This window comes from Mesoplodon mirus (genome assembly GCF_964341445.2).
Source record: "Mesoplodon mirus genome assembly, chromosome: 14".
NCBI lineage: Eukaryota > Metazoa > Chordata > Mammalia > Artiodactyla > Ziphiidae > Mesoplodon > Mesoplodon mirus.
In genome coordinates this window covers 9,970,997-10,108,931 of record NC_138990.1, presented here as the reverse complement: position 1 = coordinate 10,108,931, position 137,935 = coordinate 9,970,997, and the positions used below count along the sequence as shown (strand labels likewise).

The 137,935-nt window shown below is 49.0% G+C and overlaps 9 protein-coding genes across 21 annotated transcripts; 4 read left to right on the top strand and 5 right to left on the bottom strand.

Annotated features, from left to right (window-relative positions):
• The first annotated feature begins 13,028 nt into the window (after positions 1-13,028).
• On the top strand, positions 13,029-23,412 carry SFTPB (surfactant protein B). 3 transcript variants are annotated; one of them, XM_082642174.1, is made up of 11 exons: positions 13,029-13,185; positions 13,755-13,885; positions 14,401-14,472; positions 14,833-14,958; positions 15,547-15,699; positions 15,911-15,994; positions 19,143-19,257; positions 19,415-19,575; positions 20,363-20,443; positions 20,966-21,050; positions 21,177-23,412. In XM_082642174.1, exons 1-10 carry the CDS (start codon positions 13,122-13,124, stop codon positions 21,026-21,028), a joined length of 1,050 nt encoding a protein of 349 aa, XP_082498300.1. In that variant the 5' UTR covers positions 13,029-13,121; the 3' UTR covers positions 21,029-21,050; positions 21,177-23,412. The 3 variants fall into 3 exon arrangements, with proteins under 3 accessions (XP_082498300.1, XP_082498298.1, XP_082498299.1); XM_082642172.1 differs by having other exon boundaries at positions 19,074-19,257; XM_082642173.1 differs by having other exon boundaries at positions 13,040-13,185; positions 13,758-13,885; positions 19,074-19,257.
• Positions 23,413-35,438: 12,026 nt separating this feature from the next.
• USP39 (ubiquitin specific peptidase 39) lies at positions 35,439-63,343 on the bottom strand. Of its 4 annotated transcripts, none has more exons than XM_082642857.1 (13): positions 63,024-63,343; positions 60,179-60,248; positions 58,599-58,693; positions 57,276-57,412; positions 55,892-56,044; positions 52,395-52,620; positions 50,694-50,771; positions 49,735-49,802; positions 48,820-49,008; positions 43,446-43,588; positions 38,551-38,686; positions 36,781-36,867; positions 35,439-35,932 (listed from the first exon to the last, which is right to left on the bottom strand). In XM_082642857.1, exons 1-13 carry the CDS (start codon positions 63,289-63,291, stop codon positions 35,885-35,887), a joined length of 1,698 nt encoding a protein of 565 aa, XP_082498983.1. In that variant the 5' UTR covers positions 63,292-63,343; the 3' UTR covers positions 35,439-35,884. The 4 variants fall into 4 exon arrangements, with proteins under 4 accessions (XP_082498983.1, XP_082498985.1, XP_082498986.1 ...); XM_082642859.1 differs by having other exon boundaries at positions 63,031-63,139; XM_082642860.1 differs by lacking the exon at positions 63,024-63,343 and adding an exon at positions 62,532-62,583.
• A 1,611-nt stretch (positions 63,344-64,954) lies between these two features.
• LOC309815948 (UPF0561 protein C2orf68 homolog) lies at positions 64,955-70,547 on the top strand. The gene is made up of 4 exons (XM_082643029.1): positions 64,955-65,157; positions 65,241-65,359; positions 66,229-66,380; positions 66,747-70,547. The coding sequence occupies exons 1-4, from the start codon at positions 65,051-65,053 to the stop codon at positions 66,867-66,869; spliced, it is 501 nt and encodes a 166-aa protein (XP_082499155.1). The 5' UTR covers positions 64,955-65,050; the 3' UTR covers positions 66,870-70,547.
• A 2,627-nt stretch (positions 70,548-73,174) lies between these two features.
• Positions 73,175-77,382, top strand: TMEM150A (transmembrane protein 150A). 3 transcript variants are annotated; one of them, XM_082643026.1, is made up of 8 exons: positions 73,182-73,426; positions 73,950-74,129; positions 74,570-74,617; positions 74,934-75,044; positions 75,679-75,746; positions 76,057-76,184; positions 76,400-76,577; positions 76,767-77,382. In XM_082643026.1, exons 2-8 carry the CDS (start codon positions 73,963-73,965, stop codon positions 77,003-77,005), a joined length of 939 nt encoding a protein of 312 aa, XP_082499152.1. In that variant the 5' UTR covers positions 73,182-73,426; positions 73,950-73,962; the 3' UTR covers positions 77,006-77,382. The 3 variants fall into 3 exon arrangements, with proteins under 3 accessions (XP_082499154.1, XP_082499152.1, XP_082499153.1); XM_082643027.1 differs by having other exon boundaries at positions 73,191-73,426; positions 74,958-75,044; XM_082643028.1 differs by lacking the exon at positions 75,679-75,746 and having other exon boundaries at positions 73,175-73,426.
• Positions 77,383-77,475: 93 nt separating this feature from the next.
• RNF181 (ring finger protein 181) lies at positions 77,476-80,550 on the bottom strand. Of its 4 annotated transcripts, none has more exons than XM_082643030.1 (5): positions 80,338-80,529; positions 79,145-79,275; positions 78,852-78,961; positions 78,594-78,668; positions 77,476-78,328 (listed from the first exon to the last, which is right to left on the bottom strand). In XM_082643030.1, the coding sequence occupies exons 1-5, from the start codon at positions 80,421-80,423 to the stop codon at positions 78,269-78,271; spliced, it is 462 nt and encodes a 153-aa protein (XP_082499156.1). In that variant the 5' UTR covers positions 80,424-80,529; the 3' UTR covers positions 77,476-78,268. The 4 variants fall into 4 exon arrangements, with proteins under 4 accessions (XP_082499156.1, XP_082499159.1, XP_082499157.1 ...); XM_082643033.1 differs by lacking the exon at positions 80,338-80,529 and adding an exon at positions 79,965-80,006; XM_082643031.1 differs by lacking the exon at positions 80,338-80,529 and adding an exon at positions 79,945-80,002.
• Positions 80,551-82,402: 1,852 nt separating this feature from the next.
• Positions 82,403-89,408, bottom strand: VAMP5 (vesicle associated membrane protein 5). The gene is made up of 3 exons (XM_082643034.1): positions 89,120-89,408; positions 83,328-83,465; positions 82,403-82,848 (listed from the first exon to the last, which is right to left on the bottom strand). Exons 1-3 carry the CDS (start codon positions 89,120-89,122, stop codon positions 82,639-82,641), a joined length of 351 nt encoding a protein of 116 aa, XP_082499160.1. The 5' UTR covers positions 89,123-89,408; the 3' UTR covers positions 82,403-82,638.
• A 266-nt stretch (positions 89,409-89,674) lies between these two features.
• VAMP8 (vesicle associated membrane protein 8) lies at positions 89,675-95,341 on the bottom strand. Of its 2 annotated transcripts, none has more exons than XM_082643256.1 (3): positions 95,224-95,341; positions 93,496-93,654; positions 89,675-92,215 (listed from the first exon to the last, which is right to left on the bottom strand). In XM_082643256.1, the coding sequence occupies exons 1-3, from the start codon at positions 95,224-95,226 to the stop codon at positions 92,075-92,077; spliced, it is 303 nt and encodes a 100-aa protein (XP_082499382.1). In that variant the 5' UTR covers positions 95,227-95,341; the 3' UTR covers positions 89,675-92,074. The 2 variants fall into 2 exon arrangements, with proteins under 2 accessions (XP_082499382.1, XP_082499381.1); XM_082643255.1 differs by lacking the exon at positions 95,224-95,341 and adding an exon at positions 94,544-94,618.
• Positions 95,342-104,291: 8,950 nt separating this feature from the next.
• On the top strand, positions 104,292-117,460 carry GGCX (gamma-glutamyl carboxylase). Its single transcript, XM_082643022.1, has 15 exons — positions 104,292-104,416; positions 104,810-104,980; positions 106,339-106,497; positions 106,824-106,989; positions 108,663-108,741; positions 109,169-109,275; positions 110,127-110,290; positions 110,644-110,909; positions 111,058-111,189; positions 111,579-111,730; positions 112,172-112,341; positions 112,557-112,687; positions 113,284-113,431; positions 113,608-113,803; positions 114,218-117,460. Exons 1-15 carry the CDS (start codon positions 104,374-104,376, stop codon positions 114,408-114,410), a joined length of 2,277 nt encoding a protein of 758 aa, XP_082499148.1. The 5' UTR covers positions 104,292-104,373; the 3' UTR covers positions 114,411-117,460.
• Positions 117,461-117,822: 362 nt separating this feature from the next.
• MAT2A (methionine adenosyltransferase 2A) lies at positions 117,823-124,589 on the bottom strand. Of its 2 annotated transcripts, XM_082643024.1 has the most exons (10): positions 124,373-124,589; positions 122,059-122,136; positions 121,841-121,963; positions 121,435-121,547; positions 121,204-121,347; positions 120,806-121,024; positions 120,409-120,591; positions 120,125-120,258; positions 119,402-119,457; positions 117,823-118,355 (listed from the first exon to the last, which is right to left on the bottom strand). In XM_082643024.1, the coding sequence occupies exons 1-10, from the start codon at positions 124,461-124,463 to the stop codon at positions 118,336-118,338; spliced, it is 1,161 nt and encodes a 386-aa protein (XP_082499150.1). In that variant the 5' UTR covers positions 124,464-124,589; the 3' UTR covers positions 117,823-118,335. The 2 variants fall into 2 exon arrangements, with proteins under 2 accessions (XP_082499150.1, XP_082499149.1); XM_082643023.1 differs by having other exon boundaries at positions 117,823-119,457.
• Between the last annotated feature and the right edge of the window lie 13,346 nt (positions 124,590-137,935).

Below are 137,935 nucleotides of genomic sequence, written 5' to 3'. Positions count from 1 at the left end.
TGGAGCGAGCTGACTTCTATCAGCCATCTCCAAATACCTGGGTGCCTATCATGGAGGAAAGGAGCGTGACCTGTTGTCTGTCCGAGACCACTGAATGACACCCCTGGGTGCACATGGGAAACACAGAGGGGACTCAGCAACCTGCCTCCCAGAGATTCTGATTGCCTTGGTCTGGGGTGGGACCCAGATTTGCACACACATGTACATTTCTTGACCTTTCCCCTTTCTGGGCAGGAAATTTCTCCCCTGGCTATAAAAAAATTTGTGTCTTCTAAACTTCTCTACTTCTCTCTCTGAGGTTACCTTGAGCAAAAATGACCTCGATAAATCAGACCCTTCTGCTGTATCAGTGGCAATCAGGTTATAGATTCTCTTCCTAGGAGGTTCTAACACAAAAAGTTCAAACCACTCTTAATATCCTGGGATAAACCATAATGGAAAAGAGTATTTAAAAAATATATTTTAAAATATTTTTTTAAAAAAAGAACGTCTCTATGCGTATAACTGAGTCACTGTGCTGTACAGCAGAGATGGGCACAGCACCATAAATCAGCTCTCCTTCAATTAAACAAAATATATTTTTTAAAAAGTTCACACCACTCTTCACCATCTGTGAATACATTGTCCGGGTCACGGATGTGGAAGCGTGTCCTGGATTCCCCTGCCCTCCCAGCTCTCTCCTGGGCTTCTCCTCACCTGGAGCCCCAGCGTCAGGAGGTTTGCTTGGCCCCCGGCCTCCTGGTCCCATTCCCCCCCTTGTTTCTGTCATTTCTGGGATGCAAGAATTTCCCACACACACACCTAAGCCGAAGTGGAGGCTCCTGCGCTATCCTTGTGGACCTACCTCACCTGGCAAGCCCATTAGACAGCGATGAATCCTGGCCAGGCTGGGCCGATCACTCTCTCTCTCTCTCTCTCTCTCTCTCTCTCGCTCTCAAATCTAGGGCTCAGCCCCAGGGCCTCTGGTCAGATGTATCTGGAAGGTTACAAATCTCAAGACCTGTGGTTGCCATGTAGGGAAAGACCATTTGAGGCCACGAGCAACAATGGTCCAACTGGGACACCAAGTCTGCGGATGAATAACCAAGACAGGTGACCAGGCAGCCCGGGTGCGGGGGGCTGAGACAGTGACTTAGTGCCCACTCTGTTCCACAAGGTTCCCGGTGCCTGTTCTCATCCTCCCGCTACCCTCAGGTCCTGTGGGATCCTTGCCCTAATTTCCTCTTTAGCTGAGCCAGCTTCACAGATGTCTGTCGCTTGCCACCCCACAACCCCTGGGAGAGTCACCGACGTCCACTGCCCCCCACAGGTCCCTTCTTGGAACATAAATCTGGGCCTTTCCTGCTCCAACAAGATCCCCTGAGCCCGTTATTTTCTGGCTCGCTTTCAACTCCGAAGAGGGCCTGCACCCCGTTCCCCGTGGGTCTGCTCCCCGGGAGTTAGAGGAGAGGCGGCCTCCTAGCTGTGGCTTCTGCACAGCCCGGGGTCCTCGCCCACATCTCCGCTTCCTGGAGCTCAGGCCTCGCCCCCCTCATCCTCCTCCCCCAGAGACATTTTAGAGCACATTTCGGTGGAACACTTGAAAAGAGTAAACAGTGGTTTCCGCGCATTCCTGTCAGGCTTTGTTTCTCGAGACTGAAGAGTCTTGAATCCAAGGGCTGCCCACTCCCCACGCAGCATTCCCTGACTCTGGCCTGAACCTTTGCAGGTGGGCTGAGGACTGCTCAGGTCGCCCATTATTAGGCTTTCAGCGCCCACATCCATCATCCCTCTCAAACCCTCTCTGGCCCTGGAGTGAGAATCCAAGTCCAGCAACAGGGAAGGGCACTCAGCACTCAGGCCCGGGCAGCCCTGACCACTGCACCGCCCTGCCTCGTCCTGGCCGCAGCCCCAGATGGCCCCCCTGGACCTCATCCTCAGCAATGCCTCGGCTTTGTCCCAACCCTGTTAGGGCCCAGGGACCTGGCTTCTCCTCTTCTGGGATGTGGTGTGGGCCTCAGGGGAGACGGAGAACAATGCTGGGCCCTTATCAACAGCTAATCCCATCCTGGCTGGCTCCTGGACTTCCCTTCTCAGAAATGCCAACTCTTATTTTAACACATGGCGTGTTCCCTTCTGAGTCACCTCAGCCCTAATTGTGTGCGGCCAGAGCAGTGACAGTCCCTCCCTAACGCACACCTCGGCCAAGCTCTTCTGCTAGAGCACAGAGCAAACACCTTCGAGTCCGTCCGGAACGGGCCTGGCTTCCTTCTGCTGTCACGAGCTCCTGGAGCCACACAATGCAGGAGCTGGAAGAGACCCTAGAAATCACCAGATCCCACCCCCTCATTTACAGCTAAGTTAACCAAAGCCCAGAGAGGGCAGGACTCTACTCAAGGTCACACAGCAAGGTCAGGATTCCTGGTCCAGACCCTTGCTTTCTATGTATGTTACTTCTCAGAGGACATGACGTGGGGAGAGAAAAACTGGGGGGAGTTTGTGGCTGTTCAAGTTTGTTCCTATTTAGGTTTCCATCCTGCACTTGCCCAGAAGGGGTGCTTGTCCCACCTCAGGGGTCAGCACTGGGGCTTCACTCAGCAGCAGGAAGTCTCAGGCACCCCAAGTATCAGAAAGGACTTTGACAAGAAGGGGGCGTATCAGGAACCCCCATGAATCAGAACGTCCAAGCATCCTGACTGTGGTACTTAACAGGAGAAAGTGCTAAGTGGCCGGGTAAACAGCTAATAATACAAGAGTTGGTGTCATGGGGAAGTCCACGCACCAGCCCTTTGCAGGCACATCCACAGCCCTGGCAAATGAGAGCAGGTCCAGGACGACCTCCCAGAGGCCCTGCCGGTGCTTTACCATCACTGATCCCGTTCTGTTCTGAGACTCAGTGAGAAGGAGTTCTATCAAAGCCAAAAGGGATTGGGGGTTAACACCCAGTTACCTTGCATTCAGCCCTGCACCCCCTTTTAACGCATCAGCATGTGGGCTCTGGAGGCGCTCTGCCCGGGTTCAGATCCTGGATCCACCAGCGACTAGCTGTGCATGAAAGAGAAAAGGACCCTGGTCAAGTCTGTCACCCTCTCCCTAAAGTGTGTATAGTAATAGACCCTTCCTCCCAGGGTAGGTTTAAGCATTAAAGCATTTGGATCACTGCCTGGCATGTGATCGCTTAGCTATCATCATCATTATTATTATTTTAAGCCTCAGCAGATATGATCTCTTTGCTTTAGCCCCCTTACGTGTGTCACCCAAGGGCCAGTATTGTGAAAGCAAGAAATGTAAGTCCTGGGAGATCTCTCTGGCGGTCCTATGGGTAAGACTCCACGATTCCACCGCAGACGGCACGGGTTCGATCCCTGCTTGGGGTACTAAAATCCTGCTGCGTGCAGCTCTGGGGATGTCTGTGAAACATAGGAACATAAACCAGAAGCTCTAGTCAGAACATTCCAAAACTGGAATAGAGGATTTGGTCAGTCTGATGTGTGTTCTACAATTCAGCTAAAACCTCTAAGGAACATTTACGTGTGTCTTGCTCAATATGTGCCCCAATACTTCCCTTCTTTCTACTTCTGTGTTGTGATAAACGTAGAGGTTTTTCTCTGACAGGTGAAAAGACCGAAGACCAAAGAGTTTGGGCTCTGGCCTGGGGGAGGTTTCAAATTTTGGATAATCAGAAACCTGACACATTTTGCAATACCCTTTTTTTTTTAACTGCAGTATAGTTGATTTACAATGTTGTGTTAATTTCTGCTTGCCAGAAAGGTGATTCAGTTATACACATATATACATTTTTTAATATTCTTTTCCATTACGGTTTATCACAGGACAGTGAATATAGTTCCCTGTGCTGTAGAGTAGGACCTTGCTGTTTATCCATTCTATCTATAATAGTTTGTGTAATGCCTTTCTAAAAGCATTTTTTACCTATGTATATTTCATTACAAACTTGTTTTTAATTTTTTTATTTTTCATTCTGAAATAATTTTAGACGTAAGAAACATTGCAAAAACAGTAGAAAAAATTTTCTGAGTCCGCTTCACCTAGCTTTCCCAAATGGTAACATCTTCTATAACCTCAGCATAATTATCAAGACCAGGATATGAACACTGATACGACACTACTAACTTATCTCCAGACGTTATTCCAACTTTGTCAATTGCCCCACTGGGATTCTGCCCAGGATCCAATACAGCCTCACACACAGCAGTGAGTGGTCATGTCCCCTCCATCTCCTCCAGTCGGGAACAGTTCCCTCAAGCTTTGTCTTTCCTGAGCATAACACTTTGGAAGAGCAGTGGCCAGTTGTTTTGTAGAATGTTCCTCACTCTGGGCGTGCCAGGTGCTTTCCCATGATTAGACTGAGGTTCCGCATTTTGGGCACAACCACCACAGAGGAGATGTTGTGTCCTTCTCAGCACATCACACCAGGAGCCACGTGAAGCTGATACGTCTCATTCCTGCTAATAGGAACTTTCACCCCTTGGATATGGTGGTGCCTATCAGATTTATCCACTGGAAATTTCCTCTCCTTCCCTTTGTAATTTATAAGTATTTTGTGGGGACATATCTTGAGACTATGAATGTAAGTCTGGTTTCTCATCATAATTTCCCCCACTAATTTTAGCATTCATCGATGATTCTTTGTTATTTTTAGTTTTTAGTTTTTTATTGAAGTATAGTTGATTTACAATGTTGTGTTAGTTTCAGGTGTACAGCACAGTGAAAATATATATGTATGTATATATATATATATATTCTTTTTCAGCTTCTTTTCCCTTATAGGTTATTACAAAATATTGAATATAGTTTCCTATGCTATACAGTAGGTCCTTGTTGGTTATCTATTTTATATATAGAAGTGCGAACATGTTAATCCCATCCTCCTAAATGATCCCTCCCCCGCTTCCCCTTCAGTCATCATAAGTCTGTTTTCTATGTCTGTGGGTCTGTTCGTCAACGATTCCCGTCTGCAACAGTTACTGTGTTGTCGGCCAAATGGTGATGTCCTATCTCCATCATTCCTTCTGCGTTTATTCATTGGAACTCTTTTGTAAGGAAGAGCTTTCTCTTCTTCTTCATTTATTTATTTATGCAATTATTTGTATCGATGTGGAGTCATGGATATTTGCTTTATTCTAGGAGTTATAATATATTACTATCATGATTTCGTTACTAAAATCGTCTCCAATTTGGCCATTGGGAGTCCCTTCAGTGTGGCCCCTATGTCCTTTAGTCATAGCCTCATCATTTCTGAGCACTTTTTCTAGCACAGCAAAATCTTCCAAGGTCATTTTTATTTTCCCTGCTCCAGCCCTAGAATCAGCCATTTCTTCAAGGAGCCCTGAATTTTTTTTTTTCTCATTAGTGGATGGTACTTGGAAACTAAGCTCTAGAGGCCAGTATATGCATAGCTACTGGGGTATCATTATTGTTAGTCCCTTCCAGAGGACAAACCTAGGGAATATACGTCTGTATGCAACACACACATATATATGCACCTACATCTATTTCTATTTCTATATCTAACCATCTATGTGTGTAAAAGCATGAGTTCACACCAATTCCCCTGATTCCAATCCAACACCACAGGGTGCATTCTAATCCTCCCCCTTTCCATTTTTGTTACTCCTCTTTCAACAGTAAAAGACCTGGTTCTCACTATTTACTTATTTTCTTAATCATGGAATACACTTGAAATATTTTCAGGATTTGTGATGCCTTTTTTTTTTTTTTTTTTTTTTTGCGGTACGCGGGCCTCTCACTGCTGTGGCCTCTCCCGTTGCGGAGCACAGGCTCCGGACGCCCAGGCTCAGCGGCCACGGCTCACGGGCCCAGCCGCTCCGCGGCATGTGGAATCTCCCCAGATCGGGGCACGAACCCGCGTCCCCTGCATCAGCAGGCGGACTCTCAACCACTGCGCCACCAGGGAAGCCCGCCTTTTTTTTAAGTTTGTGTGATTTTAGTAAAATAATGAAATGCTGGTGCTACACTGTTACTGTTACAGGTGAGGCAAGACAGCCCAGTGTTTAATTGGGTGGACTCTGGAAGCAAGCAGTCATTTAGTGTTTCCAAATCTCACCTTCCTTATGTATAAAACAGGGATAATAGCAATATCTAGCTCATAGGACTGTGGTGAGAATAACAGAGATAATGCATGTAAAGTGCTCAGCACATAGGAAATCCTGGATAAACAGCACACATTTTTATTAGCTATTTATTAGGAAATAGAGGAAATTTTTCTATTGGAATCTAATTGTTTTTATGAAAAGTTGACCCAGAATAGTTAGAGTTAATATGCGGAAAATAAGAAAGAGGTTGGGAGCTTTGAGGCTTGCGCAAAATTTTTTCATAGAGTTGTGATGAAACGTTAATTTTTGTCCAGCAGGTGGCAGCACTTGTGCCTCCGCCTTTGAGTGGGTTCCTAATGCGTCTAGATAATAGTGTCATCATAGCAGATCACCCAAGCCTGCTGGAGACAGGACGCAACTTCCGGATTCATATACTCATACGAGGGCTTCCCTGGTGGCGCAGTGGTTGAGAGTCCGCCTGCCGATGCAGGGGACGCGGGTTCGTGCCCCGGTCCGGGAAGATCCCACATGCTGCGGAGCGGCTGGGCCCGTGAGCCACGGCCGCTGAGCCTGCGCGTCCGGAGCCTGTGCTCCGCAACGGGAGAGGCCACAACAGTGAGAGGCCCGCGTACCGCAAAAACAACAACAACTATATATATATATACTCATACGAACCACAACTTTAAAAAAGAAAAGGAAAAAAAGCCCACATCTAAGCAAGTCTGGGAAAGGAATTCAAGCAAGTCCGCCCAAACCCTGCCCAGGCCACAGGACATCTGCTCCCCCTAGGTGAGCACAGCTCAGGTCCCCCAGTCTCGGAACATCATCCCTGGGTGAGACTGGGGGTAGAGACCAAGCTGGACCAGACTTATTGAAGGTCCCAGCAAGGAGCTGGAGCAGGTTCTCAGGGCCCTGCCCGTTCATACTCTAGGGTCCCCAGAGACTTACAAAGGGCCATGAATCCTCGTGTGCACCCTCACTGCCTCGGGTTACAGGTTAGAGTCTCCCTCTGAGGCAAGAAACAGAGACCCAGTCGACATGGTTAAAGAAGAGTTGAAGGAAGAGGATGAGGCCCCACGGGGGAATCCTGAGGCAATCCAACCACAGATCAAGACATTAACTCAGGGGACTTCCCTGGTGGCGCAGTGGTTAAGAATCCTCCTGCCAATGCAGGGGACATGGGTTCGAGCCCTGGTCTGGGAAGATCCTACATGCCTTGGAGTAACAAAGCCTGTGCACCACAACTACTGAGCCCACGCGACACAACTACTGAAGCCCACATGCTCTAGAGCCCATGCTCCGCAATGAGAGAAACCACCGCAATGAGAAGCCCACACACCACAACGAAGAGTAGCCCCCGCTCACGGCAACTAGAGAAAGCCCGCACACACAGCAACAAAGACCCAACGCAGCCAAAAATAAATAAAATTTTTTTTAAAAAAAGACATTGCCTCAGGAAATCAAAGTGGCTACACAGAGTCGCTGTCTCCCTTCACCACCTTAGGGCTACCAGTCCTGCTCCCTGGAGTGGCAGGAGAGGGCAAGAGGTGGCCTGGACTCTAATCCCAGATCTGCCACCTCCTAGGCATAGGCCTTGACCAAGGTATTTACCCTTTCTGAACTTTAATTTCCCCATCTGGAAATTCCATATGGCTTTGGAGTTTTCATGAGGACTGCGTGAGGTTATACTATAAAGTACTTAGAACTGAGCTGGGCATAAAGAAAATGCTCAACAAAACTTAGCTTTTATTTTTATTACCACAAATATTATTATTGTTATTTTATTTTCAAAATGAAAATAAGATGAAGAGAAATCATGAGCTGCTTCATTATGCTTTCTGGCCCCCCTGTTTGCAACCATTAGAGCTGCCCAAGACTGTAGCTTTCAGCAGCCTCCTCCCTCCCCATGTGTTAATTCTAATTCTAGATCGAGGCCTCTGACTGGCCCAGCGCATCTCTGTGCACCAGGCCATAGGCTAGGCTCCACCCCATGGACATCTCTTTGGTCCAATCAGACTAGGCCGGTGGGGATGGAGGTCAAAAGGCCACTGAGGGCACCCAGCACCTTGGAAAGACATTCCTTCCAAAAGGTGGACAGCCAGAAATAGACCGGTAAAGTCAACCCACACGTAAAACATTTTTCAAAGATATGCACATGCTGTTGTGAACAAATTATAAATGTATTTAAAGGGGTCATTGAACATAGTAACTTTCTTAATTATTCATATTATTAATAATAGCATTATATGTATATATTATTATATTAATATTTTATATTAATATATATTAATGATCATCATTAACTCTCTCAATCAATATAACTTAAGGTTCAAATTGTACCATGTTTGTCTCCATAAAATGTCTTGATGGTAAAGTGCCTTCATCCTCAAAAATTTGGGTTACAACCCCTCAATACTACATTGGGCTGCTTCAGGTCCACCTTCAAAGTAGCTGACTGAACCTTGAATCTCTGGACCAGCCCGCACTCCTACCTGGTCCCCTCACCTGGGGCTGCACAGAGGCACTGGGGTCCCACTGGCCTGGGACCCAGGCCCCTCCCCACCCTAGGTCTCTGCCCGTGAGCATGCAGCCTGCATCCTGTGATTTTTAAGAGCACCTATAGGTGCTCCCCAGAGCATCCTCCCCACTCCCAAAAAAACATCTCCTTGGGTGGGAATGGCCTGGGCAGTAGGGGAGGGGCATTCAACAACGCTTCTGAGGACACCGTGATTCTCTGGTCCTCAGCAGGACGCTAAGGAGGGATTGTAGCATCTAAAACAGAAACACAAGGCAGGCGTGTGGGATGAGTCTTGTGCCTCAGGATAGGAGCCCACCTCCAGGCTCCAGGTTCCAGGGATGGGGCCGCTGCCCAGCTGCTGGAACAGGGGCTGAGTCTGCAGCAAGGCAAGTTGATGACTCCAACTTGTCCCTGGGGGTACAGCCTGCAGAGGAGAATTATCTCATTAACTATGGACAACTGCAATTCTGATCACCTCATCCTCTGCCTAAAATGTTTCACCGGCTCCCCAGCACCTTCCAGGTAACTCCCCCAACCTCTCAGCACAGCTTACACCATGCTAGGCACACACATGAGTTATCTTAACAGAACATTGCAAGTATCTTTGGTCCCATGTCAGATAAGGAAACCAAAGAGGCAAAGCGGCAGCCAAGATCAACTTCATCTGAAAGAAACCCACGCCCGTCTGGGCCCCTGGTCTGTGCCCACAGGCAATACTCTGGAAGTCTGTTGAGTAAACGCCAAGGTTCTCAGCCTGAGTGTATGGGAAAGCACATCTTTTTTTTTTTTTTGGTACACGGGCCTCTCACTGTTGTGGCCTCTCCCGTTGCGGAGCACAGGCTCTGGACACGCAGGCTCAGCGGCCATGGCTCACGGGCCCAGCCGCTCCGCGACATGTGGGATCTTCCCGGACCGGGGCACGAACCCGTGTCCCCTGCATCGGCAGGCGGACTCTCAACCACTGCACCACCAGGGAAGCCCGGGAAAGCACATCTTACTTTGGGTCAGGCAAGCCCCTAGAACCAGGAATCCACAGTTCCTGATTCCCATCAGAGAAATGTCCTCATATTCTGAAGTACCTCAGAGACAGGACTTCCCATCATTACAAGCTGGGTTGGATGTTTGACACTGTTTGGCCACACAGCATCTCTTCCTTCTTCCTAGTAATCACTCTAATTTCCTCTGGAGAATGATCTGACAGCTCCTGTGTCCAGTCTTGGTGGACAGCAATCCATCCAGGAATCCACCCTCCACTTCATAAGCCAAAAGAGTCACCCAAGTCTCCTGGTGCCAGACTTCCCTCTTACCATCTTAGAACAGCCAAAGGCAAGCATCGGATCTAAGCTTGGCCAGTTGAACTTGCTTTCCTAGGAATCTGGCTTTGAAACAAGAGACATAAAGACAGAGGAATGGTGGAAGTTCATTCATCCCAGTGACTGCACCTGGGCCAGACTGAAGTGCCATCCCTGCTTCCAAGACCCTCTGAGCTGCCTGGCTCCTGTCCAAGCTCTGTTCTAGGTCTTCCCTTCCACCCTGAGGCATCCATGGACATCTAATCACTTCCCTTTTCTTACTTTAGCCTGAGTCAGTTTCTGTTGCTTGCCATCAGTGAACCTGGTGATACACCAGCTCATGCTAAGGAAGAAAGAATTCCCCATTTCCCTACCACATTTGGGATCCAAAGGCCAAATGTGACCCTTCTACTGCTGGGTAATGAACTTCCTGAGATTCTTGACCAAAAAAGGAAAGAAGTTTATAAAATTTGCTAGCCCTAACCATCCACCAACTGGCAACTTCTGATCAGAACATAGTAAACCTGAGTTCACTTGACAAATTAGGTCACCTGGATGAAAAGGGAAGGGGGTTGGAATTTCAAGTGTTTATGCAACTCACAGGAAAAGCCCAGTGATTGCCTACTCTCTATTGCAACATTCCCCAGATTTGTGATGGGAACATAGCAGGGTCAAGCTCCCTGCATCATAGGATGGAGGAAACGGTCAACAGGGTCAATTTCTTTGTTTCCCTGTCCCTAACCATTTCCAGTTGTATGCAGAGCATTCTGGTCCTGCAGTACCTCAGGGACACGTGCCTAGGTTATTTACTATGATGGACATTTATCCCACTTTCTACACAGGGTGGCTGGGGACAGTCAAGAGTAGGCGTGTGCAGTGTAGACTGTGGTGGGCTGTGGGCATAGTACTAGGCAGGAAGCATGAAGTGTGCAGCTTGGTCACAAGCAACTGGCCCTCAGAAATGTCACATTGTCACACGCCAGGAGGGGAGCCTCTTATGGACAAACTCAAGTTAATAAACTCTCAGATCTTGGGGTGGCTAACAGAATGTTTCTTTTTTTTGTTTCTTCAGGATGATTCTTTATTCATTTACAGTGGGAAATAGATGGATCAGGAGGACAGCTGGCTGTACAGCAGATCTGTGCAGGCTCTCTCTGTAGCCACGCCCCGTGAGAAGAGCCAAATTTTATTGTCTTTCTTTTCCTTTTTTTAAATTTATTTTTTACTGAGGTATAGTTGATTTACTATGTTTTGTAAATTTCTGCTGTACAGTAAAGTGACTCAGTTATACACATGTATACATTCTTTTTTATATTTTTTCCCTTATCGTTTATACCAGGAGATTGAATATAGCTCCCTATTCTATACAGTAGGACCTTGTTGTTTACCCACCCTATATGTAATAGTTTGAATCTACTCACCCCAAACTGCCTGTCCATCTTTCTCCCACCTCACTAAGGAGCCAAATTTTAATCAGAGAATGTGGTGCCACTGGCGTCAGAACAAGAGGAACCAAGGACCATGAGGCAGACGTCCTCACCCCTGCCCCAGGCCAGGGCAGCTTGGTCAACGGCTGGCTTTTTGTGTTTTCTTTATTTTTTCCCCGTGGATGGCAGCTCTCAAGGGTGTGGAGACACTGACCCCTCTTTGAGGACTTGATAGGAGCCATGGACCCACTATCCAGAAAACCCCACAGAACACACAGTTTTGTGTTCAGTGTGGTGGATCTGAGACAACGCCATGTGTCCAACTCCATGTCGCTTTCCCCCGGGCACACAGGCACATGACGTCCCCCAGCCCTCCCGCGGTTAAGTGGGACAGTGTGATGGAATCCTGGCCCATGAACTGGAGGCAGAAATGAAGGTCACTCCCAGGCCTGACCCCCAACTCTCCCCTCCCCATCTCCCCCTCTTTCTCTCTGTGCCCTGCTGGCCAGATGCAGAGGATCCAGGGGAGGACCCCGAGCCCTGGGGGACAGAACAGGCAGAGGGAGGGGCCTGGCTTCCTGAGTGACTGCGAGGACCAGAGCCTCACCTCCTGAACCAGCCTGCTCTGTGCTGTGAGAAGGAAGCAGGGGCCATGCGAAGCCCCCATGACAGCAGTTAGACACCCTGACCGACGCCCCCAGAGGCAGCCATCCGCAGACCCCGCCCCCTGCAGCTCGGGCCGCGCTGAGTGTGCCCCGCGCGGCTCCTTTGTTTAACACTCACTAAACTACAAGCACCTCCTGTCCCACCTTCTTGGGCGGAATACAAGTCATGGGGTCCCCATCTTTGTCCCACGTTTACACACCGCACTCTTGGTCATACCAGCCAGGGCTTGAGGCCAACAGAAAGTGCCTGAGTCCTCTCGTGACCTTGAGGGAGTCACTGGGCCACCCTGAGTCCATCGGTGCCGATTCCCACCCTGCCCGGGCCCGTGAGCTTCCGCTGGAGAGGGCGCCCCAGGACTCAGCCACGCTGGTGGCCACGAGCCAGCGCCCGACTCCCTGCTCTCGCCCCTCACGTCTGCCCCTCAGGGGTGGTGAGCTTGTCCTTGAGTGTGCGCTGCCTGGGGGGGTGGGGGGGCCTGACCTGGCAGCTGCAGAGGTTTCTTCCTCCTGAACAAGCTGTGCCCCTTGGCTCAGACTCTTGGGGCACTTCGGCTTTTTTTCTTTGGTTCATGTAAATGCTCTTCTGACTAATGCCAGCCATGTTCTCATAGAACCAGAGGAGTTTTCTGGAGGAAAGGATAAGGGGATGGGGGCGGGGTAGGTGGCCTTGGAGGGTTCCCAGTCTGCCCCTCCGGTGCTTGCCCTGGGTCAAGAGGCAGGCAGGAAGCTCTTAAGAGCAGTTGCTCAAGAGCAGAGGAGGGCTGAGAGGCCTGGGGTAGAGACTGGAGTTGGGGGGAGTCACCCTGGCTGCCCCAGTCCTGCCTCAGTTTCCCTTCCATAACCCAGAGAGATGGGACCCGATGTGAAGGCTCAAGAGCCCCCTGGTTAGAGGGAGTCCAGGCCCATGGGGGATAGGATGTGGCTGTGCAGGGGTTCCCAGGGGAGCAGGACGGGCATCAGGCAGGAGCCGGGGGGTTGGGGGGGGCGTGCAGCTGGCAGGAGTGTCACTGCTGGGAAGAGGAGGGGATCAAAGCCTGGAGGGCCCCGCAGGGCACAGGCAAACACTGAGGTCACGGCTGCTCCCACAGGGCTCGGCTCCCGCGCCCCAGCCCCCAGCTATAAGGGCCCCACCCCAGGCAGGGTGTCCAGGCTGTGGAGAAGACATGGCCAACTCGCACCTGCTGCCGTGGCTGTTCCTGCTGCCTGCGCTCTGTGGGCCAGGCACTGGTGAGTCTCCGCAGCCTCTCCTCACCCCACTCGTCACCCCGGGGCCAGGTGTGGAGGGGGCATCACGACCTCCTCCACCACTTACTGAGCCCTGTCCCTGTCCCATGCGTTATCCTCAGTCTGTACCTTGGCCTCGTTTTAAAGATGAGGGTTTTTTTTTTTTTTTTTTTCTTTGCGGTACCTGGGCCTCTCAGTGCTGTGGCCTCTCCTGTTGCGGAGCACAGGCTCCGGACGCGCAGGCTCAGCGGCCATGGCTCACGGGCCCAGCCGCTCCACAGCATGTGGGATCTTCCTGGACCGGGGCACGAACCCGTGTCCCCTGCATCGGCAGGCGGACTCTCAACCACTGCGCCACCAGGGAAGCCCGATGAGGGGGTTTTGACTCAGAGAAACTCCAGGGCTTGTCCAAGGTCGCACAGCGGGCAGGTACTATAGCAGGTAGAACCCAGAGCCGTCCGACTCCAGCATGTTTAACGGTCATATGTCCCAGTAAAATTGGGTTTGGAGGTTGGGTGAGGCCAGGGTGCCAGGTGTGGCTTGGATCCCAAGGTTGCTCTGGCCCCAAACAGCAGCTGTCGGGACCACCTCATCCCTGGCCTGCGCCCAGGGCCCTGAGTTCTGGTGCCAAAGCCTGGAGCAAGCATTGCAGTGCAGAGCCCTAGGACACTGCCTGCAGGAAGTCTGGGGACACGTGGAAGCTGTGAGTACCACCCAAGGATGCACCGAGACCAAAGGTCTTGGGATAGAGGGTCCTGGGTAGGCTCTGGATAGGCCTGAGGGATTGGAGGCCCTGTAGGGGATGGGATGGGATGGGATGGGTTGGGATGGGATGGGGGGAAGGGATGGAATTGATGGGATGGGTTGGGATGGGATGGGATGGGATGGGTTGGGATGGGATGGGGGGAAGGGATGGAATTGATGGGATGGGTTAGGATGGGTTGGGATGGGATGGGGTGGGATGGGATGGTTTGGGATGGGATGGGGGAAGGGATGGAATTGATGGGATGGGTTGGGATGGGATGGAATGGGATGGGTTGGGATGAGATGGGATGGGATGGGATGGGATGAGATGGGATGGGATAGGATGGGATGGGATGGGATGGGATGGGATCATGGGCAGTCGCCTGTGTCTTGGAGCACCCCGTCAGCCTCAGCCACCTGAGCTGGGAGCATGGCCTCCACTCACATGCCCCAAATTGGGGCCCTCTTCCTCAGCATGACCTGTGCCAGGAATGTGAGAACATCACCCACATTCTCACCAAGATGGTCATGGAGGTCATTTCCCAGGTAATGAGGCCCAGACCCTGGACTGAAGCTTGGGGATTAAGAGATAGGGAAGAGGTTAGCCCCTTAAAGGAGCCATCTCCAGCTTGGGGGTGATGCCTGGGTTTCCCTGGGGGACTCTAGGCACCTCCTGGCTGGGAGAGGACTCTGAAAGTGAGCTCAGTAGCACAGCCAGAGACGGCCTTTCCTGAGGGGAGCAGCCACACCTGTGCCCAAGTATGCGGCTCATTAGCACCCTCCCAACTCCAGGGCCCTGGGTGAAGGTGGCCAGTCAGGTGGGCGATGGCCCCGTGTCCAGGGGCTCAGGCGGGGCAGACCTCAGAGAGGCCAGGCTGACGGTTCCCTCTCCCGCCTGCCTCCCAGAGCATGATACGGGAATTCCTGGAGCACGAGTGCGACGTCTTCCCGCTGAAGCTGCTGGGGTCCCAGTGCCACGACATGCTGGACACCTACTTGCCACTGGTCATCCACCACTTCCAGAGCCAGATGGTGAGGCCCTCCCGCCTCGCCTCCACCCTGCCTCTTGCACAGCTTTCATGCCCACCCTGTTCCTGAGTTACCCCCGCACGTGGCAGCCCACCCCCTGCCCACACGGGGTGCAGGAAACTCAGTGCCCCTCGGCCTGTACCCAGGTGACAGCGCCTCCCACTCAGCTGTACACGGTGGGCCTGCATGCTCTCAGGCGCCGGCACACACCCTCACACCCTTCGCACAGGCAAACACTCGGTCACACACTCACTGCGCACAGTCTCACGCGACACCTACACCGTCTCCACGCTCACACGACAAACACACTCTCACGTACTTACACTCACTCATTCTCACAAACATCCACACTCACACTCGTTCACACACATTCCCAGACACGTGCCCCAAAGTCCCCACTTGACCCCCTCTCTGCCTTTGGTCTCCTCTCCCACCCCGACAGAATCCTAAACCACAGCCCCAAACCAGCCTGCTTCCCCCATTCCAGGCCTAAAGGCAGTTACCTGGTGCCTGAGTCCTTGAGCCAGATGGAGGGGGAGTGTGGTCCCCTCCCCCGCCCCAATCACCTTCTCACCCTGCGTTGTGCCCTAGAACCCGAAGGCTGCCTGCGAGCAATTGGGCCTGTGCAAATGCAGGCAATCAGAGCCAGGGCAGGAGCCAGAGCCGTCAGGCCCCCTGCAGGACAAGCTGGTCCTCTCTGTGCTGCCTGGGGCCCTCCGGGCGAGGCCCGGGCCGCAGACACAGGTGAGATGGAGATCCAGGGAGCGAGGGCCATGGCTGAGGCCCTGCATCACTTGGCCTGGGAGGGGCAGCGTTGGGAAGGGGACCAGCAGCTCCAGGCAGGGCCTCCTGCAGGACCAGGAGGCGGGGACCCAGAAGGGGAGGAGAGTCGGGCACGGCAGAGCCCTGAGGAGCCTTCTGTCCAGCTTGCCTCCCGCGTGCTTCTCTCCCCCAGGGTCTCTCCGAGCAGCGGCTCCCCCTTCCCACCTGCTGGATCTGCAGGACTCTGATGAAGCGGATCCAAGCTATGATTCCCAAGGTGAGACATCTGGGGCCACGAGGCCACCCACACCTCCGCTTCCCCCCACCCCTCCTCATACACCCACCAGGGGCCAGCTGGCTGCATTGACCCCACCCAAGGGACCCTGGCACTCAGGCTGGGCCTGGTAGGTGCCAGGCCTAGAGCCTGTTCAACGACTGTGGGGGATTTCTTGGCGGTCCAGTGGTTAGGACTTGGCACTTTCACTGCCGTGACGCCGGTTCAATCCCTGGTCCGGGAAACTAACCTCCCTCAAGCCACGGGGGAGAAAAAAACAAACAGAAATAAAACCACTGTGAAGCCCCGACCGTGTGCCAGGTAGTATGCCAGGTGTCAAAGTACAGAAAAGAATCTCAGTCGTCTTTGTAGAAAAGGTTCTTTCATTTTACAAAAGGAGAATTTCCGCAGGTGGACACTCCATCCCTGCCCGCCCCAAACTTGGGGTCTTCCAGACCTGTAGTGACCATCACCCAATGGCCCTGCCCTGAAATGGGGCCCAAGTGAGGAGAGGCCCTGCCCTGTCAGCCCTTCCAGAGGAGGGCCTGCACGGCCGCCTGGTCACTGAGGGGGTCCCCACCCTCCTGAGTTTGCATTGCGGTGGGAGAGATTTTTTTCAGGTAATGGTTAGTTCAGAGCAGAGAGTTAAAACAGATGAGGGGAGGAACAGTGATGGGGGAGGAGATTTAGGATGGTCGTCAGGGGGCATCTCTGAGGAGGTGATGGCTAAGCTGAGGCCTGGAGGATGACAAGGACCGACAGGCAAAGGGCCTCGAGCAGAACGAGCTTGGTCAGCTGTGTGGCTGCCTCAGGTGGGCTCGGGGACAGTGGTCGGCGGGCCCGGGAGAAACACCGGAGCCAAGTGAAGGAACGCTGGGCCTTCTTCTGAACGCAGTTCACAGCTGTGGACGGGTTTCAGGCAGGGGGAGGCCATGACTGCATTTACACTTCAGCAAGATCGAGCTCCTGCGGTTTGAAAAATGAATTGGGCGGATGGGAGTGAAAAATGAGAGGCAGGAGCTGATTGCAGAAATGGGGGGGTGGAGCTAGGAGGGGGACTGGGGACGTGTCTGGGACGGGGGCTCTGCAGGACTCGGCGATGGACGGGACCTGGGGAGTGGGGATGAGAGAGGAATCGGCAATGACGCTATGGACTTTGGCTTGAGCAGTGGGTTCTCTGGAAGGCCCCCAGCTGAGGTGAGTAGATTTGAGAAGTAACAGGTCTGGGCAGAAAAATCATGAGCTCTCTCCTGGCCGTGCTGAGTTCAAGACTCCTGTGCAATATGCAAGAGGAGGTGACAAGTAGGCAGCCGGATCCCCCAGCCAGGTCCAGAGACATCAGTCTGAGAGTCGAGGCTACAGACAAGATTTAAATCCAAGGGAATGGCTGGGATCATCCAGGGACGTGGTGTGGACCAGGTCGAGGAGAAGGAGGCCCGGTCCAAGGAAAGGGAAACACCAGAGAAAGAACCTGAGGAGGGACAGCCAGGGAGGTGGGGACACCACGGCATGAGGGTCACAGAGGCTGAGAGAAGAAAACATTTCAGCAAGGAGGAAGAAGTCATCGGGCCCCAGAGCTGCTGAGAGATCGACAACACATGTCCAGGGGGATGCTGGTGACCTTGAGAACTGTTTTGGAGGAGTTATGGGGACCAAAGTGTAGCATTAAGTATTGACAACTCTTTCATGAAGTTTTTCTGGGAAGGGGAGGGGAGATGGGTGAGGCTCTTTTTAAAAAATATTTAGTTAGTTAGTTAGTTACTTAGTTACTTAGTTACTTAGTTAGTTAGTTATTTGGCTGCTCTGGGTCTTAGTTGCGGCTCGCGGGATCTTTGTTGCCGCATGCAGGCTCTTCGTTGCGGTATGCAGGAAATTTTGTTGTGGCATGCGGACTCTTAGTTGCAGCATGTGGGATCTAGTTCCCTGACCAGAGATGGAACCCAGGCCCCCTGCATTGGGAGCACAGAGCCTTAGTCACTGGGCCACCAGGGAAGTCCTGGAGTGAGGCTTTTTAATGGGAGAAGCTATTTTAGCGTGTTCACATGCTAAGAGACCAATGGGCAGGAGGGAATAGCAATGAGGCAGGACAGAGAGGGGGATGCGGAGGTGAAGCACATGTGCAGGTGGGGGCGGGGTGGACCCAATGCACAAGGAGATGGGCCAGCTTTTGACAGAGCAGGGATACCTCGTCATAGCAGGAGGGGAGGCCGAGTGTGGGATCTGATGCAAGCAAATGGGTACATTTGGTGAGATGTGCCATTTGGAATGTGTCACATCCCAGAGAAGTACATGTCTCTCTGGCCTACTCCTTCCTCGGCCTTTCTGGTGCTGGGGGACAGCAGAGGGTTGCAAGCAGGAGCAGGGTCCAGGCCAGCCTGCCGCATATAGGTTCTTTTTTTTTTTAATTGAAGTATAGTTGATGTATAGTATTATATGTTACAGGTGTACAATACAGTGATTCACAAAACTTTAAAAGGTTATATGCCATTTATAGTTATTGTAAAATATTGGCTATAGTCCCTGAGATGTGCAATATGTCCTTGTAGCTTATTTCATGCATGTAAGTTCTCGGCTGAATGAATAAGGGAGCGGAGGGATGAGCGTGCCTGCCGCCCCTCTCCTTGCCCCTCAGCTGGCAGGTTGTGTTTGGAATCAAGGGTGAGGTGGGGAAACTCCTGGCTTCCCCCAGGGACTCCTGAAACCACAGGCTCTGGAGCACAGAGAGGAGCGGGGAAGCACAGCACAGCCGGGTCAGGAGGGAGAAGACTCAGGTCTGGTTCTCCCACTGCCCCAGGCTGCCATGTGGCCTTGGCCATGCCCACCTCTCTGGGCAACTCTGGAATTTCAGCAATTCCAGACTCTTTGAAGTCAAAGGTGGGTCCATGGCCTGATTCTTGCACCAGCTCAGTGATTCTGGGCAAGTCCCCTGGACTCTGTGATGCTCAGGGTCCTTATCTGTAAACAGCATAATAATTCTCCAAGGGAACAAGGTAAGGTCTACAAAGTACCCAGCTAGTGCTGGGCACTGACTAGGTCTTTCAAGAGAAGGTCCGACCCTGCCCTCTCTCGGCCCCCGCCCCAGGGTACTCTGGCCAGTACTGTGGCCCACGTGTGCCACTTGGTACCCTTGGTGGTGGGCGGCATCTGCCAGTGCCTGTCCAAGCACTATGTTGTCATCCTGCTAAACACACTGTTGGACCGCGTGCTGCCCCACCTGGTCTGCGGCCTCATCCTCCAGTGCTCCAGCGAGGACGGCGCTGGCCCAGGTGAGCCTGCAGTCCCAGCCCCTGCCCATCGCCCACTCTCAGCCCTCCCCACCCTGGCGCTGCACGACCCTCTCCCTCCCAGGTGCCCCTGCACTGCGCCAGTGAGGACAGGAACTGAATACTCCGCAGGGCATCCTTGACTGTTTTTTCTCTCTAGCCCTCACCGCTCTGGGGTCCCTGCCAGGAGAATGGCTACCGCAAGACACTGAGTGCCAGCTCTGCATGTCTGTGACCACCCAGGCAGGGAAGAGCAGTGAGCAGGACATGCCACAGGCAATGCGCCAGGCCTGCCTGGGCTCCTGGCTGGATAGGCAAAAGGTGAGGGGCAGGCACATCAGGGGCTGACGGTGGTGGAGGGTGGAGCCCAGGAAAGGCTTCCCAGCCAGAGATACACTGAGATACTTCCCCGCTCTTAAGGAGCTCAGACAGGCAGACAGGACGTGGGTCAAACAGTGGTGGCGCTGTAACTTAGGGCAAAACCCGCTGAGGTCGGGAGTTGTCTCTGGACAAAGGGCATGGGCTCTGGAGGACCAGCAGGCCTCCCTCATGGACCAGATGAGTAATGCCAGGGCTGGCTGGAGCCCAAGAGGGCCTGGCCGTCTCTCCAGGGTCCCAGTCCTGTCCCAGCACCAACCCTCCTTCCGGTGTGACTCAGTGGGGACCAACCCCCCTGCAGGAGAGGGCTGGGCCTGAAGTCCTGGAGTCCCGGTACTCAGAGCGGGCGACAAGCCCGCTGACTCCCGTCCCAGGAGTCTGCTTTCCACATGGTACTCCCTACGGCCCATCACGTCAGGTCTCCAAGACCAGATGAGCTTTAGGATTCTTCCAGAACTGAAATTTAGGGGGAGGGGGAAAAGGGCGATGAGATTCTGCCCCTGTGCCTCCACCTCCAATGTCCCTGGCTTTCCTGGTAGAAACCCCCATTTCAGCCCACGGCGGCTTGTTCAGTCTTACAGCCATAGCTGCTCAGTGGGGACCGAGGGCTGGACCTACACGAGGTCCGGGGAAGCCCTGGAGTGATCCATCTAAGTGGGGAGGCCTGGACAGCCAGGCAGGAGAGCCCTGCCCTGGGCCCACCCCACCCTGTGTCCGTCTCCTTCCTCAGTGTCAGCAGTTCGTGGAGCAGCACGCACCCCAGCTGCAGACCCTAGTGGCCGGGGGCTGGGATGCCCGCACCGCCTGCCAGGTACACCCACCCTTCCCAGCTGATCCCGGGACTTTCCTCAGCTCCCAGGACCCCCACCCTCTCTGGTCCACGATCCTCAAGGGCCCCATTCCCCCGGGTGCAGGGCAGCCTCAGGAGCACAGGCCCCCAACTGGGACACGCCCTCGCATGTTTTACTATAGAAAAGGCAGTCTCAGAGAAGTCAAGAGAAAGCCACAAAAGAATGAAAAAGAGGAGTATGGGAAGGGAGAGTGTGGTTTGATGTGCATTCTGGGACGGGGGGCATTCACTGAGCAGTGTGTGCTTGATGGGAGGGTAGCAAGTGAGAGCCTTGGGGCAAGCATCCCACCTCCTCCAGCTCTAAACCCAGAAGGCCTGTGGCTCAGGGAGTGGCCCAAGGAGTCCACGAGGTCACATCCAGAGCTCCCACCAGGTGGCAGTTGGAATGAGAGTCCCCCCTTCCAGGAGGAGGTTCCCTAACATCCTCAGGGCTGGGAATGGGGGGGTGCAAGGCCTCAGGCCCTAATGCTGTCCCTGTGGCAGGCCCTGGGGATGTGCATGACCCCGCTGAGTCCTCTCCAGTGTGTCCACAGACCCCACTTCTGATGAGAACTCAACGCCATGCCAGGTGAGTCCAGGCCCCCAGCTGACGGGAGTGTGGGCAGGTCCTCCTCCCATCAGGAGGGGAGCCTCTCTGTCCCCAAGCGGGAAAAGACAGCCACTGACTCTGGCTGCTCCATCCTCCTCCTCACAGGCCAAACTCGAGGCTCCGGAGGGACCCTGGCTGCACCGTCCCCAGAAGGACCTCTCTCGACCCTGCTCACCCCTCTGCCCTGAATCCCTGTGGCGCTCAGCGCCAGGCCCAGCTCCCAGCTCCCTCGCCCCGGCCCAGCCCTCAGGGGAGCTTCCGTGCCTGCCTGAGGCTTCCCCCGAACAGCTCACGCTCTGCACTCTTCAGTCTTGGATGTGTTTAGACCAAGGCCAGCCTTTCCTGAAACTCAGGGGAAATCAGACTTTGCTGCCCGAAGATGACACCCCCTCAGAGGCCAGGAACTCCGCCATCACCTGTCTCCCCACTCCTGAGACACATCCCTCTCTCCCTGCCTGTCATTCGGTCAGAGGTCGCACCTTAGGACGGAGGGGTGGGTCAGATGCAGCCTCTGTGCCAGGTGCCTCCGGGCAGGGAAATGCCCCTGAGAGCAAACTTGGTCAACGTTACCATTCTCCCCAGAGCAAGACCCCAACACAAAGGTCATTTATTCATTTCTTCGCTCATTTTTTAAAAATGCAGTGAGTGCCTGTGGCCAGGCCACATTCTAGGGGCAAGGGCCAGAGCTGTGAATAAAAGAGTGAGCCCACTGCCCTCTTGGAGCTCACACCCCAGGGCCAGCCTCTTCCATCTGCAGGTCAGGGGGAAGCCCGGCCTGCTCCCCAAATCCTCAGCCTGGTCTATTCTATCTCTAACCACAGCCTGAAACCAGAGCCACTTCCGTCCACTCTGGGTGTGAGGCACAGCCAAGGCTGCATCTCCTGGAGGGGGTCTGCAGAGGGGGTTTCCAGGCCGGGGCCACCTTCACACACTACCTGAGCCAGCCTCACTCTCACAGGGTAGAGATCTCCCCAGGGCTGGGCCGAGGGGATCTGGTTGTGGGCCCCCAGCGCTTCTCCAAGTCCTGGCTGCAAGAGCACAGCAAGGGAAAAGCTGGGCCCTGCCTCACTCCGACCTCCACGTGCACAAGATCCTAGCTTTTCTAATTATTCTAACACTTCCACAAAATTCGAGATTCAGAAGAATAAAAAATGGGAACATAAAGTACCAGGAAAGATAGACATGTGAAATCCTTTAACTTTCTTTAAACATCAGGAAATCCCTGGCGTGGTCAAAGGTGAGCACAGCAGTACCCAAGCCTGGTGGAAGGCGACTGGGCGTTTTCAATATGTGAACGTTTTCCTGCTTAAGAGCTGTTGTAGCTTTTTGTAAGGCTGAACTCCCAATTTTTGTTGGAAATGCCAGGGTGACTCGACTCCTGCTGTGATTTATCTCCTCAAAGCTCACTTGGGGCTGGTCATGCTGGGGATCAGTTCCCATGTAATGCAGCAACCATAAGGATGCTAACAAAGTGCCATCTCCTCGTCCTAAAAGAAAAGACACCGCCCTTTAAGATGCTGCAGAACCTGCAGCCTCACCCTGAAGGTAGCCGGGCGGTGGGGGGGGGGTCTGCCCCACCCTCCTTCATGATGGAGAAATACACACCTACGTCACCTCTCCCTCCTGTAACTGCTTCCAGGCTGGCCCCACCTGTTACCCTCCCCCCCTCCCAAAGAGCCCACCCACTGTGATGAAGTGAGGGTTGTTAGGGTACCCCAAACCCAAAATACACACACACACACACACACACAAGACACCAAATTAATTAACCTTTAGCATTAAAGACCTAAATGCCTGGAAGTGTCCCTTCACTTAATAAAAGGACTTTTATTATATTTCCTATTATAAATGAAATACATGTTTATTGTAGAAAATTCAGAAATTGCAGACCAAAAAAGTTGAAATCACCCATAATCCTACCAATCCCAGGAGAGAGCTATAGTGGATGTAGACTTTGACCCTGAACTACAGACTTTTTCAATACATTTGCCCACCCTTTGGCTCCACCCTGAATGGCTCCACCACTGAAGAGCTTTTTTTTTTTTTTTGCGGTACGCGGGCCTCTCACTGTTGTGGCCTCTCCCGTTGCGGAGCACAGGCTCCTGACATGCAAGCTCAGCGGCCATGGCTCACGGGCCCAGCCGCTCTGCGGCAGGTGGGATCTTCCCGGACCGGGGCACAAACCCGTGTCCCCTGCATCGGCAGGCGGACTCTCAACCACTGCGCCACCAGGGAAACCCAGGAAGAGCTTTTTATGCAACCTGCGCTTGGGGTAGGGAAGATTGACACAAACCCTTGGCCTCTGAATTTGAACTGTTAAGTAAATCTTTTTGTAAATCTATACCAGACTATTGTCTTGAAAGCCATTATTTCAATTACAAGACTAAGGTCCCTGAGAGAAGAGAGTGTTTTAAATTTTGAAAAAAGCTTGGTTGGGAAGATGAGCGACAGCCTGGAGGACGGGAGGCATTAACAGTTTATCCCAAAAGCACGTGTGGGAATGAGCTCCTGATAAAGGAAGAGGAGGCTTCACTCAAAAGGTCAGGAGTTGGGCTTCCCTGGTGGTGCAGTGGTTGAGAGTCCGCCTGCCGATGCAGGAGACACGGGTTCGTGCCCTGGTCCGGGAAGATCCCATGTGCCGCGGAGCGGCTGGGCCTGTGAGCCATGGCCGCTGAACCTGCACATCCGGAGCCTGTGCTCCGCAATGGGAGAGACCACAACAGTGAGAGGCCCGCATACCGCAAAAAAAAAAAAAAAAAGGTCAGGAGTCAACCAGCTATGGGAGGAGAGAAGTGGCTACAGCTGAGACTCAGGGTGGGGGTCCCTGAGACATTCCCAGCACCCTGCACCCCAGAGGAAAGAAAGAAGGAAAAGCCCCAAGAGGGGTTAGTGTCCCACAGCAGTAGAGGGGCTCGTTCTTCAGTTGCCGGGGTGCAGCCTGAGGAGGACACATCAGAAAGAGTGAAGAGAATGGCCTCAGGGAGGCGCCTGGGCAGACAGGCCTGGAGGCTGCCTCAGGGGAGCCCACCCACATGATGCAGGAGAGCAAGCACACCTCACAGCCCAGAGGCCATCAGGATGGGCTCTGGACAAGATGGTGGGCCCACAAGAACCCATGGTTGGCGACAAAGCCGTGACAGTTTCATGGACCTTGAGAGGATGAGAAGTCAGACATGTGTAGCCAACACAAGACGGTGAAGATCAGGTAAGATGAGTGACGCTTGGGTGGAGGAGACCTGGAGTGCCCAGGAGAGCACAGTCACCAACATCTCTCCTCACAACAGGGGTAATGTGTAAATCAATCCCAGGGTAAGGGAAGGAGGGTTCAGTTGTTAGTTGCCCAAGATGGGCCAGCTGTGCATTAAACAAGAAGGGACTGAGTGTTTTTCTAATGGCAATATTAAGTATGGGGGGCTTATGAGCCAAAATGAGTTCAGTTATAGACAAATACAATTATATTTATGTCCTGCAATTAATGACTGAAGTTTTAAATCCAATACACAATCAATATAACATTTATAACATATATAACATTATTCCAAACCTTCCTCTGCACATGTACAAAAAATGGGAACACCCTATACATGCTGTTTTGGAAACTGCTTTGCTCATTTAAAATAATCTTTCCTATAAAATAGATAAACAACAAGAACCTACTGTATAGCACAGGGAACTATACTCAATATCTTGTAATAACCTATAATGGAAAAGAAACTGAAAAAGAATTCTTATGTATATATATAAATAACTATATATATTTATATATGTAAGTAACTATATATATTTATATATATAAATAACTATATATATGTAAATAACTATATTTATATATGTATATAACTGAATCACTTTGCTATACACCTGAAACTAACACAACATTGTAAATCAACTATACATCAATCAAGGAAAGTAAAAAATTAAAAAATATTTTTTTAACTTTTCCATGTCAATAAATATAGATACCTATCATCACTGCTAACTGCTGCATGCTTTTTTTCTTGATAAAAACTCTTTACTTTTTTTTTTAAAGATTGACTGATGGATTGATTGATTTTGGCTGTACTGGGTCCGAGTTGCGGCACGTGGGATCTTTTAGTTGCAGCACGCAGACGCCTAGTTGCGTCACGTGAACTCTTAGTTGCAGCATGCGTGTGAGATCTAGTTCCCCGACCAGGGATCGAACCCAGGCCCCCTGCACTGGGAGCGTGGAGTCTTACCCACTGACAACCAGGGAAGTCCCAAAACTCTTTACTTTTTAAAACAACTATTATCAACAATGTTGTGAAGAATAAAAATCCTGGCAGTAACATCTTTGCTTACTAGTCTGCTTATTTCCTTAGACTCAATTCTAAGACATGAAATTTTGGGGACAAAAACCATGTACATCTTTACTTCTAACATAGTCTGTATTATCAAACTGGCCCTTTACCAGCCGTACCAATTTCTATCTCAGTAGTAAACAAGTGCCTCTTTTTCACTCTCTCCAACCCTGGATATTAGCAATCTTTCAAACCTTTGCTGAACTATAAAATAACCTCCGGTTATTCTAATTTGCATTTCTTTGGTTACTAAGTAAACTTTTTTTAACATGTTTATTGGCCATTTATATTTCATCTTTCGTGAAATGCCTATTTGGGGTTTTTGCCTGATTTTCTGCTGGGGTGTTCTTTTTATTGTCTTACCAGTAAAAATATATCAGGCATATTTATTTATTTACTGTCCTATATGGTGCATAAGTCTCTCAAATTTAGGATGTTTTCCACATATCTATCTTTTCCTTTGTGACATCCAGTTAAGAAAGCATAAATTTCACTTCTTTCCCATCTGTGATTCAGACTGGCCAGAGCCTGAGGCCTCCAAGAGGAAGCATATGCTGGAATCACAGCTATAAAGACACGTGGGCCAGGCCCCCAACTCAGAGAGCAATGGTGGAAGCCACCCACATGTCACCCACAGAGGACCTCAAGCTACACAGACAGGACATGACAGTCAGCCTGAGCAGTGGTCCCCAAACTTTCAGGCAACTGCATCTATCGTCAACACCTTGGGAGGGTGTAAGGAGACAAAATCATCTCTGCAAAAGAAGGATACAGAGAACACAGACTCAGCACTATGCCATTTGCTTAACAAACATTATTAGTCACTGACTCCTAAGTGTCAAGCATTTCCCTAGGGCTGGGCACAAAAGAAACAGTTGCTGTCTGCCCTTTTGGAACTTAGAATCTAGTTGAGAAGATGGACATTAATCAGAGAATCACAGAAAAACATGGCATACTTCAGGTGGGGTAAGTGCCATCAATTAGACCAATGCATGGTACTGACTGAGCAGATATGAGAGTCAGAGAGGTGAAAGAAGAGCAGGTAAAAGAAAAAGAGCAGCCCAACAACAGGAAGTGGATGGCTCAAAGGCCTGGCGCCTTGTGGCATATCTGAGAAACAGAAGAAAAGGCAGTGAGTCTGGGAATCAGGATCAGGAGAAACATCCCGAGAGGTGAGACTAGAGAGGCTAATTTCAGGCTTTATTCTAAGAGCCAATGAAGGGTCTTAAGCGGGAGATCAGGGTGTGAGGGAGAAATGATTTGGTTAGACTTGTGCCTTAAAAGATTACTCTGGGGCTTCCCTGGTGGCGCAGTGGTTGGGAGTCCGCCTGCCAATGCAGGGGATACGGGTTCGTGCCCCGGTCCGGGAAGATCCCACATGCCGCGGAGTGGCTCGGCCGGTGAGCCATGGCCGCTGAGCCTGCTAGTCCGGAGCCTGTGCTCCGCAGCGGGAGAGGCCACAATGGTGGGAGGCCTGTGTACTGCAAAAAAAAAAAGATTACTCTGGATGGGACTTCCTTGGTGGTCCACTGATTAACACTCTGCCCTCCCGCCTCCCATCAGGAAGCTTGCACAATCCTCTTAGATAGCCTCATCCACCAGCAAGAACTACAGTTCTGCAGCCTGTGGAAGGAAAACCACATTCACAGAAAGACAGACAAAATGAAAAGGCGGAGGACTTTGTACCAGATGAAGGAACAAGAAAAAACCCCAGAAAAACAACTAAATGAAGTGGAGATAGGCAACCTTCCAGAAAAAAAATCAGAATAATGATAGTGAAGATGATCCAGGACCTCAGAAAAAGAATGGAGGCAAAGATTGAGAAGATGCAAGAAATGTTTAACAAAGACCTAGAAGAATTAAAGAACAAACAAACAGAGATGAACAATACAATAACTGAAATGAAAAATACACTAGAAGGAATCAACAGCAGAATAACTGAGGCAGAAGAACGGATAAGTGACCTGCAAGACAGAATGGTGGAATTCACTGCTGCAGAACAGAATAAAGAAAAAGAATGAAAAGAAATGAAGACAGCCTAAGAGACCTCTGGGACAACATTAAACGCAACAACATTTGCATTATAGGGGTCCCAGAAGGAGAAGAGAGAAAGGACCCAAGAAAATATTTGAAGAGATTATAGTTGAAAACTTCCCTAACATGGGAAAGGAAATAGCTACCCAAGTCCAGGAAGCGCAGAGAGTCCCAGGCAGGATAAACCAAAGGAGAGACACGCCAGACACACAGTAATAAAACTGACAAAAATTAAAGACAAAGAAAAATTATTGAAAGCAGCAAGGGAAAAATGACAAATAACATACAAGGGAACTTCCATAAGGTTAACAGCTGATTTCTCAGCAGAAACTCTACAAGCCAGAAGGGAATGACACGATATATCTAAAGTGATGAAAGGGAAGAGTCCACAACCGAGGTTACTCTACCCGGCAAGGATCTCATTCAGATTCGATGGAGAAATCAAAAGTTTTAGAGACAGGCAAAAGCTAAGAGAATTCAGCACCACCAAACCAGCTCTACAACAAATGCTAAAGGAACTTCTCTAAGTGGGAAACACAAAAGAAGTAAAGGACCTACAAAAACAAAACCATAACAATTAAGAAAATGGTCATAGGAACATACATATCGATAATTACCTTAAACGGGAATGGATTAAATGCTCCAACCAAAAGACACAGGCGGGCTGAACGGATACAAAAACAAGACCCACATATATGCTGTCTACAAGAGACCCACTTCGGACCTAGGGACACACACAGACTGAAAGTGAGGGGATGGAGAAAGATATTCCATGCAAATGGAAATCAAAAGAAAGCTGGAGTAGCAATTCTCATATCAGATAAAATAGACTTTATTTTTTTAAATTTTTTTTTTTTTTTGCGGTACGCGGGCCTCTCACTGCCGTGGCCTCTCCCGTTGCGGAGCACAGACTCCAGACACGCAGGCTCAGCGGCCATGGCTCACGGGCCTAGCCACTCCGCGGCAGGTGGGATCTTCCCAGACCAGGGCGCAAACGTGTGTCCCCTGCATCAGCAGGCGGACTCTCAACCACTGCACCACCAGGGAAGCCCAAAATAGACTTTAAAATAAAGAATGTTACAAGAGACAAGGAAGGACACTACATAATGATCAAGAGATCAATCCAAGAAGAAGATATAACAATTGTAAATATATATGCACCCAACATAGGAGCGCCTCAGTACATAAGGCAACTGCTAACAGCTATAAAAGAGGAAATGGACAGTAACACAATAATAGTGGGGGAACTTAACAGCTCACTTACATCAATGGACAGACAGAAAATTAATAAGGAAACACAAGCTTTAAATGACACAATAGACCACAGAGATCTAATTGATATTTATAGGACATTCCATCCAAAAACAGCAGATTACACTTTCTTCTCAAGTGCGCACAGAACATTTCCAAGATAGATCACACCTTGGGTCACATATCAAGGCTCAGTAAACTTAAGAAAACTGAAATCATATCAAGCATCTTTTCTGACCACAACACTATGAGATTAGAAATCAATTACAGGGAAAAAAATGTAAAAAACACAAACACATGGAGGCTAAACATTACGTTACTAAATAACCAAGAGATCACTGAAGAAATCAAAAAATACCTAGAGACAAATGACAATGAAAACACGACGATCCAAAACCTATGGGATGCAGCAAAAGCAGGTCTAAGAGGGAAGTTTATAGCAGTACAAGCCTACCTCAAGAAACAAGAAAAATCTCAAATAAACAATCTAACCTTACACCTAAATGAACTAGAGAAAGAAGAACAAAAAAACCCCAAGGTTAGTAGAAGGAAAGAAATCATAAAGACTAGAGCAGAAATAAATGAAATGGAAACAAAGATAACAGTAGCAAAGATTAATAAAACTAAAAGCTGGTTCTTTGAGAAGATAAACAAAATTAATAAACCTTTAGCCAGACTCATGAAGAAAAAGAGGGAGAGGACTCAAATCAGTAAAATTAGAAATGAAAAAGGAGAAGTTACAACAGACACTGCAGAAATACAAAGCATCCTAAGAGACTACCACAAGCAACTCTATGCCAATAAAATGGACAACCTGGAAGAAATGGACAAATTCTTAGAAATGCACAACCTGCCAAGACTGAAAGAGAAAGAAATAGAAAATATGAACAGACCAATCACAGAGTAATGAAGTTGAAACTGTGATTAAAAATCTTCCAACAGGGCTTCCCTGGTGGCACAGCGGTTGAGAGTCCGCCTGCCGATGCAGGAGACACAGGTTCGTGCCCCGGTCTGGGAAGATCCCACATGCTGCAGAGCAGCTGGGTCCATGAGCCATGGCCGCTGAGCCTGTGCGTCCGGAGCCTGTGCTCCGCAACGGGAGAGGCCACAACAGTGAGAGGCCTGCGTACCACAAAATAAAATAAAATAAAAGATTACTCTGGCTAAAGTGTGAATGAATTGGGGGGAGGGAACAAGGGAATGTGGGGATAAACTGTCAGTAGCGTAGACTAGAATGATCGTGGCAGAGGGCCTGTGCAGAAGTCACATGGGTCTTGGAGAGTGACTTCAGACAATCATAAACTTAGATGTTGACTCCGATGGAAGCTGTTGTCCCAGTCGTAGCATTTTTACTGATACAGCACAGCCTCTGGCCTTTTGTATGCCTCGTTCTCCACGCCAATTTAGAAAGGTCACCAGAAGTCGTTTGCTTTCACCTGGCAGGGCCAACAGTGTACCTTCACATTTTTGCATGAAGACAACGTCAGTTCTTCCACTCTCTACTGTCAACAGTCCACAGCCATCTTGATCATCTTGACATTCCACAACACACAACAGTAGTCCTCTATATTGATGCCACTGGATGTCATCAATGTCCAATAAGCAGGAAGTACCAAGTATTTTAAATGTCTTAGTAAGATATACACAAACGAGAGGGTGGGAGTTAACCCCAATACAATTCAGGGACCAGTCACCTCAGTGAAGTTTCTCGGGGTCAACGGTTGAAAGTATGTCAAAGCATCACCACCAAGTTGCTGTACCTCATGTCACCACACACACACACACACACACACAGAGGCAGGACAATGTTTAGTAGGCTTTTTTGACTTTTGAAGACAACATAGATCACATTTGAGTGTGCTGTTTTTAACCTATCTAGAGAGTCACTTACAGCTGTATAACTACTAGTTTCATGGAGACCAGAATAAGAGAAGATTCTGCAGCGAGTTTAGGTTGCACAACAGACTGTTCTACTACTTGGGCCTTATGATCCAGGTGAGCCAACGATATTTCGAAGCGACCAGGGCAAAAAGAATGCTGTATGGAGCCTCCAGCAAGAACCAGTGGGAGAATCACAGTGCCGAACTCCAGGATTTTGGAGCAAGGCTATGCCCTCTTCTGCAAATACCTATTCTCCTTTTGAGAAACAGCTTCTGGCTAGCTATGGGGCCATGGCAGGATGAGAGCACCTAACAATGGGACATCAGGTGATCATGCAGCCTGACCCTCCTCTCATGAACTGGTTGTCGTCTGACACCTTGCCATGTTGGGCAGGTACAGCTGCAACCTACCATTAAATGGAATGCCAAGCTCAGGCAGGTCCAAAAGGCACAAGTTACCATGAGCAGATTCCTTTGACACAACTCCTGTTGCATTGCCTCCTGGGGTATTCCTTCAGACCAGCTGACCAAAAAAGACAAAACTCAAGCCCAGTTTATAGATGGCTTTGTATAATATGCTGGCACAACCAGTGAGTGGACAGTTGCACTTCATCCCCACTCAGGATGACACTGAAAGACAGAAGTAAAGGAAAATCCTCTAGTGGCCATAGCTTCAAGCAGTATATTTGGCTGTTCCCCATTTGGAGTGTGAGATGGCCAGAACTACAGATCTAAACTAATTCAGGGGCAGTTGCCAATGATCTGGCTGGATGGTTAGGGATTCAGAAGGAACAGGATTGTAACACTGGTGAAAAAGAAGTCTGGGGAAGAGGTGCATGGGTGGACAACTTGAGTAAGACTATACTATGAAAATAGCTGTGTTCCACATGAATGCCCACCAAAAGGTACCCACCGCATTAGAGACCCTTAATAGTCAGGGCAAATGACATGCTCTGTGGATGTAGTAAGCAGCCTCTTCCTCCAGCCTCCCCCAGCACTTGCTCAATGAGCTCGTGAGCCATGGTGGTAGGGATGGAGGTTATGCATGGGCTCAACAACAGACTTCCCCTGACCCGAGTAGGACTTCTGCTGAGTCATCTAATTTGCCAATGCAGGTATTTACACTGAGTCCCCAGTATGGACACTATACCTTGTGGGGATTGGCCAGCCACCTAGTTCCAGGTGGATTACTTTCTTCTATTATGGAAGGAGCACAGATCCAACCTCAGAGGACTAGAAACGTGTTCTGGATATGGATCTGCCTTCCCTGCCCACAAGGTTTCTACCAGCACCACCATCCAGGGACTCTCAGAATGCTTTATCAATCATGATGACATTCCACATAGCATTGCATCTGATCAAGGAATTCTTCACAGCAAAGCAAGTGCAGCAGTGGGCTCATGCCCATAGGATTAACTGGATTTACCACGTACACACACCATCATCTGGAAGTGGGTAGCCTAACCGAAAGGTGGAATGGCTTACTGAAAACACAGTTACAGGGAAGCCCCTGGCAGTCCAGTGGTTAGGACTCGGTGCTTTCACTGCCGAGGGCCTGGGTTCGATCCCTGATCACGGACCTAAGATCCCGCAAGCCGTGCAGCACAGCCAATTATAAATAAATAAGCACATATGTCTTAAAACAAACAAAAAAACAGTTGCAGTACCATTTGGTGCTCTTGTTTTACAGGATGTAGTACATGCTTTGAATCAGAGACCATTGTATGGTGCTCTCTTCAAAATACATGGGTCTAGAAAACAGGTGGATGTCAGAGTGACTCCCCTATTACTAAGAGATTTCTTGCAGAATTTTTGCTTCCCGTCCCAGCAATTTTAAGCCCTGCTGGTTTGGAGATTTTAGTTCCCAAAGAAGGAATGCTTCCACCAAAGGACACAACAATGGTTCCGCTAAACTGTAAGATGAGACGCGGCCACCTGGACATTTGGGGCTCCTATGCCAGTGAACCAGCAGGTGTGGAGGAGGGCAGCATGGCGGAGGAGTGTCATCTGTTACACTTGCCTGAGTGACTGACCCTGATTACCAAAGGCCAGTTGGGTTGCTTCTACACAATGGAGGCAAGTAGGTCCAACAGCAAAAGTTAATGAAAACCCACAGCAGCCAAAAAAGGGGGCGTGGGGGCAGGATGATTAAGGAGCCAGGGTCTTAAGAGATTGAAGATCTGGGTCACTGTACCAGGTAAAGAACCCTGAATAGCTGTGGCTTGAGCTGAGGTCAGAGAACACAGGGAGGGGTAGGGAAATGGAAGAAACAAGCACAGGTATCAGTCACAGTATGGTGACCAGTTACAGAAATGAGGACTCTAAGTAGCTTTGCTCATATTTTCTATTTGCCTGTTACATGTACATGATAATTTGTCTATGCTAACCATTTTTTCTTCTTCCTATTTTTGGGTTGACTTGTTGGAAGTTACCCTTGCAACCTAGTCTTTTTAGGTAACATAGTATTCAGTGTGGCTCTGACTGGTTTTGAGGAGTAATACATATAACTATCAGTGGATACATGACTCTTGGGACTGCATCTCATTTTGAGAAAGGTTGAAAACTTGTTCTCTCATAGGAAGGGTGGCTGTTTCTGTCAGGCATAAGGAGTTGTCTTCTTCGTTTTGGTGGCTGCTGTATGGGAGTCTGTGTGTGTGAAAGAGCACACAGGGCAGGGACTTCCCTGGCGGTCCAGCGGTTAAGACTTCACCTTCCAATGCAGGGGGTGCGGGTTCCATCCCTGGTCGGCGGAGCTAAGATCCCACATGCCTCTTGGCCAAATAACCAAAACATAAAACAAAAGCAATATTGTAACAAATTCAAAAGACTTAAAAAAAAAAAGAGCACACAGGGCAGGTGAGTCATCAAAGGGGTGGACTGGGCAGGTTGTCAATTTAGTGCCCAAATTCACCCCTTCTGCCTGTTCTCTGAATGGATTGGAGCCCTTTAGATTTTTCCTGCCAGCTGCCACTGAGGCTCGGCAGAAGAGGGTGCTGGAGACACACCACAGGGAGGAAGGGCTTTGCTTCCCGGTTCCCGTAGGCTCCCTTGAAGGCAACGTGTGCAGCTTTCTCAGCGTCAGGCTCTTGCCCTGCCCGAAGACTCTGCAGTGCACAGCCTCCAGCAGCAGCCAGCAGCTTCACCAGGCACCTCCCTCCTCCCCAGGCAGTTTGGTAGCAGAGTGAGAAGCCTCCCTGTGAACAGCTTTCCTTAGCGCACTAGGGAGCAGATTTCTGACGGGTTCCAGCGGGACAGATTTTCAGCAAGGTCTAGACTACAGCCTTGGACACCCCAAAGAGCAGTGGCTGCTCCTTCTGTCTGCTGTTCTTACATTCTCTTATTACTAGCCATTTCCTCATTACTCCAGCCCCGTTATAGCTATTAATTCCTGAAGTTAAACTTTCCCCGATCATATTTTTGTATGGTTTCTCTCTCCTGATTGGACCTGGATTAAGCTGGCACTAGCGTAGACTAGACAGTGGCAGAGAACAAAAGGAAGTGGGGAGATTCAAAAGACACAAAGTAAAAGACAGGACTTGGTAATAGATTAGACAAGGGAAGCAGGGGTGAGGGGAAGATGACACCTGGAAAACTATCCAGCCTACGTAACTAGATGAATAGGGGAACCCTTCACCTACATAGAAACTTCCAGAAAGGGGTGATGATTGAGGAGAAAACTCAGAAGCTCAGTTTTGAACAATGTTGAGCTTGAGTTGACTTTAAGGGACCCAAAACGTATCGAGCGGGCAGCTGGCTCTCAAGTTCAAGAATTTAGAGGAGTCTGGGATTAAGACTGGAGTCATCTCCCTTAAACTGGTATGTAAAGCCACAGGCATAGTTGAAATGGCCTAGGGAAAAAGTAAACAGTGAGAAGAGAGTGCCTGGCACTGAGTCTTGAGGGATCCCAACTCTTAATGGCTGGAGAGAGGAAGATGAGCCTGTAAAGGAATGCTGAAGCTGTAAGAGAGGCAGAGGAAAATAAGGACAGTACAGTCGGCCCTCCACATCTGCAGGTTTTGTAGCCACAGATTCAACCAACCTCAGATTGAAAATATTCCAGAAAAAAAATTCCAGAAAATTCCAAAAAGCAAAACTTGAATTTGCCACATGCCTTGCAACTACTTACATAGCATTTACGTTGTATTAGGCATCATAAGTAATCTAGAGATGATTTAAAGTATACGCGAGGATGTGCGTAGGTGACATGCAAACGCTGTGCCATTTTATATAAGGGACTTGAGCCTCCTCAGAATTTGGTGTCCACGGGGGTCCTGGAACCTATCCCCTGAGAATACCGAGGGATGACTGTATTGTGTCCCAGAAGCAAAGGGTGGCAGCCAGAGGTGCATGGCTCCTACCTCCCATTAAGAGAACTTGCTTCAGCTGACCGACGGCCACCAACGGCTGTATCTTCAGATCTCCCACATCTTCAGGTCTGCCACAGTGCCCAGGCCAAGGTCACCCTTCCTCCAGGCAGCTCCTAATCAATGAGCTTGCTGAAAACCACTTCTGCTCGATTCTTCCGTGCTCCAGGCTTCCCACCGGCCTGGCTGAGAGGTTCTCAGAATTGCACTGCAGTCAGATGCTCTTCCTACCTCCTTCCCTCCCTCTTTCCTCACATAGCCCTGCACCGCAGGTTGAAACCACCCATCTCCAGACTTCTAGTTAAGCCCAATAATAATTTATCTCTTTCAGTCAGACATTTTGTTACTTAGAGATAAATGCATCCTAAACTGACACACCACCCACAGGCTGACAGGAAGAGACAAGCATGATGTCCACCAGATAACAGACTATAGGGTAGACAGCTTGCGAGGATTTTTTTTTTTTAAATCCTCCCCTTAGGCAGAAGCCTAAGGGAAGGATATGAAACAAGAGGCTGGTTTAAAAACAGGAAAATATTTAATCCATCCCAAAACACAAAGAAATGAAGGAAAACTATCTACCTATGATGGAAGAAGGGTGTTACTGGTTTCAAGCTCTAATTCCTATCATCTTGAGGCTTTGATGCTTAGAAGAAAACTATCTTGTCCTTCAGCTACTCCCAGCTATTCAGAAATAAATTACATACATCTGTAAGAGAGTCCTGGCCTTCTAGAAGGGAGATAGACAGGAAGGAGAAAGGAGCATCCATCTACAATAAATTGATCAAAGACCAGCTGAGTGGCAGCACAGAGCCATCCCAGGCAGAAGGACCGGGATGCTCTAGTGTGAACCAGGACACATAAAACCTGGGCTGGCTCAGGGGCTGGGCCATCAGCCTGTGCTCAGTATTCGCATTTCCATCTTCAGCCAAAGCCCCCTGGGAGCAAAGCTCTAGATGCCTCCTTCAAGCCCCCTGCTGGTTGGTTTCATCATTATCTCGCCTCTTCCAAATCTGTAAGAAATGAATATAATAGATATTTAGGAGCTGGCATTCAATCCACAAGTATTTATTTATCAAGTACCTAAATCTGCGCCAGGCAATGGACAAACTATCACCCCACTTGTGTATTTGCTAAGTCCCCTGAAACTAACTCATAATCTTTCAGAAAATTCCTTCACTCAGCTGTCACTTTTCTACCCATCCTTCTCTTCCCATTCCAAACTCCTTTTCTAAAAAGTGACCCATAGTCAGACCTGCAACGTGAGAAAAAGTCACCAAGGAAAGAGTTAGCTCTGGAACGAGCAGCGTCTCCCTCCTTTTTTACAAAGCTGTAGCATCTTCTTAGCGTCAGTCCTCCTTCTCTGCAGGTGCCAGGACAGTTAGAGACAGAAGACAGAGACACTCTACTCCATGACCTCCCAACCCACTGGAGAGGACAGTTAAACTAGTCCAGCTGGTGCTCCACGAAGACAGGAGACGGTGTGGTGGGGTCACGAAGAGCGCTGACTTTGCCCGGGGGACTGGGGAAGCTTCAGAGACAACTCCTAGCTGGCGGCCCGGATGGTTCTGGGCTCTTCCTCCTTGAAACCAGACCACACACTCGCGAAACTAACCTGGCTCACCGTAAGCAGAACCTCCTTGCTCACTCGTCACTCTTCCATGCTTCTCCACCCTTCTCTTCCCTGAAGATCACTCCTGGGCTTTAAGGGCCATACAATCTGGTCCCACCACACTCCCCGGTGCACGTCAAAAGGCACCCAACCTGACTCAATCCCATTCCGTGCCTTTGCCCACATCACTGCTCGCACTGGACCCATACTCCATCTCCTCCGTGCTCGTGGAGTCTGCGGCCAACCCACCTGAATGTAAGCCTCCGACAGCGTGATCATCTGCGGAAGGATGTCAGTCACCTGGAGGTCTTGTAATTCATACCATTTGCCTGTCCCCTGCAGAGAGTACCAAGGGCTGGGTTAGTCTGTTCTCTGAAACTGAAAGGGTATAAGAGGGAAGGGATCACAGCTGAAGGCTAGAAAAATCAGAATAGTCACTAGACCATCACCCAGCAAGAGCTGTACGTAAAAGGGTGCATGGCCTCTGCTGGGCATCATTCAATTTGAAGACTTTTTGGGGTGTTCATCTTGGCAAACTCAATTCCTGCTGAGGACTCCTTGAAAGACAATGGAGTCTCAAACACTGTACGCCTTTTAAGGACAATAAAGAGAAAGAAGAGGAAACCCCCTACTCCTCACCTAAGATGTCTCCCTGCTGCTCAGAAGTGACGCAACAAACACACTGACTCAGGAGGTGCAGTGTTAACCAAAAGTGGACACTCCCACCCCCGTCCCAGAGGACACAGCAAGTTAGTCAAGAAAAAGTGTCCTTGGTGGACACTGTCCACCATACTAACCTGTTTCCTTTGGCCTAAAACAACAGTGTTGCAAATACAGCAAAATCTACCTTACTTCATGCTTCCATAAACAAGGGGGAAAAGAGGTTTCTGGATTATGGCAGAAGCACTTCTGGAAGCTCACCAGCCTCACCCATCCCAACTTCTAAGAAATGCCAAAGACAGATACACTCCAGATATTCTGGATATTCCAGTAGTTCAGAACAGGAAACACAACAAAAGCTCAGGATCACATAATCAAGTCCCTATTCCTGGTAAAACCAAGTATCTAGGTTCAAATCCCAATTCTACTGACTTCAGATAAATTATTCAAACTCTGAGCCTACGTCCCTCACTCGTAAAAAGACGGTATTAACACCTGTCTTGAAAGTGTGTTTTAAGGATATAAATGAGATGAACATCCATGAGCACGTGGCATACTGTCTAGCACACAGGAAAGCGCTTGATAGACAGAGCTAGTTATTATTAAATCCACGGCCCCAGAAGACTAATCAAATTAGAACAATCTGTGCTAGTAATCTGTGTGATACCAAATATATCTTAAGCGCATTTCAGCCATTTTCAGCAAATTCACAAAATTTTTTTAGCTGAAAGGGAACCTACACACCAGTGCTTTGTAAACTTTCATACCAATCAGAGGGTCTTGTTAACATGTAGACTGTGATTCAGGAAGTGTGGGAGGGGTCTGAGATTCTGCGATTTGTAACAAGTTCTTATATGATGTCAGTGCTGCTGGTCCAAGGATTCCAAGGCTCTAGTCTAGGACAGTGCTTCTCAATCTTGGCTGCACACTGGAAATCTCCTGGGAACTTTAAAACATCATGATGCCTGGTTCCCACCTCCAGATAATCTAATGCAGTCTTAACTGACACTTTGCGCCAGAAAATTCTTTGCTGCGCAGGCAGCCTGTGCACTGTAAGATATTTAGCAGCATTCCTGGCCTCTGCCCAGTTGAAAACCAACAGGCACAAATTATGTTGTTCTTGTGTAACTGGCCTGGGGTGGCCCAGGTGTCAGGAGTCTAAAATCTGCCCACAGGGGAGTGCCACGTGCAGGCAAAATTGAGAACCGTTGCCTTAAACTGACCACTGTCAGCTCCATTACTTGCAGAATCCCAAAGTCAAGGATAAGAAAGAGCAAACTGAAAGGAGCGCCCTCTGAAATGCCAAAGGAACACCACCTGCTCCTGCCACTGCCACCATGAGAAGTCAGCCCCACTCACATGATGGAGCACGTGAATCCGGTAGGAGCCCTCAGAGGGCTTGCCGTCGTGTACAATGTTGGCGATGAGGTCGTAGGTGGTGTTCTTGTGCACCGCCTGTACTTCTTCAGACAAGTACTCTCTCAGGTCCACATTTCTGAGGATGATGACAATAAAGTGAGGATCAGACAAAGCCTACTAGGTTAGCCCTGTAGAGGTTAACTGTCTTACCCAAATGCACCATGAAGCTCTGGAACCCTATTTCAGGACCCTGGATCTAGGTGGGCTTGAAGAGCCATGGGAGCCCAGGTTTGTGGAAATTCATATAATCTGCCATAAAAATGAGTCAAGCTGGAAAGACTGGCTCTATGGGAAAAGCACACTTTAAAAGCATGCTCAGGACAGGGAGATCAGCTCAGTGCTTTGTGACCACCTAGAAGGGTGGGATAGGGAGGGTGGGAGGGAGATGCAAGAGGGAGGAGATAGGCGGATATACGTATGCGTATAGCTCATTCACTTTGTTGTAAGGCAGAAACTAACACACCACTGTAAAGCAACTATACTCCAATAAAGATGTTAAAAAAATAAATAAATAAAAAGTAAAAAATAAAAGCATGCTAAGGGACTTCTCTGGCGGTCCAGTGGGTAAGACTCCACACTCCCAATGCAGGGGGCCCAGGTTCGATCCCTGGTTGGGGAGCTAGATCCTGCATGCATGCTGCAGCTAAGAGCTCACATGCCGCAACAAAGATCCCATGTGCCGCAATTAAGACTCGGTGCAGCCAAAATAAACAAATAAACCAATCAATAAATAACAAAATTTTTAAAAAATCTAAAACAAAAGCATGCCTAGCAGTCAAACGTGCAGGGCCTGGAGTCACTCAGATCTGATCTGGAACCGGGGCTCTGCCACCCCAGAGCAGGTGACATAACCTAGGGCTCCTCTGTGAGAGTGAGTGCCACCTTCTCCCCTGAGATGAGGACACGTGTAACCGCCCCACCCTCTGCCCTATCCGGGAATCAGCTGCAGCGGCAGTGTCAAGGGGACACCTGGTCTCTGGCCTTAGGCTACGAAAGTCTGATCACATGATCATGTGGGTTGTCACTGGATATAATCACTGTAACAATTTCAATATGGCAAACCAGGCAGATCAATCCGACTTATTTTTTTCTTTGACCTTCTGGAAACTTGCTTCTTTGTTTTTCTTTTAGTTAAATAAGCAAAAGGTTACAAGTAACAAAAATCCACCCTAGGTAGCTTAAGCACAAAAGGGGTATTTATTCAAGGGTTTCAGACTAGGAAATGCAGCTGAAACCAAGCACTGGAGAAGCAGCAAGATCCGAGAGCTACCTGCCCTCTTTTCTGCTTTGACATCAGCTTTACTCTTTTCCCACCCAGCTTTCTTTTCTTTATGGAAACCACACTGGCTACTCCACAGCTTCCAAATTTCTCAGTTCCGGTTGCCAAAAGAAACTACTGACTAGGTTCCTTCAACTGGGACTTAGAAATATAAAGTTTATTTTTAATACCTGAACATTCATTTTTTAAAATATAGAGAAGCATTCTTGATGTACTTAGAATAAAACCTGCTTTTGTGTTTTATTTGTTGAATTCTGTCAGTTGAAGTATATACATGTACACCAGTTATTACGAAGTCAAGAGCTATAATAAATGTTTACTGTGAAGACTACGATGACAATTACTAAGATCTTTCGAATAGCTAAATAGGGAAGTAGATCGACAGTTAACATGAATATTAAGAGAATGCTAACTACGCTATTTTCAGGAAAAATATAACCTTCTGTAGCCTACAAATATTTATAAAAATTTAAATACAATATAGAATAAGAGAGATTATACCCTATTTCTAATCTCTGTAGAACTGTCTGATGTGCTACCACTGAAAACACAAAACACAGTAATGTCATCTCTGGAAGGATTTACAATAAATGCTAATAGCGGTCACATCCAGTGGTCACTTCCAGATATGTATCTCCTTTTGAATTTTAGACTGTGAATATATTATCTCTCCAAAAATACAAAAAGTTTTCAATGCAAACCATGTATTAATAAACAACTTTGTTCTAACTATATTATGTAACTTTCTATGTGTTCATGATAGCTATTTATTCCTACAGACTGACAGTGTCCCATATAGATCAAAGAGTCGTTGCTTTTTGTCGGGTGTTTTGTTTTGTTTTGGCCACGCAGCTTGCGGGATGCTGGCTCCCCCACCAGGGGTCAAACCCGGGCCCCGGCAGTGAAAGCGCTGAGTCCTAACCACTGGACCACCACGGAATTCCCTCAACAGTCACTGGTAAAAGAAAATTTAGATATGAGTCCGAGGAAACCCATGTGAGCTCTAGAAATGCCTCCCGGCTGCCAAAAACTGACTTCTTGTATGGTCTTCTCAGCTTTAACAACAGCTGTTCAGACTTCTCTGAATGAGTCCTAGAGAAATCTTCAGAAGTATTTATACTCAAGTTTCCATGACAGAAACGAAACTGTTGAAGTGACAAAAGGAAATAAATACATGTTAAATCATTTTGTTTTAGAAAACAGTCAACGGAGCAAACCGTACTCATCCGCCAATCAGAACAGTCCAATTTTGAGACCACCTAACTAGCTGGAAGTGAAACTTGAAACCTGTGCTCCAGCAAACCTATCTCCAAATGAGCAGAGGGTCCCTAATCCCTGCAAGTCTGATCAATCTCTGGTAAAAAGAAGATGTGTTATGAAGAAGACACAGGAGAAGAATTAGGTCTGATAAGGGTCCTCTTCAAGAAGCGGGGACCTTGGCTAACCTAGAACCATATTAGTCTAGAAGTAAGGACAGTGCACAAAGTAATTAAAGTACAGGTTTCCAGAATCAGTCACCCAGTTTGATGTTCTCTAAAAGGCTGACTGGTTGAGAAGTAACCTTTTTCTCAACTTCTCTAAAGCTTTCTGAAAGACAAACTACTGAAGTCACAGTTACCAAGAATCCAAATGCAACTGGCGGTAAAATAAACATACTACAGGTCCAATATAAAAGAAACTGCCGGAGTAAGGAAATTTCTGTGGTGACTGGGCAGGAACTACCACCAACACATAGTCCTTCCTCTGGAGCTGCCCTGGAGTCAAGGGCGCTCCTTCCTTCCAGGAACAAACTGGTGACTGTGGCAATTCACAGAAGCCCAGTTCTCAACTAAAACCCTGATACACAGACTTTCAAGGAAAGCCCCTCTGTGGTCCTACACAAGTTGGCAGAGAGATGGCCTTCACGTCCCCCGATTTCATTCTACTTGTCACACAAACACGATACTAGAGAAGAACAGGATGAAAAGTGTGTGAAAAGAGAAAAAGAAGTTCTCCTGTAATCCTAACTACAAAGGTTTTCTCTCCTCAACCCCCACTGTTCTCAGAGTCCTGGTGATGATGGAACCAGAAACAATAAAATGTTACACCTGGAAGGACCCCTAGGGCTCATCTAGTCCAAGCTTCTCATTTAATCCAGGAGAGAATATGCAAGTGACCTGCCCAAGGCCACATGGCTAGGACGGCACAGAACTCTGACTTCTTTAATTTGAGTTGCTACCCTCTTAAACACTACGCAGAATTAAGAACCGGTACTGGGACTTCGCTGGTGGAGCAATGGTTAAGAATCCACCTGCCAATGCAGGGGACACAGGTTCGATCCCTGGTCCGGGAAGATTCCACATGCCACGGAGCAACTAAGCCCAAGCGCCACAACTAATGAAGCGTGCGCGCCTAGAGCCCATGCTCCACAACAAGAGAAGCCACCGCAATGAGAAGCCTGCGACGGCAAAGAAGAGTAGCCCCTGCTCGCTGCAACTGGAGAAAGCCTGCGCACAGCAACGAAGACCCAATGCAGCCAAAAATAAATAAATAAATGAAATAAATTTATTTAAAAAAAAAATAACCAGTACTATTTTCAAAGGAGAACACTGGCAGTCCTGGAGCAGTCTGGGCATCTAGAAAATGGAGGCAATGGAGGTAGAAATACAAGAGAAGAAGATGAACATTTGCCCCTTACAGCTCCCAGCTACTTTCTAAGGTTTAAAAACACCACACTCCTGAGCTATTACAGCACGGTAATCCTATCATCCATCCATCCAAATCGTTCTCAGTAAGAAACCACCTTAGGGCGCCGCTCTTACCTTATCTAAATGCCCACACACAGACACACATTTCTTCCTGCCAGCCCTGCCACCAGGCTTCTCCGTGTTCTCAGAAAGATCACCTTCAGAGTGTGAAAAACCATGTCTCTTGAGAACCGGAAACCAACTGTCTACCTCCAAAAGGGTCTTGCAGGAGCCTTCTGTGACTCCTCCAAATTTCCCATTAGAACACTCATATATGTTTGCAAAAAGACAACTGCATGGTCAATTAAAAATAAGACTATATATCAAAATGTATAACTTCCTCATCAATAAGGGAGAAACTGAACACATTTCAGACTTTATCCTCTAGGGAAGAAATAAGGTAGTAGGGTCCCAAGAAAGCAAGACAAATCTAGAGTCATCCCCACTGTCCATCCTTAACTACAGCATACAAGATGCAATGACCAGAAAACAGATGGACAGACTAACTGCTCAGGATTATCTTCAAAGCCAGGAGAATCCTACCTGTCCTACCCTACTTTTACCAACCGTTTTCCCCTTTACTGAAAGACTACAATTCCCAGCAAGCAACAGGAGAGAAGATAAAAGAGGAACTGCCTGCAGGGAAACATCCACCTTTGAGGCCCCTGAAACATCTCTATCCTTCCAATAAACACCCTTAACTTATGTAGTGTAGGTAGGTGCCTTGCAACCTCCAACTAAGACAGTCCAAAACTAAGAGTGGCACAAAGATATAAAAAGAAATTCAAGCTCATGCCCCCTAAGAGGAAGTGAAGGAGGGCAACACTCACGTAATAGGGAAGTTGACAATAGTCGGATTCTTCTCCACAAAGAAGTTGTTCTTAGTGAATCTCTTAATACAAAAGATTAAATATGGAGGCAGCTTGGTGAGCTGGAAGCGCTTCAGAAAGTTCTCCTTGTAAGTCTTATATTCCTAGAGAGAGAAAAGAAAATTATCAGATTAGAGCAGGGACATGAGTTTTGTTTTGGCTTGTTTTGGGTTAATATAATTTTGCCTTGCATGTAGAATTCAGAAGACACCTGATACCAGAAACCACCTACAAGGCTGAGGAACAGCTGTTTAGCTACGGCTAAAATACCTCAACTGTGGGCTGTATTTCAGCCAGCACACCATCATACTGTTGAACTCCAACCACAGTATGGATATTCCTTTCTATAAGGAAAACAAAAATGTCAAGTGAAAAAGAGGATTTGTTAAAAGCTCAGAATTTAAAAACCATGAGAGTCTCACTTAATTCAAAATAAAGAAGAGCTTCCTGACCACTAGACGCGTGCACCGTGAACAGGCACTTAGGAGGCAGCGAGGAGCCCCTCATCACTGAGGGTTTTCCAGCAGAGCTGTCAACTGACATCCCGCGTTCCTTCCTCCTCAAAGGCCCCAAGACTGGTGGGTCAAGTGCAATCTGTTGGGCAACACTTACTGAGGCCTCACTCAGCATGTTTGAGGGGATGGAGTGGTGGGGGCCCAGGACATTCTCCTCAGCCCAAGAGGCTTAAAAGCTAGTGAACATATATTTACTTTTCCTTAACACAAACACAATGCAGTACAGTAAAAACTAAGAGATAGGGGCTTCCCTGGTGGCGCAGTGGTTGAGAGTCCGCCTGCCAATGCAGGGGACACGGGTTCGAGCCCTGGTCCAGGAAGATCCCACATGCCGCGCAGCGACTAGGCCCGTGCGCCACAACTACTGAGTCTGCACTCTAGAGCCCGTGCTCCACGATACGAGAAGCCACCGCAATGAGAAGCCCGCGCAACGCAACAAAGAGTGGCCCCCGCTCTCCACAACTAGGGAAAGCCCACGCACAGCAATGAAGACCCAATGCAGCCAAAAATAAATAAATTAAAAAAAAAAAACAACTAAGAGATAGGAATGAAAGACTAATCATAATCAGAGAGGAAATACCAATGAGACCATCACTCTCTGGAGTGTCACATCACAAGAAAAGACGACAACAGATCAATATTTCTATGAATATGGACGCCAAAATCCTCAACAAAATACTAGCAAACCAATTCCAACATAAACAACAACAAAGAATTATACACCAACTATACATGACCAAGTATGGTTTATCCAGGAATACAAAGGTAGCTTAACATCCAAAAATCAATTAATGTAATGTACCATTTCATATTAATACAATAAATAAGGCAATAAATAGGAATAACCGAAAACCATACAATCATCTCATTAGACACAAAAAAAGCATTTGACAAAATCCAACACCTTATCATGAGAAAAACACTCAATAAACTACAGATAGAAAGAACTTCCTCAACCTGATAAAGGGTATCTATGAAAAATCCACAGCTCACATCATACTTACTGGTGAAAGCCTGGATGCGCTCCCTTAAGATCAGGTACGACATAAGGATGTCTGCATTTACCACTTCTATTCAACACTGTACTAGAGGTTCCAGCCAGAGCAATCAGGCAATAAAACGTAAATAAGTAAATAAGAAGCATCCAGATCGGAAAGGAAGAAATAAAACTATCTCTGTTTGCAGATAACATGATCTTGTATGTGGAAAATCCTAAGAAATCCACTTTAAAAGTCCGGCAAGGTTGCAGGCTACAAAATCAATATACAAAAATCAACTGTATTTCTACACACATGCAATTAACAATCCAAAACTAAACTTAAGAAGACAACTCCATTTATAATGGCATCAAAGAGAATAAAATATTTAGGAATAAACTTAAAAGAAGTTCAAAACATACTCTGAAAACTATAAAACATTGTTGAAAGAAATTAAAGATAAATAAATAGGAAAACATCCCATGTTTATGAATCAGAAGACTCCTATCATTAAGATGGCAATAATTGCCAAACTAATCTACAGATTCAACACAATCCCTGTCAGAATACCAGCTAGCTTCTTTGTAGAAATCCACAAGCTGATCCTCAAATTTGAATGTGCAAGGAATTGCAAGGAACCCAAAACAGCCAGAACTATCTTGAAAAAGAACAAAGTCAGAGGATTCACAGTTTCTGATTTCAAAACTAACTACAAAGCCGTAATAACCAAGACTGTGGTCTTAACATATACGTCAATGGAATAAAATTGAGAGTCCGGAAATAAACCCATGTGTCTACGGTCAAATGATTTTTCAACAAGGGTGCCAAGACCATTCAATGCGAAAAGAATAGTCTTTTCAACAAATAGTACTGGGACAACTAGACGGTCAGTCATACGCAAAAGAATAAAGTTGGACCTTGTACTTCATACCATATACTAAACTTTCCTTAAAAGGAATTAAAGGCCTGAAATGTAAGAGCTAAAACTACAAAAGTCTTAGATGAAAACACGAGAGTAAATCTTCATGACCTGGGATTTAACAATGGATTCTTACATATGACAACAAAAACAGACACTATAAAAGAAAAGCTAGACAGTATTTCAACAAAATTAAAACTTTTGGGGCTTCCCTGGTGGCGCAGTGGTTGAGAGTCCACCTGCCAATGCAGGGGACACAGGTTCGTGCCCCGGTCCGGGAAGATCCCACATGCCGCGGAGCGGCTGGGCCCGTGAGCCATGGCCGCTGAGCCTGCGCGTCCGGAGCCTGTGCTCCACAACGGGAGAGGCCACAACAGTGAGAGGCCCACGTACCGCAAAAAAAAAAAAAAAAAAAAAAAAAATTAAAACTTTTATGCCTCAAATGATACTATCAAGAGGGTGAAAATGCAAGCCACAGAATGGGAGAAAATATTTGCAAATCATACATTTGATAAGGGACTGGTATCTAGATTATATACAGAATTCTTACAACTCAATAATAATAAATAGATAAATAACCCAATTTTTAAAATGCACAAAGGATCTAAACAAACATTTCTCCAAAGATGATATGCAAATGTCCAATGAGCACATGAAAAAATGGTTAACATCATTAGCCATCAGGGAAATACAAATCCAAACCATAATGAGACACCACTTCACACGTACTAGGATGCCTATAATCTAGAAGATGAACAATAACAAACGTTGGTGAAGATGTAGAGAAACTGGAACACTCATACACTGGGGGTAGGAATATAACATAGTGCAGCCACTTTGGAAGACAGTCTGGCAGTTCTTCAAATGGCTAACCTTAACAGTTACCATATGACTCAGCAATGCCACTCCCCAATACCCACCCAAGAGAAGTGAAAACATGCCCACACAAAACCTTGTAGACTGGTATTTATAGTAGCGTTATTCATAACAGCAGAAAGGTGAAAACAACTCCAAATATCCATCAGCTGATGAATGAATAAACAAAACGTGGTGTATTCATACAATGGGATATTATCTGGCTGCAAAAGGGAATGAAGTACTGATAGATGCTACCACATGAACGAACCCTGAAAACGCTTTATACTAAGTGAAAGAAGCACATCACAAAAGACCACATATTATATGAAATGTCCAGAAGAGGCAAATCTACAGAGGCAGAAAGTAGATTAGCAGTTGTCTGGGGCTGGGGGAGACAAGAGGGTTGGAATGACAACTAAAGGGCGATAAAAAACATCGATGATGAAAATGTTCCAAAGCTGACTCTGGTGGTGGTTGCAAAGATCTGTGAATGTAGGAAAAAACCACTGAACTGTAAACTTTAAATAGCTTAATTATATGGTGCTGCGAATTGTATCTCCAGAGAACTGCTACTTTTTAAAAAACTAAGTTCCCTTGCCACATGATGAGTAACCTCACAGCGCTGGAGAAATAAAAACTTTCCAGCTCTAGCACGCATGCCACAGCCACACCTTCTCTTAAGTAAATTTCTGATCATCTAAGGGTATAAGCACTATTGGAAAAAATGTCTTTTTGGTGATATGAAGTAACTCACCTCTGCGTGACTGAAATAAAATACTGTGCTACAAGCAAAGAAAAATTTTTAATCGAGTAAATGCCAAGCGATTTCACTGCCCACATCTGTGTCTATGAACAAGTTGACATCAAGAAGCACTATTTTTAATTATCTCAGAGTCGTGAAGGATAGACAGATTTAACACCTAAATGATGTCACAGCCTAACTTGAAAAGGTTTCTCTGGAATTTATGAGAAAGTACTGAGGGGAAGGATTTCACCCTGGACATCAGTACCATATTCACACAGCAAGGTTTTAGCTAAACTCGCATTACAGGAGCCCTATTAACCAATTTTATTGGTTTCAAAGTTTTGTTTGTATAAAAGTTTGTTATAATTTAATACGTGCTTAAAAGCTGTAGGTATAAAAAGCTTATACCAACATTGATGTTTATACTAATTTAAGTAATATTATAATAACAATAAATTTAAATCAATACTGAGGGTCCACGGGAATCTTAATATTACTTAAATTTGAACAAACAGTAATAATAAGGACCATGTGGCATAGCTGAAAAAGTCAGATGAAAAAATCCCCAGCTCTGTCATTTAAAACCAACATAAACCAAAACCAAATAAAATAAACTGAACTAGATGAGCCCCAAGGTCTTTTGCCTCCCCAAAATAAAATGAGCCTAAGAACAGGCTAGATATTTTAGGTTACCTATCTCTATGCGTGTGTGTGTGCGTGTGCGTGTGTGAGAGAGAGCGAGAGAAGGGGATGGGGGTGGGGGGGAGAAATGGGCATTTACTATCTGAAAACCAATGAACCTTAGCTAAAAAAGAGAGCAGAAAGGGTTTGGAATGAGGCATCAAGTTAAAAAAAAAAGAACCAAAGTTAAAAAGTTTCAAAGAATCAAAAAGGATTAAATTTGTCTAGGATGAAGAAGGGAATTAAACCAAGACGGTTAACTCAGCAGATAAAAGGAAACCTTTAACTTGATGCAGAGCAATGGTAGAACAAGAATAAATTTTTTCATTGTATTTGTATCTTAATTCTGTTTTTTTTCCACTTTAATACTGATGTCATGTTTTTTAAAAGGCGGGAGTTTTTCGTACTTTTGTGAGTTCCTACTATCCTAAATACCCACTTCCTTTCTCCATACTACCCAGAGGCACTGTAACTCAAGTTAAGAGTTGGGGGTGAAACATCAGGAAGTCTGGGAGGCTCAATAAACACAATATACTTTAAAATAAACGCATTACATACACGTGGCAATTTCCGAGTATAAAAAGAAAAATGTCAAGAGAGAGAACGGGGTATCAGCAGGGCAGGTGTGCTAATGGCCTACCTTCTCAGTGATGCCGTTGAACTTGGCCAAGATGTTGAAGAGCGGCACCTGGGGGATAATGAGCTGCTCCTTCTCGTCCTTGTAGAGGGGGGCGGTAGGAAGGTCCAGCGTCAGGTACATGAACGTGGACTCCACCATCGTCTCTTGGTACTCGTCATTGTGGAGCAGCTGCTCTTTTTCTTCTGCTGGCTAGCAATGAGGGAGAAGCAAAAGGACGGAGGGAGTGTGAGCGGAGTGGAGAACACCACAGATGGAAAGAAACGATGTTTCTGTTACATTTACCTAATTTAATATTGAAGTGAACCAAGAGGGGTGCCAAAGAGACTCAGCAGTTTCACATGCAGTTGTACCTGTTTAGATTAATGCAAAAACCGTGCTTCCATCTTCAGAGAGATTTTATTTAAATACCAGACTCCTTTAAAAGTTTTTAGATGATCTAGAAAGCTTATCTGAGCTTTCTGGAAAAAACACGCCAGCACCCCCCAGTGGCCAGAACACTGAAATCAGTCATCCCTCGGTAGCTATGGTTGGTTCCAGGAGCTGCCTTGGATACCAAAATCCACGGATGCTCAAGTCCTATAGTTGGCCCTCCATATCCACAGACTCCGCATCCTCGGATTCAACCAACTGCTAAACGTAAACGTAGTCGTTTTACGTATTAAAAAAAATCCATGTACAAGTGAACCAGTGCAGTTCAAACCTGTGTTGTTCAAAGGTCAACTGTTCTATCCAACCACTACCTCCCAAACTTAAGCACGCTGGTGCAACAGGAACCTAGGGGAAGTGCCACTTGGCAGGTGTACTGTAGAAGCTCTTCCTGGAGCAAAAGGCTGTACCAGCTTATCTAAGCATCTGTCCACCCTAAATCCCCTCAGGCGATATAAATCGGTCCAAAACTCGGTTCATGCCACTCACCAAATCAGGATGAGGAAGCTTTTTAGTGAAGATCCTCATGGACCCCTGGAAAACATCAGTCACAATAGCTGTACAAACAGAAATCAAAATGCAAATTCTGTCAGTTTGGAAAGCATTTCCAAAATACAGTCTTAACTCCTAAATTTCTGAAATAAACAAGCATCTTCCAGCATAAGACCCAAAGCCCTCACTAAGCACAGAAGAACCTTTGTAACATATACCACTAAATTATACCTTTGTAAGTATTTGTGTAAATAATTATTTTATGTCTATCTTCTTCCCAAGAGAGATGGGGCACACAGGCTGAAGATACCTGAAGAGGTGACAGGGCTGTGTGACAGGAAAAGAACGAGGCCACAATCCCACACGAAGAAACCAACACCGTCAGAACCCAGAAAGAAGAAAACCGCATTTGGTCTCCAAAATTATTCACCTGGTTCAGCGGCCTCTAAGCTAAGAGTTATTTTTGGCATTCATGAAACATGTCTATCTACTGCTAAGCCCACCTGGATGCTAAGAAACACAGGGACTCAAGGTCTGAGAATGAACAGAGCGGCCAGGCTCATCTCGCCAAGTACGCGCTCAGGGTGAGGCACGAGCTTTTCGTTTGTTTCATTACAAGCCAGGCGATCCGCCCACCAAGCCCTCACTCTGGTACCACTAGCCTGTCTACAGCGTGCTGCCCAGCCCCCCAGCGTGAAACTGGGTCAGGACTTCTAGAGCACAATTATATACCCATGGCCACTTATTTAAACTGCCATTAGATATAACCATATTCTAATAAAGAAAAATGGAGAGGAAGCCATTCAGGAACAAGATTTAGCCCATACATACAGAGACACTACCCGAACACAAAAAGATAAACAGGTAAGAAGAAAAGGATGGGAAGCTGCAAAGTGTTTTTTAAAAGAAGCAACAAAACAAAAAAGTGCTCCCTTTCACAAAATAACACGACTTACTCTTTTTCTTCTTCTTTGTGCCCCCCAGAGCTGAGTGTAGAGCATTCAAAAACCAGGAGAGAAAGTCGACTCCATCCCCTGGAAAAGAAAGAAAGATGGTATGTCAAGGCTGGGAGACAGTACGATAGTCCAAACCACAGGCAGGCTGGCACTTCTGTGTTTTCTCCTTCCTCTCCGGCCATGCCATCCCATCCCCTGGGCATCCTCCTCTACCTGGCCACTACACGCTGGCGCTCCTGAAGGACAAACTCTCGGTCTTCTGATCTTTACTCTCCCCCTTGGTCTCTGGTTCAACCAAAATCTTCGATTATCACCTCTATTCCAAACCCGAGTCTCATCACCCATCAGGAGCCATCACTGGGAGTTCCCCGGTAGTCTAGGGCAGGGGTCCCCAACCCCTGGGCCGAGGACCGCTGTCCGGAACCGGGCCGCACGGCAGGAGGTGAGCGGCGGGCGAGCGAGGGAAGCTTCATCTGCCGCTCCCCATCGCTCCCAGTACAGCCTGAACCCTCCCCCACCACCCTCCCGCCCCCCCGCTCGGGGAAAAACTGTCTTCCACGAAACCGTTCCCTGGTGCCAAAAAGATTGGGGACTGCTGGTCTAGTGGTTAGGACTTGACGCTTTCACTGCTGAGGCCCAGGTTCAATCCCTGGTCGGGTAACAGATCCCGCAAGCCATGAGGCATGGCCAAATATTAAAAAAAAAAAAAAGAAAATTAAATTTAAATAAAAATTTAAAAAGCCATTACTGAACTTCCCTTCTAAGTCACTCCTCAGCCAGAATGTTCTCAAAACAAAAACGTGAAGGCATATCTTTACTTAAAAGCGTTCACGGACTCCCCACTGTTACCAGGATGTAATCCAGCCTCCTTATAGTGGCACATAAACCCAACACCTGGTCCACCTCGGCTCTCATCATTGGATCCAAGCGTCCAGCCACATGCAGTCTTCTCTCTGCACCAGGCAGCTCCATGCTCCTGTCCGGTGTCCTCTCTACCTGGAATGCCCAACCCCACCCTGTCTCCCCGCTACCTAAAACTTAGGTGTCTCTCCCTTCACTCTGACCCCCAGCCCACCTCCCATGTGCTCGACGGGCGTCCTTACTCTGTGCTCCCTTCCATAGCATGTTGTGCTTCCTCTATCACAGCACTTAACACCCTGTAATCATCTTTCTACATAACTATTTTCCCCACTAGAATAGGAGCTCCTGGAAGAAAACACTGTGTTTCTTATCCTGGTAGCATTAAAACCTGCTAGCAGCATGAGTGAACGGTGAATCAACTGACCTGGATGTTAGAGAATATCATATCAGATACAGGTATTAAGAGCTACTCATGTGGCAATAACTAATTGAGTTGGAGAGATAAAAATAGTCCAAATAAAATATTCTAGTCTGCAACATGGCAAAATGAGAACCCAAAGCGGCAGGCGCTTAATAAGGGTTGGTGCCTTTCCCAGCCTCCTGGTTTTCCTGAGTCGTAGAGTTTAGTTCACCAAAGCAGACAGACTTTCTATCCAGCTGAAATCGCTCGGGACTCTGGGCAGGGCAGGCTGAGGAAGGAAGAGTGAAGAACCTAACCACACTATGCACTGGACACTCGCTCCGGCTACTGTAAGGTTCACAGCAAAGTGGAAGTAAATGTGCTCATCAAACTAGCTGTGTTTCCCTAAAGTCAGAAAACATGAATTACTCCTTCCTTACCTTGCTTGGTGATCTGAAAAGTCTTCTTGCTGCAAAGGACGACAGCTTGAAGCATCTCATGGGGAGAGACATGTGCCTTGAAATTTCGAGGGTTCCAGAGCTTTCTCATCAGCTCTCCAAAACGCTGGACCAACAAGAACATGATATCCCCAGGAGGACGCTTGATGTTCTTATAATTGTCTTCTTCCAGGAAGTAGTTTCGGAGAGGAGGAACGTTAGACAGAGCCTGGAAATCAGACAAACACTCCAATTAATCCACAGCCTTTCTTCAGGACCCCTGGGAGCCAAGCTCGACCACCTAAAGTTCTTCTAATAGAACTGTGCCTGTGATGCCTTAAAGAATCAGAAGCAAATGCACTCCCAGAGAATCCCCCCCAGAGTTCACATTAGAGAAACATCCTTTATAGTGAGTTTTATAGAAAGTTCAGTTCTGCAGACACTCTGCTAACGTGGGTATAACAAAGGAGTTTTAAAATAAAGGTATTCGGGCTTCCCTGGTGGCGCAGTGGTTGAGAGTCCGCCTGCCGATGCAGGGTACACGGGTTCGTGCCCCGGTCCGGGAAGATCCCACATGCCGCGGAGCGGCTGGGCCCGTGAGCCATGGCCGCTGAGCCTGCGTGTCCGGAGCCTGTGCTCCGCAACGGGAGAGGCCACAACAGTGAGAGGCCCGCGTACAGAAAAAAAAAAAAAAAAAAAGGTATTCAAATCCCTATCTGCTGACCAACTTAATTAAAAATTTCCTTTGTTTACTCTAATTAGACCTATGACTATGTTTGGATTCACAGGAACTGAAGGCTAGAAATCCAGATACTCTTTCTTCACCATGTATTTGGCTGGGGCAGAGAGAACTATCTGGAGACCACAGTTCCCCCATCTCTCAACTGTACATTAAAACAAAATGAAAAACATCTTAGTAAAACCCGGTGTCTTCCCCAAATGTGGTATTGAGAGGGTGGTAATAAAATGATACAGGGACTTCCCTGGTCCAGTGGTTAAGACTCTGCACTTCCACTGCAGGGGGCACAGGTTTGACCCCTGGTTGGGAAACTAAGATCCCGCATGTTGTGTGGCACGGCCAAAAAAAAAAAAGAAAACAAAACAAAACAAAATGATACAACTGTATATAAAAATGAATGTACTCTGTTATGATGGAAAATAGTTAAAAGGTTTAAGAGAACAAAAATTAATTTTATCTCATTAAGCAAAAAGATAAAGACCTGCCACTAAAGACACAGACCTACTAGAGAATGGACTTGAGGATATGGGGAGGGGAAGGGTAAGCTGTGATGTTAGTTCAAGAAAAACAAATGCTTATTAGTGTGAGTTATGAAACTGGGAAGGAGACCACAACTACTGGGCCCGCGTGCCACAACTACTGAAACCCGCGCACCACAACTACTGAAGCCCGCACGCCTAGAGCCCGTGCTCTGCAACAAGAGAAGCCACCACAATGAGAAGCCTGCGCACCGCAACGAAGAGTAGCCCCCGCTCGCCGCAACTAGAGAAAGTCCACACACAGCAACCAAGACCCAATGCAGCCAAAAATCAATAAATAAAATTCATTAAAAAACAATGGGAAAAGTTTTTTTCAATGGTAACAGTGACAATGCAAGATGAAGAACACCCTTTTGGGAACCCTCCTACAGCGCTGGTAGGAATGTAAATTGGTGCAGTCACTATGGAGAACAGTATGGCGGTTCCTTAAAAAGCTAAAAATAGAGCTACTGTATGATCCAGCAATCCCACTCCTAAGCATGTATCCGGAGATAACTATAATTCGAAAAAACACATGCACCCCAATATTCATAGAAGCACTATTTACAACAGCCAAGACATGGAAGCAAGCTAAATGTCCATCAACAGATGAATGGATAAAGAAGATGTGATACATATACACACACACACACACATACACACACTGGAATGTTACTCAGCCACAAAAAGAATGAGATAATGCCTTTTACAGACACATGGATGGACCCAAAGATTATCACACTAAGCCGGAAAGAGAAAGACAAAGACCGTATGATATCACTTACATGTGAAATCTAAAACATGACACAAATGAACTTATCCATGAAACAGAAACAGACTCACTGACATAGAAAACTTATGGTTACCAAAGGGAAAAGGGGGGGGAGGGGATAAATTAGGAGTTTGGAATTAGCAGATACAAACCACTACATATAAAATAGATAAATAAGGTCCTACTGTAGAGCACAGGGAACTATATTCAATATCCTGTAATAAACCATGATGGAAAAGAGTATGAAAAAGAATATATATATATGTATGCATAACCGAATCACTTTGCTGTATACCAGAAACTAACACAACACTGTAAATCAACTATACTTCAATTTAAAAAAAAAGAAAAAGAAAAACACCCTTTTGTGTTGCTGGTGGGTTTGTAAATTGCTACAAACCCCCTACAGCCTAGAATCTAGGCCCAAGGTGCATTAATACAAGAAGAGAAGGTTAAATAAATTAAATCCAACAAAATGGACTGACATGTAAACATTAAGGATGCTGCACAAGAACATCTATTGATTTCATAATATGCTTTTAAGTTAAAATACATACAAAGATACATATACGTACTACATTACTTTGTAGATAAAAAATACAAGTATTTTTCAAGTCTAGAAAAGAAATACAACAAAATGTAACAGTCACAGGAAGTGCAAGACTATATATATATAGAAGAATACCCACTGCAACATGGTAACAGAAATAAAAATGTGACACAAGTGAAACTTTATGTATCAGTTGGGAAATAACAAAATAAACCATAATATTGCCACATGACAGGATATAATGCATTTGTGTACATGCCTTTAGAATAAAGCTCTGGAGGTCTCTCTATACTGCTGACTACCCCAGGACAGAGTACTAGGGAAAGGAATGAAGCTTTTATTTTATACTTTCTATATCTGCCCCCTACGCAAGTGCTTGTTTATAGTTTTTTTTAACCAATTTTTTTTTGAGTGAAGTAGGATGATTATTTATTTTCTTATGCTTAGCAACGTTTTCTAATTTTTCTACAATATGCGCATGTTACTTGTGTAATTTTTTTAAAAAGCAAAACAATTGCAAACAGGACAACTTTGGCTTTCTGCCTTTCCCACTGCAGGACTTCAGCACAGGGGCAGGACAGAGACATCACAGAGCCAGCACAATGCACATCTGCACCATGAAAAGAAAAAGCATCATCTAGCTCACGTGTCTCTTACTTGGTACTGCAGGCCCCGTGCAGCTCCACCCCCCATTCCCTGGAAGCTCCAGAGGCTGGAACAGGCCCACCATTTGGCGGCAGCCCCTCAAGCAGACAGGAATGTCCTGCTTGGTACAGAACAAACACCCAAGAAGAGTCCTTGGCAAGACTCAGGGTGTGAGGACCACCTGACTGCACTCCACCAGAAGGCAGCTGTTTCTCAGCCAAGCTTCACAGTGTTCCCGGGTTACCCCCTCCCTCATGGTTCCCACCTCCAACCTACCTGAAGGACGGCATTGGCGTAGTCGTTGGCCTTTATGTTATTCAGGCCCACGATACCAGGCAGGTAAGTGGTGCCATCATATGCCCGGGACAACTTGGCTTGCTTGTCCAAGTTAGCGATCTGCTGCTTTGTGAAAGTGGGCTTCAACACATACTGCAAAGCAAAAGAAAATCCTAGGCTGTTTTAGGGCAGGCTACAGAGTTCACAAGATATATCCGCAACAGCAATTTCTGCCAAAAGAAAAGATACTTTGGTCGTGAACGTCTCATCACCCACCCAAAGGGCTCCCAACAGTAGGTCTAAGGACTGAGGTAACATGGAATGGGCCCGGCTCCACATTGCTCATCTAGAAGGTGATCTCTGTGTTTAACCCAAAGTCACTGAATCCCAGGCCTGTCCTCAGACCGCAGGTCCAGGCAAACCCATGACGAACAACAGGGAGAAGCTGCAGGACACTCAAGTCTGCAGGAGGCAGGAGTCTGAGTCCCAGGTGGGACCTCACACAGAGCCAGCACACAGGCCCGGTGCAGGAACAGGAGTGTCACCTCCTATCTGTGCAGGACTGAGATCTCAGGACTCCCTGTGGCTGGAGGGGCAGGATCAGAACCTTCCCTGTCCTAGACCTATGAGGGTCATCACGTCACACACTGGTCAGAGGTCGCCACTCACTCACTTTGAAAGCTTGAATTCCTTTCAGTTTCTCCATCTGTAAATACTGTCCTTAACCACTTTAACTTCAACTTTAATAGACTGTTATAAAACTTATGGAAGTGGAGTAAGTAGTGTTTCAAATACTCCGAAAACCAAGCTTTCCTTAATAAATACAGCATTCAACTCTATTGAACATGCAGCCACTGCTGAAAAGGAAAGCAATAATCAACAGTTCCAACAGTAATCAAAGCCCAAGAGGACTTTCCATGCTCCCCACTTAAGTGCAGTGACTCTTGGCACAGGTCACACACCAGAGCCCACAGATGGACATGCTGGCCATTCGGGCAGCATCATGTCAAAAGTAGCCGGAAGCTGGTGTACCTCTTGGCATCCACTGTCCTACAGCAGGCCCAATTCACATCCCTACTCCAAAATATGGAAGGATAATTTATTTCACAAAAATGCTCTCACCCTAATTGAAAAGTAGCAGTATTTCTTCAGTCCTAACCCTCAACGTTAAAAGCAGAAACGAGAGCTAGGCTGTAGACCACGGGCCAAAATTATGGATGGTGACCTCCTTGCTCTGTTTCCCTGGTTCCTCCCAAGGCGAAAGGAGCCCCTCGAAGCCCAAGGGACTGAGACTCTTCCCTGACCTTGGGTGGGGCAGATCCTCAGGAGCCCTGGGGTGGCTCCCAGGATAACTAGTTCCAAAGCAACCCTCTTGGACACGCACCGTGATATCCTCCAGCGAGGAATCGATGATCTCATAGTTGTCTGGCAGGCAGTAAAACTTGAGGGTGTGGAGGTTGAGGAAGACGTGGTGACTAAACTGGACACTGTGAATGTAGGCGTGAGACTTCAAACCCCGGCCTGGAGGGAAGAGAGAGAGGCTATGAGAGGAGGGCAGGCTCCACAGCACACAGATGAGGGGTAACTGTCCTTTCATTATTTTGTACCAGAACACGTTAGTATCAGCAAAAACCAAGTACTACGCCATCCACGAAAGGAATCTCCTACTTGAACTCCTCTCATCACGAAAATTAGCAAGAAAGAATAGCGTGTTACCTTTATTCCCTAGATGGCACAAGACATGAGGGAACTAATTTCATATACATGAACATAGAAAATATGTGTGGGTGTATTTGTGCGTGTGTGTGTGTCTGTGTGTGTGTATATATGCATGTGTTTATGTATATGAGCTAGTTTCATGTATTAGAAACTAGGAATATCCATGTATATATTACATACAGTACGTGTACGTACATGCATACACAGATTTGCACATACACACGTACGTATCTGTGACAGTCCATCATCACTTAGTCCTGAGTTTTCAACTGTCCACATTCATGACAATCCTGTACCTACATACTTTTGTTCACGTTGCCACTCCTTTCTAGAGCACCTCACCCTTAACCTATTCAAACTCTATGTCCTGCATACAGAGTACAGGTTCCACCTCCTCCATAACTCTACACAAACACTCCAGCTAACAATGATCTTTGCATATTTCAACTCCTATCATCCTTATTTATACTCAGCGCCACACAGTCCAGCAGTAATCTTTATGGTCTTAAGAGAGTTTGCTGATTGTTTTACATGTTAACCTTGACAGTTTATAAGATCCTTATTAGAGCAAAGAATGTAGTTTATAATTCTTTTGAATCCTCCACTATACTGTGTACAAAGCATTTGCTTGCTCTGAATGAACTAAAATAATAAATTTCCAGAAAAGAACAGAATGTAAAAGTCCTTAGAGTAAAAGGATTCTCAGAAAAAGACATAAGTATAGAAAACATCAGAGATTCAAATACCCAGAGTCTCTGATACTTCCTTCATAGTCTCTCATATGGCTAGTTCTTTCTCCCTTTCCCATGTATTCAGGTTCTGACCAATAAGAGAACCTCCCGTGGATTTTCTAAGAGTATTCCAACTTCCTGGGAACAGAGATAGGGCTTATTAGACATGACTCCTAACAGCAGCTTACTTAAAAAAAAAAAATCCCCGAATAGAACTGTGGCTAGTGCTGAAAATGTGATGCAAAACATTTATTTACCCTGAAAGTACTTGCCACACACCAGACAGGCATATGCATTGATATGCGAGAGGGAAATGGAACACAGTTTCTCAAAGTCAAAGTCCAGCACACTCCTAAGAGAACCAAAACAAAACAGAAACAATTAATAGGGATGGTTGCCTAGGTGAGCACCTGAGCAAAGCAGTGTCCCTGGCTCCCTGTTCTGCAGTCACACAGCGGCCTTCAGAGAACAGTTCAACAATCACATACAAACCGTGGGGAACATTAACGCTTCCTTACTTAGGCATTTAATATAGCACCGCCACCCACCAAGCCCCAAAGCAGTGCAAAGGTATCTCCACCAACGACCCTCTTTCTTTTGAGTATTCACAACCAGTTGAGAATCTTCCATTACTTTCTCTGGAGGAAAAGCCACAAGTAGGACTAAAGTAACAGGGCCCCAACAGCATTCCAAATTAAAAGACATTAAGGGAAGGACATAAAAAGAGTGAATAAACCCTTTCATAAAAGAAAATTTTATTTTTGTCCATAAAAATAAATGGGAAGCCTGAAGAACTTTAGGGGAATACCGACAAACAGATCTATCTATTCAAGTGCAAAGTAATGGTATATGAGTACTGGGCGGGTTAAGTGATAAAAGAAAATTTACCTCCACTGAATTCACAGGTGGCAAGGCGATTCATTCTCAAGCATTCCCTCTAATTAATTGGTAATGGTCCCAGGAAAGCTGCACTGTCAGTTAAAGGGGCCACTAGCCACACACGGCTATTGATGTTTAAAAGTAAAATAATTAAAATTAAATAAAATTTAAAATTCAGTTCCTCAAGCCACATTTCAAGTGCTCAATATCCACAAGTAGCTTGTCCCTACCACAATGGACAGCCCTTAAAGAGCAATTCCATTGCTGCAAAAAAGTCTCTTAGACAGTGCCACCCTAGGGCATAAATGAAAAACCATCCTAAAATGCATCTGGGGTCAAAGAGTACCAAGACGGGGTAAACACCTCTGCTTCAGGATATATTTTTGTCTGATTTTCCTCTGCTGAACCCCAGGCACCTAGAGTAGTACCTAGCACGCAGTCAGTGCTCAATAATATTTAAGTTTGCTCTTGTCATTGACACCACATTTCCCTTTATTTCCTCATACAAATTAAAAGGAGCTAAAAGCTCTTTCTGCATATGCCCACCCTAAAACAACATGCTCTGACACTTTAAATTGAAGGGCAAAGATTAAAAAACAAGGCAAGAAGCACAGTTTTCTGGGCAGAAAGCTTTAAAAGAGATAAAGTTTTGGAACTTTTTTTTTTTTTTTTTTTTTGCGGTACCCGGGCCTCTCACTGTTGTGGCCCCTCCCATTGTGAAGCACAGGCTCCGGACACGCAGGCTCAGCGGCCATGGCTCACGGGCCCAGCCGCTCCGCGGCATGTGGGATCCTCCCGGACCGGGGCACGAACCCGTGTCCCCTGCATCGGCAGGCGGATTCTCAACCACTGTGCCCCCAGGGAAGCCCGGGAAGGTATTTCTAACGTACAGTCCAAAGAACTTTCTGCGGAGACTCCACCGTTCTTTTGCTGCCCTAGGCATTCCTGTGCTACCGACCTGTTAATGGTATCCAGGTAGGGGCAGTGGCGGCTCCTCCGATCCTCAGAATCCATGCGGCCATTCTTTGCTGAAAGGAAAAGCATCCAAAGCTCTGAAAATGGGAAACCCATACTCAGGGTCAACTACCGGTACAAACAAACACAGAAATGGGAAAAATTAATCAGGATGAGCTCCTGTACAGGTAGCCTGACAACACCAAAAAAGCCCACTTAACGGAACAGGCCACAAACTGAGAGAATATACTTGAAACACATATAACCAACAAAGGAACTGCTTGCAGTTACATAAAGAAATCTGGTGAAGAGATTAAAAAAAAAAAAAAAAAAAGACAACCCAAAAGAAAATGAGGAAGACAGCCCTCAAACGTATGAAAAAATGCTGGGAATTCCCTGGCCATCCAATGGTTAGGACCCTGTGCTTCCACTGCAGGGGGCTGGGGTTCGTCCCTGGTTGGGGAACTAAGATCCTGCAAGCTTCACAGCATGGCCAAAAAAAAAAAAAAAGAAAGAAAGAAAGGAAAAGAAAAGATGCTGAACCTCACCAGTAATCAAGAACATGCAAATTTCCTTGCACAATGAATGATATACCACTTCACACCTACCAGAGAGGAAAAAATAAAATCAGGCAATTCCAAGTGTTGGCAAATATGAGGAACAATGAGAATGCTCATGCAACTGCTGGTGGGAGTATAAACTGTTACAACCTCTGAGAAAATATACAGCAAGATCAAAGCTGAAAATACACAGACCGTTTGGCCCAGCAATCTCTCTTCTATTTATATACCCTAGAGAACTTTTGCACATGTGCCATCAGGAATGCTTTACTAAAGAATATATATAGCAGCAATATTTGAAAGAGACCAAACTGGAAACAACCCAAATGTCTACAACATATACAAATGGGAGGAATACATTTTGGCATATCATCAATAGAACACTGTGCTGCCATGAACATCTACCCGGATAAACCTCAACAATATGGCTAACCAAAAAAAAAGACAACATATAGCATGATTCCATTTATAACAAATACAAAATAAAATACAGTTCTACTTAGGGACGTATATGTGAGGTAAAACTGTAAATGATAAAATAATAAAAGTAGAAATGATTAGAAAAAATTCAGTGATTACCCAAGCAAGCAAGGAAAGCAGATGCAACTGGGAAGGGGCCTATGGGAGCTTCTACGGTACTGGTTAAGTACCAGTTCTTAAGCTGAACAGCGTCGGGAGGCAACTCTCCATGGGTCTCTCAAACTTCTGCACATATTAGGACCAGAGGCACGGACTACCTCCAGACTATCTTGTCAAAGTTGTTTGTATAGTGAAGTTTGTTTCTATAGCTTTGGAAGTAGGAGACAGTGTGTCCCTACAGAGCAAAGGGGAGGCAAGCTCACAGCCTATTATAGAAGATTTGGGTTCTCTAAGCTCAGTTCTTGTCCTGTGAGGCCACCCACTGTGTGTATGGGTTCTCATCGTGTTGCGCTGTGGGCTTGGTAGCGTACAAAAAGGGTAAAATCTCAGACCCTTCACAATTCTTGACAAGTGGTAGATTTAAGGATACATAGCCACACTCTTCTTTAAACTATACATGTGCATGACATTTAGCTCATCTTAGTATCTATAATCTATTTCATGAAAAAAATAAAAGGGAAAAGAAAAAAACGGCAGTAACCTCAACTGGGATCCCAGTGTGTCCCAGAGAAAACAATCTCCTTACCACAACTATACAGAATATCTAAGAAACAATTTCTCTTCCAAAGAAAGGGAAACGTGAGGCTGACAGAATATTTAAGTAAAGGAAATCAAAGAATACCCTGAAATTATTAACTAGATTATTCAAAGAACATTTATCAAGCACTTTCCACGAGCAAGGTGCTATTCTGGACCCTGAGCGTAATATAAAAACATGTCAAACACAGGACCCTGAACTACAAATTTAAGAGTTAGCATAAGAGTATAATCTTATATAGACAACCAGGTGCAGAGACAGAATTATAAAATCCTGGAGAATGAAGACCACCCCCCCCCAATGAACACTGCCCCTAACATGTAGCCTTGTGATATGTTCACCTGCTAACTCACCAGAAAACAAGTACATAGGAACATGTTCAAAGCAGAAGTTCCAAGTTCAGAGAAGGAAAAGATGTAATTGAGGTAAACCGGAAAAGCTTCAGAAATGATAGAAACCTACTTAATGATTGGTAAGATATCAACAAGTTGGAAAAGAGTGTACACACTACAGGTACCATGGCTTGGCCAAGAAGTCTCCAGAAATTACTAAGAGAAGCAGAATGAGTCCAGCAGAAAGAGGCAGAGGGTACAGTCATGGATGGGAACTGACAGACTCACTGGCTTATTAGGGCTCTCAAAGGTCATGGGTTCCAGGACTCCTTCCGTTAACCTAGAGAGGGACAGACACGCGAAAATCACTTTCCCAAACCACCGTGACTCAGTCTCAGAGGCAGGGCTAGAATCCATATCTCCTGCCTGCTACAACCCTGGATAACAGGACAGTGTGGTCCAAGTGCACAGCGTTCAGGCTCTCCGCTCAGAAATTACGGCAGGACTCATTCCTCAGGTATTTTGTAAAAAACTAAAAAGAAGGAACATCTGTAAAACAATTAGCACAGCGCCTGGCCCGCATTAGACATCCGATAAAGGAAAGCTACCTGTTCTTATTACTGTTAGAAATGCTATAGCTACGATCCTGATCAAGACTAGTACTATCCTCATTAAAACGGAGTCGGGTCGCCAGTGGAGTGTGACTTCCCCGTGGGGAGAGAAGGTTGGAAAAAGAAAAAGAAGAACGCGAAAATGGAACCCGCGCCCGGCCCCGCGCACCTCGCACCTCCCGCTCAGGCTCCGAGTCCTCGTCGGCCTCGCGCTCCCGCTTCACCCGCACCGCCGGGACCAGAGGCGCCAGGGCCTCGCGCGCGCTCGCCGGCTCGACCTCCCGCTTCACGCGCACCGGACTGCCCCGGAAGCTGGGAGCCTCGGTCTCCCGCTCCCGATCTCGCTCCCGTCTGACACGAGCCGAGCTGCTCCGCGACTCGGACTCGCGCTTCCCGCGGGTGGAAGCACGAGACTCCCGCTTGGACCGGCCGGACATCGCCACTACCGGCCGAGTCGCCCGGCGCAGACTCCAGGGAAGACCGAGCACGCGGCAAGCGGCCAATCAGAAACGGAGCTGTTATCAAGCCCAAGGTTTTCTACGAGTCGCCGATGGGGACAAATCACGCCGCAGAGAACTTCTGGGAAGTACTACGCCTCGGGGCGGGGGGGGGGGCGGGTCTTTGCGGATGCGCGCGCGCCTGAGACCGATAGGCGGGCCTACTGCCACTTTACTCACTATTACCAGCTTAAAGAGGCAGGAACCTTTCACTGGCTGCGGATATTCTGGATAAAAAAAGTTGTCATTGGGCCCCAGGTGTCTTCAAGATACTCTGTGTCCCCAAACCAGAATTGGCAGGTCGTCTCCAGTCTCCGCGCCTCGAAGACCGACGGCCCCGCACAGAACTAGGCGACATCCCCAAGTCATCGCCTTCGTGGAGCAATACGACGGCTCTAATTCCACATTTAGAGGATTGTTCTTGGTATCACAGAAAAATGCAAACGACGAGCAGAAGGAGACTAGTGACGCTAATAAAGCTCAAGCTTCAGGGTCTGTGACTTTCACGACCCCTTCCACAACCCTGAACTATTCAATACTTTGTACAGTTCTACTGAGGTGTGATTGACGTACAATAAAATTCACGTTTAAAGTGTGCAATTTGCTGAATACTGATAGAGGTATGTATACACTCTGAAACCACCACCACGATCAAGATAATGAACCTAACCACCATCCACCAAAAGTGTTCCCCTGCCCCGACCATTGATCTGCTTTCTGTCGCTAGAGATCAGTGTCACTTTCTAGAGTCTTATATAAATGGAAGCACCCAGAGAGTCCTCTTTTTATCCCCGGCCTCTTTCACTCGGCGTATTTGTTTTGAGATTCATCCAAGTTGTTGAGTGCTCGTTCCTTTTGATTGCTCAGCGGCATCCCACTGTGTGGATGTACCAGTCTGTCCCTGTTCTAATCACGGATTCCTACTTTTGTCTCTTTTTAAAGAGGATTCAAAAATGGCACAGGCTCAGACGCCTGAAAGGCCCTGGGTCCTCCCACGCCGAGAGTTAAGACATCGGTCCGGTGGGCGCCGAGACGAGCTGGGCAGCGGGAAAGTCCGCAGAGCTCTGGTGCTGGGCGGGCTGGAAGGAGCGTCCCCGCCGGCGGCGGCGCGGAGCCCCGGGCGGGCCGCGGGCTGGGCTGGGCGGCCGGGGCGCCGCTGTGTGCCCTGCCCTGGCACTCGCCTCCTCACGATCTCTTTGGAGGTAGGTGATCTCAGTGCCCCCATTTACAAATGAGTAAACTGAGACACATTGGGGCTCAACAGTCAGCCAAGGTCACGCAGCTGGTGATGGAGTTTCACAGCATCCAAGCACAGGAAAAAGGACGAGAAGGCTCCACACCGAACGCTGAATGGTGTGACGGGTGCTTTGTGTTTTTCTGGATTTTCTGATGTAGCAGCACTAAGCCTAAATCCTGGTTTCCTACTGATAATGTCCCAACGAGAGAAAAGCCCCGCCCGGGAGTGGAAGTTGCGCATGCCCCATTGCCCCCCGCCCCGCCCCGCCCCGCCGCGCCCGCTCCAGGAACTCCGCGCGCTGGGACATTCGGCCCGGCTTGTCGTTTCCCGACCGACGTCAAGGCGCAGGTTCGAAAGTCGAGCAAGGAGGGGCGCGGAGCTCTCGGGGCAGGAGGGTGGCAGTTGGGGCCATTGAGGAGGCGGCGGCGGCGGTGGCCACGGCTCCGCGCACAGGGGCTCCAGATGGAAGCGGCGCCGGGGCCCGGGCCCGGGCTCTGCTGCAAGCCTGGCGGGCGGCTGGACATGAGCCACGGCTTCGTGCACCACATCCGACGGAACCAGCTCGCCCGGTACCGCCCCGCCCCGCGCCACGGCTGCCAGCCCCAGCCTGGCCTGGCCCGGCCGTCCCTGACTCCCGCTCGGCTCCCCGCAGGGACGACTACGACAAGAAGGTGAAGCAGGCGGCCAAGGAGAAGGCGAGGAGGCGGCACACGCCCGCGCCCACTCGGCCCCGAAAGCCCGACCTGCAGGTGTACCTGCCGCGACATCGAGGTGAGGCCGCACGCCCCGCGCGCTCTTCTTTTCTGTCTGGGAAAAAACTATGTCCTATCTCCCAAGGCTCATTTCATTTCCAACGTCTATCTCGACGCTCCCCAATCGCGGCTCAGTGATTCTGCCCGCAGCACAGGGAGGGCTCAAGGCCCGCAGTTAAGCATCACTAGTACCGAACGTCCCTGCGAGTCGGCAAGTTGTCCGCCGCTTTGCCCCCAGCGTACTGTATTTTCGCACTCCCACCAGCTAACACGAAAAAAGTTTGGCGCAGCTCTAAGAGACGAGGACATCATTGTGGAATGAAGCCCAAACCCAGTTAATGGGCTTTTCCCCAGCTTACTTGCGATCTAGAGATTACAATAGTTAACGTACGATGCTAAATTTGCTGAGCTTCCCTTATGAGTGTTTTTAGAGTTTATGTGCAGTCATTCATTTAGCTTTCAGAGGACCCGGTAAGATGGGAACTGTTATCATTTCTGTTTCGCAGTCACGGAAATGGGCAGAGAGAGGTTTCGTAACTTGTTGGAGATCTCAGAGAAGTAAATGGCAGAACCTGGATTTGAACCCAGGCAGAGCCCTATTCACCTTTCCACTACCTTCCAACCGTGTAGACAGATGTGCATTGTATACCGACTGTGTGGTAGGACTGTGCTGGTCCTGGGGCAGGGATACAAAGGTGAATAAAATTCCTGATAGGCGGCTGATTTCACACACACACACACACACACACACACACACACACACACACACACGTACATTCTGGGTCCATGAGAAGATTGGGGCTTTACAATATGTTTTCCTGTATCATCTCTGGGCAGGGGTTCCAGCAGCCTTCCTCCCTTCCCTCTCACTCTGGTTCATCCTTCCAGATGGCTCTACCCACCCAGGCAGCCCAGGCTGTGAGGAGTCTGGTGAAAGCAGCGGTAGTGGCAGCTCTGAGCCAGAGCCCCCTGGCCATCAGCTCTTCTGCTTAGAATATGAGGCGGACAGCGGAGACGTCACTTCAGTTATCGTGTATCAGGTATGCCCGATGGAAACAGCTGCAGCCTGAAGGTCCTGGGCCGTGATGGAAATCACTGCCGGACCTGGAGCCACTGTTTTCCTCAGGGCCCGTGGGAAGTGTTTGTTCCACATGACAGCACAGACTGCTGGGCGATGCTTTTGAGCACAAGTCACTCCCGTCACACAGTGATTCTCAGCAGGCAACAGGGAGGGCTCATGGCCCCCAGTTGAGAGTCCCTGCTACAGGGGACACCTGGGAAATGACAAGCACTTGCCAGAAGTTGTGAGTCAAACAGAGTTCTGTGAGAGTGTTGTCTAGGGACAGGGCAGGTCGCCTTTTCAGAAGAGGCCAGGCCCTGAGCTTCCTGACTCTTCCTCCACGTAGGATGATGATCCAGGAAGGGTGAGCGAGGAGGTGTCAGCACACACGCCTCTGGAGCCACCCATGCGAGAGGCCCTCAAGTTGCGCATACAGGAGGAGATTGCAAAGCGCCAGGACCGACACTGACCAGACTGGAGTCGCTGTCCAGGGAGCCGCCCCTAGTTTGGGGGTGCCAGGACCAGTCTGAGCTGATCTTGAGGACCGGCCCCCCCGCCCCAGAACTGCCACATCCACAGGAAAAGGGTGTCACAGGGACTACGCCTGGCCACCTCCCTTGTAGCCATTCTTTCTCGAATATTGGCCCATTTGACCAGCCTAATGTTCTGGACGTTTTTGAGAATTTTGTATGGTTAGCTTGGTGTTCTGGAAGCAGAGATTCCGGGGAGAGATGAGGCTTATGAGACCTTCTGCCAACGTGCTGCTTTCCCACCAAGGTCACGTGCCCCAGGGCATCTGACCACGCTGCTCTGCCCAGCTCCTTAAGCCCCGTTTGTTATTTTACGGTTCCTTTCTTCTGTGTTTCTGTTCACTTCCATCCGTGCTTTCCTAGATCATCTTTTCAGCTCTGTTCCTTTGTTCTTTTCTTTCCTTCATCTTTTTTGTCTCCCAATCCATCAGTTCCACCCCGCCCCCCACCTCCCAGTGTGACTGCTCACCTAGGGATGCTCAGGACTTCGGAGATGGGGTTCTGGGGTCTACCTTTCTGACAAGCTCTCCCAGTAATTCTGATACCAGTCGAGGGAGATGATCCTCTTTGACGCCTACTTGTGAGCATGTCTTCCTCCCCCTTCCGTGGTTTTTGCAGGTTTCTCCCATGCTCCACCGCTTCACACGGTCTAGGTAAGGAGATGTAGAAAGATGATGCCAGGACTAAACTGTGAGGATTTCTTGCAGCAAAACCTGCCGGGGTTTGGACTACAGAATTCCAGCTTCCAGCCTCATCCCTAGCTGTGAACAGACCATCCTCTGCTCAGGCTAAAAGGGAATTATCAAAACAAGCCTGAAACTGTGTTTCCAAATGTGATTTAACAGCCTTGAATGTACATACAAAGGGAAATTCAACATGAGCAATAATTACCTGTTTCAAGCCCTAGTTAGGAAAAAGAAAAAAAAAAAAAGCCTGAAGAGAGCCCTGGAGGGAGCGAAACGAGCCTCTTTCATCTGCGCTTCCCCTGCTCTGTGCTTTCTCCTTTCCTACCTCCCAAGAGAATAGAGTATATAAAGCCCCCAATAGATCCTGAGAATAAAGATCCCAGGAATATCACTGCTTTCACCTAAGTGAACATTTTTCCTAATGCAGGGTTGGGCCACAGTCTGAGAAATCCACAAGCAATCGCATGCACTGCAGTTCCAAGCCACTTCAGTTTTCCAGCAAATGGGCCTAACCTCAGTGACTTGAAGTATGGGGTTTAAGTGAGCCCGTGAGCACTGAGACTTCTTCAAACCAAAGCCCCCTGCCCCAGAGGTTTTTCCTCATCAGGGTCTCAAGATCAGTCTGGCTGGTCCCTCTCAGCAGCTTTTCTCTTAAAGGACACCTGAGAGCACTTTTGGTTCATGCCCTACACCCCTGCAAATCTACCCTCTCTGAAATGGGGCAAGGCAGCTACTTCGGCTCCATCATTAAAATGCAGCAAGTCCCAGCTCGCGGGGAAGGTGAGTGAGGTGGGTAAATGAGAAGGGCCTGGCTGTGAAGGCAGCCAGGGACCAGCACGCTCCTGAGCCCCAGGGCTGGCCCAAGGTTCAGTGCCTTAAACTGGCCAGTCCTGGGCTCAGTTCTACTTTCAAAGGAGAAAGTCTGTCCTCATTCAGCCAGGCTGCAAGTGCCTTTCGACTTTTAACTCTCACTACCCTCCAGAGCCCCCCGGGTCAAGGAGACTATGCCGTACTCTATCCCCAATCTTCCTGCAGCTCAGAGCACCAGTCATTTTAGTCTTCCAGCTCTTCAGCTGATCTTCTGACTTGGACATAGGATTTCACTGGAACTTTTAGGCTTCCTAGTCTGGAAATAATTTGAGGTTCGTCTTCTCACGGCTGGATGGCCCGTTTCCTGGATTTATTATAGAATTTAGAAACAAGTCCAGAAGAGGAGGTTGGGGGCCTGGCACCTGAAAGTTTAGCCTCCAATCCTGTGAGAATTGTGCACCTATCCTGTCCTGTGTGTTTGTCGTGTAATCCTAACAGTCTCAGGTAAGAGAATGATGGTAATATCTTGCTTGTAAGCTTTTTCTTGAGGCCCTTTGCTTTTATCAAGTGCATATCAAATATTTTCCACCCAAGAAAACATTCTAATTTGTAGCTAATTTGTGCCACGAGGCTATATAAAGCGCTCAGCCTGGTACTTAAGTGAGGCATTGCCCCTCAGAGCAGGCCTGTCGGTGGTGGTGGTGCCATCCCTCCAGGTGTGCCTGAGATGCTTCTCTGGTGATGGCCCTCAGCCCACTGACAGCCTGACGGCTCCGCTCGTTGCTTCTGGCACACCTCATCCCGGTCCAAGGTAGTACTACCCAGTGTGGTTACCGGACTTGCCTCGATGTCTTCCAGCTGTTTTCAACTATCAGTGCTTTGCCCTCAAGGAGCATGTTCCAGAGCATTTCCCAGAGGCTCTAGAGATGTCCCACAGAGGACTGTCCTGTGCTGTTTGGTGCAGTGTCAACAGCATTAGACTAGCTGGGGCTTTCCGGCAGACTGCTTCAGAATCAACACTCATTTAACTAGGTATGTTCTCAGCCGCCTTAAAAAACAAAGTCTTGTAGCCTGACAAGCGTATCTCACGTTCATCCATGATGAAGTGGTCTTCACTTACTAAGGCTGAGCCTTGGATTTTAAGGCTTTGTGTTTCCTGGGCCACAGTGGGTGGTGACTAATAGAAGGAAGCTGGGGCCTGCAGGGGCTTTGGGCTGTGCGAGAGTAAACACTAAAGCTTGAGTTCCAGCCAGCTGGCAAGTGTGGAAGTCTTTGAAGAAGGTAATGCAAGAAGGGAAAAGGAGAATGCAAAGCTTTTTGTACTGAGTGAGAGTAGGAGCCCGGCCAGCCAGTAGGACCAACGTGGGCGATAAGAAATGCTTGTTCCTGGACTTCCCTGGCAGTCCAGTGGTTAAGACTCAGCGCTTCCAATGCAGGGGACGTGGGTTTGATTGCTGGTCGGGGAACTAATATGCCACGTGCCTCACGACGTGGCCAAAAAAAAAATGCTTCTCCCTGTGGATGAGCCTGTGAAAGGGACATTCCGTCTCCATTGTTCCACTCTGAGGGGCACTGTCATCTAGAGATGAGCCCACGAAACTGGAAGAAACCCTTTGGGGTGGTGGGTACCCAGTTTGCTGTGCATCTGGCAGGATTTGTGGATGGTAGGGTAGGGATCCCCCAGCTGGTCACAAATATAAATGAGGCGTATAGAAAGAAAACGAAGGACAGATAACTTTCCTACCTCTGAGCCTTCTTTGGGAAGAAGAACCATGGAATGGAGACAATTATCTGAAACATTTTAAGCCCCCTCCTTCCTTGAACTCCTGTGCCTGAGGAATCAAACGACCAAACCACCCCAGACTTCCCCAGGAGGTGGAGTGATGCCAGAAGGGAAGAGAGTGAACGGCCCCGCTGCCTTCCCAGAGCCACCAGAATGAGACTGGTTGTACTGGCTGTGTCTTTAAGTGTGTAAAAAGCTATACGTTCTCTTTTCTCATTTCCATCGTTTCTGCGTATGGGTGAATAAAGTGACGTGGAAATTATTTGAAAATCCTGGACGGAAGGTACTTTTCCAATACAGTATTTTTTTCAACCAATAAACTTACTATTTTTACAGCACTGTTTTTGCCAAGAGTTGTGAAATCACTTGTGTACGTAAGGAAGTGAAGATTACATGCTGCCCTAAAGTCATTCAGCAGCACAGAATCAGCACTCGAAATCTCATCTCTTGTTCTGCCTGTTTTAGGAACTGTCCTGGTTGGAGCATAACAAGTAGACTCACGTGGCATTAGAGCTGGAAGGGCCTTTTAAAGACATCTGGTCCTACTTTTTCCCTGATACACAACTCCTCCCTACGGACTACCCATGAAGAGCCCCTCTGTCTTGGGCTAATTCTCTATTTTAGGGATGACTCCGATTGTCATGTTAAACCAAAATCTGCCTCCTTGTCAAGGCTCTGGAGTGCTTGCCTTACCCCTACTTTAGGATAGAACGGCCAGTCTAGAACCTGAGTAGCTCTCTCAGGCCTTCCCCGTGATCGTGGTTGGAGAGGAACTGAAACCCAGCTCAACAGGTGATAGTAAATGTTGACTAAGAATCGCAAAGCGGGCTTCCCTGGTGGCACAGTGGTTGAGAGTCCGCCTGCCGATTCAGGGGACACGGGTTCGTGCCCCGGTCTGGGAAGATCCCACGTGCCGCGGAGTGGCTGGGCCCGTGAGCCATGGCCGCTGAGCCTGCGCATCCGGAGCCTGTGCTCCGCAACGGGAGAGGCCACAACAGTGAGAGGCCCGCGTACCGCAAAAAAAAAAAAAAGAGAGAAAAAAAAGAATTGCAAAGCTTCCAGGGGCCTTCTCTGGTGGTCCAGTGGTTAAGACTTTGCCTTCCAATGCAGGGGGTGCAGATTCCATTCCTGGTCAGGGATCTAAGATCCCACATGCTTCCCCGCCAAAAAACCAAAGCATAAAAACCAGAAGCAATATTGTAACAAATTCAATAAAGACTTTAAAAATGGTCCACGTCAAAAAAAGAAAATATTAAAAAAAAATTGCAAAGCTTCCAAAGCAGTAGGAAATGCTGAGCGTTCACGGCACCATTGAGCAGATGAGAAAAAGGTGCCTGCTCCAAGGAGAACACCCCTGGGCAGGAAGTTGGTGCTTCTTGGTAAATTAGAAAGAGGCACTCCCTTGTCCTGGGGCACAGCATGGCCAGCAGATGGACTGGATTTTACACCCCGCTGGTCCTTCGGCCAGGTATTGTACAGTGATCGCTGTGCACTGCCCTACTTCTTGACCCTGATTTAACTACTTGTGCTGATGCAGTTTGGAAGAGGGCCCTCCAGCAGGTTTCCTGTTTCCATTTTTACCTTCCACTGGGTCCAGAAAGGTTTCTCCTTCCTCAAGCTGTCGTCCAGTTAGTTTATCTTCTCCATTTCCCCCATGGTACAGGGCCCTGTTTCTGCCTATTACATTTGCTTCACCAGTGCTGCCGAACTTAAGCTCCCTGGTTCCCAGCAGCCTGGGCCCACGCTCCCTTCAGGTAAAGGTCTGTCAGCCCTAGTGTTGTTTCACAAGGGCTCCAGCAGATGCTGGGCTGCCGTTTAGAGTGCCAGGTACACTTCCGGTGTGTGAAAGGAAGATTTCCTGCCCTTTTAATCATGAAAAGAATGTCTAGGAGGGCACCCTTGGCCTGTTAAGTGTGGACGAAGAATGTCTCCTGCCATATTAGGAAAAAAGATGTGACCATCAAGCCTGCAGCCATCCCCAGCTGTGCACCCTGAGGGGATTCAGGGTGGAGAAAAGCAGGATACTGGCCCTAGATAGCTAAGGTGCATATCAAAGGAATGACTTCAATGAGCCCAGACTCTTAGCAAAGTGCTAATTCATTAACTTGAGGTGTCTGTTTACTGGTCTTTAGCTAAGCTTTTGATACTACAAATACCTGGGTTTTGCAAAAACTCCCATCCTGGCTTCTCCCCTGCTTCTTTGGAGCAGTCCCTCAGAGGTATCCGAGAGGCTGCCTCCAGGGCTTGAGTCCTCAGAAAGTCTACCGAATAAAACAATTCTCAACTTTTAGGTTGTGCATTTTTTTCATTCAACATAAATTTTGGTGAAGCTGTTGGGTAATTTATCCTCACGGTATCCTGTTTGCTTTTTCCCAGATTGCTCTGGGTCTCCTGCCTTCCTCTCTCTTGCCTCCCAACACCTGGCCAAGTGTGTCTACTTAGAATGGATATTGTTTCAAGTGAGTGTTCAGCAGTCAGGAAACACATTTTGGACACTGACTTCTGGACAGTACGCTGTGTACTTGTACCCTTGAAAATAAAATGTATCTGATGAAAGTAGCCCTCCTCCAGAGTTTGCTGAGCCGAGGGAAGCAAAAGCCAAATCCAGAGCGCTAGAGTTTCCTAAGGAACAGCCAAGGCTTTGCGCTTGCTTCTCTGCAGACCCGCCTCGCCTTGGACAGCGGCAGGCACGGGGTGCCACATGGAGGGAGGCTACCCGAAGTCACTGTCGGCCAGTCCAGGTGCAAAATGTGCGCGGCGGCTGAGGGAGGCTTCCACCAGCCACGTGCGCAGTGACAATCACACGTTCAGCGGGAAGGCGGTGCACACCAGGAGCTCCCCGCCTCCCGAAGCTTTCCCCGCAGGAGTAGGGTAGACGGGGCTTTCCTTTTGGCATCGGTGTCAGAGCCTCCGCTGGGGTCCCACGCCACCGCCCTCGGCGTCCAGGTCCCCAGAAGTCGGGGCACCGCCCACCCCTCCAGCGTGACTCGGGCGCGGGGGCTCGGGAGTTGTAGTTTCCGGCTGGGCGCGAGCGCCAGGGCTGGGGCGGCGCGGACTCCACGTCCCGGCGGGCGGCGCGGCTCGGCCCGGGGCGCCGGGGGAGGGGCTGCTCGGCCCTTTAAACCATTCAGGGCAGCTCCGAGGGCCGCAGCCGGGGACGGCGCCACGCGGGGGCCGAGCAGGCGCGGCGGCGGCGGCGGCGGGGCGCTCCGGGGAGGTGCGTACTGGGCCCCTTCGTCCCCCGGACCTGCGGAGGCGCGGGTCCCCGGATCGCGGGGCCTCGCGGACCGTGGGCTCAGGGCGCCCACGCGGGCGGGAGCGGGCCGGGCTGAGCTTCCCGCGTGAACCCGCCCCTTCCCCGCTGCGCTGATGGTCAGGTGGCTGCCTGCCCCCGGCCGCCTCTCCACCCAGCCCCGGATCCCCTCCCAGGCTTTCCTTGGCGTGGCCCCCTGAACTGTCCTGACTCCAGCCCCTCTCCCAGCCCGGGACCCTCAGGCCAGGGAGAGTGGCTCCCTTTCCAGATGTTAGGGCCCCGCGGCGTTTCTGAACATCTGGGTGGAACGCGGAGGCCCCCTGTGGATGCCGGAGGGTGTCCACGTTGCGGCGGGGGCTCAGCCCGAAGTGTGGGCGCGCAGAGCCGCAGCGGGAGCCCTGCATCTGGTGTTGACCACCTTCCTCTCCCCCACACCGGCTTTGGCCAGTCACTAGACCCTGGACTTTGACCTGTCTCTCTCCACCAGGCCCGGGCAGCTGATGGTTTTGGCGAAGTACTTTAAGGTAGCTGGGCCCACGCCCTCTTCCCCACCTACCTCTTGTCCTCCCCCCACACCACCACCACCCTGGCTCCCCTCCCTCATGACCGCCTGGATCCTCCTTCCTGTCAGCCTGTCAGCATTCTCCATCACTGGCCTATGGACTGTGTGAGTAAAGAGGGGGATGGGGGAAGCAACTAGGGGACAAAATGGACCCAGGCTGAGGAGGGACAGCACCCAACAGGAGCCTGATGGCACACACAAAGTCCCTTGTCCTGTTGCAGGCTCCAGGGTGGTACCCAGGGCCACTCTGGCTGTCTGCAAAGCCTGGCCTGGTGCCTGGGCACACAGCCCCTTGGGACAAGCTGGCACCGCTGCTGTCCAGCAGGGTAGCCCTGACAGACACACTTCTAGCCAGGGCAACTTCCAGAGGTCCTCTAGTTTGGGACTAGGCTGTGGGTTCTAGAGTAGCATCAAGCCCCAGGGCCACCCCAATTTGAGTCCCCGGAAAGGACAATGAGGCTGAATGGGGGCAGAATCAAAGGAAAAGAGTCAGTGGGAGAAGGCTGGGTGCACCATGGGGCAGGGTGACAGTTGTGCTCCCGCAGGTATGCCATGGCCGTGATGAACCACCACGTGTGCCCCGTGGAGAACTGGTATGGCGCACTCTGCAGACAGCCTCACTCTAAAGCTCCCTTCATCTCTGTTCCCTCTGGGGCCGGGGCTGCCTCGAGCCAGATGGAGACACTGGGCCTCACTGCTCTTCTCTGACACTGGCAGCGCCTGCCCCTCCCCAGGCATGGCTTCGTGCCCACCTACCTGCTTCCCACTGTCATTTGCCCCTTTGGCTTCTGTCTCAGGGGGGCCCTGGGAAGTGGGCTCTCCTGCCCCTGCCAAGGGAGGTCTGGGAGGGTGGTCTCCGAGAGGCCTGAGGCTACAGGCCGAGGGCCTGGGGGAACCCCTTTCCCCCAGGCTACTCTCTGTCCTGCCTGCCAGGTCCTACAACGAATCCTGCTCTCCTGACCCCACTGAGCCAGGGGGCCCCAAGACCTGCTGCACCCTGGACGATGTCCCCCTCATCAGGTAAGGCCTAGAAACCGCGCAGGTCACAGAGACCCAAGGCCCTGCTAGACTCCCACCTAAGCACCCCCAGCAAACGGCCTGTCCTTGGGTCTCAGGAATAATAATCCCATTAAGAGCACTTAATTCCAATATTACTTACCAATTACTGTGTACCGGACCCTGTGCTGAATACTTTACATGCGTAGCGGCATTTAATTCTCCTAGCACTAAGGCAGCTGTTGTTTTCACCATTGTATAGGCAAGGAAAGTGAGAGCTATGTCATCCATCCAGGTCCCTCAGCTAGTAAGTGCAGGCGCCTGGATTGAAGTTCAAGCTCTCTGTTTGCCCAGCCCAAGTTCTGGCTTAAGGGAAGCCAGACCCCCTGCAGGCCTTGACCGTCTCAGGGAGTCCAAGAGCCTCGGGGTCTGCCCAGCAATCCCGGGCACCGCCTACCCAAGCACGCACACCAGCTCTGCCTTGGGGGGAGGTGCGGCCAGCCTAGGGCCAAATGTTGGTGAGGGACCCCGGCCCTTCTCATCCGTCGGGCTTGCCGGCTAAGGAACAGGCACAGATAAGGCGAGGGAGAGCCGGCGGGCCAGAATGGGGCTTCCGGTGCTCCTAACCCCCCTCACTGTCCTCGCCCCCTCCTCGCAGCAAGTGCGGCACGTACCCCCCCGAGAGCTGCCTCTTCAGCCTCATTGGCAACGTGGGTGCTTTCATGGGTGAGTTGTGCCCTCGGCCCGACCACCAACCCGCTCAGTCCCGCCCGCCCTCACACCCGCTCCCCACAGAGGCCCAGGAAGCCCTGGCCTCGCGCCGCCTACCCCGCCACAGGCTAAGGCCAGCGGGGTCACTTCTCTTCCGTTCCTTGAAGGCCCAAGGCTGACTTGCACACGGCCACGCTGGTAGGGCACACCGCCCACCTGTCCGTTCCCTTCCTGCCCTCAGAGTATCTGGGGGAAGCTGGTGGGCTCGCTGGGCCGGGCCAGGGCCAGGGCCAGCGCCGGCCCCACCTGTGCTCTCCTCCCCCAGTGGCCCTGATCTGCCTCCTGCGCTACGGGCAGCTCCTGGAGCACAGCCGCCATTCCTGGGTCAACACCACCACGCTCATCACAGGCTGCACCAACGCTGCGGGCCTGGTGGTGGTGGGCAACTTCCAGGTGCGCCCGCCTGCCCACCTCTTGCGCTTCCCCAAAGGGGGCCAGGCTTTCGGCAGGGGCCCTCAGTTTCCTGAGGGTTGACCCAAGCTGCGGGTCTGCCCCTCAAGGTTGGGGGTGAGAAGAGCAGGGCCCGGGAGGGGAAAAGCCCGGGAGGAGGGGACGGAGGCGGGTGGAGGGGCGCTGCGTCACGGGTCAGCCCCTCTCTCCGGGCCCAGGTGGATCACGCCAAGTCTCTGCACTACGTCGGAACCGGCGTGGCCTTCACTGCCGGGCTGCTCTTTGTCTGCCTGCACTGTGCCCTCTCCTACCACGGGGCCACTGCCCCCCAGGACCTGGCTGTGGCCTACCTGCGGATTGTGCTGGCAGCCATCGCCTTTGTCTCTCTGATCCTCAGTATCCTTCCAGGACAGGGTGGCCAGGAGCGCCTCCTGTAGGCCAGGCCCTCTCCCGCCCAAGACCGGGGACCCGCCCCACCCAGGGTGGTCTTCTGGCCCCCTCTCCTGGGAGGGGAGGCCTGGTCCTCGGCCCGGCGGCCCCAGGCTGCCGCCCGTCCCCCCGAACGTTTCCTTAGCCCCACCCCAGGCGGGGTCTTCTTCATCCACGAGAGCTCTCAGCTGCAGCACGGGGCGGCCCTGTGCGAGTGGGCGTTTGTCATCGACATCCTCATCTTCTACGGCACCTTCAGCTACGAGTTCGGGGCGGTCTCCTCGGAGACACTGGTGGCCGCACTGCAGCCTGCCCCCGGCCGGGCCTGCAAGTCCGGGAGCAGCAGCACCTCCACACACCTCAACTGTGCCCCTGAGAGCGTCGCCATGATCTGAGGTCCGGGGAGGGTGGCGGGCCTGGCCTCCGCAGCTCCCCACCCGGTATCTCCTTTGCATTTATTTTGTACCAAAAAACGATTCTGAGCAAGTATTCTGTTGGGACCGAGGCTTCCTCGCTCCTGGAGGAGTGGCCACCCCACACCCACCTGTGCCATACCGGAGCGGGCCCGGGCAGCTGCCCAAGCTGCACACAGCCTGCTCCCTACACCGCAGTGTTATTTTTATGTTTTAAAGGTCACGTGTCCTCATTCACCCAGCCAGCCCTTCAGGTGCCTTCTACTCCCCCAGTGCCACTGGGGTTTCCTGCTGCAGGAATTGGGGGCTGGGAACAGCGAGAGGGACAGCCGTCTGGGGGCGGGGGTGGGCACTCCTTTAGTCTGTGGGAAGGCCCACTTCTGGGCCCACTGAGCTGCACTGGGATTCTTCACCGTTTCTTTAGGGCAAATAACACAGCAGAACCACGTGGGTATTTTAGTACTTTTTTTATATATATATCTATTAAAAGAATTTAATTTGCATGTTTGTAGTCTGTTCTGGAGAGTCGGAGAGGGCCTGATCCTGGCTTTCCCTAGGCAAAGGATGGGAGAAAGCCTCTGCGCCCAGGAAGGGTCCTGAGTGCCCACTGCTGTTTGAGAGCAGGACTGCCAAAAACAAAGGATGCCAAGTGCTACCCAAATACCCCGCAAGGGCTTGAAGCCCTTTCTGGGCCTTGAAACAGTCTAAAGAGCCGACTCGATCCTTTCACACTTCCTGTCCTGCTCAGAGTCTGGTTTAAAGCTCGATTCCACACTAAGGGGTATGGGGAAGGGAGGATACAGAGAATAACTTGAAAATGTCGTTAGAAGCCCCTGGGATTCTAAGGTTGACTACAGATTGCAGGGGGAGGGAGAGAGATGATGGGCTAGTTTTTCTTCATCATTTTTAAGTAACTACTGGCTGCCAGACCCTGACACATTTTGCTTTCCAACCACAGACACAGAGGCCCAAGCCCTGGCTGGTCCGGTTGGTGGCCAAGTGCCTGACCTGGGCCCTACTGCCCTGAGGCCAGCAGGCTTGGCAGAGAGGGATACGCAGCCTTGTACCTTCTACGGTTCAGGACCACCTTCCCCCATAGCAGTAGAGGCCCACTGGAGGGTACAGAATGCCTGCCCAGGCCTGTGAGCAGTGGAGCGGCAGGACGGGTAAAGAAGCTTTTAATGAGAATTCGAGGCAGAAGAGGAAGGTGGTGTGGAGGAGGACTGGCGTGCCGTCCCAGCCACCTCATGTGTACATGGCTCCGTGGAGGTTCTCGAGTCGGTGCTTCTGCTGCTGCTTGCGAGCCTGAAGGAAAGAGGGCACGCTGGGCAGGGGCCGTACCCCAAGGCCAGTGGGTGAAAGGACAGAGCAGCCACCGTGGGGCTGGCTCGCTGTTTTCAGGCCCTGGGCACCTGCGATGCCAAGGCTCTTGCCCCTCACTAAAATCACTGGGAAGGCCGCCAGGGTCAGGGACCATGAGGCCTCAGGCCTGCTGAGGTGGGGAACGAGAGCATCAAGGTCGGACTCAGGGAGCCCCGTTACCACCCACTCCACTTACCCAGCCCCCTACCTTATCTCGTCTATACTCTTCATAAGTGTCATCATCAGTGGGCAGCTCGTGGCGGCACAGGGGGCAGGAATTTGTCTGGGAAAAGCAGTGCAGTGTACGAGCCCACGTCTGGTCTTGATAAGCTAAAAACCGTCTCCAGCTCCCAAATCCCACCCCTATCCCTCTCCCGTCTCTGATCCCCCCAGTAGTCCATAAACAGAAAGCGGCTTGAGAACTGGGCCCAGGGCAGGGTGAGGGCCGGGAAAAAGGAAGCAGTACCTTGCTCAGCCAGGGCAGAATGCAGTTGGAGTGGAAGAGGTGACGGCAAGGCATCTCAATGGCAGTCTCCTCCTCCTCAAATTCCAAAAGACACACGGGGCACTTGAGCTCTTGAGGAGGGAGTGCTAATCAGGAGAGCTGCTATAGGTCCTACCTCCCAGCTCCCATTCCTGAAGGACACTTCTTGCCCCAACCTGGCCTGGAAAACTGAAGGGCCAGACCATAGTCTGGCTTCCAGAGGGGGTGGGTCTGGCAGACCTGACCCAAATAGTGGAAAGAATTAGTGTTCTCACCAGGCTGAGAGCCCCTGATGACTGTCCTGGGGAGGTTCTCAACTGCAGTCTTGGCAGCAGGTGGAGGCAGGTGGTGATCCCAATCTACTACCAACCCCAAGTCTTCGAAGTCCATCCTATTAAAAAGGGACCTGGGAAGAAGAATCCAAGGTCAGAACCGAAGAAAAATCATACTTTCGGGGCTTCCCTGATGGTGCAGTGCTTAAGAATCCACCTGCCAATGCAGGGGACACGGGTTTGATCCCTGGTCCAGGAAGATCCCACATGCTAAGCCCGTGCACCACAACTACTGAGCCCGCGCTCTAGAGCCCACGAGCGCAACTACTGAGCCTGCGCACCACAACTACTGAAGCCCGTGCGCTCTAGTGCCCGCGTGCCGCAACTAGTAAGCCCACGTGCCACAACTACTGAGCCCGCGTGCTGCAACTACTGAAGCCCTTGCGCCTAGAGCCCGTGCCCCGCAACAAGAGATGCCACTGCAATGAGAAGCCCGCGCACCGCAACGAAGAGTAGCCCCCACTTGCTGCAACTAGAGAACGCCCGTGTGAAGCAACGAAGACCCAGCATAGCCAAAACACAAAAAACAAAAACACCCCATACTTTCTCATTACCCCCGCAGTCCACTAAGCATTAACAGGTAAATACTCTGCCCAGCTACTAGTACTAATAGCTACCCCTCAGTAGTGCTCACTACCTAAAAAGCACAGCGGGAAATGGCTTACAGCTGCCATCAGACAACCCCAAGCACGCAGGCTGTTTATTCCCATTTTACACATGAGGCAACAGCTCAGAGAAGTTACCCAGGCCACGCAGGAATGACCTGGTAGAGCCAGATTCCAAGTGGCCGTGTGGCTTCCATGCCTGGAGTTCCTAACGAATATGTCTACTCACAGCCACACGGCCCCTACCCCGCCCCCATGACCCGCCTACTCCAGTACCTTCTAGAACCCACTGCCCTCCGGCCCCGACTCCCCCGACTCTCCAGCTCGTCTTTTCCAGAACCCCTTTGCCCGGGCCCCTCCAAGGACGATCCAAATTATCGACCTCCCCCGAATCTCACTGTGGAACTAACTCTCCAGATTATTCATCCGTCCTCCTCTGAATCTACTGCCCCCAGATAATCCGCCTTCTCCAGCCAGCTTCAGCCCAGAAACCTGCTGCGTGAGCCCTACCTCCCAGCCCCACGCACCCACCTTGCGAGCTCCAGCAGCATGTTGGTTCGGGCATCCTGCTCGGGGTGCAACGGCTCGCAGTCGTGTTCATCAAAATAAGACGCCATGGCAGCGGGCCTGCCACAGCCCTCAGACCCCGCTGCACCTCAGCCTCGCGGTGCTGGCCAATAAACTGGCGAGTTGAGGGAGTGTGACCAATCATAGCATCCGAAAGGCGGGCACAGTGGCTCTTTCGCCTGAGGGAAAGCGGAAGTATTAATTTTATCACCTTTCATTGGCTCGATTAAGTCAGGTGACCAAAGGCTGACACCAATGGCAGGGGCCGGGGCTGGTCAGAAAGCTTCCGTCTTGCAGTCCCAGCCTAGGGTAGGTTCGTGGGAGTGACGTGTGGATCGCGTCCCTAGAGCCCTGAAAAACCAAGGGTCTGGGCTGTAGGGGTCCAACGTCCGCTCTGCGGCTCAGAGAGTCTCGGCAGGACAGATGTCAGAGGTCTCTGAGAGAGAGAGGGAGGCCCTGGCCCAGGGATCACGGTTCTGCGAGCCTAGGGAGCCCTGGTGTCAGGGTGCTTCCCGCTGCTCTGTCGCGGCCTCGCCGGGCACTTCTGCACTCTAGTTTGTTCAGGACTTGGCGCTTCACGACTCCCGCAAAACAAACAAAAATTCCCTGCTCATTTCTTCTGTGTTAGGCCCAATAATAAAGGTTGGGGCAGCCTCCCCAACCGAGAGGAGGACGATCCCTGAAGGGGAATCTGGGGCCTTACCAGCTCATGGAACTATCTGTGTGACCTTTAGCCCATTGCTCAACTTCTCCCCCAGCTTCTGTAAAACCAGTGGCTTGAATTAAACAAGTGGTTTGCATCCCTGGCTACCCATGAATCTCCTGGAGAGAGAAGAGGAGGGGTTGCAGCTTTAGGGAGAAAAACAAAAAAAACTTGTCTGATACTCAGCCTCAAAGATTCTGATTTAACTGATCTAGGCCTGGGAGTGGTATTTTTTTAATAAGCTCTACCGGTGATTCTGTCGTGAGGCAAGGTTGAGAATGACTGCACTAAATGATTTGGATGATAGCTACCATTTAGTTGGCATCTAGAACCATTACATTGAGAGATATTGTACATAGGGTATAAATACTCTTCACGGTCATCCTGGGAACTAGTATCATTATCCCTTGTTACATATGTAAAACCCAAGTCCACATTCACAGGGCCTCTTAGTGGTGTTTCACACCTAAGTGCAGCACCGGGTGCTTGCCTCCATCTTCCCCAGGAAAGGCAGATGGTGGTGAGCCTAGGGAAAGTAACACGCTCTGTGCGGGTACAGCTCCGCACAACTCGATGGTTTGTTCTTGTTTCTCCGTCAGTAGCCCTCACTCCACCTAACAAGGAACTGTTTCTGTTGCACCCTGAATTCCCCTTCCCACCCACTCTTGAGTTTGACATGCAGTTAAGGAGTTCAGGCAGTGGCTGCCCTGTTTCCCAGGTCTTGGTAGGGCCTTTCCTTCTTCCCTGGCCTTTACCCAACGATCTTACTTGGTGCCCTGAAGGCACTGCCTCCCTGGCCCTTTGAAAAGCCCCAATTCTTTCCCACAGGGCAAACTTTGTGACTCTTCATTACAGCACCATAGAAGGAAGCCCTTTCCCTTTCCTGCCACCTACCCCACCTGTGATCTGGTGTAAAGCTTGAGGGAGAAATTGCAGCAGAGGTGCTCAAAGGGAAAAGTCTCTCTGAAGGTGAGAACCTTGTGATATAAAGATCTGCAAGTGCTTTCCTCTTTGTCATCCTATCTGGAGTCCCATGGGTCCTCTGAACATCCCAAGACTCAGAAAAATAACAGATTTCACTCTCAGGGAAACAGACTTGGAGGGCACTGGTTGAAGGGTCTGGCTTGGGGGCTGCTGTGTCTTTACACATGCACCCCAGAAGGATCTGTCTGTAGGGTTGGATCAAGTTGAGAAGGGAGAAGGGCCACCTCCCAAGGCTGAAGTCTTTTGGGACTTTCTGTTTTCCAAGCAGCCCCAGGGGTGGAGGCAGATCAAGATGAACCAATGTGAAGACCTTCAAACACACACAGACACACATACACCAGCTTTTAACCCAACAGCAGCTTTTACTAAGCTCCATGTGGGGCTGCCCTGGCATGGCCAGCGCAGCAGGTTGCCCTCAAGGCCAGTCTCTGGTGTGATAGGAAGGAACAAAGGTGCACAAACTGGTGCTGCCCCTCCACGCTCACTGGGGTGGCTCAGAAGGGAGCAAACTCCAGGGTTCTCTGAAGACCAGAACCGACCAGTGTGGCTATTCGGCCTCTTTTCCAGGCCCAGCTGTGTCATTCCCCAGTCCCTGAGGCAGCGCCTGCATCCTGGGCCTGTGGGGCACTGCTGCCCTTGCTGCTTTGTGGGAGAAACATGGCCAACAACACAATCAGGAGGATGAGCAGACCACCGCCTACTACCAGCCCCAAGTAGATCCGGCAACGGACATTCTCCCAGCGCTTCTTCTGGGCCAGAGTCTTGGTTGTCTTGCTGAAGGCGGAGCTCTGTGGACACCCCCAGACACAGGGTAGGAGTTAGTGGTTTCCCCAGAGCCCTGGACCAGCTCCTTCCAACCCAGCCCTGACAAGGCCTAGACTCCTCCCGCAGCCTCCCCATCCTGTCAGCTCCCTTTCTCTACGCAGCCTGCCCTGGGACCCTCCCAGCCTGACTCCTGGTCTCCCACACTGGTGTAGCCCTTGACTCACAGAGCTACAGGCTCACCCCCAGTTAACAATGCCAGTCTTCAACCTTTAGGAAGATCCACAGCTTCAAACCAAGGCCTTCACACTTCATAAGACCTCCCACCCATTGCATAGCTAGGCTAGGGATGCTTCAAGAAACCCACAGTCCCCACACTGGCCCTTGGGTGAGCCTCAGGCCCTACCAACGGCCAGCCGGGAGACCCTGAGCACAGCCTGAGAGCTCCCTCTGAGGGCCCCTCCTAGCCTCTCCCTCCCCCTCCCTGCTTCACCAGGCCTCACACCATGTCCAGGAGTTGGTCTGAACGCTGTTCCAGCTCCGCCAGCTTCCCGTCGCGCTCCAGGACCTTGTCGAAGTTGTTGAGCATGATTTCTGTCACCTCATCCGCCTGCCGCTGGCACCGCTCCAACTCTTTCCCTGCCTGGACACCAAGCCCAAGGTCAGGGCTACATGAGGCCCCCGCCTGGCCCTCATCTGGTCCTGAGACTTAGAGGCCTCCTTGCCCCACTGCGCGCATGCGTGTGTGTGTGTGTGCGTGTGCGTGCGCACTTGCACAGTGTATGAGTAAGGGGAACAGCGCCTTTCATGTAAGGGTCTGATATGTGCGAAAGGAAGAACTGGCCTCTTGGGTGTGTACGGCTCACCTCTGGCTCCTCCCCTTGCCCATCAAGGCAGGTCCTAGGTCAGCCTTGACTTCCAGCATTTCAGCTTCCTCTAAGATGCCTGAGGATGGGACCTTCCCAGGACCCACCGTCCCACAAAGCAGACACTTGGCTCACCTGCTCTAGGATGGCCTCAACCTACTGTGCACCTGCCCTGTGGCTTCCCACTGGCCTAAGGAGGCAGCAAAGAACACAGAACCAAGCTACTTGGCCAGAGCCAGACAGGAAGGAGATCCAGCCCACTGAGCTAGAGAGATAATTTTGGATCACCACACGTTATAGCCTCTGCCTAACCCCACAGACACACACACACACACACACAAACTGAGATCAGATCTCACTCCCCTCCCTCCTCCAGCCTCTGACTGGTCAGGCCAGTTCTGCCTCCTGGCCTGACCCTGCTCCCACATCAATGCTCAAAGTCGATTCGCTGTCTGCCTGGGAGCCTCGGCCTCCCTGGCCTCTGGCCTCCAGCTTTCCAGCTAGCCAGGATCTTCACTGGGATTCAACTCACACAGGAGAGACCAGCCCTTGGAGTTCCCAGCCTGGGCAGCAGCCTCACCTGACAAAAGAACCCAGCTCATTTCAGAGGACTGGGAAGGGAGATGCAGGGTCCAAGCTGGGGGAGAGGCCAGGAAGAGGAAGAACACGTGGATCACAAGCAAGAAAGAAACTGGGCTTTGGATACATGCAACTGGGAGAGACCCAGGGCAGGAGGCCCTGGTAAGAGCTGGAGGTCCAGGGACATGTCGGGAGATGAATCCCAGAGGATTAACAAACCACAGGAACCCCCTCCCCCAGCCCTGTCCCCCAGAGCCCTACCCTGTTCTCATCTCCTCCCCACAGAGCATGGGCCAAGCTCCCTTTCCTGCCAGACTATATTGCCCATTGTCTGCGGCAGACATTTTGGCACTTGACTGAATTCCACTTAAAACCAGAGAAAGGGAAGGGATCTGGTGGTCACAGAGGGCCACCTCCTACTCAGCCAAGAATCCCCGTTCAGGATCCCTGCAGCTGCCTTGCATGTAACCTCCAAGCATTCCCAGTATATGAATCCTATCTCCCCAACTGGACCACAAGCTCCCAGGGGGAGGGCAGGGGCCAGTGCCCTGCCTTTGTCTGCCACCAGCCTGGAGGCCCAGGAGGCCAGCACAATGCTGACCATCCGCAAGGACTCAATGAGTGAGCCAAATGCATTCTAACTTATCCAAATGCAACTGTCATTGTCAAGTTTGTTATCCCAGTGTGTTTATCTAGCCCAGCAGGAGTTTCGAGGGGCAGGCATCTGAAACCCAAGTAGGTCAATATTTACTCATGAGCTAGAAAAGCAACCCATTTCGAAAGGGGGCTGGCAAACCACGACAGAGCGGTACACTCATGGGCTGGGGGAAGGAGTAGCTGGGGAACAAGGAAGCATTATGAAGAAAGCAGGGAAGGTGTACTCATCTCCTGAGTCTTCCCGAGTCAACCACCATCACCACTCTTATTATGACTAAATGATTCAACATGTCTCCATTACTTTGAGTCTCTCACATTCAAATAGTCCAAGGCAAAAACCTGGGAATGGACCAAGATTCAAAGATGAGAATCACTGCTAGAGATTGGTGGGATGTTACATCTCATTTTTTCTAATCTAAGTGTTACAGCTGTTGTCATCTTATTCTCCAACATGGGGTGATGTCGGGTCACATTCTTCAGGAGAGCTGGCTGTGCCTCCCACTGCAAGCTGTAGCCTCCTTCCCCCACTGCGAAGCCAGGCCTGTCCGGAGCCCAGATGGACCCAGGCCTAAAAGAACACATTCGCTCCAGGGAACACAGAGGCCCGAGGCTCAAGTCTCTAGCCCTCCTCGGCCCCCCTCAACCAGAGGAAAAAGGACACTGTATGCACAGGTCTCTGCTGGCACGGTGATTCAAATAAAGAACTGCGAGGTGTGGAAGGAGGTAAGAGACCGGAGGACGGCCACGCTGCATCCGGCCACATAGAATTCAGCATAGTGCCTGGCACAGCGTGGACGCGTGGAAAATATTTTCTGAATGAGTTGGGCCGGTTCTTGAAAAGATCGCTATAGGCTGGGGAAAGAAGCGTGTATGATACAGTTAGAGAAGAGTAATGAGTTTACCCCATGAGATACAAAGAGCGAGTGTTGAGCCGCCCACAGACAGGTGATTCCTGAGAACCGAAATAGACTGGGGGGCGGGGGGGGCATGTGGTGGAGACTACTGCCACGGGCAAACAGAGACACACTCTGGACAGTGATGGATCTGGCAGAGGGTGAAAGTCAAGATGAGGAAGCTCCCGTGCAGGGAGGGATGCATCAAGCGCTTGTGTAGGTTTCTGAGCCTGGAGGGGCTTCAGGAGACTTTCTCTGTTGGTGGTAGACTGGCATGAACGAAAGTGAGATAACTCAGGCCAGAGGCCACCAGGAGGCATGTAGAAATGCTATCAGCAAGGGTCTGTGGAGAGGTCCCCAGGCCGGGGGGCTGGGAGGAACGGAGGGCAAGAGAGGAAGGGTGGGTGAGGGAGGAAGGGAGGGTGAGAGGCACTTCCGAGCTTGGGTAGGGGCGGCATTATTGGCAGACGGAGGATGGTAGTTACACAGGAAATCGACAGACTGTGTGTCCGGTGTGCAGAATATCCCTCCTTCAATTCTCAAATCTCTCCTCGGGTTTTTCCAGGCCAAATACAGCTGGTTCCTCTGAAAAGAAAGCTCTTAAAAACCTCCCCGTCCAAACTCTCCTGTCTCCCCTCTTTCCTGATTAGTACCCACGAAACCCTATCCCAGCTGTCACCGTTGTCATCTTCAGAGGAACCCGGGCAGCGACCTGGTGTATCACCTCCTTCCTGGGTCAGCGCTCGCCTGAGCTCAGAGCCTAAGAGCCGGGCTCTGCGTTACAGCCCTGGGTTCCTTCAAATCCTGCCTCTGCCACTCACCCACCAGCTGAGTGACTAAAGACTGGGGATATGACCTTTCTGACCCCTCCGCTTCCTCATCTATAAAGTGGTGACAATAATATCTCCCATAACATTAGCTAAGGCATGTGGCATGTTATAAATAAAGTGCTTAGCACAAGTCCTGACACATCCTAAATGCTCAATAAATAATAGCTATTATTGCGGTAACCCAAGTTTCCCTAGGTTTTTTTTTAGCTGTCAGATCCCAGGAACCACACCTGTGGTCAGTAAAACCTCTTAACTATTTTTACAAAATACACAGCCAAGCAAGCCCTTCCCTGTTGCCACCTTGTGCACTTAATCGTTTCTAACCTAAATATAAAGCTTGACATGGGCCTTTGATAACCTATATCGATTTTATTTCCACCAGGCGCTGCAGGCTGTTGAGAAGCTTTTCCCTCTTGACAGTAATAATAGCTCCCACTCAATGAGCACATGTTCTGAGCTGAGAACTGTGCTGCTAGAGTTTTGTTCACTTTCTCTCATTTAAGCCTCACAACAATCCACTGAGGAAAGTACTCTCATCCCAGTTTTATACGAAACTGAGGCTCGGAGGGCTTAAATCACCCACCCAAGGTCACAGAGCCAGTGAGCAGAAGGTCTGGGAGTTGAACAAACTTAGTCTCCGAGGATCACGTTCTTAACCCCGGTGTGAAACTGGATGCGGGTAAAGGGAAGCCAAATGCTTTCGCTGGCTGGCTAAAGACTCACCAAGTTTGACGCTGCCAACTCAACTTGTGTGCCTATGAGGGAGGCCTGTGGCTCAAAACCCAAATTCTCTGCACAGAGCCTGAGTGAGGACCATCTACAAGATGAGTGAATTCATTACCCATTCAGTTTCTATCTTTCCCATCACTATTTTGTTCCTACTCTATCCCCTATACCAGTCACCAGGACTGGCACGAAGGAAATGCCCAAGAAACACCTGTTAACTGAATGAATCAGAAAAGAGGAGAAAAGAAGGAAAAGGAAGAGGACCAGGTAGGGAAGGCGGATGGGAAGAAGGAAGGGAAAGTGCTGGGGGTGGACAAAGGGGCAGGAATAAGAGAAAAAAAACAGAGGGAAGGGGCTAGGAGATGGCTGGGGGAGAGAGATCAATCCCCAGGCTCAGATCCACTATTTGCCTCAGATGAACCTGTGAGAGTCCCAGAGTTTCCCAGTCACCCCCAGTAAATTATCACAGCCTCAGCCTTCATTTCATGTTTCCTCTTCTCACCAAGGGCTAAGGGCCAGCCGCAAGCCCATCCTAACCCTGCCTGATTCCTTGCTCTGCACGCTGGGAAGTGGGCTCTGGGCTCCGTCCCATTCCCTGGGCCTCCCTCAGTTTCCTGGCCTGGCCTTAGAGCTCAGTGCTACCTTCCTGCCCCGCTTCCTCTTCCTGCCTCCAGTTCCCTGGAGACGAGGCCATCCAGGCATCTCGACCCCCAGCCAGGCCACATCCACATCCATCACACCTCTGCTGCCTTCTCCATGGCGGAATCTTTTTTCTTTTTTATGGCAGTATCTTTTTTTTTTTTTTTTTCTTTTTGGCCTTGCCATGTGGGATCTTAGTTCCCTGACCAAGGATCGAACCTGTGCCCCCTGCACTGGGAGGGCAGAGTTTTAACCACTGGATCCCCAGGAAAGTCCCTCCATGGCAGACTCTTAAAGCACCAAGCCTGCTTCCTGCCTGGCACAACTTCCCAGGAGTTCCAGGGGAGGGGAGAAGCAACTGGCACCAACTGCTCCTGACACCTTTGCCTTGGAAATGACAAGTGGGGACAGAGGCCAGAGTCTACAGCAGGAGTGGGGGATGACTCAACTCAAGAATGGTACGGCTTAGAAGGGAGTCAGGCTATGCCACACTCTGATAACTTCAGTGGAACTTTTATAGTAAACATCTTACTTTCTCTGTCTCCAGGGGAAGGAGTTTGCCCTCCAACACCCTGCCACAGGATCGGCTCAGGTTTCCAACCCCTGGGCCAGACTTGTGTCCTCACAGCTCCAGGAAGGGCTGAAGAGGTCACATTACCCACCACTTCTCAGGAGCAGGTTCTGAGGGCCAGGCAGGTCTCTGCCATTGTATCTCCTCTAACCTCCTAAGGACCCAGCAAGGCGGGTATCGCTGACCCCACTTCACGATGCGGGAAAAGAGGCTCAGGGAAGCTAAGTGACTTGCGCTGGGTCACAGAGCGGGTAAGTGGCCACCACCGGGATCTCAGCCCGGAGTCTGACTCCGAAGCCGGTGCTCATAACCGCTTGGCCCCGGCAAGTGGGAAGCCGGAGTCCCGCTCACTCGGCGCTGGGCAGCCGGGACCCTCGCACGCCGCCCTTTCCCTCCCGCGATGCGCGCGACGAGCCGAGGGTCCGGCCCCGGTCCTGCTTCCGGGCGCCGTCCCGAAGGACGCCCCCGCCCTTGGACTTCGGACTCCCGCCTCGCACCCCCCACGCTCGCCCTCTGCCCCGGCCCCGGGCCCTCACCATCGCCGCCGCCGCTGCCTCGCCGCTCCGGCTTCTCTGCCCGAGCGGCCGCAGTGCCAGGGATCTGGGAGGAAGCGGAGGGCGGGGCGGGGCCTGCCTGGCGGGGGCGGGGGGCGAGCCTTCTGGGAGCGGCGACCGAAACCAAGTCAAATCAGTCAAATCGGAAGCGGCCGGCGATGGCTCCTGGGATACAGGTTCGGCACCTCTCCCCGGGCCGCCGGCGCCCGGCTCGGGATGACTCCCCAGCCTGGTGAAGTGGGGCCTCCGCCCAATCGGCCTGGTGCCTGGTCTACAGCTTGGGACCCCAGCCTATGAAATGGTCCCAGTGGAGTGGGCTCTGGAACGGGCTCAGGGAATCCTCTCTGGAACTGCATCCCAGCTCAGGCAGACCGGGTTGATCTGGGGAGGAATCATTTATTCATTCAACAAGCACCTGTAGGAGCGCCATTGTCCTGCACTGTGCCAGGCGCAGGAAACGCAGTGAACAGCCGGACAGGGTCTTTGCCACCTTGGTGAGTGCAACTCACCCATAACCAAAAACCGACCACGCCAAAGTTCTGAAACTAAATAAAGTTTATTCACAATAAATATCATGAGTGCACTACCTGCCACTGGAGGGTACATTTTAAAACGGTCAGTTGTATGTTTTGCGAATTTCACCTCAATTAAAAGCGAAAACAGGGCTTCCCTGGTGGCGCAGTGGTTGAGAGTCCGCCTGCCGGTGCAGGGGACACGGGTTCGTGCCCCGGTCCGGGAAGATCCCTCATGCCGCGGAGCGGCTGGGCCCGTGAGCCATGGCCGCTGAGCCTGCGTGTCCGGAGCCTGTGCTCCGCAACGGGAGAGGCCACAGCAGTGAGAGGCCCGCGTACCGCAAAAAAAAAAAAAAAAAGAGAAAACAGATCCCCATGGAGAAGGTGCTAGCTCTAGGTTTTTCTTTCCTTCCCCTTCACCACGTGGGCAAGTGCAGCCCTGTCCTGATATGACCCCCTTCCTCAGCTGGAGGATGAGGGAGGCTGGTGTGTCTAACCTGTCCAGAGCCTTCCTGAGCTGAATCTATCTATCCTCAGCCTGCCCTTTCACTGCTGCAGAGAAGCCACCAGCCACCTGTTCTCTATCTCACCCCATAACATCCCAGCATCTCAAAGGTGGCCCCTCTTGAGGAAGGGGGTTGGGGCCTTCCCTCTCCCACATTAAGCCCCATGTGAGCACAGACCCCACCCCCAGCCTGGACAGACTAGGTCCCAATCACCCCAGTTGCTTGGACCTCAAGTCCAGGAGTGGACTGAGAAGAGAGAGGATGGACAGGGTCCTGACAAAGTCTGCCCCCAGGGTCTCTTCTGTGCCTTCCTCCCTTCCTAGTTTGCGGGGTATGATTCTATTTTTTTTTTTTTTTTTTTTTTTTGGGCTGCACTGTGCGGCATGTGGGATCCTAATTCCCCAACCAGGGATCAAACCCACGCCCCCTGCATTGGAAGTGTGGAGTCTTAACCACTGGACCGCCAGGGAAGTCCCCGGAGCATGATTCTAGAACCTGACTTGGCAGTACTAGTCCCCAGTCCTGTTTCCCAACCCCGCCCCTTCCAGACTCCCTCCCCAAATCAGGTTCTTTTCAATTCTGGAAAGCCTATGGGGGAGATAGGGACAGAGATGACGTGAACCCTTCCCCCAAACCAAGGCGCACTGGGCACTGGGAAGAGTGACAATGATGGTGGAACCTGGTGGAGAGCAGGGAGGCCCAAGACAGAGAGGCCCATTGTCCACGGAGGGGAAGGAAGGCCATAGGCCCTGTCCTGTGACACTGACTGTGCCCAGCCACGAGACACGGGTGAGAGATGCTCACCCGCTCAGGACAGCTGAGACCCAGAGGCCCTGCTGAGTTCCAGAAGGACAGGAGCAGACAAAAGCAAACAGAACTCGCAGACTCACAAGAGAAGGAAAAGCAGCTCAGTTCCTCTAACCCCCTCACCCTAAGACTACAACAGGGCCACCAAAGAGAAATGGCAATGATGGGAGGGGTGGGAGGCCCTTAACCAGGTTCCTAAATGCTCTGCCCAGGTAGGCTTCATGTCTCGGCTAACACTTCCAGCAGAAAACTAATCAAGGAGATGGTAAGACCCAGAGGGGACACTTAAGAGTCTTACGTACTGGGCTTCCCTGGTGGCGCAGTGGTTGAGAGTCCGCCTGCCGATGCAGGGGACACGGGTTCGAGCCCTGGTCCTGGAAGATCCCACATGCAGCGGAGTGGCTGGGCCCGTGAGCCATGGCCGCTGGGCCTGCGCGTCCGGAGCCTGTGCTCCGCAACGGGAGAGGCCACAACAGTGAGAGGCCCGCGTACCGCAAAAAAAAAAAAAAAAAAAAAAAGAGTCTTACATACTACCCTAAAATGCTGGGAAGGTTTTGAATTTTCCATACGCCAAGACCTCCAGACAATTCCTGTTCTTGAGACCAGTGACAATGATGGAACAAGGGGAGATAAAGAAAGACAGCGAGTTTCCATCTTTCTTCTCCAAACATGCTCTCCACCCCTCCAACAGCTTGGGCCTCCAATGGGAGGATCTCTGCCAGAGGGTGTCCTTGGGGAGAAAAGAAATGGAAGGGCCAAAGGCAAAATGGAAAGGGAGAAAGTACCTCACATGCATAGGGATACTGAAAGGTCTTTATTGCCCACTGGCCACCCTCAGTTCCGTCAGTTTCCCAGCCATGTGCTGGCCCTTCTGGGTCTCTCCAACCAACTCTGAGGACCCCTGAAACACAGCCACAGTCCAGCTTTCTCCTTCTGGGGACCAAGGTGCTCCCTGGGGCAGACAGTGTGGTAGAGGGGCCCCAGAATGAGGGTTGGGAGGATGGAGCAGCATTCCCTGTGGAGAAGGACAGGAGAGAGGGCCCCTCTTGGCACCCACTATGGAAGGCTGCCCCCGAAGAAGAGGGCTGGGTGAGAGGGGTTCCCTAAGTTACTTAAGGGATGGCACCCGTGGCAAAGAGCACGATGAAGAGGACGATGATAAAAACAATCACGCAGATGAGGACGATCATCTTCACGTTCTTCCACCAGAACTTCCGAGCCACCTTCTGCGATGTGGTCTTGAAGTGCTCGGACTGTTGGGAATAAGGCAGAATCACCCAGTGCCTCCTGCCACTGGGATGAGCACACCGAGACCCACACGCCATACTTCTAAACATTGAAGTGCTACGTTGAGGTAACAGACTGCTAAATAAAGTCGTTAGTTCTGTGCTCCTACCTTGACAGATGTACCTTCACAACCATCTGGTGAACCAATTCAAATTTAGAGTTCTTGGGCTCCCTCTGGTCCCCTGCCTGCCCCCTTCTCTTCTTACCCCCGCACGGCCATGCACCCTGAGGGGCCACTGACGCATGCTCACACCCAGGGTTGTGACGCTGGCAGCACAACCCACCCTTGGGAGGGCAGACACTGGGGCTGAGGGGTGCAGGCTCCAGGTGGACACATCCCCCTGCTTCCATAACTTCTGGCCACATGAGGACCGCTGAAGCTGGAGGAGGGGCCAGAGCAGTCCAGGGGTTGGAACTGAGGGAAAATGCTCTTCCTCTCCCAACTTGAATTGCAGAAATTGTTTCCCTGGGCCATGCTTCCCAGCTTGGGCTGTGGAAAGAAACACTAAGTCCCAGGGAGTCAAAGGAGCTATGCTCAAGATTACACACAGGACTCAGAAAGCCATGGACAGTCTCTCCCCGTGGACATGGAATCTTAGTCTCCAGCCCTCTGCTGAACTTTAGAGTTACTCCCTCCTTGAGCAGCTGGCTTCAGCCTCTGGCTGGAGGGAGAGAAGAATGAGATCTAGCAAGATGTGTGGGAGATATTATTCCAGCCTTCAGCCAGCAGAGGATCCTGGGATCAAAGACTTTTACTCCTCTTCCCAGCTTCTTTTTAAAGCTGGCTCAGCAAGACTCTAACAGTTTTCCACCCCCTGCCTAATAACTCCTGGGGAAGGCCAAAGGCCCTAAGAGGATTTTCTGGAGCCAGTAATTTTGTTCTGGAGAGGCCGGGTCCAAATGATTGTCAAGGGCAGCCTTCAAAGGGAAAGTCGATTTCATAGGGGAGAAGCCTAAGACAGCACAGGCTGACTGAGCCATCTATCTGTCTCACAAAATGCCTCCATGGGTCCACCCCCGCATCCCCAGCCCCAGTCCTTGAGCCCATTCCCTGGACCCCAGTACCAATCAGTGGAATAGAGCAGAATCAGAAGTGGGGATTCAGCTCACATCAATTCCCAACACAGGTAAAAAGGCAGGCTTCCCTCCGGATCATTCTGCCACCAAGACCACCAAGCCTCAAGCCCCCACTAATCCTCCTTCCCCCTCTTCCCCTGGCCCCCACTGGGCTCCCCCATCATCTCACTGTGGCTTCCAGATCCTCTGTCTTGTTACGGAGATGGTCCAAGTTTTCTCCCCGGGCCAGGATCCGCTCCACATTCTGGGTCATAATATTCTTGACTCCCTCCACTTCACTCTGCAGGTTTCGCACACGGTCATCTCCTCCACCACCACTCGCCTCCTCCTGGCAAGCCACACAGGGGTTAATTAGGCCGAGTGCTGGAGGGACTGAGACGCAGCCTCAGAGGCCAGAGGAGGGGGAGGCCTTAGGTGGACTTCAGTTTTTGTAATGTTTGAACTGTTTGCAAAGAGAATGTTTTCCTGTAGTACTTGTGTAATCAAAAACAAATGCAAAAAAAAAAAAAAGTGCTCTTTGGGGCTTCCCTGGTGGCGCAGTGGTTGAGAGTCCGCCTGCCGTTGCAGGGGACACGGGTTCGTGCCCGGGTCCGGGAGGATCCCACGTGCTGCGGAGCAACTGGGCCCGTGAGCCATGGCCGCTGAGCCTGCACGTCTGGAGCCTGTGCTCCGCAACGGGAGAGGCCACAACAGTGAGAGGCCCGTGTACCGCAAACAAACAAACAAACAAACAAAAAACAAATGCATTTTTAAGCCCCAGATGGTGAGAGCCACGCTAGGAGACAGACTGGATCCAACTTCTTTGTGGGTTCTCAGGGCACGTGAGAGGACAAGAAACACACCCCCAAAGCCCTCTCCACTGCTTCCTTGTTCCTCAGAGAGGGTCAGAGGAGACTGCTGAGCCAGCACCTCACAAGGCACAGCGCCACCATTAACCTGTGAATTCCCAGATCCCACCGGTCCTCATTAAAAATGCCTGTCTGTGCCCCTCCCCCCGCAGACCACCCTCCCCTAGCCTAACCCGCCCTCTCTTCAAGACACCAGCTGGAGAGCTGCTCCGGCCTCCTGGGCAGCCTGAGCCACGGCAACCAGGCTCCAAGTCCCTCACAAGGCCCCACGAGAGACAGCCGTTGGGCCACAAACTTCTGCTTTCCCCACCACTAAGCACCGCGCGCAGGCACCACGCCATTGCCTGCTTAGGCGAGTATGAAACATACAAACAGCAGCCTGGGTGTTGGGGGAAATGGAGGGCAAGTCCTCCCTGGCCGATGCCTCATCCCCAGGCTTTCTGATAAGGTTTTTGAACAGGGAGGGAAAAACACCACTAAGCTCCTCCCTCCCTGACCCACTAGACTCCCAGACCCAAGCCAGGGGCGTGGGTCCAAACCAGAGGATCACAGAGAACCAACTTCTGACTTTTTTTTTTTTTTTTTTACAAACCCTCAGCTCTCTTCCTCCTGTTTATGGAGATTCCCTGGACTCGACGGAGAGACAAATTCTTTGGGTTTCTGTACAGGGATAAAGTGAGAGGCGGAGCGGGATTCCTGCCGCTGGGCTGGAATCTGCGCTGGGAACGGCAGAGGCACTGCCCAGGAATGTCACGACACCCGAAGGCCGGAGGGCTGGAGGAGGAGATGAATTAGGATCTCCCACTCCCACCGAAGCTCCACTCCAGGCCAGCTCAGGGCTCAGGGGAGGGAGGGGGCAGAGAAGAGCAGGAACGCCCGCCCAGGCAGCTCAGACCTATTTGCAGCCCAGCTGTCAAAGAAGAGAGGTCACAGTCAGCGCGGGCCCAGCCCTCAGATTTTGCCACCAGCTTTCCTTTGCTGATCCCCAGGCCCCAGCCCCCTCTGGCTGCTCGTGAAATCAGCCCCTTCTTAGTTTCCCGCTCTCTCACCATGTTTCCGAGCGGCTCGGGCCTGTCGGCAGCAGGACGCTCGCCTAGTCTGTTTCCTCTCGGGCAGCCGTCGGTTCACTTCCTGCTTGTCCAACTTTCAGCCTGCCCCCGCCCACCTCGCATCCCAAGCCTCTCCGGCCACACCTCGCGCAGGTTCCCCAGGTAGGCGGGCACTCTCCACCTCCCTCCCAAGTCTCCTGGGACACCGGGGCTTAGGCTTAAAGCGGCAGGGCTCCCCGGCACCACATTTCTTCTAACTTGTCAGGAACAAGAAAAGTAAGATCAAGCAGTCCTCCTAGGTTTCCTGATATAGAAAGGGCAGCCGTCTCATTTTTATTTTTATTATTATTATTTTTTGGCTGCACCACGAGGCATGCCGGGGATCTTAGTTCCCTGACCAGGGATGGAACCCGTGGCCCCTGCGGTGGAAGCGCAGAGACTTAACCACTAGACCGCCAGGGAAGCCCCCCATCTCCTTTGTTTTATGTTCTGAGTATCTCATCCCCAATTCTTAGAGACTGAAATCAACCCTAAGCACCCTGCCAGACCTTGTTCACATGGAAACAGAACGCAGATATGAACATTTCTTGCTGGACAACCCTTGTTCCCATGTCTGTTTTAGTGCAGAAAGCATTGAAACCCCCAAAGTCTGGAATGCTGTAATCCTGAGCCGGTGTCGGAAAGCTGCACACCCTGAGTGGACCTCTTCACCTGCCTGGGTTTTGCAAGTGCGGATGCTTACCTCCTAGGGTGGTGCTGAGGAGTAAAAGGATAGCACATGCCATGTGCCTAGTACCGTGCCTGGATCGAAGGTCTGCCCGCTGCTCAAACCAGGGGATGATGGCTCACCAACCCTCCTTCCCTTCCAGAGTTCAACAGTCCTGCACGTCCCTTCCGAGGCCACCATGTCGGTGGGTGAGCCCCGTCAGAAACGGTCATGCGACTGCCCTAGGGACAAGAGAGACGGCCCAGGGCAAAGGATTTTTCCACCCACCTGGCTCCAGGCCAGAGAAAATCCACTTTTCCTGGACAGTGTTTATGGAGATAAAAGAACAATAACAGGGATGCGCAGAAAGGAACAAACATTCCTGTCCCATCGCAGAAGAAGTAGCGGTTCCAAGAGGGAAATGGCAGCTTCTCTGACAAAGGCTTTTTTTTTTTTGTGGTACGCGGGCCTCTCACTGTTGTGGCCTCTCCCGCTGCGGAGCACAGGCTCAGCGGCCATGGCTCACGGGCCCAGCCACTCCGCGGCATGTGGGATCTTCCCGGACCGGGGCACAAACCCACATCCCCTGCATCGGCAGGCGGACTCTCAACCACTGTGCCACCAGGGAAGCCCTGACAAATGCTTTTTTGAAGAGTCTAATACATTTTGGACTTCTGTAACATTTGGAGACCCTTTATTCTCATTTATAATGAAATCTTAGTCCCAATTAGATAAGATTATTATCTTTTTCAGACCTGAATTTGGGGGGACAGGATCAGCCTGCTTTCACAGAGAATGTGGCTGCCCAGCTCCTCACCGTCCTTAGAAAGGCGACAATGCAGCCAAGCGGAGGTGGCTCAGAATCCTTGATCTATACTTTCACTGTTCAGTACAGTAGCCACTGACCACAAATGGCTGTGGAACATTTGATATGTGGCTAGTCTAAACTGAGATGAGATGTAAGAGTAAAACACACAGCAGATCTCAAAGACTTATGATGAGAGAAAGACTGTAAATATCTCTTTGGTAATTTTATATATTGATGACATGTTGGAAGAAGGTTTTGGATCTTTTTTTCCCCTTTTTAAAAAAATCTGTAACGTGCTTTATTTATTTATTTATTTTGGCCACACGGCATGCGGGATCTTAGGGATCGAATCTGTGCCCCCTGCCGTGGAAGTGCGGAGCCCTAATCGCTGGACTGCCAGGGAATTCCCAAGTGCCTTATTTTTTTATTGAGTTATAGTTGATGTACAATATTATATAAGTTACAGGTGTACACTATGGTGATTCACAATTTTTAAAGGTTATACTCCATTTATAGCTATTATAAAATACTGGCTATATACCCTGGGTTGCATGATATATCCTTTTAGCTTATTTTATACATAGTAGCTTGCACCTCTTAATCCCCTACCCCTAAATTGCCACTCCCCCTCGCCTCCCCACTGGTAACCACTAGCTTGTCCTCTATATCTGTGAGTCTGCTTTTTTGTTATATTCAGTAGTTGTATTTTTTAGATTCCACATGTAAGTGATATCATACAGCAGGGGTCCCCAACCTTTTTGGCACCAGGGATGGGTTTCGTGGAAGACAATTTTTCCACGGATGGGGGTGGGGGGGTGGGGGGGATGGTTCAGGCGGTAATGCAAGCGGTGGGGAGCGGTGGGGAGCAGCAGATGAAGCTTCACTCACTTGTCTGCCGCTTACCTCCTGCTGTGCAGCCCGGGTCCTAACAGGATGTGGACTGGTACCAGTCCGAGGACCGGGGCTTGGGGACCCCTGTCATACAGTATTTGTCTTCCACTGTCTGACTTATTTCACTAAGCATAATACCCTTGAGGTCCACTCATGTTGTTGCAAAAGGCAAAATTTCACTCTATTTTATGGCTGAGTAGTATTCCATTGTATATATATACCACATCTTCTTTATCCATTGGACTGTTGATAGACGCTTAGGATATATTGTTAAATAAAAAATATTGATAAAATTAATTTCACCTGTTTCTTTTCTTTTTTTTTTTTTTTTTTAATAGTACGTGGGCCTCTCACTGTTGTGGCCTCTCCCGTTGCGGAGGACAGGCTCCGGACGCGCAGGCTCAGCGGTCATGGCTCACGGGCCCAGCCGCTCCACGGCATGTGGGATCTTCCCGGACCGGGGCATGAACCCGTGTCCCCTGCATGGGCAGGTGGACGCTCAACCACTGCGCCACCAGGGAAGCCTCTCTTTTCTCTTTTAATTTGGCTAATAGAAAATTTTAATTACCAATGTGGCTCAAATTACATTTCTATTAGATATGCTGATCTGTACCTTAATATTTATGTGACGTTGGACAGATTTATGTAACATCTCTAAGCCTCAGTTACCTCCATTGTCTATGCCTGGTACTTTAAAAACCCTCAGTAAATGGTGGCTTTTGTGATTACTATTACTAAGAATTCCAGATGCTAAGTGAATTGGTGGTTAAGGGAACATGAGGGGTGCCAAGAAACAAAGGGCCAGAGTAGGAAGTTTGTGGGGAGCAGGAGGAAATGACAGAGGATTCCCAGGGAGGGAAGGAGAGTTACAACAGTTGAGGAGTTACTGGGGTCTGGTACGCCACTGCAAGCCTTGGACGTACACTGGTGTCCCTGAGGGAGATGACCCTTGGCCTAGACCCAGCAACCATTAGGGAGATTCCGAAGTGCCCACATCTGTGGGCACATCTGTGACCTGTCTGCCCTCATCCTCACCATACAGAATTGCCACAGGCTTGGCCTCACCTGTACAAAGATTACAATGTTACCCTTTGTCAGAAGACCATCTGGGAGTTTCCTGTTGGCCTAGTGGTTAGGATTCACGGCCCAGGTTCAAACCCTGGTCAGGGAACGGAGATGCCACAAGCCGCAAGGTGTGGCCAAAAAAAGAAGAAAATGATGAAGGGAAAAAGACCATCTGGCTAACACCCTCACAAGGTGAGACATTCAGTAAGGCACCAAACAATACTCTGTGAGCAGAAATGGTGCTGTGGTTAGGGAACAAGAGAACAGAATTCACTGATTCCTTCACAGTCGAGGAAGGCTCCATCCCAGGAGAAGGGGCGTGTCAGTCACTTTGTAAGGAAAAGATGCTACATGGTAGGCGTTGCAACCAAAGAAGCAACTGGGGTGTGATGAAGAGTGTTCTCAGTCCCTGCGTGATCAGAAGATTTGGGCATCAGCTCTATGGCTCCCTGGTTGTGCTGTCTTAGGCAAGGTTCCCTCTGGGAGTTCTGGTTTCCTCATCTGCGAAATGGGAATAAGAATGAAAGCTATTTTGCAGGGTTATTATCAGGGTTGAATGGTATGGGTATATATTTCTATATTTCTGCTAAAGCACATTACAAATGAAAAAGGAGACTAATAGAGCAAATGGAATGAGAAAATCGGGGAAGAGGAACATGAACAGCTTGCAAAGCAACCAGGCAAACTTTGTGGTACACTGACGTATATCCCAGTCTCATTTATGGCCCAAGGGGGCAGTTGACTCCTGTAGGTCTCAGGGAAAAGGCTAGCGAACAAGAAGAAAGCACGTTCAGGAGGCTCAGTTGGAATTGCTCCCTGAAAGATCATAAAGCTCTACCCGGGCTTCCCTGGTGGTGCAGTGGTTGAGAGTCCGCCTGCCGATGCAGGGGACACGGGTTCGTGCCCCGGTCGGGGAAGATCCCACATACCGCGGAGCGGCTGGGCCCGTGAGCCATGGCCGCTGAGCCTGTGCGTCCAGAGCCTGTGCCCCAATGGGAGAGGTCACAACAGTGAGAGGCCCGTGTACCGCAAAAAAAAAAAAGCTCTCCCCACTGCCAAGGCCTTTTTTGTCTCCAAAACCCTCTTTATAGACTGTTACACCACTGGCCACCCCATCTGTGACACAGTCACCCCCATCTCTCCCAGTGTGCTCTTCCTTTCTGACCGTGACCTTAGAACCCAAAGGTTCTGCCCTTGGCCATCTTTTGACTCCGCACTCTCTCCTAGAGCAATCGTTCTCTATGGGGTTGAGTTTGCCCTCCAGGGGATATTTGACAATGTTTGGAGATATTTTTGTTGGACACAACTGGTGGCGGAGGTGTGCTACTGGCATCTAGTGGGTAGAGGCCAAGGATGCTAAACTTCCTACAATGCCAAGGAGAGCCCCTCCCCCCACCTCACCCATCCCCCCAACGACAAAGAACATGCAGACCACATGTCAATACTGCCAAGGCTGAGAGACCCTGCTCTCCCTCTGCAAGTGCAATCAATGCCTTTACAGTTTCAACAGCCATTTATGGACGATCCCCAAATCTGTACATCTCTGTCAATTGCCACTGCGTCCTCTCCAATACCCTGGTCAGTCCACAGACACATCCGACAGCCAACCCAAACCCTTTATCTTTTCCCCATGTTCCTCCTCCTGGATCGTGCTCCCATTCTATCAGTGTCCCAAGTTAGGAACCCCTAAGCCATCCTACACACACAACGGGACATCACTAAGTCTTGGTCATGTCTCTCAAATCCACCCCCTCCATTCCATATCAGCTTGTGCTTCCTAGGTAATTCGGGGCATTATCTCTTCTCTGAACAATTCCAGCCACCTCCAAACTGACCTTTCTTTTCCCATCCATTCCTCCTGGGGTTACTTGTTATCTTCCCAAAACACTGATTTGAGTATGCTGCACCTCCAGGGTAGAGCCCAAACTCCTTAGCTTGGCATTCCAAGATTGCTGTCAACCTGCTTTTTGAAGCTTATCTCTCATGAGACTCACCTCCCAGCCCCCCAGTCATACTAAATTACCTGACCTTCCCATAACACACCATCCCCTTTTATACCTTTGCTCAAGTGGACTTGTCTCATGATGAGTGAATATCCTCCTTCATTCATCACTGCCTATGGCAAGTCTATTCATATTTGAGACATTGCTTCCATGAAGTCTTCCAGATTTCCCCACTGAAGTTAACGTCTTCCTCTTCTGATCGCCATCACATTGTATCTTTTATAGAGCCTATAATATGCTTTGCCATTAACTACATACACATTTGACTCCTCTGAGACTCTAAGCTCTGTGAAGGCAGGGGCTGTGTTTTTACTTTGGTACCCCTTGCAGAAAATAACATATATCCTGCACATAGTAGGCACTCACTAAATGTTTAGGGTATTGAACTGAGAGATCTGAAAGAGGGCTTCTTTCTCCACAGTGCAGACAGAAAGAGAATTTTTATTAGAAAAGAACCATGAAGAAATTCCTTTTGTAAATTTTGGACTATTTTATGGATAAATGAATGTCTGATGCCATGAGTCTCTGTATATTGGTCCTGAAAGGATAAACTGGAAATCAACACCTTGAACAAAAACAAGTTCAAATCATGGGATGGAAAGGTGAAGAGTTAGCACAGCTCATTTACTAGCTGAAGTTCTCTTAACACAGAATGCTCGCAGTTCACCCAAGACTATTGAGAACTTCTGATTTCCCTCTCTCCTCTCAAAATTTTACTCATCCTTTAAGGCCCAAGTTTTCAAAAAAACTTTCCTGATTTCTCCAGTCATAATTCATTTCTTCCTCAGTGCTCCCGTAGCACTTTGAACCTCACTTAATACTTATGACTTCCTATATTCTATTATTATTTTATTATTTCTATATATTTTTATGATTATACTTCTATAGGACAGAGGCCACAACTTAATCATTTCTGTTTCCTCCTCTGTAACTTGTCCAGTTCTTGGCACATAACAGACCATCAACACTGAACTTAATGGAACCATCTAATTTTGAGTGATCCTGGAAGATCTAGCCCAAACTTTCCAACCCACACTGTACTCATTTGGACTGGGATTTGACAGTGGATTAAGAGATCCATCCCCTAAAGAGATCTATGGCTTCCAAAGTGACTTGGCCCCCCTTGCCTATTAGGATGACCTAGAAGTGGGCCAGACCCTCAACAGCAGGAACACTCGTTAGCCCAGTGATTCCACCTGCCAAACACAACTTGTGCCCAATCATCTCTACTTTTACACCTACCCCTGCCGCTTTTTCCCTTTAGGTGAGTGGTTCTCAGCACACGGTCCATGAACCCCTCGAGTCTTTAGGGACAAAACTACTATAATAATACTGAGATGTTATTTGCCTTTTAAACTGTGTCGACATTTGCACTGATGATGCAAAAAGCAATGGTGGCAAAACGCTGGCAACTTAGCAGGAGTGAGACATTGGCACCAAATTGTAGTAGTGGTCATTGCATTCCTTCCTGCCGTGCGTTTGCATTTTATCACTGAATATTCCATCATATGGATGTGCTAGTTTATTTTACCCATTCACCTACTGAAGGACATTTCGGTTGCTTTCAAGTTCGGGCAATTATAAATAATGCTGCTGTACATCCACGTGCAGATTTTGTGTGGGCATCAGTTTTCAACTCATTTGGGTAAATAACCAAGGAGCACGATTGCTGGATCATATGGTAAGAGTATGTGGAGTCTTGTACGAAACTGCCAAAACTGTCTTCCAATGTGGCTGTACCATTTTGCAGTCCCACGAGTAATGGAAGCAGAGTTCTTGTTGCTCCACATCCTTGCCAGCGTCTGTTGTTGTCAGTGCCTTGGATTTCAACTATTCTAATAGTATCTCACTGCTGTTTTATTTTACTGTATTGTAGTTTTTGGCCATGCCAAGCGGCTTTCGGGATCTTAGTTCCCCAACCAGGGACTCAACCCAGGCCACAGCAATGAAAGCGCCTAGTCCTAACCACTGGATTGTCAGGGAATTCCCAAATTTGCAATTTCCTAATAATATAAGATGTTGAGTATCTTTGCTTTTGTCTTTTTTTTCTTTTTAAACAAAGTACCATTTTACTTGAAAGGACATTGGACAAACTATGGTTATTCAAACTGGTGCATTTAGCAAATATTTTCTCAAAAATGAAAGGAGCCGGTTCGTTCAAGGAAAACAATAAATAGTATTTGTTGCCAATGGTAAATTTGAGCTTTCAAGCGAAAATTAAAATTTTGAAAACTTGTATCTGCCACTGTGAGCCTGGCAGCTTCCCAACGTTTAAGAGGCTCTACATTTAAAAGAGCTGTGTAACTCAGTGAACCAATGTTTTCCAAATGACCGTGCATATTTTACAAAATCATGCGTGAGTAAAAGGTCCATTCAAAGTGCAAGATATACCAGTGATTTTAATGTAATAGAGCATAAAGTTCATTATATGATTTCCAATTTCACATCGGACTAACCTTTAAAAAACGACTACTTGTAAGTTTTGGTGTGGTACAAAAGAATATCCACAGTTATCTAAACAGGCTATTAAAATGCTTCTCTTTTTTCCAACTGAGTATCGGTAAGGCCAGGTTTCCTTCACATACTTCAATCAACACCATTTCACAACAGATGGAATGCAGAAGCAGATATGAGAATCCAGCTTTCTTCAATGAAGCCAAACATTAAAGAGATTTGCATGTAAAATAATACTATTCTCATGTATTTTCTTGGTGTGGAAAATATACTTTTCTCTTAAAAAGGTTATTTATATAAACATGTAATGGGTTTATTACTTTTTTCTTTAGTGAATCAATACATATTTTAAACATTTCTCAGTGTAAATTTCCAATACGGTAAATACGGGAAAATATAACCCTTTATAAACAAAAGCTCTTTAGGGTTCTCCATAACGTGTGTAGCAGTGTAGAGGGGTTCTGAGACTAAAAAATGTGAGAACCCCTGGTCTAAGATGCCTTCCTCTGATCCTGCTGGTCAATCCCAGTGCAGAGAATTAGATGTTACAATGCTGTTCAAGACTCACCTCTCTAAGACTTTCCTTGATCGACCACTCTATTCATTGCCCCTACTCTGCATACCCTCTGCAGCTATGTTGTTCCGGTTTCCCCTGTGCTTTCAAACCTCTGGTTCATGGCAGGTACTGGAAGAGAGAATAAAGAAACTTGCACACAGTCTCTAGACCGGGGCAGCCCTTCCAGGTGCGTCCTAATTCGGCGGGAACCTCTCTGGGAAGACTCTGACATTTGCGCCCGCGCTGCTCACGTCTGGAGAGGCCTAATGGGTGCGGGGAGTGACCCAGGGAAGCTGCGGGCTCTCGGAGTCTTCTTAGGTTGAAAGCGCGGAGAGGGATCGGGAGGCCTCAGGGAAGACACTGGTCATTCGGCGGAAGAGAGGCAGGTCCGATGACATCTTCGCTCCTCCTGGGTCACCGGGGAAGGCGGGGCCTGACCACGCCCCTTCGCGGCCGCTTCGCCCCGCCCCAAGGCTCCTCGCTCCGCCCTCTGCCGCCAAGCAGGGAGCCCGGCGCGGCCGACTAGGGCTCTTCACGACAGTCCCGGCACTTTCCGGTCGGCCTCGCGGGTGTTGATGTGTCTGGGAGGCGGGACTTAGGGGAGTTTTCCCTCGCTACGCCACCCACTCGCACGCTGTCGCCGTGGCCGACGTACCTCCCCGAGGCCATGGCGGTGTCTGCTCGGTCTGCGCGGTCCCCGCCCGACTCAGGTAGGGTCAGAGCCCCGCCTTGTGGCGGATAGAGAGGGGCGCGGGTTTCAGAGGAGTGGGGGCCGGAGGACTTCCCTGTGGGACCTGGGGAAGGGAGCTTCCGATGGGAAGGAGCCATAGAGAGAGACTGCAGTCTTCGGCTTCGGGGTGGTGATGACATTCAGGACGCTTTGCGGCTAGGGGACTGCTGTCTGAGAAAGGTTCTGGGGCACTGGGGGATCCTGGAGGAGGGGCTGCACTGCAGGGATGTTTCGGGTAGTCAGAGATCAGTGGGAGAATCCAGGTAGGCAGAAACCCTGGGCCTGTGATTTCTGTGATTTGGGGAGGAGCCTATTTTAAAGCATCTCCCTTCCCATACGCGCACCCACAACTTTCTCCATTTATCGGTTGCAGATAAAGTACAGAAAGATAAGGCTGGACAGACCTCAAGGCGCCATCAGGGCAGCCGAATGGGGAAGCTCTTGGGTTTTGAGTGGACAGATGTGTCCAGCTGGGGGAAGCTGGTGACCCTGCTGAATAGACCAACGGATCCTGCAAGCCTGGCAGTCTTCCGTTTTCTCTTTGGTAAGTCCAGTTTCTGGGAGGGGCCAGCGTGGTTGGGGGTGGGAAAATGACAATCGTCCCTTGTCCATTTCTTGGATACTTACTTGCTTAGTGGACTTACCTTCCTTTTCCTAAGAGCTGAAGTTACTGATATCCTGGAAGAGGTCGTTGTGACCCAGTTTTGTCTCCGATTAGGGTTTGGAGCCCAGAAATGCTTTGATCTGAGGCTATAGGAAATATAGAGGTAGAGGAACAGGATCCCATTTTATTTGTGGCATGAAGTTGCCCAGTAAGTATGCTAAGGGCTGGAGTTTAGAGAAGTGGCAGGGGTGACAGGGCAGACATTTAGGCTGTGACTCCCTAATCCAGATCTTTCTAACTCATAGGCCACAGCATGTATGTTTGGAATGGGTTACAGATATGCTGAGATATTACTCCCCTTAACCCAGTGCTTCTCAACGGGGAGTGAGTTTGCTCTCCAGGGGACATTTGGCAATGTCTGTAGACATTTGTATTTGTCCCATCTTGGGGGTGGGAGGGAAGGGGAATAGGTGGTTACTGGCATCTACACAGAAGCCAGGGATGCTGCTGCATGACCTATGAACCACACGATAGCCCTCCCAGGAAATAATTAACCAGGCCAAACTGAATAGTCCTGGGGTTGAGAAATCTTGCCTTAACTGGAGATGCCTTCCTGGCCTGAGTACCCCTTCTGTTACCCCAGTGTGCTGGCCAGATACTGCCCTGCCAGGTGTGCCAGGAAGTAAAAGAGGTTGAGGAGCACCACCCCAGAGCACTTTCTGTAGCCAGTAGGGCAGACCTTTACACATATTACTATCAAAACCTGAACAGGGGCTTCCCTGGTGGCGCAGTGGTTGAGAGTCCGCCTGCGAATGCAGGGGACACGGGTTCGTGCCCCGGTCCGGGAAGATCCCACATGCCGCGGAGCGGCTGGGCCCGTGAGCCATGGCCGCTGAGCCTGCGCGTCCAGAGCCTGTGCTCCGCAACGGGAGAGGCCACAACAGTGAGAGGCCCGCGTACCACAAAAAAAAAAAACCAACAAAAAACAAACCTGAACAGCTTTGATCGCATCTTGTACACTTCTTTCATTTAATCTTCTCTGAAACCCTGCAAAATATTATGAGCCCCCTTTCACAAATGGGGAATTGGCTCAGTGAGGTACAGTGGCTGTCTGAGATCACACACCTGGCATAATGCCTAGCACAGAGTAGGCGCTCCGTGATTATTGTTGAATGAATTCTTTCCGGGGTTGGGAAAGAAGTCTGACCCTGGAGCTGGGTGTGCTCGACTGTATTCCAGCGTGTTCCACGGCTCGCTTTGCTAAGGCCTAACGGCCCCCTCCCCCTCTGCCTTCTCAGGGCTGATGATGGTGCTGGACATTCCGCAGGAGCGGGGGCTCAGCTCCCTGGACCGAAGATACCTGGATGGGCTGGAGGTGTGCCGCTTCCCGTTGCTGGACGCCCTGCAGCCACTGCCACTGGACTGGATGTATCTGGTCTACACCATCATGTTTCTGGGTGAGGGCAACTGTAGGAGAGATGGGAGTGTTGACTGGCCTACCCAAAACCCAGAAATACAAAGCATGCTGGTGAATGACCAAGGTCTTGCGTTTCTTATTTCACTTCCTCCGTGACTTATAATTTCATCCTGCTGACCTGTGTGTCATCTGAGCTGTGACCCCGTAACTCTGTTTAAAATGTTGAAATAACATTTAATTGAAATGTATTTTCACCTGGTTATAAAATGTCTGATGACCTTTCCTAATCCTACCCACAGCCTGTCCCGGGGAGCTGGGCCTGTAGTGCCCCTCTGACCTCTTAATCCTCTCCCCCACAAATCCCAGGGGCACTGGGCATGATGCTGGGCCTGTGCTACCGGATAAGCTGTGTGTTATTCCTGCTGCCCTACTGGTATGTGTTTCTTCTGGACAAGACATCGTGGAACAACCACTCCTATCTGTATGGCTTGTTGGCCTTTCAGCTGACGTTCGTGGATGCAAACCGCTACTGGTATGAGTCTGGGGAGGAGAGGGAGGGGTTGGCGGCGTCAGGATGGTTCCCAGGGACAGGGGCCCGGTGAGGTCCTAGAATTTGTCCCAGCAAACGTATTTTCAGCCATGCGTTGCAGAGTGTGGCTACAGGGCGACACTTTGATTTGGATGGATTTGGGAGAGGGAAGGGTCCGTGAGGTTGGGGCTCTTGGGGTGACAAAAAAGCAAAATGGCTCCATTCGCACCCCTTCACGTTTTCCCTACCTCCCCAGGTGCCTTGATCTATCCACTTCCTGTAGTCCTCTTAGAGAGAAGAAGAGAAGACTAAAGCCACACATAGCTGTTTTCAGATACTACAAGGGCGGTCATGTGGAAGAGGGAGCAGACTTTCTGTGTGTGTGAGCCCCGAGGGGCAGAGTTAGAGCCAAGCGTAGAAGTTGCTGTGGGGCAGTCATGTCAGAAGGAGCGGGCCCCCCAGGGCTGCTGAGCAGTGCTGTCCCGGGAGGAGGTAGCCCTCCTCGCCCTCTGGCTCAGGTGACCGTCTCTCAGGGGAGATGGAGACGGGATTTGGAGACAGGGTGGCAGCGCAGATGACCTTTAAGGATTCTCCCATTATTAAGTGAAAAGCGAGTGTGAGCTGTCAGTAACATGAGTATAGGGGGAAAAAATCTCAGTATTGGATTTGTTGGTGATTTATCAGTCATTAATTAAACTTCTTTCATCAGCACACACGTGCAGATACCCCTTTTGTAAACCTTTACATTCATTCAGAGTGGCCGGCTGTCATCACAAAGAGGCACTTTTGACAGAATACTCCTGAAAAGTCTCATTTTTATGACTCTTACACAGTTTGAAAAAGTATCCATCACTTACTGAAGGCTTTCCATGTGCCAGGCACTATGTTAAACACTTTTAATTTTTCCACATTATAACCCCATGAAGTCCGTAGTGCTGTTCCCATTTTATAGATGAAGAAACTAAGGCTTAGAGAAGTAAAGGACTTGCCTAGGGTCACATGGCATGTAAGAGGCATAAGTGAGACTCCAGGTCTCCTTAACTACAGACTCCCACGCTCTTGACCACAAGTGTAAGCTGCCCCTTTCCTGGCTTCTCTGCTCATTCCGTGTCTTCCTGAAGACCTACTTTGCTTCTGCCTCCCCAGAATACATCTAATCTTAGTAGCTGGTTTTATCAGTTCTTAGCCTAGGTAAGCTGTTAGCAGGTACCCTCTGGCACTAGATCCTAGCATCCAGGTCTATGAAGTGTCAGTTTGTCTTGGAAATCGAAACTTCTTTTTAAATGCACTCTATATATTTTCACACACCTTTAGCTTTTCAAACGTTGCCTCAAATTCGTTCTTTTTCATATTCAGCCATATTCTAGCATTGTCGTCTTGTTCCCAATCTGTTTCTTTAGGAGAAACTAATTTGCTAACTGAACGAATGGTAAACACTGAACTTTCTGTTGTTATAACTCACTAGTAATATTTCTGTTATGACTTAAAATAGTCGCTGTTGCAGTATGCTCATATAATTCTAAAGGACCTCAGAACAGCCCAGAGGACCAGAGAAGGTGTGGGAGACGTCCTGGGATAGAGAGAGCATTACACTTAGAAAGCGTTTCTGCCAGCCCCAAGGTAGAAATGGGACTGGACTAAGAAGCTGTCCTCCATCCTTCTGCCCGTCGCTGCAGGTCCGTGGACAGCCTGCTGAATGCCCGGAAGCGGAACGCCCACGTGCCCCTTTGGAACTATGCTGTGCTGCGTGGCCAGGTACGGGATTTCGGGAGAGGGGGAGGTGTTCTCAACAGCCATTGTCAGCACGGCCGTCCCACTGCCAGACTGCGCTCTCCTCTGCCTCCCTGGCTCTTCTCTTTATCCCCTTTTGCTGGAAAGCTGGGCTGGCTTCCCCCTTGTTTCCAACCCCCTGATCTCTGGGGTCTCTCACCTTGTCGTAGAAGGAGTGGAGCTTTGTTCCCGCTGGATTAGAATCCTCGTGAAAGTAACATTAGGCCTTTCCTTGGTGCCTGGTACTGTGCCTGGCATTTGTAGGGTGTCGGATGAGTGAATATATGAGATGAGTGAATAGAAGAACGGATCTAGTCTCCCTTGGGCCCTGAACTGGCATCAGAACTGATTGGTGACTGTCTGTAGGGGACAGGGTTCTGACTTTGTCTGATCATTCGTTTTGTGTCTGCAGATCTTCATCGTGTACTTCATTGCGGGCGTGAAAAAGCTGGACGCAGACTGGGTGGAAGGCTACTCCATGGACTACCTGTCCCGGCACTGGCTCTTCAGTCCCTTCAAGTGAGCGGCAGGGCAGAGGCCTCATGTGGCCCAGGTGCAGGGGTGGGGCTTGCCTCCCTCAGGTCTGCGGTCACGGCTGCTCTTCCCACTTTGCCCGAATTTGCACGTGTTTCCCTGTGTCCCCTCATCTCCCTGTTCAGCGGAAGGCAGAGTTGATGGTATCGAAAGATCTAGGCCTTGCTGCCCCTGGGAGACTACAGTGTGGGCGGAAGCAAAGGGAAAAGCAGTAAAGGAAAGGAAAGCGCCCGTACCGGGTGGCTTGGTGAGTGAGGCGGTGGCCGGGGTGGTGCCTCTGTCCTCGGGCGACCGCCCCAGCCTCTCGCCGGGACTCCTCAGCCGGCGTGCGGAGCAGATGGACGGTCGGCGCCCCTTACCCCGCCAACACCGTTGTTGGCAGCTCCTTCCAAACAGAGCTGCTCCTCTCTGGTCTCACTCTTCGTCCCGTTTCTTCTTTCCTCTTGTTTTACTTCGTTCTTTTCCCTCTTTGCTGTCATCTCCCAGTTCCTAAAGTGTGACACCATGATGGCGTTAGCCAAGCGTTCCCCTATTAAAGATTCTCATGTATAACCTCCACGGAGAACCTGCCCGCCACAGCACACACTGCCCAATCAAACTGTGCCCTCGGAGATGCACTCTTGCGTATTACGTAGGGCATGTTGAGAAAAGATGGCCGCCTAACGTATGTGGAGGTGAAGAGGGGCTGGAGAACCCTACCAGAGGATGTCTTTGTGCGGAGTTCCTCCACCCACCTGCGGGGGTGGATCCCGCAGCGAGGACAGGGTAGCAGAGGTACGCCTGCTGTGAGCGCGCCGTGAGGGCTGGCGCCTGACCTGCGACCCTGGTGTCCGCAGATGCGTGCTGTCGGAGGAGATGACCAGCCTTCTGGTGGTGCACTGGTGCGGACTGCTGCTCGACCTCTCTGCCGGCTTCCTGCTCTTCTTCGATGCCTCAAGATGCGTTGGCCTCCTCTTCGTGTCCTACTTCCACTGCATGAATTCCCAGCTCTTCAACATTGGTCGGTTCCCGTAGTCTGGTGGGAAATAGGAACCCACAGGTGTGCAGGGGAGGGACGAGCCAGCGGCATGTGTGGCAGTGGGAGGTGGTGACAGGGACGGGCGCCGAGCCGAGCCGGATGCGGTCTCTGTGAGATGGAAACAAATAGGGAGGCGGCGGGCGGCTTCGGGGCTCAGCAGGTGCGTCGTGTCGTAAGTTTCTCCGGGGAGAAGTCGACTGGAGGTGAGAACTTCTTCCCTCACCAGCGGAGTACCTGGGAAAGGCTGCCCAGGGGAAGGGGGTTGAGGCGATTACCCACCCACGTTTGCCTCCGGCCAAGCTCGCGACGTGCTGGTTTTCTCGCTGCTTCTCTAGGTATGTTCCCCTACGTCATGCTGGCCAGCAGCCCTCTCTTCTGCTCTCCCGAGTGGCCGCGGAAGCTGGTGGCTCGCTGCCCGAGAAGGCTGCAAGACCTGCTGCCCCTCGGGACTGCCCCCCAGCCCAGTGCTTCCTGCGTGTACAAGAGGAGCCGGGCCAAAGGTGGTCAGAAGCCAGGGCTGCGCCACCGGCTGGGCGCCGCCTTCACCCTACTCTACCTCCTGGAGCAGCTCTTCCTGCCCTATTCCCACTTCCTCACCCAGGTACGTGTGCGCTGGGGCTTAACCTTGGATAGCGGTGGAGGCGACGGCAGCCGGGACAGAGCGGGGCTGGTCTTGCAGACCTCGCTCGGCGGAGGACGGAGTCAGCGTGAGGACCATCGAGCTGACTGCCGCTGCCCTGCCCCCTCAGGGCTATAACAACTGGACAAACGGGCTGTACGGCTATTCCTGGGACATGATGGTGCACTCTCGCTCCCACCAGCACGTGAAGATCACCTACCGTGATAGCCGCACCGGCGAGCTGGGCTACCTCAACCCTGGGGTGAGATGTCTGATGCTGACGATTTCCTGGCCTTCAGAGCCCCCCTTGAGCTTTGGGGTCTGGTTTGGTCGTAAACACAATTATGAAGTAAAACACATTTGGGCCCACTCTGCCCTTTCTCTGGAGCCCCGTGGAGCGCTTCTTTGGTGGGGGTTGAAATAGGGCGAGGTCGTTCGCTTCCCTGGACTGAGATGAGATTTAGGACAGGTGAGTACCACTAGCCCCGCAATGAGAAATTCTTCCAGCGAGTTTCGTGGGGTTTTGTTGTTGTTGCGGTTTCTCTGGCAGAACTGGCAGCAGGCAGGGGTCTCTCTGTGCCGTTGGCATTGCATGACCTGTCCGGAGGCTCCATAACAATGAGGTGGGACTAACGTGGGGGTTTGGGGCAGGTATTCACACAGAGCCGGCGTTGGAAGGATCATGCGGACATGCTGAAGCAATATGCCACTTGCCTGAGCCGCCTGCTTCCCAAGTACAATGTCACTGAGCCCCAGATCTACTTTGATATTTGGGTCTCCATCAATGACCGCTTCCAGCAGAGGTGGGCAAGGGGAGCAGAGAAGGGGGAGAAATGAAGTCTAGCTCTTTCTGCCAAGATGAATAGCCCACGCTCCCCAGTGTTGTCTTGCTTGAAAGGCTGTCCTCTGGTGCATGTCCCTGTTGACCTGGTTGTGGGCATAGCTGATTGCTTCCAGCAGGGGGCACCATCATCCTGAAGAAAAGGTAACACACTTACTCTTTTAGAAGCTGTTATCGCAGCTCTTGTCAGGTGGCCACTAACTCCCACTCTTCCCAGTGTTCCAGAATCTCTTTCCCCTCCTCTCTCTGTCCCAAACTGGCAGTAACATGCTGACGTAGGCCATTTCTTCTTTCTGAAAAACCCTCTTTCCTCTATCTGGGAACAGTGATGAAAAGAACAGAACCGGAAATGCCAGTGCGTAGGTGGCTGTGGCCTCCTTAGAACATGGTTTTCTTTCCTAAGGATTTTTGACCCTCGTGTGGACATCGTGCAGGCTACCTGGTCCCCCTTCCAGCGTACACCTTGGCTGCAGCCGCTACTGATGGACCTGTCTCCCTGGAGAACCAAATTACAGGAAATCAAGAGCAGCCTGGACAACCACACCGAAGTGGTCTTCATCGCGGATTTCCCTGGTACGGAGGAGAGCAAGGCGGCTGTGCTGTCTCCGTCCTGGCTTCGTTGGCCAGGGGTATGGCATGTGATGGAGTGGGGAGGGGCCTCTCCTGGTGGGAGGAAGGTTTTTGAAACCCGAGCTGGGGTGTGGTGGTGAAGGTGTGATTTCTCTGTTCCGGCTGGGGGTGAGTTCACTCCACCATGGGGTGGGTTGGGGAACTCTTGCCCCTGGCAGGGCTGCACCTGGAGAACTTTGTGAGCGAAGACCTGGGTAACGCTAGCATCCAGCTGCTGCAGGGGGAGGTGACTGTGGAGCTGGTGGCAGAACAGAAGAACCAGACTCTTCACGAGGGGGAAGAGATGCAGGTATTCTGCTTGAATGAACAACGGTAGCGGGACCACCGCTTCCCTGGTGGTCCAGTGGTTAAGGATCCACCTTTCAACGCAGGGGACGTGGGTACGACCCCTGGTTGGGGAACGAAGATCCCACAGGCTGTGGGGCAACTAAGCCCGCCCGCGCCACAACTAGAGAGCCCACGCGCTGCAACTACTGAGCCCATGCACCCTGGAGCCCGTGCGCCACAACTAGAGAGAGGCCTGTGTGCCACAGTGAAGGTCCCTCATGCTGCAGCTAAGACCCGATGCAGCCAAATAAATAAATGTTAGAAAAACAAAACAAAAACGACAGGAAAAAACAATGGTAGAAAAGTTGAGAGGAGTAGGGTTGATTTATTACAGACTCGAGATAATTTAACATAACACTAACGCGGTGGGAGCTCAAAAAGCAAGGGCCCCGGGGCGGGGGGCTGTGAATAGCCTCATTCAGGGTTCTAGAGGTCAGTTCCTCTGGACTCCAAAACACAGGAAAAAAGATGTGTGGGGCCGGGTACAGTGTAGGGAGGCCACAGGCTGGCTACGGAAGGCCAGAGGGTGAAAGAGATCTGCTTCTTCCCTCTTTTCAGTTGCCTGCTGGTGAGTACCACAAGGTGTATACAGTGTCGTCCAGTCCTTCCTGCTACATGTACATCTATGTCAACACTACAGAGCTTGCACTGGAGCAAGACCTGGCACACCTGCAAGAATTGAAGGAGAAGGTGGAGAATGGAAGTGGTGAGTATATGAAGATTTGGGCTGAGATAGCGGCTTTACGAGAAGTCAGGGTTTTGAGTGAGGATCTAGCCATTAAAGAATGAACTTGAAGCGTCTAGCCTGGGGAAAGGGGAGTTCTAGGAGAGAGAATGCTCTCTCTGTCTCAGTGATTCCTCTTTTTGCCCTCTTTCGGGCAGAAACAGAGCCTCTGCCTCCAGAGCTGCAACCTCTGCTGGAAGGGGAGGTCAAAGGGGGCCCTGAGCCAACACCGCTGGTTCAGACCTTTCTTAGACGCCAGCAAAGGCTCCAGGAGATCGAACGCCGGCGAAATGCCCCTTTCCACGAGCGACTCCTCCGCTTCTTGCTGCGGAAGCTCTATGTCTTTCGCCGCAGGTAAGTTTTACCCACAGCAGTACGTGTCTTTGCCATCAGATATTTGCAGGCTGAGTAACTTTTCTCTGGTGAGGGTAACAGTGGGGACTGTTCCCAGGAAAGGACAATCCGGTGCTAAATTCCTCCCTTTTGTCCTCTCCATTCTCCTCTCCCTGGTGTCTGATGGCCGCCGTCTTGTTCTGCCTCAGCTTTTCTCCAGCCTCCCTGTGGGTTATTCCTACCCCACTCCGGAGTCCTCTACCAGACTGTATAAGGAGTGGGGTGCCCTTCCAACTGGGATGTTAGGGTGCTTGGGGGGAGAGTCTCATTTGTGCCTGGGTGAGGGGGTAGGGCCAGGTGTCCCCTAAGGGCTTTGGCAGGAATGCCTGTGTGGAAAGAGGAGTTTGCATTGCTGGCTTCTTCCCTCTTTTTCAGCTTTCTGATGACTTGTATCTCACTTCGAAATCTGGTATTAGGCCGCCCTTCCCTGGAGCAGCTGGCCCAAGAGGTGACTTTTGCGAACTTGCGACCCTTTGAGCCAGTTGGAGAGCCGAGTTCTTCCAACACAGATTCTTCAAATCCTAATCCTTCTGAGCCAAATGCTGACGCTGTCCACTCAGAGTTCTGAGGGAGGCCAGATGTTGGGTACAGATGTAGGAGCAGCCAGTCACAAGACGCTTACCTATGCAGTGGACATCTGAAAAAATGACTTCAGATTTTTTTTATATTTTTCTTCCTTATCCATAGCTCTGATAAATTCAGAGATGATAGATTAGAGGAACCAAGGGAGTAAAGCAAGGATAAGATTTATCAATCCAAGGTTGAGGGGCTTGGGGAGTTGAAAAACAACGTGAAAATGTCTTTGTAGGATGAAAGGGTAAGGATCAGGTTTAAAGTGACTGGCTCCTTGGTGAAAGAGATTTAATGCTCCATGATGAAAAGAATAGCTGGCTGTTCTCAAGTGCTTGCCATATGCTAGGCACTGTGTGAAGCACTGCGCCAGTATTATTACATTTAGTCCTTAACGGCCATAAGCCCTATTTTATGGTTGGGGAAACTGAGGCTGAGAGGTAATACAATTTGCTCGTAAGACATCTACCTAATAAGGGATGGACTGATGGTTTGAACCTCAAGTCTGTTTGACTTAAAAGGTCCTGCACCCTGATGCTTGTAATTTTCAGAATCCTTGACAATAATTCTGAAAAATCGTAGCTTAAAACTTGTCCAATTATAAAGTATGATTAGGATGGTGATCAGGTTTCAGAGGCACAGAGAATAATTTTCTCTTCACTGCAATTTTGGTTCCTTCTTTCTTCCTGTTATTTATACAGCCAGTACGTTTTTCAGTAGCAGTCACGAGCATAGTTAGAAGAGCACAGAGTTAAACTAATAACGAAATTTAGGTGATTAGTAGTGGTATTTATCTACAAATAAGCTTAGTATTTAGCATTATTCTAGCCTTTAATGAGCAGGAGGTGATGTAAAGTAAGATTTAACCAAACGTGGTGAGGGATCAGGGAATGTTTACAGTCACTTTGTAGACTTCGGGTGTAGAAAGTTTGGATGTGATTTAGGAGGATCCTCAATTCTGTGAAAATTCAAAGGCCTGGTCCTGGGCTAGGAAGTTAGAATCCATAGAGTAATTAAAGAGAAAAAGACAAACAAACTGAGAAACAGGCCCTGCTTGGGAGCTCATGGTCTTCCAGGCAGAGACCGTCAGCAGACGGGCAGTCCCAGTAACCTTGATAAAGGATCGCATCTGTTTTCAGGCTTCTCTTCTCTTCCCAGCTCCACCCCACCCAGCCTCAGCGTTCTTTCCTAGGCAGCTGCCTTTTCACTGTACACACTTGGGATGATTATGTCTTCTCCATGGTTTCCAGTGTTGCTGCTGCTTAGGTTTCTTTCCTGTGCCCTAGACCTGTATACCTAGCTAGCTCCAGCTGGATATCCTACAGAGCTTTCAAACTCTGTCATAAACAGAACTTGCATTCATCCCCAACTCAGACTTGCGTCTCTTTATTAGTAAACGGCAACTGTTTTTTGTTTTTTTTTTTTTTTTTTTTTTAACCAAACCATCTGTGAGTCATCAGCCTTGACTCTTCCCTTTTCCTCACATTTCTGAAGATTTCAAGTCCCATTAACTCTACCTCTTACTTCTTGGACCTATTGAATTCATCTCTACCACCTCTGTTCTTTCAGCCTTTATACTGGAATCCAGTTAGGGGTAGACCAGAGCAGGGCTGCCATGTAGTTGTGCAGGTTGGGCCTGAATAAGGGCACCCAGCTGTGGCCAGGTGGGGCCTGGCAGTAGGTCCCTCTGATTCATACAAGGCGTTTTGTGGGTCAGTGATGGCTGTGCCACAGGGCATCTTGCACCGATGTGGGGGAAACACTGGTTTCAGTCCTTTTGCAGATCTCAGCGACACGATACACCTTGGCACCATGTCCTTCCCCGCAGCTGCTGCCCGCACCCTCCTTTTTACTTGGTTCAAAACAAAACAACTCTTCACTTCAGAAGGAAACTCCTGCAAAAAGTATCTTTCTTAATACAGGCAAGGATGCTGCTTTCCTCCCACCTGTCTCATTTTCCAAATGAAAAGGTTGGGGTGGGATGAAGAAAGGTGCTAGTCTCATACTGGTTAAGAAAAGCTGTTCACTGGTGAAAACCTGGGTTATCCAGGTTTCAGTATTCAGGCCCTGGTAATCAATGTCCTTCTCGCCGGAAGGCTTTGCATCCTACCCGAGCATTTAGGTCTTCTGTCCCTGACCAGTGTCACCCCCCTTGAAACTCTGTAGAAAAGTATGATTTTCAACTTAAACGTGAAATAGGACATTTCCTATTAGCACTCCCTGCTTTTGATTCTCAGCTGTAATCACCTCCACCCCTTGCAGTTTCATGCCTTTGCTTCTACTCCCCTCCCTCAGCTGGTTAATCCCCACCTCCACCCCGGGGCTAGGCAGAGGACAAGCCACCTTGAAGGTCACTCTCTTTAGTCTGCAAGCTCCTTGAGAGCAGGGGTCACCCTAGTAAATAAATATTGAACCGAACCTCAAAGCAGTTCTCTCTGGTGTCACTTCACCAGCCTACAGGCATGTACTCATCTTCATCCCCCCATTTGGTCAAGATGGTTAACTTATCTTCAGATAGATAGCAATGCAGTGGCATCTAAAGACTTCTTGAAGCTTTTTCTGGAGTTTTTCAATGTCATGCAAAGTTGAACTTCTCAACTTTCAGAGCAGGTCAGAAGATTTAACCTTGCCTTCCCTCCCAAATATGTTTCTGAACTTCTAAGCCTCCAGGCAACCAGGTATAAGCATTCCTTGGGCCTCACGTCTGCAACAGCAGAGCACAGTGAAGTGTTTGAACCACTTGACCTCATACGTGCTGGTATGAACATGTGCCAAGTGGCTGCTAGGCTCAAGGAAGGACGGTCCAAGCTCTGGCTGGTGAACCTTCTACAATTTTAGAATAAGCCTTTGGGAACTTGTTTAAATTTCATTTCGGCTCATTCATTGTATGAGATATATTGGAAACTAGTCCCTCTCACCACTGTTTAAAAACCCTTTTCAAACTGTAGTATGTACTGAACATGTAACTTGCAGCCTTTAACACCTCTTTATATAAATGGGAAACTTAAGGCATTAAATAAACTTTCTACATTTTCAAGAAGATGAAAATTGGTTTAAATTTTCTAGAGTGAACATGATCACTCCTTCCACATTACACTCACATTAATGGTTTTTATGCCCTTAACCTTAGATAATTTAAAACACTGCTGATGGTATAGAACTGGCTGCTGTAATAAGGAGCTGTGAATTTTGCCCAGTGCACTGGCCAGAAAAGGCAGTGCTGGACCAACTGAGATCAAACCTTGAACTTCCTTAGTGCAAGGGATATGATTTACAAACCGTTTCAATGCCTGCAGTCAGGATTGAAGTGATTTCCCTAAACCATGGGTGGGATTACAATTACTCCGGGTTAAAAAGTATGTTCAATTCATATTCATACCAAAACACTTTAAAAGAATAATGGACACAGGTTAAGGTAGAACCTAGCATTTTATTTAGATCTTCATTAAACTGTTGGAATTGAGAACCAGACATACGTAATAAACCTCCAAAAATAGATGCTGAAAGGCACTTTCTGCTTAGGGCAAGCAGTCATGGAATAAGCATGTAAACAAGCTGGCTTCTCTGTACCACACCAGCCAAGTCAGCTTTCTCCATGGCCAGCTGCACCAGCTCTGCCCTCCCTTCTGTTAACACCAGCCAGAACCCCTGTAGGTCTAACCCAAGGTTTTTCTGTAGGACACCTTGGCCTACCTGGGAATGCTGGAAACATGTTAAAGGAATCATGGTGTTGAAGAAAAAAAAAAAAAAAAAAAATTTTAAAAGCTGCCATCTGAGGTGATGGCTTCTCTGTACTTACGCCATACCCCAGAATACAATAAATAAGCAATCAGAAAATGTTCAAGTATGAAGGGATTTCCTCCTCCCCGCCAAAAGCACTGCTCTCTGAAGGAAGCTGGTTTCTCTGTAGCTACACCAGCTGTTCACAGAAAGCTCATTGGACCTGGTTTTGAAAACAAAACAAAGTTAAAACCCTGGGAGGACTTATTGTGCAGTGTGGAGTGCTCAGTCTTTCTTATAAAGAAAACAAAAAGTTATCTGGTACCAAAGTGTGCAACCTACAGACCCTCAGGTACAGCCCTGTGACTTCTTTGTATGACATCACAAGGGTGCCAAGTGCCTGTTTTTCTAGAGCTAGGAGTTGGTGGTTTGGCTAGTGCTGAAACCATGCATAGGATTGATTTACTAAATAAAAACCTTATTACGTACGTCCTCCAAAAGACAGCTGAAAAGTGGAGAGATTTTGATTTGGTGCTGTTTAAGAGATGGCAATTAAGAGCATAAGCACCAGGGAGATGGTTTAATGGTAACTGCCTTTTTTTTTTTTTTCCTTTCTCATGTCAGGCTAGAGCTCCAACTGGAACTTGCGTTACATGCAAGAATGATTGGATAGAGAACACTCCCTGACAAAAGAGCTACATAATTAGAAATGGATCAAGTTAAAGGGGGGGATATAAGGGAAGGCTTCACATTCATAATAGAGCTCAAGACATTACAAATTCATGCTGACAGGGCTGTGGCATTGCCAGACAGAGGCGATAATGGAACAAGTACTTTACGTGCACATTACAAGGACATTTTCAGCATTTGGTGGGAAAGTCAATGCAATTAGGATTTTAGAAGGTTGGGTGATAGGGCACAAAGGTTCAATTTCAAAGCATTGTTTACTACAGTGCTGTTGGTTTGTTTCTAGGCAGTTACATGGATCACCTATGCTCACTAAGTTCATTATATTGGTGAACAAAACACCTAGGGACAAAATAGCAAGCCCGACTTACAGTCCCCCCCACAAGCTAAAATTCATGTCATTGACTAGAGTGACTGCAACGGATCAGGAGCTGAGAGAGGACAGGAGAATTTAGGAAGAAGGCCCTTTCCCTCAGAGCTCGAAGGCTTCTCTGTAGCCTACGCCAACAAGTCTGGGGAAAAAAGGCTAACACTTTCAGTATTTAAGCTTTTTGGGCACTTCCCATGGGAAGCTGTCCCTACCAAAGTGGCCATAGGCTGCAGTCCTCTGATAAATTGGCTTCTTCAGATCCAGATCCCTGGAATATACAAGTCCGTAACTTAATATGTAGCATTCAATTCAAATAAAGCAAAACAATCAGCAAGACTCATTTTCAAGACTTCTGGCAAATGAGTTCAGTTCTCTGGGGTATGCTAGGAAAGAAGTTTGTGGCAAAAGTGTTTGTTACTTCCCTGGTGTCCAAACTCCTTGCACAGTCCTTATTAGTAACTATAGTTCTTGTTTTTCCGTCCCTGGCTCAACAAATATGAAAACTTGTCATTATTCTGAGACATTTCAAGTGTCAAAAGCTCATCTAAAATCACGGAATACTTACCAAGGTCCCAGGCCCACACCCTACCATGGTTATTTTCTTTGTAACAGCCATGCCCATTCATCTGTACTAAAATTTCTTCTAAGTAAACATCCCTTAGGTAACAGGAGCACAAAGCCTACATCAAATGTGGAGGACTTTCTAGGGTGGTTAGTCTAAGCCATGCAGCACTGTAATTAGTTTTCCTAATAATTTAAGCCTTTACTGACGGCGATGTAAAGATGACATCAACACATTCTAGGAATTACCATGTTTCCCCACTCCAGTCTTCCTTCACGCCTTCACTTTCTCAGATTTGAATGTATCAAGGATATATACATACACACCCACACCCTCAATGTTTTTCACTAGCAATAGTCTTTACCATCTTTACCTGACAATGACCCCAGGGCGGAGGTCAAAATTCTTCTTCACAATCTCTAATAGCTCTCTCTCACTCTTCTGAGAGGTGCCATAATGGAAAATGGAGATAGACAATGGATGAGATACTCCAATAGCATAAGAGACCTAAAAGAATTTAAATGTCGTAAGAGTCAGTGATCAAAAGACCCACATACTTGTGTAATACACTGGTATCCAAAAAAGACAAGTAGATAACTGCTAAATGCCCTCCCGCTTACATGCCTTTAGTCAACCCAGTTATATAGAAGTATATACCTGAACAAGAACCCTTCTGCACAGACCTCCTTTAACAAGGGATTTTGCCACCCAACGAGCAGCATAAGCAGCTGAACGGTCCACCTTGGTATAATCCTTTCCTGAAAAGGCACCTCCTCCATGAGCTCCCCAACCACCGTAAGTGTCCACAATGATTTTCCGGCCAGTCAAACCAGCATCACCCTGAAATTATAGGATTTAAGTTACTTTAGGCCTAATCCTTTCCAGTGGTTCTAGTTCAGGCTTGTTAAATGGTTATTCAATATCACTTGGCAAATATCCTCGGAAGAGGCACACGTAGGCTTCAAAAACCCTAGGGAAAAGGTGGAAGTAGCCAAGTTTTAGCAAGTAACAGAAGATCCAAAAAAGCAACTGAATTGACGTTGTAAGACCTTACCTGAGGCCCACCAATAACAAATCTGCCACTTGGCTGTAGATGATAAATTGTATCCTCATCAAGATACTTTGCAGGTACAACGGCTTTGATGACTTTCTCCTTTAGGGCATCCCTCATCTCATCTAGACAAACTTCTTCATCATGCTGAACAGATATAACAATTGTGTGGACTCTGATGGGAAGCACAGCACCTCGGTCCTGCATATACTGCACAGTCACCTTGAAAGCGAAACAGATCATCAGAACATCAGTCTATTAAACAATAGCTTTGTTCCTGATTCTCTACCCTACATTACAATACAGAGAACAAACCATATTCTTCTCTTAGCTTTAATCAAAACACCTTACTGAAGTCCTGTGCCAATGTAATGTGTGTAGTTTTGACACTCGTCACTTACTTGAGTTTTAGAATCTGGGCGTAACCAAGGCAAAGTGCCATTCCGGCGTAGTTCAGCCAGTTTGGCATTGAGCTTGTGTGCTAAGACAATGGTTAAAGGCATACATTCCTCTGTTTCATCAGTGGCATAACCAAACATCAAACCCTAAAAAAGGAAAAGTTACCAATGCAATCAATCCAAGCTTTAGAATTTAATGTTAGAAGAGATGCAAATAGATGTCTACCAAGATACCTGGTCTCCTGCACCAATGTCTTCCTCATTCCGATCAAGATGAACACCTTGAGCTATATCTGGTGACTGCTGCTCCAAGGCCACTAGCACGTTACAAGTCTTGTAGTCAAACCCTATAGACAAAACGATGTTTTTCTGGTTTGTTTTTAAAGGGCCATAGCAATACTTTGTATTTACGACAAAGTAAATTTGTCATTTTAAAATTACCTGGAATTCTAAATGCTGCTAGAGAAATCAAATATACCTAAAACTTAGTACTTTTAAAGAATAGGGCTGGAACAAAAACACTAAAAATATACAAGTAGAATTAAATATTCCCAGGAACACTCTAGAAGATATAGCTAAAGAGGACTGAAAAAAAATACCTGGAAAAATGAGGTTAGAAAGCCCAGTCATTAAAACACACCTTTGGAAGAATCATCATATCCAATGTGTTTAATGGTTTCACGAACCACTTTCTGGTAGTCAACAGCAGCTCTGGACGTAATTTCCCCAGCAAGAAGGATCATTCCAGTTTTAGCAACAGTTTCTAGTAAAAGAGAGGTTCACAGTCAAACATCACTTTTATGAAGTAATTTTCATGCTATCTTTTCATCAGGTGATAAAGCAGTGTTCTGAACCTACCACAAGCCACTTTGGCATCAGGGTCCTGCTGAAGGTGGGCATCAAGAACAGCATCACTAATCTGGTCACAAATCTTATCTGGGGAAGAAAAAAATTCCTGGCTTAATTTCTTTAATTCACTGATAATGTCACGTATGTCATGCCTCCTTCCCCTATAACTACAGCTGGGAAGATCTTTGTGTTTTCTTTTAAAAAAACTGTGGCAGGAATTCCCTGGCAGTCCAGCGGTTAGGACTTCGTGCTTCCACTGCAGGGGGCATGGGTTCAATCCTTGGTCAGGGAAGTAAGATCTTGAAGGGCGCTTGGCAGGGCACCCTCCCCCCAGCAAAATCGTGGCAAAACCGATATAGCATAAAATTTACCAATTTAACCATTTTCAAGTGTACATTTTCAGCGACATTCCAAGCATGGAGATCTTAACTGCCATACTGCTTTCGCAGAAACCATTTCCCTGAAGAATAAATGCTGGATATAGTGCTACATGTTTCCTAACTTGACACCTTGGTCTTCATATAGCTGTACCACAGACCACCAATTCAGATAAGCCAGCGGAACACCCAGCATGTTTAATACATTTAAGCTCATTGCAGTATATGCACTTGACACCTTTACAAGGACTTCAGTCCCATCTTTAAAGTATTTCAGACATTTTGCCAGGTTCCCAGGCAAAAACAATTCCTATTGTTAAACAGGATAGCCACATAATGGGGATTGATTAAATGGAAGTAAGTAGAAACTGTTTTTATCTTCCATCCAAAAGCAAAGCAAGGAACATTTACCTTCACAGCATTAATTTTCAAAGACAATGGTACTTACATTTTATCCCCCGAATTTAAATTTTTCATTATAAATCTAACCAACCAGAAAGATGAACCGTTTATCAATTTCTCCCTGATTCTACGGCACGCCAGTCAGGGCAGGGAGAAATAATGTCAGAGTTAAATGATGAAAGCAACGACACTTCATGAACAAAGGGAATAAAACGGCACCATTTGATTTTGTGTTAAGGGTAGTCCAGGAACAAGAGCCGAACAGACTGGAAAATCCCCAAATGTATTCTGAATCCTTGCTATCTTCCCCTCACTGTACTGCCCTCTATTAAAAATCAGGAGAACAGAAAAAAACCCCGAATATCACTTTCCTAAATTTTCTATAACCATCCAAAAAAAAAACTTAAGCAAAATGTGTGCCGCCGTCCAGTCAGAGGCCCAGGACAATCTAAACATTTACAAATGCCTGCGGCTTTAAGTTAATAAAAGGCGGTTCAAATACACAGTGCAGTTCTCAGCGCTGGGGGAAAACAAACAAAACCACCCACACCACACCTGACCTTCGCTCATCAGGATCTCGGGGTTTGTCCTCTCCTCTACCACTAGGTTGCTCGTGGGATTTCATCATAGGCACAGTAAGCTCGCTAGAGGGAAATGGATCCTTAGGCCAACAGACGAGACATCTGTCATTGTGGTCATCCCAAGAAAGGGCTGGACCCGTCTAGTAGAACAACGATCTTCACTAGGTGAGGTTTTCAGGCTGGGATCGAAAGTTCCTTGAAATAGCTTCATTCGTTCACGTGTACATTGATCGCCATAATGGCGGACCGGTGGACAAAGCCCGGAGGATGATATACGGAATAAAAACCTTGCCTAACAGTCAGCCCCAACGCAATGGCGCCATACACTTAATTCATGCTTCCTATCCTTTTCACGCACGATCCAAATAAGGAATGCCTCCTCCGACAAGCACTATATTTAGTTGGAGGCTGTCACCTTGACGCGAGGCCATATACCGGCTAAGGGCATTTCGTATTCTTCAGTGTAGCCAAAGGATTAACGGGAAGCGCGAAGGCCCGGTGGCCCGGGCCACGCTCTGCAAACCAGCCGGCTCCCTCGCCCAGAAGCCACATGCGGCAAACACGTGGTTGAGGCTGCAATGCGGGGCGCGCGCTCTCGCGGGCCGGACGCGAGCACGCGAGGCGGGCCGCCCACTCGAGGTGGCTCGAGCCGCAGGGCGGGGAGAAGGAAATAGTGCCCTCCCCGGCTAGAACACGAGCGGCCACGGCCCCCGCCCTTCTCGTTTTCTGGAATCTTCCGCATGCCGGGGCGCGCGGCCGGATGGGAGGGGAGGAGAGAGGAAGGGGGGGCGGCGGCCACGCGCTCGGCAGCGGCGGCGCCACGAGGAAGGCGCGCGGCCGCCGCTCTTTCCTCCAGCAGCCGGGAGAGGGCCACCGGCTTGGGCACCGCGGCCGGCGGATCCTGCCGGCCAGTCCTGACCCCGCGACCCGCCCCTCGCTTCGCTCCAGGCCCCGTCACCTCACCTGGGTGGCCTTCCCCCACGGACTCAGAGGTGAAGAGGAACGTGCCCTCCTCGATGAATGCGTCGTGGAAGCCGTTGAGCTGCCCGTTCATGGTGGTGGCGGTGAGTGAAAGTGGCGCTGAGCAGAAAAAGCGGCGAGCCGACAAGTGCAAAACGCGCGAGCAAAAGACCGCGTTCTTGGCAGCTCGAGCGGGCGGCGCGGAGCAAACGAGGCGGCGGGCAGCGCGGCCTACTATTTATACACGGCGCCCGCGCGCGCCCGGCCCGGGCCCCGCCCCTCGGCGCCGCGCGCCAATGCGCCACTCGCGCGGGGACGGAGGAGGGGAAGGGGCGGGGCACCGAGGGGAGCTCGACCGAACCACTCTGCCAGGCAGGGGGAAGGGAGCGGAGGTAACGCGCCCCTCTCGCGAATATTCGCCATCTTAAGCACTAATAAGGGGTGAGGGGAAAGGCAATATACTGGGTCGTTGTATGCTTCCGTGTTCGACGTGGGAGGAAGAGAGACAAGGGCTTTATGGGCCTGCTCCCCTGTGCTGTGACAATGGCACCTCCCTTCCGACCGTTGGCCGGGCTACCTGGCCGCCAGGTCGCGTCCCCCAGCGGGGACCGCGGGAATCGTCGGGGGTTTTGTCCTCTGGCCCTCCCCGAGGGTCTTTCCGGCTGCCCGGTCTGGGGATGCCCGGGTGACAGGGAGCCAGTGGCCCACAGCCACGTGAAAGTGGCCATCTTGGCTGGTCAGCGTACGATCCTTCGCACGGCCTTGTGCATCCTCGCCCTGAGCGCAGCCGGCGGCTGGCAGTCCTGCGGGGGGCCGTCTAGTTGCTGGCAATTTCTTGGTTAATGGTTCTGTGTTGAAAATGGCCGAAAAGCGGAATAAAGAGAGTTCTGTCATCGATTTCAACGGTTGCCGTCCCCCTTCCGCCCCCAGCGCTACAGTTTCTGAGCGAGGCTCTTACTCTTTGTGGACCCTACGGTGGAGGCCGCGCTCGGCCCCTTGGCTCCAGCCTTTTCTCCAAGAAAGGAGGCTGCTCACAAGGCTCACCTTGCACTTGCTGACTTTACTATCTTGGAGGAGGAAAAAAGTCGATGTTTAGAGTATGAGTTCAGTCTTCTGTTCAAGAGACTGTTGAATATTGGGGTGGGGGGAGCCCCGTTTACGCCCTTGTATGTGATTCAGCAGATCTCTTGACAAGGTGATGGTCTGTTTCCTGAAGCTTTCACTTTAAAATGTCCACCTGCGTTTGTGCCAGTTTTGCCCATTTAAAGGAATTATAGGGAGAGAAGGGAAAAGAACAAAACCAAACTTGAGCCAACGAGAAGCCGGGGGTCGGGGACCGATTTCATGGCTCTCCGTTTGGAAGGAGCCCACAAGTGGCGGGTGGGCCGGTGTCACTTCCGTCCCGCACAGGGGCTTCGGACTTGGTGCAGGGCCGGGGCCGGGGGCTGCTGCTGTCGCGGTGGCCCCGAGCGCATGAACTTCGGGTTTACTGATGTTATTAGGAGACCGCCTGCTCCTAGGATAGGATGCACGTTACCCTGGGGAGATGAATGAGACCCCTCGCAGCAGCCTCCAGCTGCTTACCGCTCAGAGAATTAGGTGAATTCGGAAGAACAATCCTCTCCGCGGCTTGCGGGAGGAAAGGTGGGTTTGCTGATTGGGAAACAATGGGAGCACTTGGGCTGTGCTTGGGGCTTTGACAAAGAGCGTTAAAAAAGGGCCCATCCCTAGACTTTATGACCACATCCATGGTCCTTCAAAGCAGGGAACAAGAAAAGGCTAAATCACAAAAGAGACAATATAGATGTTTATATTTGTTTCTGTTTTTCAAACTAACTTAATGGAAAAATAACTAAGACGTTAATCATTTCTTGTTTGTTTTAGAGTAGTTCACTTTTTTTTTTTTAAGCAGAAAGCCAATTTGTTAACTTACACCGTGGAATAAAATTCCCAACTGAAACAAATTGCATGTGTAGGCTGCTCAGTGCGTTATCTTCCAGCAGAAAAATCTATAGGGGAAGCTAGAATATAAAGTTATTAATATGAAGACAGAACAAGGAGATTAAATTCAATGATTAGGTCACTAAACCCTGATACCCCCATGCTAACAACTCCACAGTGGGGTTGTTCCTGCCGAGGAGATTAGAATCAGCTGTTCATACTTGCTTACCGACTCATTCTTGTTCTTAGCATATGTAATTTAATGGTTAAGGGTAGGGCTTTTGGAGTCAAGCCTCTGCCACTTATTAACAGTGTTGAGCAAACAACTAACCCTCTCGACACCTCAGGGTCCTCAGTCTGTAAAATTGGGGTAATAATCATACTCTCATAGGATTGCACCAAGAATTAAACAAAATCATGCAAGCAAAGTCTTTAGCACAGTATCTAGCACGTAATAGTTAGCTGTAAAAAATAACCCTTCAGTGGCTTCCAATTGCTGTTAGAATAAAGACCAAAATCCCTACATACCCTTAAAGGCCTCAGTGTGATTTGGCTGCTACTCCTTTAACCTCATCTTGTGCCACTTTCTCCTTTTTGTCTTCTACTTTGCATTCTTTTAACTATTAACAGTTAAATTTCTTAATTGATTATGCTCAAAACAAAGCACATTTTCATTGATTTATATTTTTCACATTGTCCCTTCCTCCCACAAATATTTACAAGCATTTCTGTCAAGCAGACCCAGTATTGGTGCCATGACAGTCTTGGTCTCTGCCCACCCATAGCTCTAAATGAGGGGAGATGCCTGGCTAATTCCTCCCCATCCTTCCCACCCAGCTCAGCTGCCACTTCCTGGATGTAGCCTTCAGCTGCCCCTTTCTGGATGAAATCTTCACCTACCCAGATTTCTCACAGGGTCCTGTGTTTTCCTACATGGCACTCAGTGCTCTTTGAAATACAGATTTGGTGATTATTTGATGAATGTGTCAACTCCCAATTAGATTTGTAAGCTCCATGACAATAAGAAGGTGGTCCGTTTTGCTCAGACTTTGTTGCTGAGAGCCTGACACACAGAAGGTGCTTAAGAATGTTTGTTGGAGGAGAGGGAGAGAGGAGAGAGGGAGAAAGGGAAAGAGACACAAGGAAAGGATGAGTAAATATAAGGGATGGTGCAAAGAAATGGAGAATTGAGAAACCCTGGGGATCATGTAAAATCAATGAAAAGAGCCACCGCTTTGTTTTGGTCACCAGCGTTATAATTTATAACCCTGAGAGCTCTTCACTAACAGGGAAGCTCATCGTCTGAGATATCTGATTCCAAACATTAGTGCCCTAAGGCTGAAATAAACTAGGAGGAGTTATTGGTTTATTTCATATTTAACATGAATGAGATTTGTTGAATGTGAAATGTTGCAAAACACATAGAAAAAATCGAATCGCCTAAAGCCTCCAGATCTCAACCCAAAGAACATCCATGAAAGAGGCAAGGTTGGTATTGGATAAACTGGTGTGTGGGACTCAGCAAATATGATGACTCCAGGCCTTATCCATCTGCCAGTCAAAGAGAGAGTACCAGTAAGTAAGAGAAAGCATTTGCAGCACAAGAAGCTGTTGATTTGGCAGGAAAACAGAGGGAGATGACACTAGGTATATCAAAAAGCAATAGTAAAGTGTGGAGATGTTGAGAAGAGAGCTCCTAAGCTTTCCAGACTACCTTCTATGTGATGACAGGCCAAGAAGAAAGAAATCTAGGCCAGACGTCTCCAAAATTGTGCCAGTTCTTTAGGGCCAAAGCTCAGACATGGCCTCAGAAGCAAACTAGCTCTAGTGGGTTCTGAAACAAGTACTATGTGGATCCCCTCAGTGTTAGGCTTCTTGTAATCTGTTTTTGTTTCTCTGTTTTTCTCTCCTGATAATCAGATCTTTTAACAATCCCAGTAGGTAGAGAGGGATGGAGGAATTCATAGGGTACAATGAAGAAGACACTGAAGGAGACGACAATATAATGATGACGACATCTATAATTTATCGTGACAGGCACTTTTCTAATATCTATGCCTCACAGCAATTCCAGTGAGGCATATATTATTTCTCTTCCTATTTTATACATGAAGAAACTAACATGTAATTCTCCCAGGTCACACACCAAATCAGTAGTGGACTTGAGCTTGGATCTGAGCTCTTGTTCCTTGCTACAAGTCATAGGATAGATACTTCACACTCCCTGAGGTAATTAACCATAAAATTTGGTTTGTATCCTTCCATACCTTTTTCTATAAACATGTATGTGCACGCACACACACACGTTTATCTGAAACATGGATTTTTCTCTTAACAATTTTCATGGCCATATCTTCAGGACACTATATAGAGATAGAAATCATTCTGCTTTTTTTTCTCTTTTAAAAAAATTCTGGTAAAATAAACATAATATTTACCATTTTAAAGTATACAGTTCTGTGACATTAAGAACATTCACATTATTCTGCAAAATCATTCTTTTTAATAACAGTAAAACATACTATATTGTGACTCCACCATACAATTCATTCAACTGTTGCCTTAATGGTTGATATTCAAGTTGTTTCTCATTTTTGCCGTACACACAATGCTGATGAAGGTAACATCTTTGTACGTATACTTTTGTGAAGCAGTGTTTTTATTTTTGTGGAAGAGATGTCTCAAAGTGGGATTGCTGCGACAAAGGATATGTACATTTTTACGTTAGTAGTTACAGTCAGATTACTTTCCAAATGGCTGTCAAAACTTCACGTGAGAAGTATGAGAAGGGTAGGAGAATATCTAGAAGCCACAAAGGAAAAGACTGATAGACTTAACTACATGAAAATGAAAAATTACTGTGCAAGTAAAATCCAAAGACAAACAATAGAAGAAAACATTTGCGATGCATATGACAGACAGAGGCTTTGCAACTGATAGGAAAATGACAAACAGCCCATGAAAACTAGGAAAAAGAGTGTAAGTGAGTAATTCACCCAGGAGGCAATGCAAACATACAAAAAGATATTACTTCACCTCATTGATAGGGAAATTAATTAATTCATTTGTATAATGAGTTTGGGAAAAACCAGACGTGTGGAGGAGGGGAGTGTCGAAGGAAGGATCTAAATACCAGGAAGCTCCGTCTCTAGCTCCCCCATTAGTCTGGCCTTTAGTGGAGCTTTCGTTTTTCTGATGATTGATCCTTATGTGGCTTTTGATTTTTTGTTGTTTTGGGGCATTTAACTCAGAAAGCGTTAAAGACATTTAGTAAAATTGCTCTAACAAAATCCCTTCCCTAACTATTTACTTATTTATATAAACAAGGTTGCTCAGTGCTTATACCTATAAAAATGAAAAATAGATCAGTAATGAACCCTGTCTCTTTCTAGCAATAAGTAATATTCTTTCATGGATTTTAAACTAGTATACAGTGGCGCAGTGGTTGAGAGTCCGCCTGCCGATGCAGGGGACACGGGTTCGTGCCCCAGTCTGGGAAGATCCCACATACCGTGGAGCGGCTGGGCCCGTGAGCCATGGCCTCTGAGCCTGCGCATCCGGAGCCTGTGCTCCGCAACGGGAGAGGCCACAACAGTGAGAGGCCCGCGTACCACAAAAAAAAAAAAAAAAGTAAACTAGTATACATACACACGTGTGTGTTTATATGTTTTTCCTTTTTTGATTGATAATTATAAAAAATTAGAATATATTTATTTTGATCAGTCGTTTACTGATTATTAGTAAGTCAAGCCAAAGGAAATTTTGCTAACTCTTAGAGACTTATAGTTATAATAAACATTTTCTGATATATGTATTTCAATTTATATGCATATTTTGGTACAGAATAGGTGATAGGGTGATCAATAAAAGACTTTCAAGGGCTTCCCTGGTGGTGCAGTGGTTGAGAGTCCACCTGCCGATGCAGGGGACACGGGTTCGTGCCCCGGTCCGGGAAGATCCCACATGCTGTGGAGCGGCTGGGCCCGTGAGCCATGGCCGCTGAGCCTGCGCGTCTGGAGCCCGTGCTCCACAACGGGAGAGGCCACAACAGTGAGAGGCCCGCGTACCACAAAAAACAACAAAACATTGAAACAATTTTCATCTTGTCTTTATAAAAATTATTACATATGTGTAAGTACAAATGTATGTGTGTGTGTATATATATATACATTTATATATATATATATGAAATATGTTTGGGTTCACAGAATAAATACTGGGAGTCTAAGCACCAAGCTTTATAGCAGCTACTTCTGTGGGGTGAGATTTACGCTTTTCCTCTATTCACTCCTGTGTTATTTAAAATTGTAAAAATTTGCAACACATTTCTGTAAGCTAAAAATAATATTAACAGCAACAACAAAAGTGAGTTATCTCTAGGGTGTGGAGTGTGGTGGAGGAACCTGCTTCAGTCCAGTCAGCCTAGCCTCCCCAGGTAGAGTAGGCATTTTCTATGGCACAGCTCTCATGGGAAGGTCCCAAATACCAGACAACCTGCTTCTGAGGTGTCAGCACCACTGCAGAGCCCTCTTTGAAAAGGACAGCCCCCCACCATGCTCCATTAATTGATCCTTTGAAGTCATTTGTCCCTAGGGAGACCACCGAATTTTAATTTTTTTAAATATACAAACTTTACAAAATAGACTGCGCTCTCTTATTCTCTCTCCCTCTCTCCCCCGTAACCACCCCCCCACACACACACCCTGGATACTGCCCACAGTCCCAGCCTAAGTTACAGTGTTCTGATAAATCCTATTCCAGAGATATTGCCCTAGGCATTCCTTTGGATTGAGAATCGGAGATTGGACTAAATTCTTGGTTTCTGGACTCTGGCTGGGCCTTGAGAACCACCTCTCACAAACCACGCCTTGTAGACATGGCCTGGTGTGTACAGACTCTGCCCTCTTTTTGGACTCTTGCCCACTGCTGCCACCAATGACACTGCCAGGCTCTGACCCTCTCCCCTTGGCCTCCTGCCATGCTTCCTCCTGACGTTCCCTCAGACACACTTGGGAGCACATAAACCAGAGGGAGTTGGTGTTGAAGACTTGTATAACTCTCAGCTTTTGCTCTTGTTCTAAGCAACCAAATCACAAAAGACAGTGTCTAATAGTAAGTGGATCCCATGTAGGTTTTCCTCTTGGGAGCTGAGCATGAATACAGCTATCCCTTCCTCTTTACAGTTATTTTTTAAGCTTATTTAAAATATATATATATATATATATATATATATAAAAGTAACAAAGCACATTAAGCAAAGTTTGGAGGAATAGGATTGAGAGTCCAGAAATAAACCCATACATCTATGGTCAGTTGACTTTCTTTTTTTAAAATATTTATTTATTTATCTATTTGGTTGCATGGGGTCTTAGTAGCGGCCGGCGGGCTCCTTAGTTGCAGCTCAACAGCTCCTTAGTTGCAGCATGTGAACTCTTAGTTGTGGCATGCACGTGGGATCTAGTTCTTTGACCAGGGATCGAATGTGGGCCCGCTGCACTGGGAGCGTGGGGTCTTATCTACTGGGCCACCAGGGAAGTCCCCATATGGTCAATTGATTTTCAAAAAGGTGCCAAGATCATTCAAGGGGGAAAGAATAGTCTTTTCAACAAATGGTGCTGGGACAACTGTATAGCCACATGCAAATGAATGAAACTGGGCCCCTACCTCACACCCTATAGAAAAATTAATTCAAAATGGATCAAAGATATATATGTAAGAGTTAAATCTACACAACTCCTAGAAGAAAACATAGGAGTAAATCTACATTGTCTTGGATTAGGCAATGGTTTCTTTTTTTTTTAATTAATTAATTTATTTGTTTATTTTTGGCTGTGTTTGGTCTTCGTTGCTGCACTGGGGCTTTCTCTAGTTGCAGCGAGTGGGGGCTCTCTTTGTTGTGGTGCATGGGCTTCTCATCGTGGTGGCTTCTCTTGTTGTGAAGCATGGGCTTTAGGCACGTGGGCTTCCGTAATTGTGGCACCTGGGCTCAGTAGTTGTGGCTCACAGGCTCTAGAGCGCAGGCTCAGTAGTTGGGGCGCACGGGCTTAGTTGCTCCACGGCATGTGGGATCTTCCCTGACCAGGGCTTGAACCTGTGTCCCTTGCATTGGCAGGCAGATTCTTAACGACTGCGCCACCAGGGAAGTCCCTAGGCGATGGTTTCTTATATACGACACTGAAAACACAAGCAGCCAAAGTAAAAATAGATAAATTAGGTTTCATCAAAATTAAAAACTTTTCTGCATTAAAGGAAGCTGTCAACAAAGTGAAAAGACAACCCACAGAGTGGGAGAAAATAGTTACAAATCATATATCTGACAAGGGTCTAGTATCCAGGATATACAAAGAACTCTTACCCCTCAACAGTAAAAAAACAAGAAATCTAACTTTTAAATGGGCGAAGGATTTGAATGAACATTTCTCCAAAGAAGATCACAAATGTCCAATATGCACATGAAAATATGGTCTAAATCATTAGTCATTAGAGAAATGCAAATCAAAACAGTGAGATACCACTTCGTGCCCACTAGCATGGCTATAATAAAAGAGACATCATAACAAGTGTTGAGAATGATGTGGAGAAATTAGAACACTCATATATTGCTGGTGACAATGTAAAATGGTGCAGATACTACAGGTTGGTAGTTTCTCAAAAATTTAAACATAGGATGATCGTATGACCCAGCAATTCCACTCCTAGATATATACCCAAGAGAGCCGAGAGATAGGTTTACATAAAAACTAGTACATGAATGTTCATAGCAGTTTTTTCATAACAGCTAAAAGGTGGAAACAAACCAAATGTCTATCAATAATAAATAGAATGTGGTATATCCATACAATAGAATATTATTTGGCCATAAAAAAGAATGAAATACTGATACATGCTTTAGTGTGGACAAACCTTGAAAACATTATGCTAAGTGAAAGAAGCCAGTCACAAAGGATCACATATTATGATTTTATTTATACGAAATGTTCAGAATAGGAAAATCTATAGAGTCAGAAAGTAGATTAATGGTATCCAGGACCTGAGAGGAAAAGGGAATGGAAATGATTTGCTAATAGATATGTAGCTTCTTTTTGGGGTGATGCTTGCATAGGAAGTAAGGTGTGGTCAGCTGACTGGGCCAAGCATCACTGGACAGAAAACTCCAGAGTAGATCCTTACTTAAACTTTCAGGGACCACTCAGTCTTCGATTGTTTGAGGCTCCTATTTGGGCAAAGTTGAAATTCATGGAGTTCTATCAACTTCTATTAGCTTCCCTGGGAGAGACAATGGTTCACACACCCGGACTCAAACTAACCACCAAATAGGCAGAGGATGTGAACAATCTACAAGAAACACAGATAGCGAATAGATATGTAATAGACATGTATTCAACCTCACTCATAGTTAAAGAAATGCATCGCAAAACAATGAGATTCCATCTGTCATCCATCAGATTGGTAAACAAAAGTTTGGTAATGCCCAGTGTTCACAAGATTATGGGGAAATAGGCACCCTCATACACTATTCCTGGGAGCATAAACAGATTCAGCTCTCCTGGAGGGCAATTCAGCAATGTCTGTCAACATTTTGAATGCCTATTCTCAGTGACTTAGAAATTCTACTGCTAGAAATTTGCCCTAGGAATATACTGGCAAAATTATGCCAAAATTACGTGCAAGGATGTTCACTGCAACATTGTCGGTAATAATAAAAAAACTGGAAAGCACCTAGACATCCATCAGCAGGGGATAAGTTAAATACATCCACGTAATGGAAAAGCATGCAGTCATTAAAATATGAGGTAGACCTGTATATACTGGCATGGAAAGATCTTCTAGATGTGTTTTGTTTAAAAAAATAAACCAGTGTGCACAGCAGTGTGATCTCATTTGCGTTAAGTTAAAATATAGATATATGCAGACTTTTTCTTTCAGGAAGGGTACATAAGAAGTGGTGGTAACTTTTGGAGAATGGTTCTGGGGGTTGGCAGGAGGAAAAGATAACTTCTGCCTTTTATTTGATGCTTTTCTATACTATTTGATTTTTTTAATACTATGTGAATATAAGACTTTTAAAATAATAAATATTTTAAAAACGGACAAGGAACGTGGAGGGATAAAGAAGAAGGAGAGAGGGATCCCTTAGTTGGGAGATTATGGTTTGTCCTGACACAGGACTGTCTTGTTTAAGCTGCATTAATGAAAGCATTGTGACCGATCATTTGGGTTTTAAGAAGGTCACCAGGGCAGAGGGCTGGAGGATGGAGGGGAGATAAGAGACTAGAGTCAGGGGGACTGGTCAAAGGTTTTTGCAACAGAGCGGGGCCCAAACTGAGAAAGTGATGGCGGGGGTGGAGACACTGCCCCAGACAGGAGAGTTATTAAAAAGGGAGACTGATGGTCTTTTTTTTTTTTAATATTTATTTATTTTGGCTGCCCTGGGTCTTAGCTGCAGCACTAAGGGCTTTAGTTGCAGTATGTGGGTTTCTTAGTTGCAGCATATGGACTCTTAGCTGCGGCATGAAAACTTTTTCATTGTGGCATGCACACAGGATCTAGTCCTCCGGCCAGGGATTGAACCTAGGCCCCTGCATTGGGAGCATGGAGTTTTACCCACTGGACCACCGGGGAAGTCCTGGAGATTGATAGTCTTGATGCCTGATTGGATAAGGAGGATGAGGGGGCCCAGGCATCTGCTTTGGGCAACTGAGTGGATGGTGATGCTGTCCAAGGAAACACTCAGAAGGAAGGAGAGGGATAGAGATGGAAGAGGGTGGGAAAGAAAATAATGAGTTCAGTTGTGAACATGCTGAGTTGATGAACTTGTTGAATTTGATCATGTTGAGTAGACATATAGGGATGGAGCTCAGAGAATTCTGAGTTGGAGATGGAACACATCAGATCGACGACCCGTAGTAGTTGAAACTTAGGATTTGGGTAGACCAAAAAAAAGGCCGGTTCAAAGCGAGACTCTAGAGCTCACCTGTCCTTAAGTGTTGGGTGGAGGAAGAGGAACCCTCAGTGAGGCTGAGGCACGATCAGAGCTGTGAGAGGAAAACAGGAGGGGGTGGGGTTGCACACAACCCATGTTCTCTGCTCCTGGCCAGACACAATGGCTGATTTTTTTTTTTCCTTGCGGTACGCGGGCCTCTCACTCTTGTGGCCTCTCCCGTTGCGGAGCACAGGCTCCGGACGTGCAGGCTCAGCGGCCATGGTTCACGGGCCCAGCCGCTCCGTGGCATGTGGGATCTTCCCGGACCAGGGCACGAACCCGTGTCTCCTGCATCGGCAGGCGGACTCTCAACCACGGCGCCACCAGGGAAGCCCACAATGACTGATTTTTTAAGGTACCCTGGACTTTCTGTTTATGCTCTTGAAAAGGCCACCCACCAGTGAGAAGGGCCCCACTCCAAGTTCACGGTTTGTAGCTCTGCTGGGCTCTCCCTGTACCACCCATCAAATTATTTCTACTTATCCTTGGTTGGCTCTGGCTCTCATTCCCCAGTTATTCTAAACTGTCACCATGTTCATGTCTCACATTTCACTTCCACTCTCATCTTTGTGGCCTATCTTGCCTTTCTACTTCAGGGAGCAAACGAGGCCCTCAGGGGTGAGTGCCTTTGACGTCTCAGCCCTCTCTCTGTAAGTGTATCTAAAACAAGATTTACCTTCTTTCCTAGTATTCAGTCTCAGAGAATGATGTTCAGCTCCTGTTTAGTTCTACAGTCCCTCCAGGAGGTCTCACTGACCCTGTTCCATCCCTGAGCCTCAGCTGCTTGCTCCTTCTTCTGTCTATATGGCTGTAACACACATTGTATATTTCTCTATCACCATATTTACCTTGTGGAACCAAAGTTATCTCACTCTCTGTCTCCTCCAATTAACTTGATCCTATGCATGATATTTTCCCCCATTAACCTCTTATTAATACGTAACATTCGGGCTTCCCTGGTGGCGCAGTGGTTGAGGGTCCGCCTGCCGATGCAGGGGACATGGGTTCGTGCCCCAGTCCGGGAAGATCCCACATGCCGCAGAGTGGCTGGGCCCGTGAGCCATGGCCGCTGACCCGGTGTGTCCGGAGCCTGTGCTCCGCAACGGGAGAGGCCACAACAGTGAGAGGCCCGTGTACCGCAAAAAAAAAAAAAAAAAAAAATATATATATATATATATATATATATATGTAACATTCAAGCAGAAAAAATGCACATATTGTAAATGTATAGCTCACAGAGTTTTCACAAACTGAATATGCTCATGCACTTAGCCCCCAGATACAGAAACTAAGTATTATAGCAATAATGTGTTCTCTTACATGCTCCATCTCCCTCCTCAGGGGAACCACTGTCCAGTCTTTTAGCAGCATAGAATAGCTTCAGCTGTTTTTGTAAATTAAAATATAAACCCAAAATAGTATTTACTGTTTTGTGCCTGGCGTTTTTGATCATCACATCTGTGAAAGTCATCCATATTGTTGCATGCAGTTGTAGATAGTTCATTTTCACTGCCATGTAATATTCTATTGTGTGAATAGACCATGATTTATTAATCCATTCAAGTATGATGATAAGTAGCCCCATTTGGGGCAATTGAAAATAACAGGCACTATGTTCTATTTATTTTCGAATCTCCAGCGTTTCACGCATGCTTAGCATAATGATTTGTGTATGAACAGGTAAGAGAATTTAAGGAGTACTTTTCCACTATATTCTTGGATGGTCAAGTAATACCTGAGATATTCGATTCAAGCCTGGGTACCATGTTTAAAATGTTTTAAGGGGCCATTGATAATTCTAATTGTCTATTGAGGGCAACCATGGTGGTGTGTCTGGAAGCCTTGCTGTATCAGATCTGCTGGAAGGAACTGAAGATGTTTATTGTGGAAACGAGAACAAAGAGGATCAGACGTGGACCTGGTTGCTTTTATTTTATTTTTTATTTTTATTTATTTTTTACAGCATTATTATTTTTTCAATTAATTTATTTATTTATTTATTTTTGGCTGCATTGGGTCTTCATTGCTGTGCACGGGCTTTCTCTAGTTGTGGCGAGCGTCGGCTACTCTTCGTTGCAGTGCACGGGATTCTCATTGCAGTGGCCTCTCTTGTTGCGGAGCATGGGGCTCTAGGCGCACGGGCTCAGTAGTTGTGGCTCGCGGGCTCTAGAGCGCAGGCTCAGTAGTTGTGGTGCACAAGCTTAGTTGCTCCACGGCATGTCGGACCTTCCCGGACCAGGGCTCAAACCCATGTCCCCTGCATTGGCAGGCGGATTCTTAACCACTGCGCCACCAGAGAAGTCCCCTGGTTGCTTTTAAAGACAGCACTGGGCCAGTAGCTAAATATTTGGGAAAGGCAGCTTTCTGCTCAATAATAATCATGATAGTGGCTTGTATTTAGAGATCAGTTACCATATATCAGGCCCTGACACATGCTGAGGACTTGCTATCCATTAGTTCAATACAAGAATGGCTTTTCAGGGCTTCCCTGGTGGTGCAGTGGTTAAGAATTCGCCTGCCAATGCAGGGGGACGTGGGTTCGAGCCCTGGTCTGGGAAGATCCCACACGCTATGGAGCAACTAAGCCTGTGCACCACAGCTACTGAGCGTGCGCTCTAGAGCCCGTGAGCCACAACTACTGA

What these genes read in the sequence shown, in the direction of transcription:
- SFTPB (XM_082642172.1), top strand. Translation starts at nt 13,122, where the DNA reads ATGGCCAACTCGCACCTGCTGCCGTGGCTGTTCCTGCTGCCTGCGCTC. An exon ending in GCTCTGTGGGCCAGGCACTG is followed by an intron (nt 13,186 to 13,754) that starts GTGAGTCTCCGC and finishes GGCCCCAAACAG; the next exon opens with CAGCTGTCGGGACCACCTCA. An exon ending in ACCACTTCCAGAGCCAGATG is followed by an intron (nt 14,959 to 15,546) that starts GTGAGGCCCTCC and finishes GTTGTGCCCTAG; the next exon opens with AACCCGAAGGCTGCCTGCGA.
- USP39 (XM_082642857.1), bottom strand. Translation starts at nt 63,291, where the DNA reads ATGTCCGGCCGGTCCAAGCGGGAGTCTCGTGCTTCCACCCGCGGGAAG. An exon ending in GCCTGAGCGGGAGGTGCGAG is followed by an intron (nt 60,249 to 63,023) that starts GTGCGCGGGGCC and finishes TTTTCCTTTCAG; the next exon opens with CAAAGAATGGCCGCATGGAT. An exon ending in TGTCGGAGGCTTACATTCAG is followed by an intron (nt 35,933 to 36,780) that starts GTGGGTTGGCCG and finishes CATTTCTTACAG; the next exon opens with ATTTGGAAGAGGCGAGATAA.
- LOC309815948 (XM_082643029.1), top strand. Translation starts at nt 65,051, where the DNA reads ATGGAAGCGGCGCCGGGGCCCGGGCCCGGGCTCTGCTGCAAGCCTGGC. An exon ending in CGACGGAACCAGCTCGCCCG is followed by an intron (nt 65,158 to 65,240) that starts GTACCGCCCCGC and finishes GGCTCCCCGCAG; the next exon opens with GGACGACTACGACAAGAAGG. An exon ending in CTTCAGTTATCGTGTATCAG is followed by an intron (nt 66,381 to 66,746) that starts GTATGCCCGATG and finishes TCCTCCACGTAG; the next exon opens with GATGATGATCCAGGAAGGGT.
- TMEM150A (XM_082643026.1), top strand. Translation starts at nt 73,963, where the DNA reads ATGGTTTTGGCGAAGTACTTTAAGGTAGCTGGGCCCACGCCCTCTTCC. An exon ending in GTGTGCCCCGTGGAGAACTG is followed by an intron (nt 74,618 to 74,933) that starts GTATGGCGCACT and finishes CCTTTCCCCCAG; the next exon opens with GCTACTCTCTGTCCTGCCTG. An exon ending in GACGATGTCCCCCTCATCAG is followed by an intron (nt 75,045 to 75,678) that starts GTAAGGCCTAGA and finishes CCCTCCTCGCAG; the next exon opens with CAAGTGCGGCACGTACCCCC.
- RNF181 (XM_082643030.1), bottom strand. Translation starts at nt 80,423, where the DNA reads ATGGCGTCTTATTTTGATGAACACGACTGCGAGCCGTTGCACCCCGAG. An exon ending in ATGCTGCTGGAGCTCGCAAG is followed by an intron (nt 79,276 to 80,337) that starts GTGGGTGCGTGG and finishes TCTTCTTCCCAG; the next exon opens with GTCCCTTTTTAATAGGATGG. An exon ending in TTCTGCCCTGGCTGAGCAAG is followed by an intron (nt 78,669 to 78,851) that starts GTACTGCTTCCT and finishes TGCTTTTCCCAG; the next exon opens with ACAAATTCCTGCCCCCTGTG.
- VAMP5 (XM_082643034.1), bottom strand. An exon ending in CAGACCAACTCCTGGACATG is followed by an intron (nt 82,849 to 83,327) that starts GTGTGAGGCCTG and finishes GGGTGTCCACAG; the next exon opens with AGCTCCGCCTTCAGCAAGAC.
- VAMP8 (XM_082643255.1), bottom strand. Translation starts at nt 94,603, where the DNA reads ATGAGGCATCGGCCAGGGAGGACTTGCCCTCCATTTCCCCCAACACCC. An exon ending in CAACACCCAGGCTGCTGTTT is followed by an intron (nt 93,655 to 94,543) that starts GTATGTTTCATA and finishes GTGGCTTGCCAG; the next exon opens with GAGGAGGCGAGTGGTGGTGG. An exon ending in CAGAGGATCTGGAAGCCACA is followed by an intron (nt 92,216 to 93,495) that starts GTGAGATGATGG and finishes TATTCCCAACAG; the next exon opens with TCCGAGCACTTCAAGACCAC.
- GGCX (XM_082643022.1), top strand. Translation starts at nt 104,374, where the DNA reads ATGGCGGTGTCTGCTCGGTCTGCGCGGTCCCCGCCCGACTCAG. An exon ending in AATGACCGCTTCCAGCAGAG is followed by an intron (nt 111,731 to 112,171) that starts GTGGGCAAGGGG and finishes TTCTTTCCTAAG; the next exon opens with GATTTTTGACCCTCGTGTGG. An exon ending in CTCTATGTCTTTCGCCGCAG is followed by an intron (nt 113,804 to 114,217) that starts GTAAGTTTTACC and finishes CCTCTTTTTCAG; the next exon opens with CTTTCTGATGACTTGTATCT.
- MAT2A (XM_082643023.1), bottom strand. Translation starts at nt 124,463, where the DNA reads ATGAACGGGCAGCTCAACGGCTTCCACGACGCATTCATCGAGGAGGGC. An exon ending in TGATGCCAAAGTGGCTTGTG is followed by an intron (nt 121,964 to 122,058) that starts GTAGGTTCAGAA and finishes CTCTTTTACTAG; the next exon opens with AAACTGTTGCTAAAACTGGA. An exon ending in ATATGATGATTCTTCCAAAG is followed by an intron (nt 121,548 to 121,840) that starts GTGTGTTTTAAT and finishes TTTTGTCTATAG; the next exon opens with GGTTTGACTACAAGACTTGT.